Below are 121,896 nucleotides of genomic sequence, written 5' to 3'. Positions count from 1 at the left end.
TTTCCTCTGCTTTCTTTGTCACATCACATGCTGAGACAGCCGGCCCCTCCTCCCCTATTCACAGACTCACGAGGCAGTGATGCTGAGAGTGGCCAGTCAGTACATTTACTAAATGTGTATGTGCATTGCTGGGAAGCCGTCCTTCATCACATTTGCCTTTTTTTTTTTTTGACACCCGCAGTCAAAGGCTGAGCGCTAAAAGAGTGTGAGCAGAGAGTGAAAACAAGCGTGAGACAGAGAAAAGGGCAAAGGCGGTGCAAGATGGGGGGAAAAGAACCAAGAAGAAGTCAGGAGAGTAGGAACACTTATAAAAGGCCACGTGAAAGCAGCAAGCGTTACAGTACTGTGCACAAGTCTTGAGCCACCCATCATTTCTTTATCATATGCTCCAACACCACTGACTGAAATGCAACCCCAAACTGTTACAGAGCCCCCACTATGTTTTACAGATGTCTGTAGACACTCATGTTATACCTCTCCTGACACACCACCCATGGTTTGAACCAAAAGTTTAAAATCTGGATCTCTTTGAAATTTTTCATCACTCCATAAGACCTGTTGTTAAAGATTTTCAGTCCAGTTCTTGTGTAATTTGGCATACCTATATGCAAAGTCTTCATATAATAGTTCTTTGGGAATTGAAACCCAAACTGTTATCTTTGGTATTTGAATTATTTGATTTGAATGATGAAGGCTTGAATGATGAAAGCAGTCAGGTGCATAGACTGACCTGAAAATGAGTGAATATGTAACCAAGGTCAAAAAGAGGACCTTCTCAAAAATCTATTGTTCAAAACAACTTGTGTGGTACCTGTACAAAGAGTGAAGTAAGATAAGCTATAAAAGCTCTGGCAGCCAATAGAAAAAGTGGAAAAGTAAAAAAAAAAACAACCCAAAACTCAAATAACATTCTATCACACTGTTACTTTGTTACTAAATACAATTTTATTGTAGAACTAATGTACACAATGATTATCTGATCTGAGCATTTATGCAACATAAATTAGTGTGCGTCTTTGTAAACTGGTGGCAAGGTTTGAAAAAAAGAAACAAAAACAAAGCAAATATCAAGCTATCACTGCTACGTTTTTCTGTACAGATCGTTAACAACAAAAGAAGACACAGTTTATTTAAATTAACCAGTGCACTCTTCAACACAGGACAAAACCCCCCTATTTTTAAATAATGCAAAAAAAATCTCAAAAGGCACTTTAAAAAATGGTAAAGCTTAAACTGTTTAACAAAAGGAATGCAACACATCTGAGGAGGAGAAATTTCCAGGTTGCTGAAGAAATAAAAACCCTCAAAGGAAAGACAAGGACATGAACGTGTCCTGACCTCACAGACTATAACGACTGGCTTGTAAGTGCCCGACTCTTTCAAACCCCTGAACTCCAGTCTGTGATGCAGTTTAATGTGTGCACAGTTTTGAATGATAAATCTAACATTCAAAGTATTTCAATTTTGAATGACGCTTGTGGAACGCAAAAAATAAAAAGACTTTTATATAAAAAAAACTTTCTTCAGATGTAATTCAGTTCAAGTACAGGCCATGCGGAGTTCTCATGCACTGTTATCTTTGTTTTTTGCAGCCTTAACCATAGAAACCCCCCCCCCACACATCAATTTCAAATAGAAGAACATTTTATTTTGCATTTGTTTGTAGTAGCAAACATGATTAATGACGATGAAACATCTTCAGCAGCTGATCGTGCTTCCCATTCACACTGGTAACAGAGATCCAGTCTGTATAATCCGTGTCTCACATATATCTGTTTTTGATGTATTCCCTGTACATCAACATGTCCTCTCTGCACAACGCCCTCACCTGGCCCTGACCGGTCATCACATGGCCCTCAAATACCTCCTGGCTGTTTTTGCCCACCTGTGGAGGTAAAACTGCGTAGATGCTGTCCTCTGGGAAGCAGGACACTGGCTCTCTAAGAGAGAAGGAAAAGAAAAATGGGAGAGAAGCATGTGTGATTGGTGTATCGCCATATACATTAACTTTAGGCAAATCACGTGGCTTAAGACAAGGCAAAAACAAGAGGTGGAAAGGAGTTTGTTTGAGCCAACAAAAGACTGTAAACTGCTGCTGAGAGGTGGAAACAACACGAGGAGGATGAAGATGACTGCTTTCACAGCAGTATTACTCATATTTTCCAAAAACTAGATTTTAAAGCATGTCTTACCATCTTCTGGGTGAATTATCAACTGCGTGCTTGACAAGTCATCTATTCAGTTAGGCTTCCAACAACAGCTGAGGCCTGAGTGAGAGGCTGTTTAGACACATGGCTGCATTTCAAATGGCACCTGCCTCATGATGGGCTGTTTTCAAAGGCACAGCGAAGCCTTGAGATAAATTATGAGCTGCAGAGGACGTTGTAGCCATAGAGTATATGGCTACAACCCCCCCCCAAAGGCTGCTATGTAAGAATCCTTAATTACACAGACTAGTCAGCAGTGCTGAAGGTAAAAAATATCTCTAGGCCAAGTTGAGAAAACAAATAGCATTTTTGTTTTGGGGCTTTTTATTACAAAATGCTGAAAATGAAAACTACTGACTGATGCATTCATTCATCATAAACTGAGAAATCGCAATCCATTACAATTCACTGTTTATTGCCCATAAAATAACAAATATGACCGTGACCTTTAAGGCAATCTGGGCGAAAAGCCCCGTGACCAACGCAGCAGGAGGAGTGATTCCTGTGGCACAGATTCATCAGAACATCAGTGGATTTTACACACACACACACCTGAGACTTGCTGGAGAGATCTGACTCTAGCAAGTCTCACTTGTTTCACAGCCTGCTACACAAAGAAACCAGTGCTGTTAGATGAGGTTAGAGGACAATTTGTTTAATTGAAAATGAACTTCACAGTTCGCAGTGTGACTTAATACGACTATAAAGAGTTGGTGCTGGTGTTCAAATAAAGTTCTTATGAGATATTGATGTTAGCAGTTTAAATATGTGCATTTAATAATGAAAAGTGAAGCAATATTGATTACTGACCCTGGTATATTTTTCAGATATATTTTCCTTTTAAATTTGTGAGTTTTTTTCATAAATTTGCCACTTTTATCCTCTTAAATTTGCTATTATTTCCATGTAAAACTGTCATTATGAAAATATTTTTTAAACTTTCACTAGCCCTAATACATTGTCACATGAATAGTGCTGATATTAGTTAAACAAGCAAGAAATTTGATTAGTTGCGTGTACAGAGCTGGAAACATGGGTCACAATTTGGCTATTTTCAAACTTTAACAGTATTGACAAGATTTGTGAATTTTGATTAGAAACAGACTATTTTTTTACCCATAAAAATTATGTTTTTTTTCTTTCTTTCTTGTTCTTCCTATACACATAATATAAAGCAGACGTATAATGTGTCTACAAACTCCTACAAACCACGTGAGCAACACTGAAAACATTTCAAGAATATATGTTTGTGTTTTCAAATATTTCAAACTTCATCTTCTGGCCTGTTGAGCTTAACATTACTGTATAAACTGTTTAATTTCTGTAATTTGTACATTACATTTGCCATATTATAAGACAACTTATTTTAGAGCATAGTAAAGCCTCAATTATACCTTCCACATGAGTCTGCTACAGTCCAAGTGATATAAATTTCATCATCAGCATGAAGGTCCATACAGATATCCACGTGCCAGTCTATTGTTTGTTTACACCACGTGGATTTGTCTGTGGAGGATTTACAGCGGACCAACGATGCATACACTTCAGGCGGCGAACTTGAAAGTAGTGTAAAAGGAATGATTACTCGGCCATTGAGCCCCCAGCTGTCCATGTTCGTATTTGCAACGGAGTAAAGTCAGGTCTTAAGGTCAAGACCTTCCAATACTGAAGAGAGAAATCAAACAATCTTCCCCTGAGCAACACTTGCCCCGGTGGTGCCGAAAAGTTCATTTTAATGGGAAGAAACCTTAGAAACCAGATTCATGGTGGGCGGCCATCTGTCCTAACCAGCTGGGGTGAGAGGAGAGCAGAGGAAGAAAAGAGGGCCATTAATCTCTACACCTCACTGATGTTTCTCAACAGGAATGGGCTACAGTATTCATTTCTTTTCCATTTCTATCTCCGTCACTTGAGTCATCTTTGGCTGAGCCTGATGGATCAATAGAGGAACATAGAGGGAGGTGACAAACTAAAAGGCTTCTAACAGTGACAACACGTTTGGGGTGCTGTAACATCTTAGAATAGCACTGTTGCACAACAACAGACACACCTGTAGCACCCTGCGGGCCTGACACGAGGATGACAACAATGGCTGGATGGACTACTGAAAGGCCAGAGAGAAAGACAGCGTGGATGAAAAGGTTTGATTCCCTGCTGATGGAGATTTCCTAAAAGAAAATATTGATACTTCTGCCACTTTTGTAAGATAAATTACAAATTTTCTCCTGTTCTATAAGAAGGGATACATACAAGAAACTTTCACATTTAAAAAAGGGTTAACACACCAAAGAAATACTAGAAACACATCAGAGGCTTGTCTTTTATCATCCTTGAATTTTCCTCCTCCAAGTTGATTACATGTCCCCACTGTGTCTTTGTCAGCCTCTGTCAGTCTTCCTCTAAGTGACCTTTTCTTGTCCTTATCCTCTTCAGTTCCACATGACCATCAAACTTAGTCGATGCGAATGACAACCAATCTGGTTTTCTAGGAAGTTACTGGCAATGATAACGAGTCGCATTCATGGTCTTCTTAGAAAACTGATTGAAAGTGAATACCTTCCTCACCTCTCACCCATGCATTCAAACATGACAAGGGAAAGAAAACTAATTCATGAAATTTTTATCCTACTTTTGCACTTTTTCATTCTGTAGAAAGGTATCATTTCTATAACGTCTGTTGAACAACACAACCACTACCAATTCCCTCTGATGCTGTCTCTAAGCCATTTTCCCTTCAGGAACATTTGCTTAATAATAAATGTGTTTTTTTTATTTTCCTGAAGCGAGGCTTTATCCTTGGGAAAGTGAAGTGATGACCAACTGGTACACCTTTCTCTATGGTCTTCCTCTTTTCTTTCACTATCTTTTGACCAATATATTCATTGTTGCTCCTCTACGCACTCCTGAGCCATCTCAACCTTCTCCCTCCAGTTTTGTCTCCCTACCACCTCATCGTGTCCATCCTGATCACTCCCAATGAAAATCTTAGCCACTCTTCAACTCAGGCACCTCCATTTGTCCCCCTGTCTTTTTTGTCAATGACATATCATAGCAGGTCTCGCTAACATCTTGCAAACCTTCTGTTTACGTCCACTACTACCCTTCTGTTACAAATTACTTTTGACATTCAAATCATGGGAGCGGAGATATCCCATATCGCAGCTGACCCCCTCCTTGCTGCCTGCAATCTATTTTTCACCTCTCTTGTGTCTGTTAGACAGCTGACTCATTCATCTTTACTACCTCTCCTTCCAGATATTTAAACTCACTACCTTACTACAACTGCAAGGAGCTCCCTCCACCTCCCTCCCTAATCTCACTGCAAATCACAATGTCGTCAGCAAACATCACAGTCCGCAGTGACTCCTGCCTGACCTCATCTGCCAGGCTGTCCATGACCACTGCCAAGAAGGGGTTCAGTGTCCTGCACCACAATTAAATATTTCATCACATGAACATAGCTCTTCTCTTGGTATCCTATAAAATCCTTTCGCATGCTTTCCAAAACGACACATTACAGCTCTTTCTGATCATCTCTGTACTTCTTCATCAAAACTTCTAAATATGTAAAATTTGAAATCTCTAAAATAAACCGTGTCTTAGAGCCAACTGCGAGTTAGTATGGACTCTGCCTGGCAATCGTCACAAATTAACAAGTCATATCTCGTTTGTATAATCCATAAAAACATGATTAAAAACATCAATCTGTGATTTCTGCTTTGGGAGGCTTTGGGTGCTGAACTAATGGAGATTTGTTATAGGCAGAAATTGGGAAGGCGAGTGTGGCAGTTATTTATAGTTACTCTTGCCAGGACAAAAAAATTAGTATTTACTTGATTCAAAATGAGTAAGTAATTTTAGGGGGGTTGTAAAGCTGTAGCTTTTCCACATGATTTGGTTTCTTTACACACAGGAAAAAATCCAAGTGAACTGCAAGCAAACCAAAATGTATCATTACAGAATGTTCAGTCTGCTTATTGGACAGATATGTCTAGGGTGCGAGCAGTAAATACAGTAAGAAGGTGCTGTGTTCTGATCTACTGGAGAAAATGAAGAATTCCTGCTCATGTCACAGATGGTTGCTAAAGCATACAGACCCCAGCACATCGATTGTGCCTTGTTGCATCCGAGAACACAAAGCACATGTAGCTACAGGAAGTTTTTTTTAGCTCAAACTTGCAATGTACACCTGGTAGTAGATTTGGAAATCAAGTTCACAGAATCACAGACTGCTCTGGAGTTCATTTGGGACCACACAGGGGCCCCCTCCTCCAAAGGGTCTTAGTGTGGTTGTTTTGGCTCGCACCTACATGCGATTACAGCGTTCAAATCAGCACAAACGGACTGCACCAGAGTTCGATTTAAACAGACTAAAAACTGGAGGTGTGCAAGCACCATCAATAAGTTTAAATGTTCAAACAAGTTTTTTGCACTTTCACGAGAAGACAAAACCTAGCAGGTATGAATGTTGATATAAGAAGCCATCATGTAAGAAAATCACAAGTGCATGTAGAGGAGGAATTTGTTTCTAAACTGATTTATGTGTTTGCACAGGTGTGTGTGCATGCATGCCTTACAGCTCAAAAGACAGCACGACAAAAACATCTTGTGCGTTTCCATGGCTGCACATTGCCATCACACGTGTGGTTGAACTTTGAATCTGGCTGAGGGATAAAAAAAAAAAAAAAAGGGAAAAAACCAAACAAACACCATCTACGGTAAAGAGTGGACTATCTGGGAAATAGCGTGTATGCAAAGAAGTGAAGAAACATATGAGAATTAAACAGTGCGCAGCTAGAAGCCTCGACTGAGACCACTTAGTAGCACAATCCTTCTCCCAAGGCTAGTGAAAATGTTGAGTGCTTTATAAAAGGGGTAATTTATAACTGCATACCAAGAATACAATACCATACATTACACGTGAGCCAGGTTTATTGAGTTTGAGTACATGTGGCTTTTTTCCCCTTTTTTTCTATTAATACGTTTTACTCACAGACAGATGATGTTTGCCGGGTTTATGTGTTCAGTTTTCTCCACTCTGTGCTGGCTCTCACCCAAGTGAGCAAACCTGCAGGAAAATACAAAACATAATACAGACAATGAATGATATTTCTGCAAAATAAGCCAGTAGTGTAGGTGTGCGTTGCTTACAAATGCTTCTGCCCTCTTCATCATGAGCGGAACGATCCAAATAACCCTAATCTGTAATAGGGTCGTTATGGCTCTACCGAATGCTTTCAATTTAAGGCTTCATACCGTCTTCAGTGTTCAGCATGTCTTCTGAGATCTCTAATATTTAGATCTCACCATCATCAAATCACAAATTTCCCTGTAGGTCATTTTTCTCTCACAAAGACTCAATAATATACAACTGCTGAGAGTCCCCCTCTGGCTGTTGCTTATGATTTTTAATATTAATGCATTGATTAGCAGAGCACTGGCTGCAGCCACCATCTTTGGAGCAGTTTCAACTTCCAGCTTCAATAATGAATGCAATTTCATTCTCATTATGTGCCACTGTAGTAGGAGAATATGAACAACATTCTTCACCACAATTTGAATTGTGTGTGTTTTTTTAAGGTTTACTCCCCTGCTTTAGTCACCCAGTATAGAGTCAGTGGAGATGTTAAAATAAATAAATGTTTTGGTAACAACTAAATGTCAGGACCATTTTATTTATTGTTACGTGAACTACCTAACTCATTAGAAATTGCTCATACATTCTTGACCAATGCCACATTTCTATGTAATGCATATGCTGTATTTTAAATGTATGCATCAGTTTCAGTGTGTTGGTGTGTGTGTGAGACTGATTCATGATGTTTGTGACATTCAAATGTTTGATTTTTCCATGTCATTCTGATATATTCAGGCTGTTTTTTGTTTTCATTTCTACATTGCATTTCTCTATAGAAGTGCTGAAAATTAAGTAAGTTAATCTGATTGGCAGTTTCAAGTCAAGTAAATTAATGTTTTTTTTGTGCTGCAAGTAGTTTCATCTACTTAGTGACAGAGTAAAAATAGGATGCAGCTCAGAGGTCATCTACTGATTTCAAGGTTGGTTGTTTGTTTGTGAATGTTCAATAGAAAGGAGCATTGAAAAAAGTGCTTGTATGAATGGCTGAATGAGGCATGCAGTGTAAAGTGCTATATAAAAATCATTTACTATTCAACCTCTTTGCAACTAGAGAAAATCGGTGATTGCATTTCATTTTTTTGCTTTTGCGACTGATTGCAAGACCAACTTGCAACTTGACCAACAATCACTCAGAAACATTTTGAAAGGTTCATAAACAACTGCTGCCTCATTTCTAAATGCAAAGAGGTCGCCAAAATGTTGCAATTAGTCAGAGTCAGTGTGCAGGAATGAGGGCACCTCTTTGAATCAGCAGACTCAATGAGCTGCCAACTGTTGTATTTTGATTACACTGCAATATGAAAGCAAGGTTGCTGAACACTTATGTCATTTTGCAATTAAACGTCCATCGTACTTTAACATTTGTATAAGAATTTCAGTTATTGGTCAAGTTTCTGTTCAATCTGAATTTCTATGTACGCAAACTGTAACAGTTGCAAATTTTGCAAAGTTACCACACTGTTATATCACAACAAGATTGTGTTTAATTCCCAACTTGACTCCATTCAATCTGATAGCAAACTGACCATCTAATTGCCAGATAAAAAAAATAAAACAAAATAGTGAGGCGTGGCTAAAAACTATTGCTCAGCACAGTACATGAGAGGATAAAAGCTCATGTTACATATCTTCTAATATAATAAACGCATAGCATGTATGGCCCCCATTGCTTTAATGACAGCTTGGATGTGAGCTCACATAAACTCAAGAAGTTTGTCTTATCTTAAATTGAGGTTTTGCACAATGTTCCAAAAATCTTCTATTTTTTTTCCCCAATGGGTTCCAGGTCAGGTGTCAGGTGCCCATTGGTATTTTATAGTCTTCAGTAGTTCTTGCAATGCCTTGAAGTGTGTTTGAGGTCTGCAGTCACATGGTCTTTTCCAAACTGTAATGTGCACTTACTCTATAAACAGCAAAGATTCGCTTAAAAGAATAACTATCCACAATCTACAGTTCTACTGCAGTCATCCTCTTTGGATTTAGGACAGCAGTGTGAGGGGAAAAAAAGCTATCAAAGTTTCATCCAGTGATCATTCTGTATCAAACATGCTGTAAGCTTCCAAAGAACAGACAGACAGTTGTGTTCAGATTCAAAGCCTGCTGATGGCTATTCACTGTGTCCTAATCAGTGTTGGCAGCAAACAGGGAGAAAGGACAAAATGAAATAGAAAGGACTTGCAGAAAAGAGAAGGAAGGGAAAGGTGGAGAAAGAATGGTTGATGCCTGTTTTCAGGACGACCCATATCAACCTGAGGGGGTGACTGCCTGTTCTGCCCCTGTGTCTTGAACACTGCGTGCACTGTCAATAAAAACAATATGAAAAAAATTATTTTTTTTTTCTGGGAGAGATAATCATAAAATAAGGCTGGAGTTCTTTCATTTACAGGCGTTTGCTTCAACGTGACGCAAAAAATCCCCTGGATATAGACTATAAAGAGAGCTATAGAACAGATCATAAATCTCTTCATTGGTTTGTGTCAGGCTGACTGATAATATTAAGTGCCTCATTCAGGATAAAGTAGACTTCATAGATTTTAATACTTTTATTGAGCAGCATCCACAGGTGAAAATATCAGATTGTCCAATACTTTGACATTTGACCTGAATGTCTGTCGTTGACGCTAAAATAGTAAATTAGGAAGCTAAACCTTTTCACTTTAACATTCCAGCAGTGCCTAGTCATCTTATGACTAGAATAAAACTAGGACAGCAACCTTCTTGCAACCAGAGCTGTTGAATGGAAGACTCCGTTCACTTCAATGGGCCATTTTTTCATTTTTATAGCAATGGCGGATCATGGAGGCTCATGGTCATTCTGAAAGGTAGCAACAACTGCTGGCCGTGGCATAGAGCTATAAAAGAACAGAAGTTTGAGATGCATTTCTAAAAAGTAGGAAGTAAAAAAACAAAACAAACATAACTATTTGAAGGCCATATGACCCACGTGACGACCCCAAACCCTTCAATCGGGCACTGATTGTAGTATCAGTAACTAAAGTTTGAAGGTTTGAAATTTATGATTAAACACGTCCCCTAATGGGAGACAATCTGTCTCCAAACAATCACAGCCCAGCTTGACTGACTGCAGTCCCTCTCAGATTATCAAAGATTTACAAATAATTGTTGTTTAATATATACACACGGATTATCACCATGGTACAATCAGTCTGAGGTGGTCTGTGCTGATGTTGGCTACTAGTATCTTTGGAATGTGGGAACTGACTCAACTGCTTACATTCCTAAATGAAAGCAAGGCTGCCGAGCACTTAAGTCTTTTTACAGTTAAATCGCCATCCTACAGCAACTACATCACTATTTGTTGAGGAATTCAGTAACTCGCAGACTGCAGATGCAAACATGACCCCTTTCACTTGCAAACTGATAGCAGAATGACAGAATACTCTCTCTGTCTTATTTGCATTTTATTGCCATCTTATTGCTGTCTTGATGCACCAAAACTTTGAAGAAAAAAAAAACATTTCAGAGGCAAAGAGACTCCGAATAGCAATAATTGTATCTCCAACCACAGTTTTTATTAGTGTGACTGAAGCATTAATGGACTAATGGAAACATTTTCATTTCATTATGCAGTCCAGATTTGCAGCTCAATCTTTTAATATAAACACTAGCCTCCTAAGACCCGAACTCTTTCATGGCATGCATTTTAAAATTTTCTTGGCTATTTGAGTTGATTGGGACCTGATGAATGTAAAAACAAAGAATTACCAGATTTTTTTTTTAACCTAATTTTGTTTCTGAGACAAATGAGATCCACGTATGAGGACACTGGTTTTAACAGTGGCAGTATAATGTCCTCGTAAGTGTATATCAGGCCCTTGTAGAGAAAAATTATGTATTTTCGTCTAGACATCCCAAAATGTGATGTCCACACATGTGGACGCCAGGTCCTAGGAGGTTAAAGGAAATTAACAAGTGGGCAGTAAACATTAGTGCCACAAAAATCAATTCACCCCCTCCCAAAAAAAAATCTAAAATGTGGTCACAATTTCTTTCTTGAGAAACTGCAAGACAATTGTTACATTAAATGTTTAGACTTTTTGGACTTAAAAGGCCATTATTTCATAATTTTGGCTTACTAGCTATGTGCAAAAGTTTTATTATAAATATTATTTCTAATATTTATCTTATAAATATAACATTTCTTTGGAAGTCACATATTTTGACCACCAAAATTGAATCTGTTCCCCCAACTCTAAGTGACAATGTAATGCAATTTTCTCCTTGTATTCCTGTCATGTCCAGTTTACAAGACTGGCACTTCACAATAATATTCCTGACGCAATCTTTCCAGTTCGACGACACTACTACACTATAGTCCAGAATGACACAGTCGTTCAGTGTGAAAAAGTGCATTCTCATCAGCTCCAAATACTCAGTGCCTTGATGCACCTGCAGTGGGAGTATTTGGATGTGTGCTGGTGCTTTTGTCTTATTTTCATTTGCATTGTTTTTTTGCTTTCACTGTCATTAAGAGGTTAGGTTCAGGCAATGAGGATGTAAAGTTTTTCACTGGGAGTGACGGGATGGACAAGATCAGATATGAGTACGTCAGAGAGACAGTTCAGGTTGAGCAGTTTGGTGACAAAATTAGAGAGAAAAGGCTGAGATGGTTAGACATGTGCAGAGGAGGGATAGCAGATATAGTGTACAAAGGATGTTGAAGATGGAGCTGCCAAGCGGTAGAAAAAGAGGAAAACCTCAGAGGAGGTTCATGTATGTAGCAAAAGAGGACACACAGAGGGTGTGACAGAGGAGGATGCTAGAGATGGGGTGAGATAAAGGAATATGATCCACTGTGGCAACCGCTAAAGGAATCAGTCAAAAGAAGGAAGAGGTGATTAAGTCCAGGCAACGAAGCTATTTTGTATAGCAAAAGGTCTTTGAGTGGGAAAAATAAAGATTACCCAGTTTGCTTAAATGTTATGTCAACAGGTTCTTTGATAGATGGATGGCCATCTTTAAATTTAAAGTAATATTGCTGAGATTGCGTGAGTGAAATTGCGGCCAGTATCTATGATATGATGACTAATGAATATATGTTATTACATATTGTTATAGTTTTCATCCCTTGTATGTAATTAGTAGCTCAGATTTACCTTTGGTAAATGAGTAGGTCATCTTCAGAGGGAAACTCAGCCAGATTGAGTCCATAAGGCTCCTTTGCCATGTGCTGCTGATAAACCTCCTGAAAATGTGAAGAGAGACACAAAAACATACTTACGCATGTGAAAGAGATAGAAAAATTATTTAAAAACCAGTTTCCATAAATGTTTAATCATGGCTTTTAAATGACCGCAAAAAAAAAAAAAAAAAAAAAAAAAAAAAAAAAAAAGTAAGCTAGTCGACTTATAACTATAAAACCATACAGACAAGGTCATCAGGTTCAGCTGCTTCTCCCCAACAGATTCAGTAATTAGGATGGCACAAGGAGGTTAATCTTAGCAACTTCAAAAGTAATTTGATTGTTGGTGTCTGGTAAGGTGCTTTCATGTTCTTTCGTGCTTAGGGACATGCCCTCCTGGGGATCTGTCACACAGTGTTCAGTGTCTGTTGGGATATAATAATCATAATAAACAGGAGATCATAATAAAAAGGTCAAACTGGTTCAAGCTGACTGATCGGAGTAGAATTAAACTGTGAGGCAACGGGGCATTTCAAATGTGACACTAAACAGAAACTTTAATTTAGAACTGTAAGCCTTAAAATACAATTATAAACACTCATCATTAATTTATTGTAGAGTCTTTTCTTTACAATATAACACATATTAAGATGACCGTTGCTATCAAGTGGGGCTGTGTAAACATAAAAAAAATAAAATTGTAACAGAGTACCCTCCATTAACAGGCAATGCTCGAGTTAATTTATTTTATTAGATAAATTGAAAATTGCCAAAGGAATCAAAAGGAAGGTGAAACAGCTGAAATGGTAGATGCTGCAGAATTGTGCAACACGTTTTAATCTTGATAAATAAATGATTAAAAAGTGGAAAACACAAAACATATCTTGTAAAACATCTTTGTTCTCAAAATTTGAGTTCCAATCCAACATCTGCTAGTTTTAGACCAGATTAACATGTCAATATTTTAACAAGATTTAGCAGATATATCTGTATAACCTTCCTGACTATTCAAAATGTCCTATAAAAAAGCATTTTCTAGGCAAATTATGATTTGTGGGGGTGTTTTTTTACATTTTACTCTGCTATAGTCTCTACAGAAAAGGTAAAAGCCTGTTATGTAACAGCATATACAGGATTTGCATGAACGGAGTGAGCTATGCCACCGTTCTCTCGCTTTTCTGACATTGCAGTAATATGTGCAACATAAAGCTTTCAATTTTCCCAGTAACTGTATTGATCTGAGCTGCAGGGAGGGGAGAATTACACAGGGTGTTACCAGAACCATGTCCAGGAAAACAGCAGCTGTGAACACACACAAGATCACAATAATACACAGAGCCCTGTTCAAAGACTACACGGGGATTCGCAAAACACTAACCGCACCATACACACCTACGTGCAGCACACAGGCGAGGGTGTTGTGCAGGCGCATATCTGCTTGTACAGCAACACACTGCAAATCTACCGAGCACATGCACGCTCAAATCGAGGTGGAATACCAAATGAGCATGTGTAATTACATGGTAAACGTAGTAATGATCCGATGTTTAAATATTTCAACAGTTGTGTGTTGTGCTGGCACCCTGGCAATCCATTCTCGGGGACAGGCTTGCAGGCAGCGACACGAGATGCACGAGAGTGACTGCGTGCGCCCAACACGTGAGCAAGCTGTCCGGCCCAAAATATTCATGACCAGCTCATTGCTCATGGCCACGAGAAGACAGGCAGGAAACCCAAGGAAAATGCATCATAAATCAGGAGGAGAAATAGATGGATGGAGAAAGAGGGAGTGCCTCTGCTTTCAACTCTGAAGACCAAATGCCTTCAAGATATTTCTCCTTCTCGGTGCCATTGCCCAGATAAATCAAGCAAAGGTGCTTTTTCTTTTTGTTGTTAGAACAATGTTGTAGATTCAAAGCTTTGTGCTGCACAAATAGGACAATTACATGAAAAATGTAATGAGACTACCGATGAGCCTCAAGGACAGCTGGGACTTTCTACAAGAGCAGTCTAAGGTGACAAGACCTTTAGTGAATTATAAAACAGGAGTAAGCCCAGGCTGAGACTAATGTGAAGATTTCCTAAATCAATAACTAATCTAAATGGCACAGATGCTGACATCCCTAGCTAACACACACACACACACACACACACACACACACACACACACACACACACACACACACACACACACACACACACACACACACACACACACACACACACACACACACACACACACACACACACACACACACCAGCAGCCCATCTCGCTCAGTTTTTGCATTTGCGCTCGCTCGCAATGTGTTGCTCGCGCTCTCAACATTTCTGCCCGTGCGCGCTCAACTCTTTCTCTACACCGTTATATTTGTGCCACAAAACCAGCCATTCACAGACTTGGATGCAAAAATATCTGATTGGCTGTTTTGGTCTCCAATCAGCTTGAAATGACGAAATGCAATATCCCAGAATCCATTTCATCCAAAACTCCCGGTGGGCCGATGATGATTTTTCATTTTTATGTTTGTTTGTTTTTGTAACGGTATAAACAATGAAAGGTGGTGGATTAGCCAATTGGTCAAAATCAACTCTGGGCTTTAATTACAATACATCCGTATTGAGGGGAAAAGGAATGCGATTCGTCCCGTACGTCAGCTTGAATGAAAAAAAGACACAAAGCTGGAGTTATTCTGTCTTTACGTTGCACAGCTGCCTCTTCTCCCCAAATTCTCTCTCCCTCCCTCCCTCCCTCTCCTGTTACTATTTCAATCATGAAACTGATCAATGATCAGCTGATCGTCTCTCTTGTTTGTTTATCTCCCACTTTGCGCCAGAAACAGGAAACCAGCGGATGTTGCGCTAAACAACAACAGCAGCACGTTCAAGCTTGATAAGCTGTTGTTAGAATTTATTTTAAATTAATTTCTAGTATCAGCTGATGTTTGCTGGAGCCACAGCTGTAAAAGCTGCTGCTCATGATATCGGTTTGGAAACATGAAGGTGATACAAATCATACATATATACCAACAAGACAGTGTACATCACTGTCACAACAGCGTTTGTTTTAGTTTTGTCTTTTTTTCATGTCATGTCATGATGTCATGATGACTGTGAGCAGCTTCGGTAGCAAAGGCAATATAATAACTCTGAAACCAACAGTTTACACATCACTGGGGGCTCCTTCATGCATGACAAAGGCAATTTCTTAGAAACTGAGACATTTTAAGAGGATGTAGTTATCTGGTGCATCAGTCCTGTTGACACACTGACCTACTCTACCTGTGCTCATTAATGTGCTTCTTGGTCTCACTGTGCTTATAGGGAATCTGGGTCAAAACGTGCATCCAGTCCCCCCGGGACATGAAACAGATACCGATATAGACAGGACATGACAAAAGTTCGTTACTAATATCTACACACATACGCAGATTTTACTGCATTTGATGAACTATACACTGATGTGTCTGTTTAGAAAGGCCAAAGGAGCTTGCAAAGAAAAGCGTCTGGATTTCTTTAAGTTACTTGAAGACGTTTCACCTCTCATCCGAGAAGCTTCTTCAGTTCTAAGGTCAAATGCTGGAGAGTCCCAGATACAAACCTAGTGGGAGTATCCCCCCACAGAGGGACAAAAGGACCCCCTGATGATCCTCTAATCGCCTGAGCCAAGGTGTGAAACTGGGCGTGGGTCCCAATCAGCCAGAGTTTCGGGTGAGCTCATTGTGAAACTTGGCCCCACCTTATCATGCGAATTCCTGAGGTCAGATGGCCCAGGGAGTGAGTGGGCGTTAAGGCGTCTGGGGAGGAATCTCAAAACTGGATTATAGATGGCAGACAGTTGGTGTCGTAAACCACCGCCTCTGTTCAAAGATGGTCGCTCACAGTGGACATAGATGGCTTCTTTCACTCCTCTTTCAAACCATCTGTCCTCTCTGTCCAAAATGTGAACATTGGAGAGACCAAACAGCCACTTCACAAGCGCATGGCACAACACAGAAGAGCCACCTCCACAGGACTCAGCTGTCCATCTGCATCTTAAGGATAAAGGGCACTCTTTCGAGGATGCCAATGTCTGGGACTCTCCACCATTTGACCTTAGAACTGAAGAAGCTTCTCGGATGAGAGGTGAAACGTCTTCAAGTAACTTAAAGAAGTCCAGACGCTTTTCTTTGCAAGCTCCTTTGACTACGATGACCTGGATGACTGAGAACCTTCACATACATTCTGTTTAGAAAGTAGCAAAAGCATTTATCAGAATCACATATTAAGATTTTTTTTCAATGAAAATATTCCTTTTAGGCCTAAAAAGGTCTTACATGCAAGTCTACAGCTCTGCCTAATTTGGTATGCATGGATATTGCCCAGTGTCAGCCAGGAAAGGCTGTAGCTGCCATCATCAGTCTTAGTTGGATACATGGTTCAGAAAATGAATGGATGAATGCATCTCTAAGAATATCCACTGCAAGCTCTACTCACTCTCAAATTCTCTTGCTACATGGTAGGACGACGCAGTACTTATCCGCAGTGATTAATGTCCTTAAATTCATCAATGCTGTGGTCACACTAAGGAACAGTGGTACCAATTTGCCTGAGAGTGATTGCAGTTAAACTGAGTCAGACTGACTTTTTGGAGACAGGTAGCCTCCCACCAGGTGACCCATGAAATCCATTTACAATCAAAAGTGCAACATACTCAACCTCTTGTTACTAGCCGGTTGCCACAACTACTTGCAGGCAAAAGAATTCAGTGCAATCATTGGGTAAACAAATTCTTCCTCACTGCCTCTGGTATTTTTTTTTAACTCTTGTGGGATTTTAGGCTTTTAATGTGAGAATACTTTCAAAGCTGATTTGGACCTTAAAATCTACCTTGGCAAGAAACCAAAAAAGAGAACCGAATCAGTCATAAAAAAATTAAGGCAAGCCGGAAACCCGCTGGTGACCTCTCATCACCTGATGTTCTAAAAGCAGCCAAAAATCCCGACGCACATGCCCCACATTCTCACCCAAAGGGACCATCAAGGACATCAAAAAGGTTTACACGCTATCACAATACCCGTGCAGAGAACCAGAAAAACCAAAATAAAAACAAATGGAACTATGCAGGATTTGTTTCCTTTGACAAGCAGAGTAGTAGCAGCAGTAGATTTGTAAGCAATAATACAACAGAGGAAACTGTGCAACTATCTCAATTCATTTCTTCAATGCATTAGAAGAAACAAACACTATTTAGAGCCTCAGCTCTATCACTGACACCGATTAAGGTGACGTGTGCTCTTCCGTCTGACGTAAACCAAAACAAAGAACTAATTTCTTCTGGGAGACTTAAGGGAGTTGGGCGAGAGAGAACACAACCAGGGTGACATACTCATACTGGAACGCAAAATGCATTTGAGGCCTAAAATATAAGCAGTTAGCAACCCAGCCTAAACTGAGAAGTGCTGGGAGGTCTTTAGACAACATAACATATCCTTGAATTATTAGAGGATATTACCTTGTTAAACAATTACACTCAGAAGTGAAATTATTTTTAATTTATTTAATAAGATCCACAAATTCCAATCTGATAGCTTCCTTTAATATATTTGGGGATTTGAATCTGCCTTGTTAGGACAGTGTTTGTGTGTTCATACCTCCTGGGTGCGACTACTCTCTCCAGACTCCGTTAGCAGTTTGATCGGTGTGGATCGTTGAGATACAGTCCCCTCATCCTCACGGTCCTCCTCGGAGTCATCCTCTGATGTGCTAGATATGGCCTCCTCACTCGGGGGAGGAGGTGCGCTAGCTGCAGTCTTCCTCTGGAGAATCGTCTCCTCTTTACTGCTCTTGCTGCTGCCAATATCCACACACATGCACACAGATCAACGTATGTATAAACGCATACAACTATCGTTCATGTATTGTACATTTTACAGTTTAGTCAAGCAGCAGAATTCCGATTATTTTTATCATGTCTAATGAGTCATCAGATCAGAAATGGCACCATGTTCTTCCACAACATCTCCCTGCAGAAATGTGACTAAACATGTAACTGAAACAGACTTCATGGTTCCCAAAGGCTGTACGAGTTTGAGCCCATGATCTCTGTATACAGAGGATTCTGCAAATGTTATCCCTCTGTGTTTTCTACCTCTGTCAAGAACAGAGTGTGTGACTCACTTCAGAATCTGTTTGAGATCATTTGTGATCCATCTAAACTTCTTTCTCCCCTCTCCCAAGGGCTTGTTTGTTTAAACACAACCCATGTTTGCCCATTTTTGAATGTCCACGTTTTTAAAATTAAGATGTCGACCACATCCAAAGAAGGTAAGTGAAATAAGTTGTATGTAGATGCTGTTTGTAGATGGTTTCTTACTTTATTTTCATTGTTTTTAGCTAGTGACAATGACTGAAGAAAGTGCATGCCAGAAACGGAGATAATTTAAAAACCAAAAATTGCAGATCTTAACAATAAACATGTTAGTTATAGCAATAACAGATGTGCTGACAGATTTGCTGCCAATCAGCTCCTTGCTCTTCTACTCCAATGTAAAACCGCTGAGGAACTGGTCATGGCAAAGAGAGCTGACCCTCAAAGCATGCCTCTACATACTAGTAAATATAGTCATGCTATGAAATCTATGAGCTATGAAAGCAAAATGCGATTTCCTAAAAGCCTGGTTATTATTAGTTTAGCCTCTGCTATGTCACAGGGGAAAAAACAAACATACATACAAACAAAAAACAAACAACAACAAAACATCAAATGATTTCTTCTAAGATGTACTGATCAATCAACCAGGAACCAGAAGATTTCAGTCATTCTCAGCTCAGACTGGAGACCATGCAATCATCCTAAACTATGAGCTAGTCCATTTCAAGCACGCACTAAACACGTATAGCTGCATTGGCAAATATTTGCAAACACACTCACACACACATGTGGAAGCTCCTCAATGAGTGAAGACACACAGATCACTGAAGTAAACCGTAGAGAAACCACTGTGAAAACGTTCAGAACGGCAAGCCTAATGGGAAACTCACCCAGCTGAACAAGAACATTTTAAGGGCTATCAAAGGCAGAGTGTCTTAATCTAAAACTATCCAGAGCTCAGAGCCAGCCACAAGGGAACAGCCTTGGTATGAGCAAAGGATCAACGCTGTTAAGTGAAACACTATGGAGATGAGTGAATGAGTAAAGGCTTGACGTCCTGTTATGTGGTGAAGTTATAAACATGCTGGAAAATTATTTAAGCAGCTGACATTTCACATTAATAATGCTTTTGTTTGCCAAGGTAAAATGTGTCAGGTATAGGTGAGTGTACAGCAACGCATTTTTAGTTAATCATCTGTTTCTCTTTCCAGTAAAAAAAGCAATTTATTTTCAGTTGTTTTAATGAGAAAATATCCTGTAACTTCAGTTTGGGCAAAATTGATTATTAAAAAAAACATTTTCCATTAAAGAAAACTTCAGTTCTTAGAAAGAAAATTATGAAAATCGAGAAAAATTCCGTATCCACATTCGGTATCCAGGTGATGACGATTACACGTGTTACTTATCCTAACAGTACTGCCAAAAACATAATGACATGGTGGGTTATATCTAAATGTATGTATGCACGAGTACACATGTGGTACAAATACGCCAGTGTAAAAAAAAAAGATCATAAATGATAAGTCCTGTTCATTTCAGACAAATACCAAGGACAGTTTATACAACTTGATGCCCTTCCTGCATCAAAGATCTATCCAACAGCATGTGCACATTTACATTCTTCAATCATCAGCTCATTATAATAAACATGTTTGAATATGTAAAAAAGTATAAAGACAGAAGTCAAAAAGCTTTTTGAATAATCAAACTGTTAGCAATGGTTCATAAGCTTATTTCATAAAATTAAACAAAGTGGCATTTAATCAATTAAAACATTAAAACACAGTTTTTCCACTAAAAGAGGTGGCAATAGGTAAATCAGGTAATCACTTTGGAAACACGTTCTTCAAAAAGCACAACTTGTTCACACAAAGGAAACTTTTGTATCTATTAGGTTAGAAGGAAAACAAAAAGGTAAGTATGACAAAACAAATGTTTGTGACAGAGATTTCAATTTATAGAGGTTAGAGACACAGAGACCTGACCGCAATATTAGGAGGAGAACCTTGCAAAGCAAGCAAGAAAAAGCAGATATGAAGGATAAGAGTTATGAAACACAATTCTTATTCACAGAAAAATGGCAACAGGTACACAGAGCAGCTTTTGGGGATGTAGATTAGCTTGTACAGGGAAAGCTATCTGAAGCACAGAACAAAAATGGACTTCAATTGCAGGCTTAAGCATGTAGATTCTAATTTCTATTTCTACAGCAAATCAAAAATGTTTATTTATTAAATAATTATAAATATTTATTTAAGGGTATTGCTAATGTAGGGACAATGAAAAGCACATGAGGACTTGCGTTATCCTATTTTTTTCCTGTGTGCATACATATTTATTTGGAAAATATATTAATATATAAATGTTTTTTGAAACCAAAAAATGGGGAAAAAGTGTAACATTGCTTGTGGTTAAACAAAGCTGTGTGCATGAGGGCACAGTGACATTGGGCTGATTTATTTTTAATATAATAAATAAAAGGCTACCAGAAACAAAACAAAGGTTGATGTGTACATTGTAGTACTACACTCACCCCAGCACTGATTTTCCTGTTTCCTCTGGCTTGCGCACTGTGAACGGGTTTGGATCCGCTCCCACTGTTTTGGGCATAAATTCCCTTTATGATCAGAAAATAGCTATTAGTCGACATCCTGCATAACAACAACAGCTAATAAATTCAGAACACACTGTTTATCAGACATGTTTCACTACCAAAATCATTGCTTTTGTATAGGGCTGTGCGATATGACCAAAATCTCATATCCTAATATAAGACATCTATCGTCCCGATAACAATATAAATCACAAAAATTTAACGTTTTCTGTAAATTCTGTGAATCTCGGGCAGCTCGACTTGCATGAAGTGTTTCCAGCTGCGCGTCCTTTACCCGGAGTCGAGTGTTTTAACCGATGCATGAAACTATACATTTTTAGACACAAGTTGTAACGGCCGCCATTTTCTTTGTATTTATTAGACGGCGTGCTGCGGGTTGTCTGTTCTAACGTTTGAGTCTAAGGTTTACTTTTTTAGCACCTGGCGGCTCTTTTTTACTTCTCATCCGTAAATAATCTGCTCTTTCACGTGATTCAGTTTATTTTGAAAAGTCCCAACAGGATCTTGAGCTTTATTGTGAAAGGTTTATGTGGAACATAAACAAGCGGACACGCGAAGGTGTTACCGTCGCTGTTGCTAACGACAACGCATAAAAACAGGCGCTCGTCCGTCAGTAGTGTGGTTATATAAAATATAAGAGAAAGAGAGAACTTTAAGAAATGAATATAGCCACTACAGTGACCATCAAAACGATGAAAAAATATTGCCGTAAACAGTTTATTTTGCGACACCACGAAACAAACGATAGCGTTTTTATATCGTCATCCGATATATATCGTTATATCGAACAGCCCTACTTTTGTATGTGTATATCCACCTTGCAGAGTTGGTCATGGCAATGCAGAACGTGTCATCAAAGGCGGTGAGTTCATACGGTTTGAAGAATTCCGTGTAAATGTCAATACTCTCGTCCACCTGGTTCATTCTCTTCACTTTGACCTTCTTCATATTTTCCTCACAGGGAACTGCATCCAAACAGGAACAGAGAAAAATAATATTTATATTTATAACAATTACAACCGCTTCACCCACACACTTTCAACACAAAAATACACTATATTGCCAAAAGGATTTGCTCATTTGCCATCATACGCCTGTGAATTGAATAACATCATATTCTTAATCCACAGGGTTTAATATGATATGACATCAGCCCACCCTTCTTCCACAAGGTTTCGGAGTGTGTTTATGGGAATTTTTTGCCATTCTTCCAGAAGCACATTTGTGAGGTCAAACACTAGCGTTGGATTAGAAGGCTTGGCTCGGATTCTCCACTCTAATTTATCCCAAAGGTGTTCTATTGGGTTTAGGCGAGACACCTCGAGTTCTTCAACACCTATCTTGCTAGTCAGTGTTTTAATCGACCTTGCTTTGTACTCTGATACACATCTATCTTTGAACAGGAAGGGGTCATCCCAAAACTCACAAAGTTGAGAGCATCAAATTTTCCAAAATGTCTTGGTTTGAAGCATTAAGAGTTTCCTTTCACTGGAACTAAGGGACTGAGCCCAATTCCTAAAAAACACAACCCCACATCATAATCCCCCCTCCATCAAAATTTCAACTTGGCACAAGGGAGTCACGCAGATCACGTTCTCGTGGCAACCACCAAACCCAGACTCCTCCATCAGATTGCCAGACAGAGAAGATTCATCACTCCACTTGGGACTTTCTGCACAGGTGGTATATTACCATAGTACCACTGGAATTCGACAAGCTCATGAGACCAACCCATTCTTTCACAAACGTTTGTAGAAGCAGAATGCATGCCTAGGTGCTTGATTTTTACACCAGTGGCTAGGGTTGTGCGATATGACCAAAATCTCATATCCTGATATAAGACATCTATCAGTTTATTTTGAAAAGTCTCAACAGGATCTTGAGCTTTATTGTGAAAGGTTTATGTGGAACACAAACAAGCGGACACGCAATGGTTTTATGGTCGTTGTTGCTAACGACAACGCATAAAAACAGGCGCTTGTCCGTCCGTAGTGTGGTTATATTAAATATAAGAGAAAGAGAGAACTTTAGGAAATTAATATAGCCACTACAGTGACCATCAAAACGATGAAAAAATATTGCAGTATACAGTTTATTTTGCGACACCACGAAACAAAATGAAACGATAGACATTTTTATATCGTCATCTGATATATATCGTTGTATCGAACAGCCCTACCTGTGGCCATGAAAGTGTTTGGAAGACCTGATCTCAATGATTTGGCAATATAGTGTATATTTAAACAAGTCAGTTACAACATCAGTATAAGGTTTGTTGAATCCCTAGATTGGTCTGCAGAGTTATTTTGCATTTATTTTTTACCAACAATAATTGCCACCAAATACACAGTTCCTGCTAGGCTAAGGAATATGGTAAGCAATGACAGACAAAGCCATTGATGGTTGTTCATTCAAATCAGTTTCATAAATGGTTCTGTTTCTTACTATTAAAACCATTAAATTCATTGACAATACCTTCATCATAGGGGACAGGAAGGTAGGACAGGACTCCCTCTGACCACCAGAGTGTATAGCTACAAACAAATAAGATACACAGCATTAAAATATTGAAACTTTTGAGAAGGTGAACGCGACCTAAAGTCTGAATTAGTCTCTTCTGGGACTTAACCTACATTTGGAAAATTGGCTTGGCTGGACTTTTATTCAATGTGAGCAATTTGAGCGATTGCTCTTATGATGATATGGTTTAGCGTGCGATGTGCTTCTTACTCCTCTTTGAGAGGAAAAGCGCAAAGTGTGGAAGCTGAATTGAATTTAGCTGCAGCCATGCTAATTTCTTGGAATAATGACTGAGCTACTTTGGCCCATTGTGGCTACACAAATTCGTGGCCTGAAAAAGAAAATTGGGTCTGCTTTTACGTAAGCATGAAGATAGTATGAAGCAACCAGAGTGAATACACTTTCACACTTACGCGCATAAATAACAAGCACAAAATGACTCTGGGTCAAAACATGAAGTGAATTGCAGTCATTACTGGATCATGACTAGGACAGACCAGTTGATAAACTGACATTGTGAAATTTGTAGGACATCAGCTTGAACAGACAACACCTGCATGAACAAACAACAGGTGATAGAGACGTGTCATACGGACATGCTTATGTACTGCATGGTGGTTCTAAGAAGACACAAAATAAACAATCAACCACATAAACAGAAATACAAGGAAAAAAGATTATTGATATTTTCTTAGTATGTAGCCCTGTCTTATCATATATTCAATTATATTTAACAATATCTCACATAAAAGGATTTTAGATTTCACCGAAGTGATTGTAGACTCCCCAATAAAATGCCCAACCTAACATTACCTCGAAAAACAAACTGACAGCAACAACTGTTATATTCTATCTTAAAGATCAGATTTGATCTTACAATAGAAATTATATCATATCCAGATACTACAGACGTCAGTGCCAGTGTTAAATTACCACTAGGATAATTACAAGGAGAGTAATTACTGTGTTAAGACTGTTCTCCATGAGATCAGTGAGCATGGTCGTGGAGCAGCCAGATCCTCACATCTCAAAATATGCATTAAAAAATGGCAACGTATTTAAAATCTAATGGATATTTTGTCAACACGCACACACGAAAATTGTTTCTTCAAGTCATTGATAGGATAAGCAATAAAGCTTTGAATGTCTTTCTCTGTGCTGTTAATGAGTATTTATATCAAACTGATCACCCTCTTAGGATTATCTTACAGCATATATACATTTTCCTCCTTGTAGGGGTTTTGGATTTCTGGATTTTGAGCATACCTCATTTAATGTTTGGGTTGAATCTCTTATAGGTTATTTATCATGAGAAAGTACTGTGTAAAGGCTTCACAGGTGAAAGCTACAAAAATAAATAAATAAAATTGGTCACTTTTTTGACAGTCAAAGTCTGAAGTCTGAAGCAACTACAATCTAATAGTAAAGTGTGTAGTCGCAAAACTCTGTGTTGTTTTTTCTCACTTTGCACTGATTTTTGCACATATGCTGTGGAAACATTAAAAAATTGTTCTTAATTTGCCTGTGTTTTCTCTGGATCTCCTTCCCTAAGTTTAGCATTCCTGTGCTTTCAGAACCCATGCATAAGATACCAATTTGCACATAGACACAGGTGTAAAAGCATAAAGCTCAACCCAGTAGGAAACATATAGCTGCATATAATTAAACTTTCAGGATCAAAGCTCTGAAAAAGCTGGACGTTTTGCACACTTGGATGCGCAAAAAGTGTGCAATCCAAATCCTATAAAAATCCACCAACATTTAAATGAACAACTTCAATAATGAAGACAGAGAAATAAAGTCTGTGTTCATGCAAAGCAAGCACAGTAATCTTTTGGTTGGTGTATTTAGGCTTATCTGTTACCTCCGTCTGTCTTGGGGGATGGCCATGGTGCTTGTATGATGCAGATAGAAGTCTGTGGGAAGCTCCCAAAGGTGTGGCTTAAACTCTGATGGCTGGTAAACTTGGAGGAACAAGTTGATTGCATCTTGTCTGTCAGCATCTGAAAGAGAGAGATGGAAACACAAATAGCTAAAAAAAAAAAAAAAAAAAAAACCCAAAAACTGTAAAACAAACTGTAAAGGTTATGATGATATAACTGGTCCATCAAGAGACGTGATTATACACGATCTGAACTCTCTTAGGCAAACTTTCCTGTCATTTCTTTAAGTAGTCTTCAGAAATATTTCTCCAGGGTTCTTGAAAGACATTCAAAGCTCCTCTCTTGCCAGAAGAGTTGCCAGTCATTTCCAATCCAGTTCTTGGGTAATTTGACATAGCTGAGCCTGTTCTTCCAATTTCTCTTACCTAGAAATTGCTTCTTGACAGCCAAACTTCCATAAAGACCGTTTCTGATGACATTTCAGTGAACAGTAGATAGACAGACTGAACTCATCCTCAACTGGTCTAGGCAGATGGCCTGGTTCTGCCACAGGTTTCTCCTGGTTAAACGGGAGTTTTTCCTTCCCACTGTTGCAAATGCCTCATAGGGGGTAATCTGAGGGTTGGGTTTTTCTCTCAAATATTGTAGAATCTCTACTTCACCTTACATAGTGCCTTGAGGTGACAGTTGCTGTGATTTGGCACTATATTGAAATTGTACTGGAGGACCGGATGCGGGTTTTTACACACACACGCACTTACACAAGTGTCCTCAATATCTTCGGCATTTTTTGTAGATTCAAAAAAAGAACTGAAAAAACCCCCAAAACAAAACGGTTTAGTGTAGACACTGAGTCATCTGTTGAGTCAGGTGCCTTTCTATGCTTAAATAATTCATAGGTTAGTGTTAAGTGGCTTTAAAAACCACTGAGCTACATTGCTGTACTCAAAATGACTGAAAAAGCAGCCAATGACAAAAGATAAAACCTTGAAAACCTTCAAAGCCTGGAAAACTACTGATGTAGATGACTTAAAAAAATATACTGCTTGAAAAAAGTCTTGAAGTCACTAATGCCCAGAGATGCTCAGGAAGAGGAAAACCAAATAATGTGCATACTTTAAATTGAATCTTTTTAATCATGTGCCATTTTATATATTTAAACTTTCGAGTTTTGTGTTTTAAGTCAACAGTGCCTTGTTTAAAAAAACAAAAACAAAAGAACAAGAAAAAAAATGTTAGTTTATTAATTACTGTGGTTCCTAATGCAGGGGAGTACAGTTCAAAAGTGAACCTTTACCATGATGGCAAACTACACCAGCTCTTCATTGTGAGCAGCATTGAAAAGATTTAAGATAAAATTAATTAACATCTAAGTAACGCTGACTTGTACATACATCATAGCAGTAAAAACTCTTGTAACAACTGCACTACAGCGTTTTGGCTACGAGTGCGTGCTTAGATAATCTCTGTGAGCGTTTGTGTGCTCAGCATGTGGCACGTGCTTTGCACATTTGTCTGGTTTAGTGCCATTTAATTCACCCTCCCTAACTACAGCATGAAGCCACGTGCATGCTGCCCCAACAGTCACGTTAGGTAATTAGAAACTAAACTGGGTTTTATTACAGCCCACCACCAAGACTGTTCTCCAATTACGTTTTTTTTCTCTGAGATTTATCTCGTGCATCACATGATACGAGTTACTGGTGATCTTTGAACATAATATACACGTGCAACCATTATGAATAAAAGGAAGGAGGAATATAATTTGACATCATGTCTGTTAATTGTCTTAATAAGCATATGAGGTCACACTGCATCTACCAATTAAAAGGCTGCACAGGATATGGAAGCTTACACTACACGGTTCTGTGTATAAAATTGATCTGTGATTCAAGGGGAAGCTGTTACAGTGCTTGACTATGATATAAAATTATATGTCATTTACCTCATATGAAGTAGTATTTTATAATTTTATTCTACTGTATTTATTTTAATTCCCCATATACATAATAAAAATATATACAACATACATATGCACATATGAGTTCCATTAATAGGAGAACTTATTATGGAAGGATTATGGCTTTAACATTTACCGGGTGTTCTTTTTTAGAAATTACTGAGCAACGGGGCTGGGCGCTCAGGTATGTACCAGCTCACTCCCGGTGGCTACTTGGCGGCCCTCGGGCCTCCGGCCTCTGGGCCTGCGGCTCGGTTCACTCTGGAACAGCTGGCTGCCGGCAGAGCCGGCGGGCACGCCGGTGCAGCCCCCTCTAGCTTCTGCTCGGTGGCTACTGGGTGACCCCTCGTCTGGGGATCCTCAGCTCTTCCCATGAGGGTGGCATGGATGCCCCTCCGGTGGTCCTCCTTGGGCTCTCGCACTCTGGGGCCTCTGGATGTCTGGGGCCTGGATCTCCTCCATGCCTGCTTCATGCCCTGGGGGACGGGGCTATGGCTCTCTACATCCTCTTGCAGATCATTACATGGGGAAACCATTTGAATACAAGCGCGCTGATCCACACAGGTGTGCACACGGGTGTTCACTGTTCATAGACATAAATTACACCTTTCTTGGCTGCTACTTCAAAGCACATTGTGCGCTGTCTGTCCTGCGTGCTGCTCAACAACATTCAATATTTAGTATTTACTGCTGTTTACACTTCGCTAGATTAATGCGATGGTGTTGTGTTTAGTATGTTGCTTTGTTTTTTTTTTGCTTGTTTTCTATTCTTTCTCTCTCAACAGGTGATTTTTTCCCCCCCTTTCTCACTGTCCCTCTCCCCTTCTGTTTTTCTTTTCCTTCCTCTTTCTTTCTCCCTTTCCTATCCCTCACTCATGTCTGTCCTGTCTGTAACAACTGAAAATAAAATAAAATAAAAAATAAAAACAAAGGTCGATCAAATGGACCAATACGGCAATGCCATGATGATCCATTTGGCAAAATAAATCCATTGGGTATCCTTGTTGGTCTTCAGACAACAATTCTGACGGCTAAAGAACCAAATGGGACAGGCAAAAAAATAAAGAAAAAAAAAAAGAAATTACTGAGCAACACAAGGCTGGAATTACCCTTTTCCAATTTTGCAGAAACTAGTCTAAAAGGGCATGGAAAACATGACCACGGGAAAATCTGTGAAAATGGTTGTGCCCTTGTAAAGGGGCAAGTTGACAGAACAAACCAGCCAGTGCTCAGACTACAAAGCATTTAGGCTAATTTGTCCTTATATAGTCTTCTTAAGTGGCAACAAGTAGTTAATCATATTACCTGATTCAGGTCATGGGATTGTTCAATTTGCAGTTCATGAATCCCGTTCGAGTGTGATGGTCTCTGGCTGTCTGTGCTGCTGGATTATATGGGCTTTTGAATTTTGAAGATTGAATTTCTCAAAACTAAATCAAGAGCAAAGCACCACAAACAAGGTCGATGTTGTAGGTCAAGTAGTGCAGTTCTGTTAATCAAGGTTTAAGACACAGTACACAGTCTTCTTCTTCACTCCTGGAACACTCACTGATGTACTGTGAAAACACCTTTGTAAACCCATTAAGATTTCTAGATACACTGATTGTAACCACGCACTAGGGTGTCATTTAAAATGATTAAAAATCGAAATTGCGGACATTGCAAAGCCACTTTTATCAGTAACTGATGGGTAATTATGTCATGTCTACAAATTGGCTGCAATCAAAAAAAATATCTGCAATTAACAATATTAGAAATCTCATCCCCAGTCATGCGCAGAAAAAAGGGGTTTAGCAAAGGTAAATGTGAAGCAACTGCCGTTTTTTTTTCCTGAGGAATTTTGACCCACCTCTCTTTACCATGTTCCCACAGTTCATTGAGCTTTGCAGGCATTTATTTGTGTGCAGGTCTCGCAAGGTCTTGTCCCAGCATTTCAGCAGCGCTGATGTTCTGGACTGACACCTTGTTGCTGCAGTCTTTTAGCTACTGAATTGTATATTTGAAGTTGATCATTATCCTGTTGCATGTCCCAATTTTAGCCAAGCTTTAGCTGTCAGACAGATGTCCTCATATATGACTCTAGAATAGCTTAGTATGCAAAGGAGTTCATGTTTGGCTCAATGACTGTAAGGTGCCTCGGTCCTGCTGCTGCAAAACAAACCCAAATCTTCTCGCATCCACCATTGTGCTGACAGTTGATATGAGGTGTTTGGATTTTGCCAAACATGGCTCTGTGCATTATGGTCTCGTCTGTCCAAAACACATTGTTCCAAAAGTCTTGTGATTGGTGCAGATGCAACTTTGCAAACATAAGCCATTTTTGTTTTTTAGAGAAAAAATACTTTTACCCGACAACCCTTTCAAACAAGCCATGCCTGTTCATTTTTTTTTTTGAATTGAGATGTCATGAACTTTGATATTTAACATGCTAACATATGGCTTTACAGTCCCCAATTCTTTGACTTGGTGCAGTTTCTCTGAGTATTGCAGTTTGGCTTAAGGGTGAATTTGTTAAGTTGTCTGTTGCTGGGAAGACTGGCAACTATCTTGGGTGATTTTCACTTGTGACCAAACTTTCTAACAGAAAGTTTTGTGAGCCGATTCACATTTGTCCCATGTTCTGTTCAAGTAAAGGCAGAAATGTTTGCTTATATATAATTATAGAGTGTCGTTTTCTTCATACTTCACACTGCCTGTATTCACTGCATGAGTGTAAACTAGACATGCATGCACAGGCTGAGCCCATTTCTATGGAAACCTGGAACATAACTAAGAGTAGATTCTGTTTAATACAGAGCACAGCTGAGGATAGAAGGAACTAGCACAGAACACACCTGAGAAAGCATTGCTGTAGTACCGTGACAGCGTTTGCATGATATCTTTGGAGTGCTGTGTCCAGGGTGCAATCTTGCGGTAAGTCTTGACCCTGTGCACGAGCTGAGAGCCCCCGTACTGCAGTGACAGAGTGTCTCCATGGTCTTCATACAACTCCTCAAACAACCTAAACAGCACAAAAGAATAAAATGTCATCAATTTGCAAGGGCAAATAAAACTGTGATTCATTTATTATGTTGCTAATCTGGACTTTTGGAGGATTATTTTTTTGGAAAAAAAAAGGTGTAAAAAAAAAAAGTAATTAAAAATACCTCAAATGATTGGGTCTGTATTTTGTGCTTGTTTCTTTATATGTGTGCAACAGTGAATAACTACTAGAGAGCTATGAGTCATATTAAGTGGTGTTAATGTGCTGTTCTAACAGCTTTCACATTGCTTGTAAGAACGCTTCAGTTCAAGCATGTGACAGATTCTTGTTCTCCTTGATGCACTGACTGTAGCTCATGCTGTGTTCAGATGGAAAAAACTGAGCTTTAAGTGGCAGTTTCAAGTAAAAGTAGACAGAGACACACACTACTGACTAATGTTTGTATGTATGTTTGAATACTTAATTTAGAGCAGCAAACTTTGGGATAAAAGGTTGGAATAATTGCCATATTTGCATCTGCCAAAAGGATTCCAAATAAATGAAAAAGATAACGTTTAGCATGGATTAGATTTTCAGGTAATTATATGAACTTTACCTCACGCAGTCAGTGTCAAACTGGAGCTTGGGCTTGTCAATCATTCCCAGCGCGTAAAGCTGATAAGCCAGAGCACACTTGCCCACCATGAACTGGGCAGTATTGGTCCGGTCGAGACAATCCACACAGTTGGTCCGCAATACACCAGTCTACACATCAAGCAACAAGAGGAAAACAGCTTTATAAACTACAGCCTATTAACTCAGTAGTAGTAATCATTATGATGATGACAAACAGGCAAGCCCTTTTTAAAAAAACTCATACATTTTTACAATTGTGTGCAAAAAGCTGCAAAAGACCTACCTGCAGTCGCCCAGTGGATGTTATTTGTCCACCTACATCTCCCCACCTGTAAAAATGTTACTTAATTTACTGAAGTCAATAAACAAACGGAAACAAACCGAACACGTACATCACAATACTATTCTTCTGCAAGAACATTTTCTAATTTATTCCGGCTTCAGTATGATGAAACTGCGATGATAACTGTCATCACAGTGACTGTCACCATTACGAGAATGAACATAATGGAATGGGTGCAGACACAGCAAAGGCACCCTGACACAATGAACCCCCATCGGGAGTGCAAGTACAGAAGAAAATGTTCAGCAGACAAATTCTAATACCCAGAGATGAAAAGTGGAAGTCATGTTGTTCACATTTACACTGCTGTAGTACTTTCTGTGCAAAACCAAGCAAAGTTATACTGACCCCTAGAAAAAAAAGTTACAGTATGTTTAAAATTTAGAAAAAAAGAGATTAATTCTTGGTTATTTTGTTAACGTGAAGTCAGAAAGAGGTTAAACAACTAGAGTGCTAGTTGCTAATAGTTTTTTTTGTTACATGAATGTTAATAAACAGGACACCAATTTACTGATTAGTGAACTACTAACAGGTAGATATTGTGTTACTTGGGGCCAAGCTGAACCATCCAGTAGCTGGCCGTTGCTTTACACTTCACTGTGTAGACCTTGCTAGTACCAGTTTAGACCCTCTTTTGCTTTCAGAACTGCCTTAATTCTTCATGGTTTCATAGATTCAACAGGGTCATGGAAACATTCCTCAGAGATTTTGGTCAATATTGACACGATAGCGTCACACGATTGCTGCAGATCTGTCTGCTGCATATCCATGATGCAAATCTCCCACCACCAGTGTTGGGAAGGTTACTTTTAAAATGTATTCCACTACAGATTACAGAATACAAGCCCCAAAATGTAACGTATGAGAGTAACGTATTCTGAATACAATGGATTACTTAATACATTATCAAGCTTTTTACAACTACATGAATGTACTATTGCTGTGTGATTTATTACTATTACTGAAGGCTACTCGCCATACCAGTACCAACTAGATTTTTAAATCTTAATATAAAATGAGTAACAGTAGGGTGGACATTAGGTAAGGCTGCACCTTTTGCAGCAATCTCGTATAGAAAACTATTCGGCGCGTATATAAAGCAGGTCCGCGGCTCCGAACTGTAGTAAAGGGACCTCTGGCTAATACGTCGGGTTCCGCGTCAGGCTCGTAACCGAAAACTAGTTTTACTTTGTTGTCTGGGTCAACTCTGCTAACTAGAGACAGAGAGAGGCGTTGAAAGGCTGCTCCAACAGAACGTATTGTTTTGGAGGAAAACACAAACACAGTGTACAGTCGAGTCTTAATAGCTTACTTACAGCTGGGCTACACTGCCCATGAGGCTACATTCTTTAGGGCTATGACTGTAGCACTCTGCCCATTGCCTTCATATTAAATAATTTTTTGAACAATAATTAAAAAAACATATTTTGTCACGTCATTATGTGGGCTGCAAGAAGAGGTGACATGGGCCGCGAGATTGAGACGCAGGCATTAGAGCCTCTTAATGCGTTTTGTTTGGGTTTGTGTGGAATTACCAAAAACAGAGAGGGGACAGCCTAACATATGAAACAGGAAAAGACTGCCGTGTAATCCCTTTATTTTAACAAAGTAACTGTATTTTCCTTATTCCATTTAAATTCTCTACCACTCTCATTCAACACTTTCTTTTTAAAAGGGGAAAAACAGCAAAGAAAGAAAATCACCCTTTGACGAAAGGCAGACTAAATTGTACAAAAGCAAGCAGAAATCAATCAATGCAGAAACCCCCAGTAATTCTGAATTTCTCCTTGTGAGCTGTGGAAATTTATTTCTCTGAATAAACTCAGTGACCCACTTTAAAATCAATCAGCAGCTGTAGCTAAAGTATGCATCAAAGTACAAAGTCTGAATGCAGCGAGATGGAAACTTCAGACAAACGTGTAAATGATCAGAACAAGGCAGCGTTATCAAGACTTTGTAAATATCTTCATTATCCATGACCCAATTCCTGCATGTGATGAATGCTACAGGTGTCATACCTGATTGCACAAACAAACAAATCACCTACCAGTGTATGTGTGTGCGTGCATGTGTATAGTTGGGAGCATGTGGCTGAGCGTATGAGTAAAGCAAAGAAAGTGTGATAGCTTACGTAATGCAAAAGAAAGGGTAATAAATATGTGCTCTGGCATGGTCGTTGTGTTATGTAACAGAATGCTAATGCTGAGTAAAAGCGATTAAATCATCCAGACAGTAGAAGAGCCAGGCACTATGTACATGGATGGCAATCTACTCAGCTCATTAGCAGAAATTTCAATGTAATACAACTGCCATCAGGCATAATTTCCATTAAGAATTCATATGTGGAAAGTTTCAAAATCAAGCAAGTGTCGATAAGTGTGATCATGAATATGGAAAATTACAAAACCTTAAATTTACGAAATTTGTGAAAAAACATCCGATACATAAATCTAAAAAAAGACACTATTGTGGTTTCGTTTTCTTATAGCTTTGTGTCATATGATGCGTAACCTGTAACCCGCTCATATTCAGATTCATTAAGCAGCTTCCATTTTACTTATTAGTTTGCTTCAAATAAAACTGAAACAGTAACAGATGTGTTTGTTTTGCACATGGGGCTGACTGAAAGTTTTAATTCTTGTCCAGCAGTGTGTGTTTCGGCCTTCTCTGTTTTAAAGGGGGAGAAAAAGAAGCAATCGAATAGGATTTAAAAAAAAGAAAAAGTCTCACCTTTCATCTGGTCTGAGAGTGTGACAGTAGAAGTCGGAGCGATTAATGAAGAAACCCGTTCGCTTGACCACGTTCTCTGCTATCATACTCAGACGGTCGAGAACATTGCACAACTTGCTGGGACAGAAAGAGAAAGATTGGAAATGTCATTTTAACTCGCTGAAGAATAAATCATTTTAAAAAATGGATGTGCCTGTAGAAGCTCATTCATCAAATTTTATATCCAAGTCCCTAGACTTTAACATCTCTATTCTTTGCTCCCAAAAGGGCTCAGGTTAAAATATCAAGATCTCATATGAGTGTATCAGAAACAATGAGAAGGTCTGGAAATAAATAATGTCAGTATTTTAATCCAGAGAGTATTCCAGATAGCGGCTTTGAGCTCTCTTTAACATGTCTGTCCAGACCTTCCCAAAATTCCTCTACAACAATGTGAGAGGAATTTCAAGCAGTTCTAAGAGAATTATAAAGTCACATAGAAAATGTTTACTTCAAGTTATTGCTGCTAAATATTGGTTCTACAAGCTACTAAATCACAGGATGGAGGTTCAATTTTCTCTTTATGTAATGTGCTTACGTCACACCATGATATTTTTCCCCTCTTTCAAAGTGAGCTTCTTATTTTGATGGTAAAAACACAATAAACCTGCACCTTAAAGATATTCTGTGCACTAGTATTTGTCAATACCTCTTGGTGTATCGGGCCATGTCCCAAGCGATATAGTCTATGCAATGGGAGGGAGGGAGGAACTGATTCAAGTTGACCACAGCACGGAACAGCTCCTCACTCAGAATCTTCTCATGTTTCCTTTTTTCACGCTTCTATAGCACAACAAAGAGATGTACACATGTATGTGTGATTCTATCAAACGTCAACTTAAGTATTACATTAAGGTGGGCTTGATGTACAGTCACAATAGTATCTGAGTTCTTTGAAAGGTTTCCATTAGGGATGTAGTCAGACGTGTAACAGGTTCTGTGTTTTCCTTTGAAGTATTAATCAACATCCATTCATGTCTTTTACACAGGGACCTCAAAGAACACAAAGCTGCAAGATGCAATTTACAGGCATCGAGTAGAGTAGAATATATGTAATAGAAACCACATGATGCAGGCCAAGGACATCCCAGCCTACTAAAATTAACCTAAAAATGAAAATTAAATGTGAAAAAACATTTTAATTAAACAAAAATAAAAACACGACTTTCACAAGGAAAAGAAATAACCAGAAAAAAAAGGGGTTATGTTTTGTGTGTAAAATATTAAAACGAGCGGTCCACACACGCACACGGATACTTTGATAAATACAGGATATGGGGATTTGGGGCGACCGTGGCTCAGGGGGTTGGGAAGTGTATCTGTAACCAGAAGTTCGCCGGTTCGATCCCCGGACTCTCTGTCCTGGTTGTTGTGTCCTTGGGCAAGACACTTTACCCTACCGCCTACTGGTGTTGGCCAGAGGGGCCGATGGCGCGATATGGCAGCCTCGCTTCTGTCAGTCTGCCCCAGGGCAGCTGTGGCTACAACTGTAGCTGCCTCCACTAGTGTATGAATGTGTGTGTGAATGAATAGTGGCATTGTAAAGCGCTTTGGGTGCTATATAAGTCCAATCCATTATTATTATTATTATTATTATTATTATTATATACCTATGGCACTAATTGGTATCAATTTGAAACTCCTACATTGCTTTGTTCACAAATGATCCCATTCACAAACTTGGGTGTCCATGTCGCCTGACCTCTCACCTGCCTGGCAGGGTGATGATACCCCATGAGCCTTTTATGGCTGAGGGGCAAAAAAACCCCAGTAAAACATTTAGAAATTTTGTCCAAAGTAATATTTAAAAACATCTTTCCCCTGCCTTTTACTTCAGTGATGCCTGCACAAACTTACAGAACTTTGTGGCCTTAAGAACTGTTGGTCAACATCTAGCAACCAACCAGATTGGTTTCCAAGCTCACTAAGAAAAAAAATGATGGGCAACAACATCAAACTGCAAAATCAACTGAACCCCATTCTTCCCCCTTCTTGAACTTCAGTGGACCATCTTGACTATATGCCTAAATCATTGCTGCCATATGACTGAATTAATACATGTGCCTAATAAAATGGCCAGTGAGTGCAACTGTATGTGTCACATCAGTTAATTACCTTCAACTACAAAATACAGCAAATTTGATGGTGTAAAATTTAAAAGTACCTTTGGGCAAACATGGGGCAACAATATTACAGTGATTATAAATCTTGCCTTTAATTTTGTCGTAATCAGTAAGTGAAAAAAAAAAATCTGGAAAAAAAAATCAAAAGAAATTATTCTTTGTCAATTAAAATGCATGAACTCATAATCCTGTGTGATCTGCAGTCACACTATCCATTAAGCTATTTCCACATGAACTCCACTGTAGCTTTATGACTGATCACCCAGGGTGATAATCAGCTTGGACGCATCATTTAGCAGCTCACATCGCCATTCAAACATCCAGCAGTGGCACCACAGCAACCAGTCAAATTACCAGCACATTTCCTCGACCATTCAGCAGAGCGCGTCATACAGGCAGACACGTATACACGCTCGGTCACACTTTCTGAGCACAGATGAGATACTACAAGTACAGTACACGTGAACAAACACTCAGGACAGCAGACTTGTATTGTTCACAGGTATATACAAGCTTTAATAAAAGGCCACAATAATGTTGAGATGCAAAAGTGCAGTCGCAGATCACGAATGATAACATAAAACAGTCACACATGCACACTGACGTATGGGAGTGGGCTTTTCAGTGACGTATTAGTGACGTTAATGAACACTGTAATAATATAGGTGTATATTTTACCACAATGGTTCAATGGGTTTCATGTTTTTCTGTAAGGTTACAATCCAAATTATATATCTAAGGGTACAGAGTACAAGGTATCCTAAACAAGTCATTCACATGCTTTACCATGTGTGCCTTTACGCCTCCTTTCTTACATGCTGGGATGCATGCATTAGCCCTTGCCAAAATGATGCACATATAAAAGAGTTCGAAGGGCCAGCATGGCCCATGCCACCTCCATTAAGGGATAGATGGCAGTGGGTTTTATGGTTAAATGCCATTTCCTTCCTCTTTCTGTCTCTCTGGGATAATCTGGAGGGGGGTATTGTGTTAGCAGGGGGTCCCCTGCTTTGCTCCCCACAGTCTGCAAATTTCACATGGCTGTGGCTTGTGCACACCTCTGAGCTCTGTGATTCGTTCCTCATCTCACAGTTCCCCTTGTGAGTGACAACGTGAGCTGGTGACCCAATCTACGGAGTATATGGCCATGTGCCCAACATAAAGTAACTGTGATGCACACAAGGATACATCTGCAGCATGAAGCAAGATAAAGCATTTTATAATCTTCATAATTTATAATGAAAAATAATAATCTTGCTTTTTTTTTTTTTTAAAACCGACAGCAGTTTAAATAAATTATGATAATTTTTCAGCAGAACAATATGGAAGGCATAATGTGGTGAAAGCTAGGTGTGTCTTATCAAATGTGCTTGTGCATGTTGGTATGCTTGTGTTTCCAGAACAATGCAGAAGCAGATCAATATTCAAGGCAGCTTTTCAACTGCTTGTAATCAGGAAGCGCTCATAGAGTCTCCTGTGACCAAACAGCTCCACAGCAACACCTAACGCACCAATATCAACAGAATGCTTGACAAATTACAGTCGTGCCCTGCACTATAATTTTAAATAGCTACCTCTCGAGTGATCACACAAGAAAGTTATATTTGATCTAAAGATATGCCTGATGCATATATAATCCTTAGCCATTTTTGTCTCTTTCAGTTTTAATAAAAGTGCTGTACCGAGAGTATTGGCAGGAACTAGAAAGAGAGGCCACATTTCTCCCACGTTAGCTTCTCTTCATTGGCTAATCTAATTTAAAATCCTTCTCCTCACTTACGAGGTCTTCAATAACCAGGTCGCATTTGATCTTAAAGGCCTCCTAGTACCATATCACCACAATAGAGCACTTTGCTGTCAGACTGTGGGCTTATTGTGGTTCCTAGAATATTTAAAAGTAGAATGGGAGGCAGAGACTTCACCTTACAGGCCTCTCTTCTGTGGAAAGAGCTCCCAGTTTGGATTCAGGAGACAGACACCATCTCTACTTTTAAGAGTAGAAGATTAGGCTTAAAACTTTCCTATTTGATAAAGCATATAGTTAAGGCTGGATCAGGTGTCTCTGAATCCTTATGCTAATATAGGCCTAGCCTGCTGGGGGAGGGTTTCCATGAATCACTGAGTGTTTCTTCTTCACTCACCTCTTTTTCGCCATCTATGTCTTTATACACCACTCTGCATTTATCATTATTCTCTGGCTCTACTTCCACACTGTGTCTTTGTCCTGTCTTCCTCGCCTCACCCCAAACCAGTCACGGCTGCCCTCTTCCTGGTTCTACTTGGTTTCTTCCTGTTTAAAAGGATTTTTCCTTCCCACTGTCGCCAGGTGCTTGCTCATGGGGAGGGAATGTTAAGGTTTTCTCTGTATTATTTTAAGCTGTTTACCGTACAATATAACGTGCCTTGAGGTGACTGTTTTTGTGAATTGGGCCTATGTAAATAAAACAGATTTTACTGACTTTATTAAACTGAAATTTGATATACAGAAAATAAAATGTAGATAAATTAGCAGAAGACAACATGAGCTGTGTATTTACGCATTTCCCTTTATTGCATTGCTTCTCTGAAAGCATTGTGCTGCAGATGTGCCCTAAAGAAGGTGCAAAGTGCTAATTAACTGTAGAAATGGAAAAATTTAACCGTGAACTCTCTAGCCTTAGAATGGATTCATAGGTACATTCAAATCTGCTATTAATTCAATAACTAAGAAGTTTAAAGTCTTTCATAACTGTATGGAGATGTGATTTTATTTATATCACAAGAATTTATGTAAATAGTAAATAGCTTGTAAATGATTTTATTACTTAATGACTGTATTTTTGTGTCATTAAACACATTTTGGAATACTTATTTCAGCACCTCCCTACCTTGACCAAGTTGAGGATGATGATGGGTGAGCCAAACCGCTGTAGCATCTGGTCGAAATGGAGGCCAGCTACATAGGCGTATGGGTCAGCTTGGTCCACTGCAAAATTAGACAGAAAAAATATTTTAATGGTTAAATATTTAAGGGTCCCCACAAGAATATAACACAACTTTATTGACCTCAATATAAATTATTTTTCAAAATAATATTGCATATTGTCACAGCTGAGGTTAAAGTAGCAACAACACTGAGAGACCTACATCACCACCACCACCAAAGATCACTACAGTGGAACACTTGGTCTAGCTGCTATGAAAAAGAAGTTATCTGAGTCACTTGATTAAATGCTTAAATTCTTATTCATCACACATCACTATGACAGAGCCATCCGCTGTGTTGTGCCTGCATGACTGAGCATGTGTCACGGCATGACATGACAAAGAGATCTGATAATAGAGATCTGATTACGGCTGTGCGTTATGAACAAAATCTCATATCCCGATATAAGAATTCTATCGTCCAATAACAATATAAATCACAAAAATGTAACATTTTCTGTAAATTCTGTGAATCTCGGGCAGCTCGACTTGCGGGAGTGTTTCCAGCTGTGCGTCATGTAGTTGGAGTCCAGTGTTTTAACCGATGCATGAAACTATACATTTTTAGACATAAGTTGTAACGCCCGCCGTTTTCTTTGTGAGTATTTATTATACAGCGTGCTGCGGGGAAAAGCCTGTTCTAACGTTTGAGTCTAAGGTTTATTTTTTAGCACCTGACGCCTCTTTTTTTACTTCTCATCCGTCAATAATCTGCTCTTTCACGTGATTCAGTTTATTTTGAAAAGTCTCAACAGGATCTTGAGCTTTATTGTGAAAGCTCTATGTGGAACATAAACAAGCGGACACACGATGGTGTTACCGTAGTTGTTGCTAACAACAACGCATAAAAGCAGGCTCTTGTCCATCTGTAGTGTGGTAATATTAAATATAAGAGAAAGAGAGAACTTTAAGAAATTAATATAGCCACTACAGTGACCATCAAAACGATGAAAAAATATTACCGTAAACAGTTTATTTTGTGACACCACGAAACAAACGATAGCGTAAAATGAAACGATAGACGTTTTTTATATCGTCATCCGATATATATCATTATATCGAACAGCCCTAGATCTGATGGTAACTTTAAAATAATTTTACTAAGAAGTATTCCTGATATAGAGAGCAATACCTCTACGGAACCCTGGCATAACATCATGGAGTAAATCCAGGATTTACAAGAAGGGATACAAACAATTTAGACCAAGCCCAATTCTGCATGTGTTTTAAAAAATATTTCTGCTACATAAAGGGCTTAAGAAATGTATTAGATCTGCACCCAATGTTTGTTTTATGTCACAACCATAAATTAACAGTACTGGTAATTACCAAAATCATCTTTAATGTTTTTGTAACCGTTAATACACCTTTGTGTGCAAGCTCTTTAATTGAAATTATACTTTTCATGTCAAAATTTAAATATTGCTGTTATCCATTAATTTCCATATTAACTGGTTTACAATTAAAAAAAAGAAAACAATAAAGCACATAATTATTTTTTTGATTAAAATGTAAAAGTACTTGATTAGATTTCACTCCAATGTTTATGCAGTCTTATTTGTAATAAAACAAGTATTCTTAACATTTTTTGTATCTATACTTTTCTTTTTGAGTTTAAAACTTTTCCACGTGACTATTTTAACAGACAACCTTTAACACCGCACTGAACCTTTGCATTTTCAATTTTCTATTAAATGTTCCTTTTAAAAAGCACATTTACAGCTTCTACTTGCCACTAATGCTCAACCCCACACCTGCACACATGTTGCCAAATTGGACTAGTGCGGCTGCCAGAAAGGAGACTTAAGAAAATAGGTCAGATCGTGCTGCAGTTCATCCCACAGAGCTGCTTGTGTGTCAGAACTGATAAATTAAATGTCACCTTTTTCAGCTTCTCCCCAAAACCATTTAATCGTTGTGTTTTCCACTGCTCACACCTCAAAGGATGATAGTTTATGAACGCTTGTCCACCTTGGGAGGGGAGTTTGGATAATGACATTGGTGACTTTCCTTCAGCGGTCAACTAAGGTCATCTCCTAAAGGATTCAATTATGCAATAATGAGTCTTGACATATCAGAGATGGGGCAAGGAGCGATGCATTGTGTAATATAGACGCTCTCTACTCTACATGCACTGAGTCCAGTATATCTCTTAGCTACATTGTTGACCTAGATTCAGCTACGACAATGGGCTTGGATATTTGTGATCCCTTTAAAATTTCAGCAGAAAAACAGAAAAAATATCAACTGATTTCCATATAGGTCCTAAAACTAAGTAAAGAGAACCCAACTAAACATATGTGAAAAAATTTCACATGTTGGTCATTTATTTATTAAGGAGATTGATCCAATACCCAAAAGTGCATTTTAAGCTCTTCAGACCACTTCAAGTATTCCAAGATTTGTTCTGTTTTTGATTAGAGCCAAGTCAATTTGATGCCCTAGGTAAAATTTAGATTATGGTCCAATCAATAAATGTGTGTATCAGCCTACCACAGAGAACATATTTGTTTTGACCAACATAAGTGACCTGGAGACGGACAGTTATTTAATATGAAAGGTTCCACAATAATAATAACCTATATTATTAAATAGAAACAAATAAAACTGATTTTTGAGTTTCATTTGTTGTACCATCAATGAAAGCAAGCTATACTGGCACACCAATAATTTATTTAAATATAATTTTTCTATAAACATTTATGCACCAGTGAAGATGTCTTTCTCTCCAGTCTAATGGGCTAATGTCCAGGGCTAATGTGAGCAGGACAGCTGTTTAGTTTCACCTAACTCAAAATCAGGCAGGCTCAGGAAGCACAAAGATGTGAAATGTACAAAAATGTACAAAAATCCATTATTCGTTCCAGTCCAGCTGGAACGAATAATGATTTTAATTTAGAAGTGATTTTAATTTTAAAATTGATCTTAAACTGTTTTTAATTATTAAAAATGAAATCCCCAGTAATAGTAGACCTATTGGGAACAGGATTAAAGACTCAACAAACTAAACTACTAGTTTGCGTCAACTGCTTAATTAAATGGCATATTACTTCTCCTCAGTGGAGGCAAAAATATGATGGAAGGGAAAAAGTATGCCATGCACTGAGAAAACTGTTAACACACATAAACAGGTCAAATGTTAAACTGATGGTGGAAGGGTTGGGGAAACATTTAGGAAATGTCAGATAAGGACCGTCTTGAAGGATCAAAGTGGAAGCAGGACGATGAGGGAAGATGACACACGGAGGGATCTTAGGGACATGCTCAGTGTCTATCTTTCACAGGTAAATGTCACCTGAGGATGAATTAAAGGGCAAACCAAAAGAAAAAAAGATTACAATCTAATACAGGCATTGTACACATGCAAACACCAGTCTATTCCTGTGTGTATACCCCCACACACAGAGCTGTCCTCACCGTCAGTCTCGGTACCTAATCACCTCCCTCTGGCCACGGCTTTGTGTTTTTATCCTGCTTATAATGAAATAGGACGGATACAAAGCTGAAGCCAAAAGGGGCCATCCTGCCTTCACAGTCTTATTTTTTTTTTTATCTTTTGCCAATAGTTGAAAGGAATGGCCTCAGTATACTCTACATATATTCTCTTATTTTAATGTAGCTTTTCTTCAGTGACTTATTTCTTCTGAAGTATCAAAAGACAAAAATAATACATATACAGTTCACCACATGTTACATATTTCAGCATACAACAAAAGCTGCTGGTGCTGAAGTGTAAAGAAGAAATCTTACATCGAATAGGGGGTTTTGGCATCATGGTGGAAATGTCCTGGGACCAGTAGAGTGGGACAGAGCCTCGCACCTGGACATATGAGGAGTAACTCCCTGCTGTGAAAGACATAACTGAGGCGTCATGGACGACCTGTTCAGTCTCTACCTCATTAGCCACATCCCCCTGAAAAAAACAAAATAAAACAAGAAATGAGAAAAGCAAAAAAGAAATTATAAACTTCGGCATGATTGGGAACACCAAGAACATGTCTTTAGAGAACATGAAACAATTATTATAATACAATTATATAAATTAAATTCTTTATGTAGTCTACAGGAGTGGTTCTTCAGGCTTGTTGAAGAACATTCAGAGCTATTCTTTGGGTGTTTGCTGTTTTTTGCTCTGTAAGGATAATCTCACATTACTTCAGTAATGTTAAGGTCCGTGATGTTTTTCTACCCAGGTATGTTTTCACTGCATTAGCAGTGTGTTTGGGATCATTGTCATGCTAGAAAAATGAAGCCGTTGCCAATCAGATGCTTTCCAGATGGTACTGCATGACGGATCCAAATAACATAGCACTTTTCTGTGTTCATAATTCCATCAATTTTGACATGATGCCTAAAATGCAGCACTAAAACCACCTCTCGTGTGTTTTATAGATGGCTGTAGCAATTCACTGCTATACTGAAGAATGGACAGAAAAACTTTGCAAGAACTTCAGAAAGCTTGAAGAGCTTTTGCTCAAGATTAATGTAAAAATTACGATGCCATCGCCTTGTGAACCAATGAGCAGAGGCTCAAAGCTTTACACAGTACTGTAGTTTATCATAAGATAACAAAGTGTTTCTTCACCTTTCACATGGCAAACATTTCAAAACTGAACATACAACTTACCTGTATATATTATATAAACACTCCCACTGCACTTTATGTATGTATATGTACATATGAAAAAAATGATTTGAGTTTATTTACTGTGTATAACAACCATTTTACCAGTAACAGAAATTACTGGTGTAGTTTTTTTGGCTTTTTAAAAAATGTAATTATTTTTCATTTTCTATTGCTATTTTTTTTATAATATAGCTCTAATTCACTTCTTTTTTGTACTGACTCTTGTGCTTCTGTATCATGTGAATTTCCCCACTGTGGGATTAATAAAGTCTATGTCTATGTTCTTCATCTAACATTCTAATATTAGACTTCTAACATTCGGTCTGCAATTACCTTCCTCATTCTCAGTCTTCATATTACAGTCATGTGAACAGTAAATACTAGAAATTGTCGGGGGATTTTTTGTTACATATTTTGTTACATATTTGGACAAGCAAGCTCTTCATCTTCTTTACCTACAGAAAAAAAGGATATAACTGAACAACATCCCATCTCAAAGACACTCACTCCCATTCCAAAAAGAGAAAGTGTGTCCAATTAACCCCCTGTGATTAACCTGAGTCATCTCAATCTGTTTTGTGGCCCTGATGCCACCCTCTACTATCTGTTCCTCCGAGTTACCCTGGTAACCTCTGTACCTCACAGTTGGCTCCCCTTTTGAGGAAACGGGTGCCAGCAAATTTGCTGGAGCGCCTGGCAATCAGGGTGATGTGAACCGGTCGGCCATAGATCAGAAGTTCTGTAGGTGGTTGGTAAAGGAAAAATAATAATAATACCAATATAGATCTAAAAGCCTAACAATGACCTGTGGAAACAAACGCATATTATTAGTAAAACGTAAAGAAAAATCTTTTTTAAAATTGTATTTCATTCATAGCAGTCATGCTTTGACATTAGCTCTTAATGATGACAGTTTCACTTGTAGTCAGAATATGAACCTGGGAAATATATTTATTTCCGATTTATCCCACCTCTACCAATATTAAGAAACCAATAAGAAACCTTACGTATAGCTCGTGATTGAACCATTCCACATCTTTTTTTAGTGCATTTCTGTGTCTTCCCATCTGCTAAAAGGTTTTGCATATTTCCTATCTGGTGAGTCTCCTCTTGTTGCACCCAGTGGCCCTTTCATCCACTCAGAAAAGAGGACTGAATGCCAAACAATTTCCAGGAATTTGATAAACTCAAAACACCCACACACTGCCACAGTGGCAGCAGGCTGCCTAAAGAGGGAGACAACAGCAACAGGCCTGATTGCATATTAAATTATTGCACTTCTGTGTTTATCTGCAGAAGACTCACAGAACGTAGCTAAAGACAAAAAACAAGATAAATCTGGCTTGAAAGTATTTGTATATTGAACATCCATTAACGTTATTAATATTGGCTGAACAAAAATAAGGAAAGATTGCTTAACGTGACACAATGGTGAATGACTAAAATTTGAAAACTGAACCTGAGGCTGACTTTTACTCTCATAATTTAGAGGTAATCAAGTGCAAAGTCCCTCTGCAGCAGTTACCCATGCATCAACACCACAAAAAATAAATGAATAAAAAGAAATCCAGGAGAATTTATTAATGGAGAGACAATTCGCTGGTGTGTACTCAAAACTTCAAAGAAAATGATACTAAAGGACTGAAGCTCATAAACAAACCAAAAAAAAAAAAAAAGTATTCATAATTCATACAAAACACAGGCAGGTCTCCAGGAAGAAGCACGTGTAACTCATCTGTTTAATATGCACAGTGTTGTTTCTCCCTGCAGATAACAGCCCGAGCACTTCTGAAAGTGCCCGTGTATGCATACCTGATACGCTCTGATATTTGCTTTGTTAAATCCCTAAAAACCAAATAATTGCTTGTGCAGTTCTGTGATGAATCACACAGCCTCTCTCACAGTGTGATCCACGTGATCTGGTGGGGGCTGAGCACAGTTCAACAAGTGGTGCTGCGAATGAGAGATGAGAAGTATTGACAAAGGATAACAATGTGAGAGTCTTCTGTAGTGTTGGGTGTACTTTCACACATGGAGTAATCAGTTATTCACTTAATTTTTCAAATAAGCAATCCTTTACCGTTAAAAATAAATAAAAATAACAGCAGTTCCCTGTTCTTTTTGCTGTGACAAAAAGGGAAAAAAAGGAAATCAAAGACACAGACTCCCTGGCATGCAGCTGCATCTATGTGGTTGGTTAAAAATGATCAGTGCTGACAGATGCATCCCAACAAAGTCTCAACATGGCACTAACTTTATTAGTTAAAAGAATGCACTAGAGCTGCAGTCCCCAACCTTTTTTGCACCACGGACCAGTTCAATGTCAGACAATATTTTCACGAATCGACCTTTAAGGTGTCACGGATAAATACAACAAAATAAAATGATACGACCAAGACAAAAACGGTGGTATTTTGTAAATACAATAATAAGCGCAAATTCACGGTGTAATTGTGCAACTTTATTAACAGCGTCCTCTTGAAATGTGCCAACAACATTGAGTAACATCCTCCTCTCTACCCCTTAATGCTCTCTGGTTACTATGGTAACGAAAAAATATTCCTTTCAAAATAAGACACACAACTACAACACAGAAAAAGACCCAGGGAAACAGAGTTGACAATAAAAACCCTGAAAACCATAAATTTCACACCCAAGCCTCAACTGTCATTGCCCGGTACCAAATGACTTACGGACTGGTACGGGTCTATGGCCCGGTGGTTGGGGACCGCTGCACTAAAGGTACTAACCTTGAGGATATTCCTTTATGGTTTCCATAAAAAGCATAGCAAGTGTGTCATGACAATTAAAAAGGAAACACTAAATAATTCTATAAACAGCTGATGCTCAAAGGATACTGGACTGGCCACAAAATCCATGGATTATATACATAAGCCAGTCATGATGCACTATGTCCTTGACTCGCTCCAGGAGCTTCCCGTTCCACACATATTTGTAGTAAGGCTCGTTGTAAAGGCCATAAACCACTGTAGAGAGGACAAAAAGAAGACTGAAGCATTTTTCTGGACTGGTATCAGTCACGCTCATCAGACCATAAAGATCATATTTAGTGATAGTTATATAACTGATTAATTTTATCTACTGGTCTACTACACAATATGTCATAAATGGCACGAATCCTGTGTCAAAGAATATAAAAAGTATTTCCCAAATAGAGTATCTGTGACTTTAAAGGTTTAATGGTATGTTAGGTTTTAATGTAGCCACCTTAAGTTGCTGTGTCTCACTGCATTTGGACTTGTATTCAATAACTGGAAAGTATATTCTCTTGGGTTAAGATCAGCTGACTGGTTTGTCCATTGAAGAATATCCTATTTCTTTGCCCTGACAAACTCTCAGCAATATACTTTTTTGATCATTAACCATTTGCAGTCTGATCAGTTTTGCAGCATGTGTCTGAATCTGAGCAGAGAGTAACACCCTGTACAATTAATAATTTATTCTCCCACTTCTATCAGCAGTCACACACTACCAATAAACAATAGTAATGCTGTTTCACTAGCAATCATATATGCAAATACCATATATTTTGTGGTTTTACCCCTGTACACTACCACAGCATTTTTTGAATAAATAAATAACAAATTTTGGACCCAACTGTATATAATTCAGGTACCACATGTATTCCATCTCCTGACTGAAATCATAGTTTAGTGTCTCCTACTGAGCTCCCCCCAAGCCAATACAATGAAGAAAAGAAATGAAAGGAATATAGATAACCTCATCTCACCTTTTGTAGGCAAACCCTCATCTTCAAAGATGTCAAAGCTGTCCTGCTTGCTCTGTGTGTGTACCTCTTCCTCAGTAGAGGAAGCTGCCGAAGACCATTGTTCATAAGGTCTCTGCAGCAAAGTCAGGTTGTACTGCAGTGAGTGGCTCAGGTCATAGCTGTAACTAAAGAGCAGAAAAGCAAAGTCATATGAATCAAGTACAACCTGTGCTGCACACCATTATTACACCAAGCAATACTTTATACACTTACAGAAATTATTTTTTTCCCACATATTAGTAAAACCATAATGCAATGCAAATTTATAACATAAACACAATATTTTACATATCTTTCGGCAGTTATGTTGGTGTTTTAAAATACTATAAAATCAGATCAGTGATTAGCAAACCACTCATTTCAAACCTCTGAGATAATTTTCCTCACTGGAAAGGCTTTTTTCCCCTCTTATCATCTTTAATACTGCAAAAACTGTTAGAAAATGATTCATGTTATCAAATGAAATCTCCAGGCCATACCCAGAGTTCCTTTCCCAACCAAGGCCACAAGGTCAAGAAATGCTTTTTAGTTGTTCCTAGCCTTCAAGCTGAGCAGGGCATCGGTACACGTGTTTAGTCTGGTGTGATGCGATATTGTAAAATTCAAAGGGCCCTGGTACTAAATAAGCCTAGAGGGTATGTGCTGAAAGCCCCCTTGATAACAGCATTTATAATCTGACATAATTTGTGCATATACAAGTTACTGTATCCTTCTAATAGTGAGAGTTTGGAATAACAAACTGTCTTACCTGAAGTAGAAGTTGCTGGAAAGGTCCACATTCTGAAAGATCCTGAGATACCTGTTAGAAGAAATCTATTTTTAAAAACATTTTTAATTTGCACATCCAGTGAAACAGTTATCATTGCATCTACTGCATTCAGGTACTCCTGAACTGAAATGCACAGCAATAGCAAAAACAGTGGTCAACTTGGACACAGCCTCAAAATAACAACCAAATAAATGTTTGGGTGTATTTCAAGATGGCTACTAAGCAACAAGACTTACATTGCTGCACTAGAAAGTTAAACTAATGAATCAAAGAGAACAAATAGTTACAACTTGACAAGCGGTGACCATACTAGCATATAATATATATATAGTATATATAATAATGGGAATGCTATTATTATACTATATAACAATGCACTCATCAATATTTCTTCAGCTTTGAGAGATTCTTCCTCTTTTGTCATACTTTCCACTGTGTTATACAATTTGGGGATTTTGGGTGGTTTATAAATACCTGATACACCTTTTCCTCAGTCGAATGGCCAAATAATGTTTTCACACTAAAATTGTGTACAGGTGTGCAATGATGGATTTTTTTTTCAAGCCACTATTAGAAAAGCTTCAGTCTTTGTCCACTGGTAGTGGATGAGTCAGCCTTTGTGTTTTGTTTTGTGGTTTTTTTTGTTGTTGTTTTTTTCCTATTTTGTACATTCTGTATAACAACACTATTTTTGGCCAGACTACAACTGTGGGTGTGAGCAGAAGAGTGTAAGTGTTTTGTTGTTGTTTTTTTGCTATAAATGCATTTCAAGATATTTTGTTATTTCTGAAAATTTCCATACTCAGAATTAATAAAATCATACAATAATGTACTTAAATACAGTGGCCTCAAGGTAATAAATGGGAGACAGAGTAACACAATACCTTGCTTCATCGGGGTGTGTAACTCTGACTGAGTCATTGGGAATGTAGATCATAGTGGTGTCTTCAATTTTGTAGATGGAGTGGCCCCCAATATCAGCCATCTTTCTGCGCTTCGTGATCAACACGATGTAGTACCCCTCTAGGAAACGCACAAATCCTGGCAAAAAGAAGGAAAGTTTTAAATCTTTTACAACAATCTCATCAAATGGAATTTCCTTTCCAGCAACATGTAGTGTGGCTCAAAACAAGTTGATTTGTAGGTCAACTTTATTGTTGCCAGCAAATCAGCTACAGTTTTGACAGGACAAACAAGTGAATAGCTCCACTTGCGGAGGTGGATAGTGAATGTATGTGTGTCATATTTGACAATATTAACCATGTAATTTGCTCCATTTACGCTTTGAAATTTTGACCCAGAAAACATCATGCAAACAGAGTCAATGATTTGCTTTCAGCATCATATGAGCTATTTTTCCATCTGTGACATTAGAAAATAATGCAGACAATGTCTGTATGTTTTTAATAATATCTTACAAAGAAACACAGTTTATGTAAGTATGCCCTGCTAAAATCAAACATCTTATACAAATTCCTACTCTTATTCCACATATTTACAAAGAGTAAAACTGATAAAGGAAAATATGGCACAATAGCAGTCAAAGATATACATTTATTTGTATATGACGTTGTGATGCATAAAGTCATAATTTCACTATGTAAATATTTTGATTCATTAGTGTTATTTAACTTAATTGGATATTAATTCATTTTTTCCAGTTTATACAGTTCTTAAAGTGGCTTGCAAAAGTATTCGGCCCCCTTGAACTGTTCCACATTTTGTCACATTACAGCCACAAACAGGAATCAATTTTATTGGAATTCCACGTGAAAGACCAATACAAAGTGGTGCACACGTGAGAAGTGGAAAGAAAATCATACATGATTCCAAACATTTTTTACAAATAAATAACTGAAAAGTGGGGTGTGCGTAATTATTCAGCCCCCTGAGTCAATACTTTGTAGAACCACCTTTTGCTGCAATTACAGCTGCCAGTCTTTTAGGGTTTGTCTCTACCAGCTTTGCACATCTAGAGACTGAAATTCTTGCCCATTCTTCTTTGCAAAACAGCTCCAGCTCAGTCAGATTAGATGGACAGCGTTTGTGAACAGCAGTTTTCAGATCTTGCCACAGATTCTCGATTGGATTTAGACACCAGACAGGTCAGGGATAAAGTTATTGAGAAATTTAAAGCAGGCTTAGGCTACTAAAAGATTTCCCAAGCCTTGAACATCCCACGGAGCACTGTTCAAGCAATCATTCAGAAACGGAAGGAGTATGGCACAACTGTAAACCTACCAAGACAAGGTGGAATTCCAATAAAATTGATTTATGTTTGTGGCTGTAATGTGACAAAATGTGGAAAAGTTCAAGGGGGCCGAATACTTTTGCAAGCCACTGTATATTGAGAATCACACTGAACAGTTTCCCACTTCACTTGTAGTGTAACAGATTTCTTCTCACTTGAAGACAAACACAACCTGAGCAACTAATCTAAACTACTAAGTAGTGGTATCTAAATAGTTATATGATTAGTTAGTGAATTTGTCACAAGTTAATTAACATTAGCTAACTTTAATAATTTGTTACTTCAAACTAGAACGTGGCCTGACATCCAAGTTGGATGAAAAGAAAATGTGTTGAATTGGTAAGTGCAACATACATACTACACATATACACACACACTAAGGACTCTTAAAGTGATACTTTGAAGTCGCTTGTACTTAATCTGCAAAACGCTGCAGTTCAAGTTAACCAAAAATATTCCGTTTCATAAACTAATTAGGTAAAACCTTTGAAATAAGAAGTTCTGTTTCACTCATGAACATTCACGTGACAGATTCAAAGTAATGGTGTGCTAGTGTGTCTACATTATGAAAGGTTTTTGTATTTTTTTAATTGCATAATGACTGAGAAGCAATAACCCTGTGTAAGATTAAACAACACTTATGAGTTCCTGTATGAGTATCCTGTCCTTCTTCCTGGAGGAGATGGGTCAGACTGACAAAACCTGCGAATAAAAATATACTTACGCTAATCATATTCATTTTGTACTGTAATAAGAAAGCTACCGGGCAAAAGGCCTCTTAGAATACACTTTGTACCCTACATGGCCACATCACACTTTTATTACATAATAGCAAAATGATGGCTTGTGAACAAAGATGTCATTGGGGTCGGGCTGGGGGAAGTATCTAATTTATTCAAGCAGACGACAAACAACTGTCTGTGTCAGGGTGACAGACTAATCTGCTGCCTCAAGATGACGATCATTTAAATCTTAACATACTACTTTAGAATTAAATTTAAATAGAATAGCAATAGCCTCTTTGCTTAGGCTGCTGCCCCCGCGACCCAGCCTCGGATAAAGCGGAGGAAGATGGATGGATGGATGGATAGAATAGCAATAGTACATCTTAGATGTATTACTGCCACTGCAAGAAGCTCTGGAAAATTACTCAGCTTTTTTTTTTTGCATTCTTTGGCAGAAAATGGAAATGTCCACAGAACTACTTTGTTGAAGTTGGCAGCAATTATACCCTCAAGTCTTTTTGAATATGATGCTACAAGTTTGGCCCACTTATGTTTGGGTAGTTTCTCCCATTCTTCTTTGCAGAACCTCTCACGGTCCAGGTTGAATGTCAATGCACAGTCATTTTCAGATCTCTCGTTCATCTTTCCCTCCACCCTGACTGCAGCAAAACACCCCCACAGCACCACCATGGCTAACTGTAGGGATGGTATTGGGCAGGTGATGAGTGGTGCCTGGTTTCCTCCAGACATGACGATCAATCTTTGTTTCATTGGGCTACATAATTTAGTTTCTCATAGTCTGAGAGTTCTTTTTGTACAACATGTTACACACGTTAAAAAACATAATGGCAGAAAACACGTGAAAAAGCTGTGAACTATTACAGTGGTTTGCAACAGACTCCCAGGTGTTCTTTTATTTTGCAGTAATAATGGAAAAACTAGGCCAACACATCCAACTGTAGACTTTGGAGATGAGGTAGATTCTCACATTATTCTGAACTGCAATGATTGTTGCTTTGCCATTGAGTGGAGGAAATGTACTCACCCACAATGCCAAAAGCTGAGACAGTCCTGGACAGGCCAGAGGAACCCTTCTGACTAATCTTAGTCCGGTTACCCAGGTCCAGGCGGCCCAGCAACTCCCTTACCTCTTGCTGGTTATACACATGCTGGAAACACACACATGCATGTACTGTATTAAATACACATCAGATGAAGAGTTTATAAAGTTTAGTTTATTAATTAGCCACGTAATCCTATCTGATTTCCATCTAAAAATCAACACTAAAATATATCAAGCTGTGTTCTGACAAAAGTGACTTAAATGTGCTGCTTGCGGGTGACTAATGGCTTCAGTCAGAACTATTAAGACTTCTTTATTTTCTCTGCAATAGCAGGTAAATGAATAGCAGTCCCTGTTTAATCAATGGCCCAAAATTTCTACAAAAGGGATTAGATTGACTGCCAGTGAGGCAATTAGTCTGAAAATAGATCGGCTGCTTTCTGCATTGGTTCTGAAATGTTAAATGACTAAAGAGTAGCTTTGCGTGCATTTCATCTACAAAAACCCCCATCTCATTTACATAATAAGCTTTACAATTGGCACAGACCCCAAAGAGAAACGTAGTAATGTACTGTGTGCTGTATGCTACTGCATTTGTTTTAAGTGCATGATTCTATAGATTGCAATAATTCTCATTCTGTTATCTTGTGGGGAAAAAATTAATTTAGGACTTCTATCAAACTCTTTTATTCCACTGTCTTCACTTCTTATGTAAAAACTAAAAGACGAGGGAGTATTTCTAGCTTTAAAACCTCCCTAGCAACTCATTAAATTATCAATGCATCCAAGTACAATACTACACAATGCCAATAAAATTGAAAACACACAGTTTTCTGATGTCATTTTAATATCTTTTGGAATGAGACTGTTGGGTGATGAATATTTATTAATGGATTCTTCATAATAATTGCATCAGAAGGATAATCACCCGCAACACAAACAAACAAATCAAAAACCAGCTCATAGATTCTGGTAATAAGAAAAGGGTGTGAACGCAGCCGAACTCTCATCAGCAGCACACTTCACATCAGCTGAGTGATTGCACAATTTCCCCCTTAGGCATGTTTCTTGTGTATTACATAAGAATATACATTAAAATTTAACTCGTGGAAAGTCGTCACTTACCTTATCGTCAATTATAACGAGGTCCTTGGGTTCTGTGCGATCAATCTTTAGGACTCGATGTTTGGTCTGTGCATGATTGCTCCCAACCAAAAAATACCTCTGAAAATAAAATGACAAGTCAAGTGAGTGCTGCAATGCATTTGGAGCCTATTATCAGAAGAGTCTTTGCAACCTTAACCTTTCACAGCTGCATGTGGTGATAAATGCATAGAGGGAATCTTGCATACAGTCTTCTAACTTTGTGGACTGCAGCTTTGTCCTGGATGATGTTGACTTGGGACCAATTCAGACTTCAACCAAGAGCAGATATGCATTTAATAGACATAGAATCAATCCAATGACAAGTCAGATTCCTGCATTGCAGCACCACTGTTGAAGTCAAACTTGAATTTCTTTTTTTCCTATAATAAAACATTTTATTTCCACAGTGAATAGCCCGAGTAAGAATCAGTTTGTCTGAAATTTGTGAAATTACACTCAAGTATGTATTCAACTAAAGGCGATATCTTAAAAACACAGACTGGAATAAGACGGCATACAGTGCAGAGCACATGCAGGCACAGCGCATATTTCATCACAAGTTACATTTTTACAATGTTCTTTTTGTCAAGATGTGTGTCTTCCTTGCATCTTTCTTTTAGGTCATTGCTTTTCTCATTCAAGGTTGCAAAATGGCCCAAGATTTTCAGTCCACTAAAGAGTGTTAAATTGGAACATCCTGTATCAGTACACTCAGCAATCATTGGAGCATTTTTTTTTCCTCTTCCAGCCTTTCCAGTATCTAATTTAACCCTCTTTGTCTGTAACAGAAAGCCTGCACGTGCACTGTTCAGCAGAGGTTCAATAAGAAATTATAAATCAAATAAGACAAATGTTTACTTGCCTTAGTGTCTAAATATTTGTAGCAAATGGGAACAGCAAACCAAAACCCAGTTTAAGCACACATTTAAACCAAGCATGATCACAGCTGGTGAAATGCAGCGACAATTAAAAACATGATACTATTAGAATACGCAGCAAAGTAGCATAGACACTCTACCGCTCAGGAACATACATGTAATATTTAAAAAAAAAAAACTCCAGCCAAAAGAAGCTAAAGAAAACTAATTTTAACTGCCAAAATCTAATTCACCAATTTAATGTCCAGATAATTATCACACACATTCTCTTTAATGACCTCATGGATGTCACCTGCAGCTTTTGCTGCCATCTAGTGTACATGTAGCGTGTACACTAGTGTCCCAAATATTTTCCCAGATCAAATAAAACTCTTGAACCAAAGACTAGAGAGCACTTTTTAAAAAAAAAAAAAAAAAAAAAAAGGTAATAGGTTATAGGTTTTGGCTGTCTTAAATGAACAGTTGTACCACAGTGTCTTTATCATGGTACTTCGAAGACAGTGATTGTCCTGAATATATATCAAGTTTGTGGCATTTATGTATTAGGCACAAAAATTGAGCAATATCATTTTATGAACCTTTGAGCATTTTCCCATTAAGCACATATGTCTTAAGTATGGTCTTGTCTGAAAGCCTTCAGCCACCCCTTATTTGTTTTCCTTCTAAGCAGATGAAAACATGTTGTAATTTTTAAAAATCTTCTTGAGCAAACGTTCTCCAGGTTTTAATGTACAAATTCAAGTTCCTCTCTAGACATCAGCTGCTTTTTCACTCATTTTCAGTCTATTTTCTGGAGATTTTTTTTTGTCTGTTAAGCCACTTGACCTATGAATCATTCAAGCATAGAAAAAGCACCTAACTCAAGGAATGAATTATTTACATATAACAGACAACTTTGTAAAGAACCCATTTTAAATTGTATCTTTAGACACTTCAATACTGTTGCATTCTGTCACAAATTTATTTTAACCAAACCTTGAAAAAATGCAAAATATAAGATAGTATTTTATTCCAGTCAAGCTATTTTTGCACAAACAACATGATTGCTAAAGATCTGTGCAGTGTGGCTTAAAATAATTGAGGAAACTGAACAAAAGAAGAACTGACAGACCTAAGAAATATCTACAGCAGAAGACAATATCTGAAAGTCGCGTCCTTAAGAAACAGGGAAAAAAAATCCCACAAGCACCTGACACACTCACCTGACCCTAGATAGAAAACACACACAACTGAATACCATCAGTCATAAATAGGCCTCGTCAAAAACACCGGACCTCAACACTACTGAAGTGGCGTGCACAGCACAACAACACGACACAACAAAAGACAACCACCATCTAAAGAGTTTTGAATGTACTTCAAGAAACCCGGAGTACTATTCCTGAAAACACCTTAAGGAAGCTTAGCAAAATGGAGAAACAGCGCAGTTTAAAGAACTGTCATCGCGTGTAGTTGTAAACTGCCCAGGTTAATTGGACTTTATGAAGAAATGGTGACATTAAGGGCTCATGTAAAGACTTACTGCTCTGGTCTCGTACAGAACCAGTCGCTGGATCCCACCGATGATAGCCGCTGATTGAGGCATTTTCTATTCTTGAATTGTTCAACAGTCACAGTCTGGAAGAGGCTACAGAGGAGCTACAAAGCGAAAGTGAAAAGAAATGAATGTTGTTACATTCATTTCTTCATATTATAAAATGACGAGCCAGCATATTTAACAAATGTGTTCATGTATATAGCTTACTTTTTCCCCTCAGTACTTCCTAGCTAACATCACTCACTATTCATCCACTTAGCTTGTATGATTAACCACAAATGGTCTTCATTGATGACAATATACATCTCCCCATGTAGTCACAACAAATACTGTAAACGCTTCACTTAACAACAGTTAAAATGCATCTGTACTCTGCCCAGTGTATCCCGTTAGCATGTTGGAGTTGAATTTGTTTTAGTCAGGTGACTGTCATGAATGACTTCGCTTGTCGGGTCGTACGGTGTCTCGCAAAGTCAAAAAGCTCGAAGGACTGAAAATGCGATTGATACATTGGTTTACTGTCTTTGCAATTGAATTTACAGCGGCTTTAAATGTTTATAACTGCTCTTGAGTATGATAAATAAATAATTCCATTAATTAATTTATAAACGTTATTTCAACCCTCAAACTCTAAAGGTAGCATTAACTAGGTATTAGGAAACCTTCAGCCAGCCCTTTAGTTTGCAAGTTGTCATGGTAACCGTATATGGATAGCTAGGTTACTGTAACGCTAGCGAACAACTGCGCTAAAAAGGGTATTAGCAGATAAAAGAAAATACAGACACTCGCAAAGGTGACTGTAAGTAACATTGAAGTAAAATATGATAATAATAATATTTTACATATTTGTCAGATTATGTAAACTACACATTCAAGCTATAAAACTGATTGCTTGAATGATTCTTTGACTTATATAATTTCTGTGTTCACAGAGTTTGAATGGCTACTTTAGTAGACAACTTAATTGAAGATGAAGCCGAAAGAGAGAGACTTCTTGCTAAGCCCACCTGCTTTATCATCGTTGGAAGACCGGTAATCTATATATAAAGTGCATATATATATATATATATATATATATATATATATATATATATATATATATATAAGTGAATATAAAGTGAAATTTAGCTAGGTTGCGTATATACCTTTGTAGTTGTGTTTAAGTCCAAAAGACAGTATGCACAGTCCTATCTGTCAATGAATCAGATATGTATATATAAACAAAGAGGAAAGACCATGAAAGCCATGCAGTTATAAAACACATTATGACGTTTAGTAGATCATCAAGTGTACAATGTTTATGCTATACTTAAAATTCCTGGACACAACTACTTTCTAATGCTTCAATTCCTCTATATTCACTTCTTGGCAGGGTGTTGGCAAATCCACCTTGGCCAAAAAAATTGCAGAGTCCTGGAGGGGTATCCTTATTGATGGTGAGTAGCCTTTTATGCCTTCATAAAAAAAATCTTTTTACCAATTCGAGATGTGTATGTAGATGAGTTTTCACATCTTTCAGATACCAATCTTCTCAACACACACATAAAAAATGAAACAAAAGAGGGCCTGGAGGTAAGTAAAATGTTCTGTATCATTTGAAAGGAAGCCCTTTGTTCCTATGATGTGTTTTCTTTATGCTTTTATAGCCATTAGAAACTCTGAGTTGCATTTTGTTGAATATAGCTTTTGGACATTTTATCTGAGGGAAGAAGTGTACCAGAGGATGTGGTGCTGAAGCTGATTCTTGCCAGGCTTAACTCGCCAGATGTGGAGCACTATGGTAATAAATAAGACGTCATTTAATTATGGCTATGCATGCAAAACAAACTTTTCAGTCACCAAATGTTCTTTGCAGATGAAAATAAGATGACTGATATGTTAGACGATAAGCAATATGATAAGCTCTGCACTGTTTTGTAATTCACATGTTTTTGATACAGGTTATGTACTGAGCTGCCTGCCGTTCATGTCAGAAGAGCATCTGAAGATTAATGAGCAGATTGAACTGATCAAAAACCTCAAGCTAACGCCTGATTTTATCATTAACATCAAGGTTACTGTCATTCTCTATTTGGAGTTGTCCATTGCATTTGAGTTTTTTTCTTTTGCATAGTTTAATGTCGTAATTTTTAAATCTAATATCTCTTTAAGTTCATTTATGAAAAAGATCTGTCAGGATTTTACTGAATTGATTATTAATTAAATACTTTTACTTTTCACCAGTGTCCAGACAAGGACCTTGTCCAGAGGCTATCTGGTCTGAAGCAGGACCCAGAGACAGGGCAGTTTTACAACAGGGATCAGTGGCAGCGCGAAGAGGTGTACAACAAGGAGAAGAAGAGCAAGGAACAGGATGCAGAGGATGCAGAGGATGTGGAGGAGCAGGTATTACTTAAGGGAAAATAAGTGTTGTCACTTGATCATGTAACATGCATAATCATAGCTCTGTCAGTTCTCCCCCCTCCTTTTGTTTTGTTGCTTGTAAGAAGTATAATCCAATGACTGCTGTTTTGCTGCTTTTCCTCTTATTTCATTGTATCAACCAAAACAAACTGACAGAAATCACTGCCTTTAAAATCCTCTGCCTCCCCAATCCCAGCTGGTGAGATTTGAATGACAGAGCCACTGCATTTCTTGAGTAAATAACAGAAAATGACATCAGTCATGATAGCGCTGAGCAAACTAGCCTAACGTACCAGAAGCAATACCCAGAAGCAGTTGTACTCATGTCTTGGTGTAAATATTATAAGCTTTGCCATGTTCACCTATGTATTTATTGCCTAGTGCAATAAAGCTGTTGATCTAGTTTCAGTCTTAACTGTAAGATTTAAGGGTTTTGAATGCTAATCAGAATTTTATCCAGTAATTCTTAGACGATTAATAGTTTTAGCACCTTCCTAGTTCCGTACATGTTTTGATTTCAGTTTTGCATTTTTAGGGGGCTGTTTTTATTTTAGCTAACCTTTTTTTCCCCAGGTGATCAGTTGTTATCATAGCAAAGAAAAAACTGCCAAGCTTTGAGTTCCATACTAGTAATTTTTTTTTCTTAGGAGGAGGAACTCTCAAAGCATACCAATGACAGAATGGTGTGGACACCAGAGTATTTGGCTAAAAATGCTTTTGTTCGAATTAACATGTACAAGGATAACATGCTTAGACCACTGGAGGTGAGTTGCCCAGACCTAGACCTGTCATTAAAGGCACCCACTACTGACACACCAAAAATGTAGTTTGTTGTGTTATTTTAAAAAAATCTTGAATAAAAATTCATAATTCCTTTAAACCTTGTATTTGAATTTACTTGGGAGATGCTGTTTTTGCTTAACCAGTATGTTTATATCATAAGGCAGTGAACATCCCAGATTATTTTGACTCAAAAGGCAGTACTTAAGGGCTTTTGAAATTTAACTACAGACAAACTATATACTGTATTAATATTTATTGTTATTAAAAGAATAAATTACAAAAGAAAAACACAGAATGAAAAGTATATTAATTGATATTTTTTCAGGACTACATGGCAAACCACAACCCTCTCTACCTTTTGGAGTTGGATGGAAATAATTCAACAGAAGAGTGGCACTTGGTAAAGAAAAAAAAAAGTTTAACAAATAGTATTGGTGTTTTCCAGAAGTGCTGTCTCTGTAAGGTGTGTTTTTTGACATTTTGTACTTCTAGTCTGTTATGTCACGTCTCGAAACTTTGGCTATAAATCGCGTCCCCGTTCCAGTCCTCCTCCACCAGATTGAGGATGAGGAAATGCCAGAGGACGTTAGCACGGTCTGGAAGTCTTCACATTTTATTTCAAAACACAATCAATGAATGGGAACATGTACAAAATACTTGTATTTTGAATAACATGTGTACTACAACCATCCCAATAATCCTGATCCTAAGAATTAAGACTAGACTTGCTTTAATATTGAAACCATCTCTTTTTCAGGAGGACCTACTGAGAATTATGTCCTCTTACAGGATTATGGTCCCTGGCTTTAGGTGGAGAAGGAGCCGCTGGGGCAGAACTTGCCCTGTTGCTTTGAAAGAGGGCAAGGTCATTCCTGGCAAGCCACAATTTAGTGTGGGGTGAGCAGTCTTTTAAAAACTGTTTCCAGATGAGGATTCTATTGAGTAGCTATGTGAAAATGTTAAACAACTCTCATTCATTGTACAGATTCCAGGACAAACTGTACATCCTTTCGTCAGCGGAGGCACACCATAAATTTGTCACAAACCCTCGCCCTTACCTGTTACCTCCAATGCCGAGGTTACCCTGCAAAGTTTCAATCATTGGGCCTTCCCTTGCAGGAAAGACCACCTTATGTAAACTTCTAGCTCAGCACTATAACACAGCGGTAATTGACATGGAGGAACTGTTGCAGCCAGTTTTGGACAAGGCTGAAGAGGAGAGGATTAATAAAATTAAAGAGGAGACAACACAGGCTGCTATAGACAAAATCAAAATGAAGATGAAGGAAGATGGACAAAATTCAGGTAATTCAGGAGCTTTGTTGGTATTTTCTTTTCTATAATCACATGTAGAATTTGATAAACTGTGTTTTTTGCAATAACAGTAATGCCATGTATCATGGCATAATAACATGTCTAAGCACTATATACTATTAAGAGTGTAGCTTCTATATATATGTATGTAATAGTCCTCCAACAAACTGTATGATATAAAGCAATATTTGTACCTATTGCTGAACAAGTGACTGATAATGTCATACACAGAATTAATGTGAAGGTAAGATGTTAAAATACTTTCTTATAAACCATATGTATCATAGATATGTGAAAAAGAAAGTGCACCCTCTTTCAGTTTCATGGTTTAACATATCAGGACATAATTAAACAATATTCTGGTTGTTGTTGTGTTGTGTTGTTCTAATATTTTGAAGCATACTGAACAACAGTATATTTGTATGAAAGAGGATCTTATTTGTTCTGCTGTTTTTAAGTGACAGAGGATCATCCACTGGTGCAAGCCATGGTACTCAGTGCTGTGCAGCAAGCAAAGCAATCAAGTACTACTTATTTTGGCTTGTATGCTGAGATACTAGAGAAGCGTATAAAAGAGGTACGTTAAAGATTTAAACCCAGGTGGGAGATTTACACCGACTTCTCAGTCGTAAGCAGTTAGCATGCATACACGTTCATATATTTGAATGATTAATGACACACAACAGGATTTTTCTGCAACTTTGTTTGGCATTGTTAGATTTTTTTTATTTGTATAAAATCATTGACTTACATCGCACAACACCCAACACTAAATCACGCATACAGGGACACGACACTTAGACAGTCACATGCATAAAGTAAATATAACTTACCTGATAAAAAGTTTGATGTTATAGATTGAAGAGGTGGAGGGCAAGACTGGGTGGGTGCTTGACAACTTTCCCAAGAACCTTTCCCAGATGGATGCCTTACAGCAAGCTGGACTCCTGCCAGAGGTCTTCTTCTGTCTCACAGACAGCAATGGACACCAGGGTATGAGGCACAAATAGAAAAGATTAAACATATAAATTTGCATTTATAATTTGCAACAATTTGGTTTGAAATGCCCTTCGGTGTTTACGCGTACACTTTGGTGCTTTTTACATTTCCATTAATACATTTTTCATTGAGCAGTTTTGAGGAGACTTTATGAGATGAATAAAGAAAGCGTAAAGAAGAAGTTAGAGGATGAACAGTCTCAGGCGATAGAGCTCTCGTAAGTGCACATGAAATGATGTTGTGTTTTATTTTTTCTTTGTATGTTTCTGAGTTAGATTTTTGTTGCAACTTTTGTTTTTGTGCCTTAATTCTCTCCATTTTAGAAACCAAGAGGAGCAAGAATCAGAGGGGCAATCAAATATGAAGACAGTTATGGGAGAAACTCATGGTGCTGGTTTTGGTTTTTTTATATACTACCCTTGAACATATACCATTCAATCAGTATAATTTTTATTACATTCTTTTTATTTTCAGAAGATCCTAAGGAATTGAACACCACCAGCCCTGCAAATCCTAACACAGTACAAAAAGAAGGTAAAGTTACAACAAGAACATGCTGTTTTGTTTTGTTTGGTTTGTTTTTCTCGGATCAAAAATTCAAATTGACTGAAGAGAGAAACTAGTATAAGGTGCATATTCAGGTCAGTCAGTCATTGTCAGGATTTCCTGGGGTTTGACTCTCATGACTCTCTGAATTTGGACGTGCGCTGAAATGGCTATGCTGCCCAATAAAAACTCCAATTTTCAATCAAAATCACAGATACACTTTTGAATGTGCTAACTAATTTATATGTTGTATTTGTAGTGTTTGTGAGCACCACTGAAGTATCATTTGCATTCTTTCTCTAACTCTCTCTCGTTCACACTCTCTTTGTGTGGTCCAAGCAGCAGTGGTAGTACATGATGATTCAGAGTTGGGCTATGCAGATGGCCCCGAGATGAACGAGTATAAACTGCAGTTACGACAGTTTGTGGGTGAATGGGAGAAAATGCAGTCTGGTTTAACGGTAACCCACTGTACCCTGGAGATTGGCAGGAAAAGCCCAGAGAACCTGCTTCAAGAGGTGATCCAGCAGATGGACAGTGAGTGTAAAGCTATGCAGACCAAATCACTGTTGTCTTAGAAACAAATTTGCGCCAGACACACACAAAAACATACTGAGATAAATATTATGTTATTTTACTGGTAATGGATTGGAATAAAGAAATGGTGAACTAATGAGTGATATATCATGTGATATTCTGCTAAAAAGTTCCAATCTAATCTTTAGCTTCATGTGTGATCTTCAGAACCCTTTCAGTATGTGTCCTGGGAGTTATCTGAGGAGGACATGGAAAAAGACGCAGAAGATATTAAGGCCTTAGCTCAGCTGGAGAGAACAGAGGAAGGCAGTGATGATGATTATTCCCAAGGGGAAAGAGATGAAGTCAGTAAACTAAGGAGTCTTTCAACTTTAATATCCACATGTTTACAGCACTATTTAAAATTGTAGAAAGAGAACAGAGAACTTACTGCTTTCTTGACAAATATTAGTAAGGCAAGCAATCCATTGAAGTATGTCTATCTTATCTTCTTAATGAATGCAGGGAGACACCACGACCAACAGATTCTTAGGTGACACCCAGCATTTCTGCCCTGTTGTCTTAAAAGACCATAATGTCCTGCTGCCCTGTACCGATGAAATTCCAGCTAAGTATCGTGAGAAGACCTACTATTTCTCCAGCTTAGAAGCCAGGGAATCATTTCTTCAAAACCCTGATCAATTTGTTGCACACACTGAGCCTCTCAAGGTATAACCTTAACATGAAAAGAGAAAGTCATATCCTGTAGTTCTGAACAAAAGTGTCCTCACTGGCTCTTTGTCATTTTTTTCCATCCAAGCCTCCTGCTCTGCGGATCTTTTTGCTCGGCAGCGGAGGCTCAGGCAAGACGACTAATGGGAAGTGGCTTGCACAGCAGCTTGGGCTCTTCCATATCCAGTTCAGAGAGCAGCTCCAAATGCTCATAATGGCCAAGACAAAGATGCGGATACCTGATGCTGATGAGTTAGTGCTCTTACAAGATTATTCTGAAGACTTGGATGCCAAAATAATGGAAGCCAGGGCGGAGGACGAGAAGGAGTCAGAGGATCCCTATGATAGCATGAATGAGACGGAGGTCAGCTTCAATACAGTTTCATTCTAGCACAGTTTGTTATGATATTTCATTTCAGGTTTTGAATTTCTGTGTATGTGCTTTTCTGTAACTTTAGCAAGAAGAACTGACTGAGGATGAAATGGCCATCAAAGCCTACCTATCTGATGGAGATCCTCTGAATCCAAAGATTCTGGACATGACTATTGCACCATACTGGAAACATGAACCATACAAGTAGCTATTACAAAACTAGATGCTTCCTGCCTCTTCTTGTTTTCTGCTTATTTGTTGTCTTTTTCAGAGCAAACCGCGTTTTAAAAAAAAGTTAGCTTTGGGTAAACATCTAGTTTTTAGCTTTTTCTAAATGTAAATTTGCTGGAGTAGCTTTATACATAATGAACTTTAGATCGGTAACTTCCCATCAAGGTCTCTTTGAGTTTTGGTCACCTTACAAGAGATATTGTTCTTTAACTTAAGATCATCTATGTTCTAGGTCTACAGGTTTTATTTTAGAGGGCTTTCCTATTGACCTGAATGAGGTGCAGTACATGTTTGAGCAAAAGTTTTTCCCTGACGTTGTGGTAATGATGGAAGTGGATGTTGAGGATGTTCAGAGTCGTCTGTTGCCACAGTACCTGGAGATTTGGCGTGAGCGTCGAAACAAACGTGAAGCACAGCTGAAACTCCTTCATGACCTGCGTAAAAAAAAACGGGTAAAAAAATAAGTGATACTTAGGTCCCAGTTTTAGTAACTGTGTTATTTTTCTGCCAGGAAACATTAGTCTTGCTGTCTGTCTTGACAAATTAGGATTAATTCATTTCTTGGATCTGAAACATTCATGGTAATTTTGTAATTCAGGAGGAGGATATTTCCAAGAGAAAAGCTGAACTCATGGCAGAGCAAGATTTAAAGGACACTAAAAAAGAGGTAAGCAAATTTATCATACCCGAATGATCACATCTGCATTTGATTCCAACGTCTTCTTTCTTTCTGTATTTGCAAACAAAACAGCTCAGTTTTCAAGATGGCACAAAAGATGATGAAGAGCATGAAACTGAAGACATAGAGGAGATGATTGAGGCCCTGCTGGAGGAGGAATTTCCTGCAGAAGAGGGAGACATCGAGAATGAGGAGACTGAGGAACTAGCTACCAACAGGCTGGAGATAGGAATAAAAGAGCGTTTTGTGACACAAGAGACCAACCTTAGTTCTGTGATGGTACATATACACAAAACAAAAATGAGCCCTGATCAATTCTACTTGTATTTCATATTCACAAGACTTTACTTTAAAATATTTGTATTTTACAATAAAACGAGTTGGATCTTATATATGGTGCTATATGTTGTTCTATTGTTAGGAACTCCTAGGTGAACACAATATACCCAGAATGGTCATCAATGCGTCTCGCAAACTCCGCATTGTTCAGTGTCAGCTGCTAAAGAAAATCAAACCCTTGTTGACCAACAGGGAGTCACTCTTCCAAAAATGCCACCCCATCCCCTACAGCCTGGCATGCAAACTGCTGCTCTCCTCTTTTAAGTTCTTCAGTGCCTTTGGCTTCCTGGACCCCATCAAGGTAGGCAGGGTTTAGGAATGTCAGCTGTGCTTCCAATAGTTCCAATAAATATTTTAATATAATTACTCCTTTGTTTTATGCTGAAATGTTGACAGAAAAAAAAATATGTAAAATGTCCTTCATAAAGTATACTTTAACATTTTTTGCATCCATTTCCAACCTGTAGCTATACAAAGAAAGAGACCTGATCCAGCCTCTGAAGTGGCCTTTCAACACGACATACCTCCTGCTGTTCCATCAGTATATCTACTTCTTTGCATCTAAGGAGAACTGTAACACATTTATGCTCAACCCCTTAAAGTACCTGCGGCAGCCCAAGCCCACCCCGTCACTTCCTACTAAAATAGCAGTGATTGGACCTCCAAAATCTGGAAAGACCACCGGTAAGATACAAGATAGTTAAAAATGAACTTTATTACATCATTTACTATGTTCATTTCCTTTCTTTTACTTTTTGTATTTCTGCTTCCTCAGTGGCGCAAATTTTTTCTCAGAAATATGGCTTGGCTCAGCTGTCCATTGGTAGCGTTATGCGTATGGTGCTTGACACTCAGGGGAACACCGATCTGGCTATTCAGATGAAAGAGTATCTCTTACAGGGCCTTGTTGTGCCTGATGAACTGGCCATTCAGTGTCTGGAGGTGGCACTGATGAACTCAGTCTGTAGCACGCAAGGGTAAGCCAAAGGGTTTATCACATGTATGTGTTAATACTTAGCAAAACTCAATGCTAGGTACAATCCGAACTTAATCTTTGCCATGGATTTTGTTTTTTTTAAGTCAAGACTGTATAATTTACTCTATTTTTGTTGGTTTAGTGTGTATCTAATATACTATAATATATCTGGTATTTCAGATATGTGCTTGATGGGTTTCCAATGACCCTTAAGCAGGCAGAACTAATGGGGTCTCAGAGCATCATCCCCATGATAGTAGTTGAGCTAGAGCTGGACATAGTGGAGGTGCTGAAGAGAGGTCTTGAAGACAAGATGAAGCCCAACAAGTCAGAGAACACAGAACTTATAAATATAATGACAGATTGTAGGTCTGACAGCTGATTATAATTGCAAAAACTATAATCTTCTTGTGTTTCCTTTGTTCTTACACTTTAGGCCTCACTTGACCCACGATAGCTCTGAGATCCTACACATTCGTAATTCCTGCTACAAGAAGGAGGTGGTGCATGTGAGGCATCACTTCCAACAACAATATCAAAACTGCTTGCTTCTCAATGGCCTCAAGAGCAAATGGTGGATCTGGGACAGAATGATAAAAGCGGTCAGCACCAGCATGAAATATATTCAAACTTACCTGGACAGGATACAGAGGGGTAAGTTCTAGAAGAGTTTAAGCTGGTTTATTTCACCAGAAATCACCTCAACATGCTGTCAAACTCATGGGCTAAATGTTTTACATGCGCCTAAATGTTGAACCTCTTAACTCCACACATGATGATTTAACCAGGGCAAGCAGCCTGCATCAACAAGCTGTGTATCACACCCAAGGAGTTTGACTGCCGACTTGGAGAGTTTGGCCAGTACTGCCCTGTCTGCATGGCTCTACATTACCACCTGGTGGACATCTCAGAAACTGCAGCATTGACTCATGCGGCTGAGTACAGGGGACATTATTTCAAGATGTGTGATGAAAACCATTTAGAGGTCAGTTTCTTGGAAGTTCCCCTATAAATTAATTGCAAGATTCATATGTAAATGCCCAAATGAGTATGGGAAGGCATTCAAACCTAAAAACTGGAACTGGAACTTGTTATCTTGCTCTCTCAATCACAGATGTTCCTGTCTACTCCTGATCAATTTGTCACACCTGGCTGCCCGCACACCCTCCCAAAACCCCACCTCCTGCCAAGGAAGCTGACTGAGGTACAGGTGAAGAACAGGTTTCCACAGCAAGTTGAGATGAAGGGCTTCTGTCCTGTTACTTACCTGGATGGAAAGCAGAGGTACATTATCCACTGTGTCACTGAGAAATATGCTTCAAAATGCTAAAAAAAAAAAAAAAAAGAAAGAAAGAAAGAAAGAAAGAAAGAAAGAAAGAAAGAAAAAAAAGTTGGCAAACATATTTCTTTGTGATTCTGACTTTGTGGTGTCAGATAGACATACATAAGATCCTAAGGATCTTCTCTTTTTTTGTAGCATTTAAAATCTAAATACTTTATTCCATCACAGTATGTCAGAAATATTGAATATGTCTTCAGTGACATTTTTTTTCACATGGAAGTCTTATTTGTTCTTAGGTACGAAGCTCTGGTTCGAGGAAAGATGGAATATGCTGTGGAGTACAGAGAACGAATTTATATTTTTGAGACCAAGGAGAAACGGGACAAGTTCATGAGGTGTTATTTCTTTGTATATTTGAAAAACGTGTGCCTTTTTTTAATGTTTTCTTTTTTCACTTCACTTTTTTACAAACTACTTTGAGCTACAGTTATAAAGAAAGTGGGTGGTGTGTAAACCTTTGGTCTATTCACTGAAATGTGAAATTATTTATTTAAGGACTCCTGAAACCTACTGGGCCCAAAAGCTGCCCATTAAAGTTCCTCCCCTTTCTGAACCTGTACATCTCACCTCCCTTCCAACGCTGGGCTACCTGGAGCAGGTCAGACACTCTGTATCACATGGAAAATATTGCAGTATCGTCCTGTCTGCTGAGATTTTTAAAAGTACATCCATCAACCACATTGTATTTTTTAGGGTGTGGCAGAAGCAGTGATCAAGGCAATGACAGCTGCCGGGTGTCTCAAACCAAAGCATCCTTATCTCAGTTTAAAGAGATCAGCTCTCAGTTATGTGGCCTTGTATTTGAAAGGTAGGAACGTTATATTTAAACCTTTATTTAATATATTATGAGAAATATTAGGATGATTAAAATGGTAAATGGTCTGTATTTGTATAGCGCTTTACTGGTCCCTAAGGACCCCAAAGCGCTTTACAAATCCAGTCATCCACCCATTCACACAATGGTGATGGCAAGCTACATTGTAGCCACAGCCACCCTGGGGCGCACTGACAGAGGCGAAGCTGCCGGACACTGGCACCACCGGGCCCTCTGACCACCAACAGTAGGCAATGGGTGAAGTGTCTTGCCCAAGGACACAACGACCAAAACTGTCAGAGCTGGGGCTCGAACCGGCAACCTTGCGATTATAAGGCGAACTCCCAACTCTTGAGCCACGATCGCTCTTTACTTTAAGTTTAAAGTAAAGATTTTATGTGCTGCTTTACCTCATTCTGAAATGTTTTCCTATCAAAGTTTACTATGTACAATGTATCTCATTCACCTTTTAAGACTTGTTATATGCTTCCAGCACTGAACTTGTTCATGTGTTTTTTCCTACTTAAGTAATAATTCCAATTTTACATTGTTATAGCTTTCAACCACAAGAGTACAGACTCCATTCGCCAGATGTACAAAAAGAAGCTGGCCTCATTTGAAGAGAACTGCATGCTCATCCCCTACCTGAGCACTGTAATGAAGGGGAACTACAGGCCTCCCAGTGAACGCCCGATTGACTTTGAGTTCAAGCTGAACAGGTTTTTGGCCTTAAGCGACCTGCCCGGAGCTAATGGCGTACAGCTTGATTAGTACTTTTGACTACAGCATTGTCATTGTACTTAACGTGATATGGTAATCTGAGTCTGCAATACAATTACATTAAAAAAAATTACATTGACTTATTTTGTTCATGTTACCAAAGACTGTATCTTTAATTATAAAAGCTCTTTTGTCTGTATCATTATTTACCAGTAACGTTCACCATACACATTTCATTCATTTCATAAGCATTTAATTTACTTTTTCCTGGATTGAAATAAATTTAACATTCAACAACGATCATGTATACTTTATTAAGGTTTTTTTCTTATCCAGTTTTCGTCAGAAATGGGTTTGACACACATATGAATATCTGTTTCACAGTCTTTAGTAATATTACACAGGGTGTTCCGAGTGGTGGTAGTGCACCTTCTCATGAGACAGAGTTCAGTACTTTGATACTTCCGGAATGCAAGAGAGTGAAAAGATGGTGGCTTGGATGAGAAGAGGCCTTGATGGTTTTGTAGACCTGAAGGTAGTGAAGGTAGCAGGGTGTTGTTCTATGGAACGCCAGGACTGCCATAATGAATTAATTAAATACACCATTAAATAATTAATTAAATGTGGCAATAATTAATTAAAATCGGAAATAATTAATTACATAAATATTTACGACACATGTAATTAATTAATTATTGACACATTTCATTAATTATTGCCACATTTTATTAATTATTTAATGGTGAATTTAATTAATACATTATGGCAGTCCTGGCGTTCGTTGTCGGTCCTCTGTGCTGATTAAATGAAAATGAAAATTTTGTGGCCGTGAACTGGATGATGGGTGGATAAATGCTGCACATGACTGCAGGTTCTTACCCCAAATAACAGAGTGTTGTGATATTAACGTCTACAATGAGTGGAACCAGGCAAATACAAAGAACTGAAGAGACAAAAAAAGAGCTATATGCGAGTTCATTTGACAATAATATTTAATTAGAAAATGCTCGTTGCATTCAATTCTAGTAAATGTGTGTTTAAATATAGACATTTCCACCGGAGAATCATCCGAGTACAGTAAAATAATCATCTGACACACACACAAACAGCAGGAGCTTTCCACGTGCTACAACTGCGAAAGGAAAGGGTACAACTAAACTAACTAACTTTTTTTTTAAATAGCTGTTCAGATTTCTCGATCTCGCGTATTCCCGCGAGATTTCAAAGCGGATAGCGGGCGCGAATTCGATAGCCGGTCTGGTGGTCGTTCCCATCAGTTGAGTCGGAGAGTGTGAGGGTACCGCAAGGTAGGTCAGTTGTCACTCCGCAAAATACCATACCTGCGCTTCCAGTTACTAAGGCGGCACAAAACTAACCCGCAGCAAACTTGACTCACGTTTGGATAGACAGTCGTTGACTTTCTGTTTAGCATGTAGCCTTAGTTAGCCAGCTAAGCTAGTCCTGTAACGTGTGTAACTTTTCCTGCCAATTAAGCTAATAATGTCGCGGTTTAAACTGCAGGCAATGCTTTAAAACGCATATCCGTTAACTAGCAGCCGACGTGACGGCAGAATTTAGATGGAGAGCTGATTCGGCAGTTTAAATAGATGTCTGACTGTGCTAGTAGTTTTATATGTGTATCGGTTTTCTTTCACTCTGTCGCTTTCTATTATTATTACTTTTTTTTCTCTTTTTTACCGTTAAAAGCAACACGGGGTGTCTACGATGTCTAAAAGGAAGGGCACCTCCGTCAGTGAAAATCCCAACAAGAGATCCAGATCTGTGAATGAAAGTGAAAATGCTGCTGACAGTGACCAGGAAGATCCCATTCTGAGTAATGTACGTCTGCCGTGCAGTGAAGCACGGTAGTTTTGTTTAATTTCTAGTTTTTGTTTAATTTCACCCTCGTGTATTTGCTTATTTCTTAAATAATTCTCTGATAATGCAAAGGATAGAGGCTCACAGTGTGGATACCTGTTACTTTGTGTCCAGTTGCAGTGTGGTGCGGAGGTGGTGAGTGATGCTGGGATTGTAGAAAGTATCACCCTGAAGAATTTTATGTGCCACTCGCTCCTTGGCCCGTTTACTTTTGGTTCCAATGTCAACTTTGTTGTTGGCAACAACGGAAGTAAGTGCACTATCTTACCTGGCAGATCGGAGATGTAACGAGGCTTCTGAATCCCCCTCGTTTCATGCCAATGCAGACTGCAACCCTATATTTACATTTTGGCCAAAATATCTCTATTGTGTGCTGTAATTATCACGTAAAGGCTTCCATCATTGCTGAAAATAGTTGAAAAATTATTAACTAATAAATACTAGTTAATCACTTTGGTTTAGTGAGATCTTGTTGCTTTCTCAGTGCTGGGGCTTTCTGTTGCACATGTCTGCAAATGTCATTATTTATATGGTGTTATTAGTGGTTTGAAGTAGTTTCGGTGCATTTATAAAATGTGAAGTGGAAACTCAGTGGCTGTTATTATCGTCCATAAATCTTTGTTTATTACAGTGTCCTGTCTGTTCAATTTTTGTGTGCCAATTGTTTTGTGACAGGTGGAAAGAGCGCTGTTTTGACAGCTCTCATAGTTGCCTTAGGCGGGAACGCCCAGGCTACAAATAGAGGATCATCCCTCAGGGGTTTTGTGAAGGAAGGAGAAAGGTGATTTCACAATAATTTTTTTTATCCGTCACACACTATCTGTTGTCTCATTTTGTGATGAGAGAGCACATCATAAATGTGAAAAGTAATTACAAATAACAAACGCAAGTATCTGACCCTTGATGTGCATTTCTGTCTCCTCAGTTCAGCTGATGTTTCCATCACATTGCGTAACAAAGGAAGGGATGCTTACAAACCAGAGGTGTATGGGTCGGCTATTATTCTAGATCTAAGGATAACTCGGGACGGACTGAGAACATATAAGCTGAGAAGTAAATCAGGTAAAAATGCCAAGGAGTTTGTAAATTTAGATATTGCAGCAAACTATTTGCAGTAAATTCTCCATAAGTACATTTGTAATTGTCCATTGATTTAAAATAAGAACAGAAAGAACAAAGATGAGTCATTTAATGGAGTCTGGAAAATTGTCAGTGAGAGTAAAGTGAATGTTCACATGTTTTTCTTTTTGTTTTTTCTCTCTCTTACAGGTCAGCTAATCTCAACCAAGAAGGACGAACTTGTCTCTATTCTGGATAATTTCAATATTCAGGTATGAGAGATGCAGGTCTTCTTTCATGTAACTCAGAGATGCTCTACCGCCAACTTTCAGCCAACTCTGTTTTTGTCCTTCACACATTGATGTTCTGGTTAAACTGCACTTTTGACTATGCTGTGATTTGAGCTGTATTTATCTGTACAATTTCAACATTTGAGCTGAAACTTAAGCAACAAATTGTGGGGCCATGTCAGTTGTTAAAGTGTGTCACGTGAACCTGTGTTACTGTCATGCTTATTAATGTGTTTTCTCTCCCAAAGGTCAACAATCCTGTATCAGTTCTCACTCAGGAAATGAGCAAGTACTTCCTACATTCTAAAGGAGAGGGGGACAAGTACAAGGTTAGTTCAGAGTACTTGCATGTTTAAGCCACACAGCAGCATTGGGTGGACAGTTTGCTACACCGTGAAACGTGTTTCTTTATGGTACCTATGAAAATGATTGTCAGTCAAGGCAATTAAGTTTGTGCCTATTTGTAGGGCTTCTGGTGTGGCCAGTACATATAAAACCAACCGGCAGGCCAACACTCTGTTTTGATTGGTAAAATGGCAAACCATATACAAACTTCAGTTGCTTATGTATATAGGACCTTATATATTCCCCTTGCTATAAGAGCTGTGTAACACCCACATTTCTCATCCGTAGGATAATAAAGGTTTATTCTATTCTATACCAGCTTGATCATCTTGTTAGCCTGCTCCCTAACTTGCAGCACAATCTCCTTGTTTGAATTTGCGTGGTTTTGTTAACTATAAATAAGCCCCGGTTGTTTTTAATCTATTTTTCTCTCTGCAGTTTTTTATGAAAGCCACCCAGTTGGAGCAGATGAGAGAGGACTTTATCTACATCAAAACCACCAAGCATCTCACAGAGGATAAAGTTGAGCAACACAGTGAAGTATGTATTTGTGTCGCTGAAATGGGCAGCAGAGATATTATTACATTTCTTGAATTTAAACCCTTTTATTTGGATTGCACAGCTAAGTTTTGTTTTAAAGCATCTTTTAATATTAATTTGTGGTCATTCCTAGTGCTTGAAAGACCTAAAACGGAAGTACCTGGAGAAGGAGGACCGTTACAGGAGCCTGGCTTCACTTGATGAAATGCACACCAAACTGGAGGAGTTGCAGAAGCAGATGGCTTGGGCTTTGGTGAGATCATTTTCCTCCAACTTCCTGCAATTTTCCAGTATTTCCCTTTCCCTGTTTAGTTAAGATCACTTGTTTAAATTTTAATTCCTGTACAAATATGTTAAATGTTGCAGGTGACTGAGATGGAGAAGGACTTAGAGCCAATGAAGGAGAAGCTGCAGGCAGACAGACGATCCACAGAGAAATATGACGACAAGGTGAACGAATGGAAGGTATGAAACTTCTTTGGTAGTAACCCTGAAATCAACATATAACACATCTCAAATGTAAATAATTCTTTTAGAATAAACACAAATTACTACTAATTAAGTAATTGCTACTTCAGTTTTATGGCTCAGACTTTTGGACTGTTTATTCTGTAACCTTTTAACCCTAAACCTCTTTGATCATGCAGAATAAGGTCGATGAAGCAGAGAAAAAGTACAAACAGGTCCAGGAACAGCTAGAGAGGATCACACAGCAAGTCCAGGAGCTTCAACCTAAATGTGCTGAGCTCAAGACTGAGTCGCAGAAACGCAACAACCTTTTAAAGTCCAGCGAGGTGAGAGTTGAGTGCACTAACCGCAGCATAAGGTGGACTTCTGACAGTCGGCTCATTCACTTTTTACAAGTACTTAATGATTTTATGTAGCAAGTCTGAGGCTTAGTTTATAGTGCTGAGCAGTGTCTAAGTGCATTTGTGTTCCTCAGCAGATGCAGTGGCTTTCCATCATCTGATGTGTTTTTTTGTTTGTTTGTTTGTCGTCATCAGTATAGGAGCTCTGCATCACTATTCTGTCATATAATTAATTCAAAATTAGTTTTAAAAAATGACTGTTATCTTTGTGATGCTTGTACATCAACTTGTGAATATTTAACTCTTCATTTACGTGTGCACATCAGGTCACAGTCCACAGATGCAAAGCCAACCTGAGGGACTTGGAAAAGGACAAAACTCAGCTGATGTCGAGGATAAAAGATCTCAAGCTGAGGTTTTGTGTCATCTTATTTAGTTGTCTTCTGCATTAAATTCAGGTTGAAAAGTTAATTATTCTGTTTTGGCTCGCCTGTGCTTTATTTCATCACACCCCTTTTCTTACCTCTAGCATCAGTCAGAAAACGGGAGCAGAGAGCAAAGCGAGGGCAGAAAGGATCGAGCAGATCCAGACTGAGCTGGAAAACATGAAGCATCAGATCTCTACAGTGGGCCAACAGATTGACCAGTATCAGCATGCCATCAGTCGTGCCAAAGAAGAACAAGGAAAAATGAGGTAAAACAATGCACCAAAGGAAAATCATTGTACATGCAATAACCAATAATTGCTGATTCTAGGGTAGCTTAAAGGAATGTATTTGCAGTTTCTAATTGAAGCTATTCTCTAGAAATGACTGTATTTTGCCCCTCTGTTTGTTTTCAGGAGAGAGCAGGAGGTTCTCCAGAGGTCCATTGAAGCCAACAGGAGGAATCTGCAGACAATGGAGAGCAGTCGGTCCAATCGGCTGCGACGTTTTGGAGAGCAGATGCCTGCGCTGCTAAACGCCATTCAGGAATCTCACAGAAGAGGCCATTTCAAGCACAGACCTCGAGGACCGTTGGGTAAGACCTGGTTATGCACAGAAAGTGTAGCATGTGCCCCCCCAAGTGCACAACCACAGTGTGTGTGGCAACAAAAAAACACTTCTAACTTTCCTTCTCTTTTACAGGTTACCTAATTAGTCTGAAGGACCCAGAGCTCGCACTGGCTGTAGAAGTATGTCTTAAAGGCCAGCTGCTGGCCTTCACATGTGATAACTATGAAGATGAGAAGGTTCTGCAGGGCCTCATGGCCAAAATGTTTCAAGGAGGTCGCAGACCCTCTATCATAACTAGCAATTTCATCTCACAAGTTCATGATACAAGAAAAAAGTGAGTATAGAGGTTTAATTATATATATAAAATAGTTGTGCAAAGTACAATTAATACAACAAGTATTCAGTTAGAAGGTATCCTTCTTCAGAGTGAGTGTTAGTGCATCTCAAATGTTGTAACTTTTTTCTTTTGGAAAATATTATGTATGATAAAGATTTTCTTTATGTAGCTTGTTACTTAATTATTACAAAATATCTGAAAAAATGTAATCGAAATTAGTTTTGATTTGTTTTGTGTTTTGTGTCAGGGCTGTCAGTCATCCGAGCTACCCCTCCGTGCTTCAGGCTCTAGAAATTGAGGACCCAGTTGTGGCCAACTGTCTGATCGATCAGAAGGGCATAGAGAGCATTCTGCTCATTAAGGTAAAGCACAACTTTTTTCAACACAAGATGCTTGATGGTAGCCATAGTTGCACATTGAGTGGTTAGACATGTCTTTTTTTTATATGATGCAATGTGTAAAGTAAGCCATATACTAGATAAAGTATACTGTAAATAAACTGAAGGACCTTAAGCATGTGAACAAACCATAATGAATCAGCTGTTTAGGTCTATTAAGCTTATCCCTGATCTGATCTTCTCTACAACCTGAATGGCTATTACATCATCAAAGTTTTATACCTGCCAAAGTCAGCTTATTGTGTGCACAGCTATCTGTACATTTGCCGAACAGTGCCTGAAAGTCTATTTGTTTATTTGCCTGACCGAGTCTCCTGAATGTTGCCTGAATTTTTGCTTTAATGAAAATGACCCAAGTCAAGGAATCTAATTCAATTCAGTTCAATTTTATTTATATAGCACCAAATCACAACAAAAGTCGCCTCAAGGCGCTTCATAGGTACAGAAATAGGAATCTGACCTTTTGCACAGTGGAGTCAGTGTGGTTATGGTCACAAATCTGCCTAAACCTCAGCTGCTGGGTCAGAAATATGGTAGAGACCCATAATGTTTTTGAAAGCTTCTAAATATTCACTATATCTATTTTTTATTCAAATTTGTATAAGAATATTTGACAGATTCTTTATGTGGAGTCAGACTTTGGATACCATAGAAGAGATGTCTGCTCCTTACCTTCTGAACTCTGTGTTCAGACTTCATGTCATATTTACGTGTTTTCCTTGTTGATAGAATCGAACAGAAGCTCGGAGAGTGATGCAGAGCAAAAGTCCTCCTGCGAACTGCATCCATGCTTTCTCTAAGGATGGAGATCAGATCTTTGCTAACCGGAGTTATGCTGCTGAGCAGACTAGAGCCAACTATCTCTCAGGAGATGTTGAGGAGGAGATCAGGTATATGTCTGACTTATACACATGAAAACTTGTCTTTTATTCTCTGTCTTTAGACTTTAAACTTGTGCTTTAAATGTTCTGTCCACGTCTCTCAATTTTCGCCTCTCCTTGTCTCTTTGATTCCTCTCAGACACTTACAGAGGGAGTTGGAAAACCAGAAAGGTCAAGCATCACGCTTCCAGCAGCAGATGAGAAAGTTGGATGACGACGTCAAGCAAAATGAAGGCCTACTAAGAAGAGCCCACCAAGACCAAAGGACCATTAAAGTTAGTAGTATTTTCTGAAGGGCAGATAAGAATTTGTATTTTCAATTTTAATATTTTAATATAATCATATTTGGAGTTTAAAGCATATTAGAGTCATTCATTTCACTTACTTTGCTATACTTTATCCATTAGAAAGAGAAGAAAGTGTTCTGATATCATATGAAATTAATTTTCTAACAAAGTCTGTGTGTCTGTTTTAGGACAAGGCCACAAAGTTGCAGCTAGAGCTCACAGATCTACAGAATGTTGAAGAGCCTCAGTCAGAGGACCTCAGGCCCCTGGTCTGTAAAGAACACCATGTATTTTTCCATCTGTATAAAAAGATGCACACTTGTACTGGACTTGGAGCCAGCAATATACACGCACCAAATTGGGATGCTGTGTAAAATTTAAAAGCAGAATACAGTGGTTTGAAAATCCCATTAACCCATATTTTGTTCACAATAGAACATAGAAAATAAATTGTCCAGCTTTAATTCTGAGAACCGAATCATGGAAACCAAATTAATTTTTTTTTTTATCCATCTGTTTTGTAGTACCGCTTACTTTTCCAGCCATTTTCTCCCCCATCCCAACTTGTTTTAAGACCTGTTGCTGCTTTCAAATTGAAAATGAGCTAATGTTTTTTCCTGAAATAGTAGAATGTCTCTTTAAACATTCGATCTGTTTTCTGTGATTTTTATGAGATTTACAAATAGAAGAATTCTCTTTTTATTTACACTATAAGCATTGCCCCAGCTTATTTTGGTTTAGAGTTTTTAAATATTGTACATAATGTCAACCAGATCTACTCTTATGATACACCATTATCTCTCATTTTCAACAGGAGGAGGATCTTCATGAGATTATTACCAAGATCAAGTCCAAGCGAACGGAGTTAGATGAGGGACAGGCCCAAATGGCTGACCTCAAGGGTTCTTATGAAAAGGCAGAGCAGGAATACAAGCAGCACAAAGAGTGCATTAACACTATCGCAGAGGAGGCTGACTCAGTCAAGGTAATATTGAAAGAAAGACCCAGTGTGAGACCCTTTGTTTTTCAGTTGCTAAATTCTTGACTTATAAGGTATCAGGTCAATCAAATGAAGTAACTTTCAGTAGATATATGGGGGGGGGGGGACAACTTTTTTGTTGCAATCTTGTAGTGACACTATGTGCTATTCTTTTATTTGAGACAGTCGACAGTAAAGTCAAGAAATAAGGTGAAAACAGGATATCAAACTTGATCTAAATGATTTTTTTCCTGTGTGTGTACTGCTAAATGTGACTTGTAGTCTACAGTGCATTCAGTGATCAGTAAGATTGGTAAGGACATTGTGTCAATGCAACTACCTAACATTATATCAACCCTGATAATTTGGTGTGATTCTAACTCTTTGTGAGTTGGCCACGCCAGCCACAGTGCCTGTCTCCGAGTTGGTGTTTGTCTGTTTTTACCTGATTCTTTATTTGCTTTCTCTTAATACAGGAGGATCTCAGTAAAACTGACCAGGAGGTGATAAAATGCAAACATCACAAGAAACACTATGATGAGAAACGCAGTGCCCATCTCCACAACATTCAAACTCTTGAAGGCAACCTTAAAAGCAAAGAGAAGGAGTACGAGGTATGAGTATCAGAAAAGCAGTTTTGGGGTTTTTTTTTGCATACAATGTATCTGCTTTAGTTTTAGGAGTTAAATAGCACTGTCTCTTGAAGTTTTGCCTGTATTTAGCAACTAAAATATTGGTTTGTTTTGCTCTGTGACTCAGATGTCAGTGGCCAAAGCCAAAGAGATTTGTCTGGAACGTGTGGAGAGCCGTCGGTCAGCCAGGAGCCTGGACAGCGAGATCAGTCGTCTCAAGCTTAAGATCACTTCACAGAAGGAACAACAGGGAGACCGTGAGGAGATTGTGAGGTATTGGATCCTCACGGTGTATTACTGACATGATTTCAGTGATGTTTCTGTGAGGTGTTGAATGTGCACGCATTTTAAACTGATGTCCTGCCTTGACACCAAATGTGAATTGATTCCCTTTTCCACTTACAGGCAGTACCACGAGGCTCTGGAGAGCTACAAGAACATGACACAGCAAATGAAGAACCTTAACAGCTTCATCAAAAGCCTCGACAGTGTTATGAACCACAGACTTCAGGCTTATGCTGAGCTCAGGAGGTAAGTGGTGAATTCACAGTTTGCTGTTTGTATTTAGCAGTGATGTACTTATCTGTGCAATAAAGTAAAAGAGAGTAAATAGTTACATCTGTAATCCGGGTAATAATTATTAAATTATTAAGACTATGGCTTCTGAATCTGAACTTTTTTTTTGTCTAGTTATAGACTGGGTGACTAGTCAGATTTTTAAAACAAATGTTAGCTTAACAGTCCAGACAGCACATGTGCAAATCTGTTCAAATGAAGGTATTTTGGCCTGATTTTTTTTTTATACCTCACTTTAAATTACATGAATATATAAACATAAAACAATGAATCTTTGAAATCAAATTCAAAGCATTGCCACATATGTGTACTTAAAAGGAGCTCATGCTAATGACCCTCCAGTTAGGCCCTGCACTACAAAATGATAGAACAAGATATTAAAACAAAAAAACAGCCTAGAGGTTTTTGGGGTTTTTTCTGTGTAAAATATCTCACCCGTCTCATGCCCACCATGTAAGTTTTTCACTAATAAGCACAGATTTAAATATCAGTTCAACAGTCACAAACATCTTGCTGTTTCCTATCATTTGATGATGGGTCAGTATAGTTGCTCCACACAAACACTTGGATTTGGATGAGTGGAAGAAAAGAAATGGATGAATCCCGCATTATGGACAATATTAATTTTAATGCATCAAAAAGTCGCCTTGATTGGCGAGCTATCGCTATTGACTGTGACCATGACATCGTTGTTCATTAGCAGATAAGAACTCATCACACATATCACAAACTTTCCCCAAAAGGGGGCGCTGCTTCGCACACAGGTTTAGCTAGTCATAGGCATTACTTACTTTCAGGTTTCATCTTCTCTCCTAGCTTAATCACAGACACTGCATGTTTATTTGGATTGATCAAATGGAATTTTTAATTCTTCAAAACCTGGACTTGTAGTTCTAGTAGTTTTAGTACCATATTTGACGACAATTTGTTAAATACTCCTACAGGTCCCTTTGAAGTCTATAATAAAGTGCTATTTTTTTTTTATATCTTTTTAAGATTGCAGTTATATGATTACTTTCCTCTCTCTCTCTCTTGGTATCATAGGTTCCTGTCAGCCCGCTGTAAATACTACTTTGATAGCATGTTAGCCCAGAGAGGCTACAGTGGAAGTATGATCTTTGATCACAAGAACGAAACCCTCTCCATTTCCGTAAGCCTTTTTTTCATTCATCAGTAAGAGGCCACTACAGCCTCAGATTTATATTAAAGTGCCTAAAGGTTTTTGATTACTATTATTTAAACAGAGACTCATTATTCTTATGATAACTTTGTAGGTGCAGCCAGGCCAAGGAAACAAGGCTGACTTGAGTGACATGCGCTCCCTGTCCGGAGGGGAGCGCTCTTTCTCCACTGTTTGTTTTGTCCTCTCTCTTTGGGCAATCACAGAGGCGCCTTTCCGCTGTCTTGATGAGTTTGATGTTTACATGGTAATACAATAGTTTTCGTTCGCATTATATTTATGTTTAGATTGCGGGTGCATGCATATTGCAAACTGAGATAATCATCAGTAAAAACAACAAACGATAAGGAGACAGAGCATATGCAACACTTCGTTACAGTTGCAAAACTGTCCCACTGGGTTTGGCCCCATTTAAAGATAACATTGGCTTTGGGTGTTCTCTTTAAATAGGACATGGTGAACAGAAGGATATCCATGGACATGATGCTGAAGGTGGCTGCTAGTCAGCGCTACAGACAGTTCATTTTCTTAACCCCACAGAACATGAGGTAACCACTGACACAACCTCTGTGTGTTTATATACAGCATTTGTGTGCTACAGCAGCTAGACCACCCAGATGTGATTTATTGACTTGGTCGTTGTAGACTAAGCCACTGTAGGGTAAAGGTCGTGTGACTTCAGTGCGCTGCTTGGTTTCAGTATTCGCATCATAATTTTTTATTTATTTTTGTTTTTTGTTAAGTTCCGTTCCAGAGAGCAAAATCATCAGCATCCTCCGCCTCAAAGATCCAGACCGGGGCCAGAGAAACACGCAGAGAAGTGAAGACGAGGACCAGTAATATTGCTAGCTCTGTTTAACACGATAAAACCTTAAATTGCCTCTGAAACACTGATGCCAGCTTTTAGGAAATGTTTGTAATATTGAAGGCCTTCAGCCGCAAGTTAGTTACTTCTCAGCTGAACTTTGGTTTTGAGAAGCCTCAGCTTTGTTCATGTAAACAAAAATAACTGTTCAGTGTGCTGTTTGTCAAAGATTTTATCTAATACTGGATTCAGACAGTAATAAAAATATTGCATGTTCAGATAAGTACAGTTACAGGGAAAGAGTGTTTTTATACCCACAAGAAAAAATAACCGTTAACGGACTTGAAAAAGGGGCACATTGGAGGAGTAAAGGGGGTCGCCGTAAGCGCGGGTTGAGTTTCTTTAAATTCAGTTCAAAATTGGTTTATTTTGTTTTTGTTTTTGTTTTAAGTGTAGCCTCATGGAGTCTTTTTCCACCTCAGGTTTGTCTAATGCAAGTAAGTGTATCAAGGTGCTGCTGAAGAAACCTAAAACACAGTTAGTGACACCAAAATTTTGAGCATATCTTTGATTTTTTTTTTTTAAGTATAGTCTTTATAAAGGTTTCTTTGACTGTCTTACGTTATACTATCTCATTTACTGTGCTAGTGCTGTCCTGAAGGTTACAGGGGTTGTGTGGTAGTTGGGCTGTGTAACAAAGCAAGGGGTGATATAGGGCACCCGTTGGTTATTGTAATTGGCCTATGTTATGTATATTGTTATATTTATTAACTGATATGTTTCCCAGTACTTATTAAAAGAATTTAAGGGTAATCCCTCATTTCCACTGACATTTCAACCTGTTGCTCACTGATAATTATAATTAAAGATAATTTTATAAATCTGTTTCAGAAAACAGCTGCTTTTTATTTTCTTCTTCATGATCATCTCATGAATGCAATATTTAGGGACACCTTGAATTTTGGGCAGAGGTAGGTGTCAGCAAAGGTTTAAGGTCACTGCAGTGGATCATCACGTGTCAGCATGTCCTCCATGACTACATCCATGCCAAATTCCCGTCTCCGAACACATCTTCCTCTTCTATTCGTCCTTTGTCTTCAGGCAGCTTACAGTTTAAAAAATTAATTATGGGTGAAGAAATATTAGTTGGTTATTGTGTGCAAAGTTCAATGAATCTCCAAAACTCTGGGAGGAATGTTGTCATGGAGCAACCGACATCTTCCTGTTGTATTAACTCATTGGTCCTTCATGGCGGATGAGCTAAAACTTTTTCACATTATTCCGATTTGGGGGGGGCGGGCGGGGGGATGCAATGGTATTATGAGCATAGACGTTATAAAAGATGGCTCTACATGGGTGAAATCATTGAGCTGAATGCTGTTGCTTTCTTCATCAGACTGAAACTGTATGTTCATTGGCAAAAAAAAAAATGATAATTACAGTTCAGTCAATCCAAAATTGACTGTTAAATTGAGCGTTTCTGCAGGATATTGCTCCCTTATCCTGTGGCTGTAAAAATAATTCTGGTTTAAGTCACTTCTGCTGTGGCTTCACTTCTCATTCCATCTTTATGAGTGTGGACATAAATGCACGATGATGGCACATTTATGTAAGCTGGTTGTCCAGCAAAGGAGTAAAACTGAGAGGCAGTAACTGTTGATGCTCACTTTCACACCTGCAACCAGTGTAGAACTGCCACTTAACCTAACCCATGCATGCAAACTCTACACGTCTGTGTTGGTTCTCTCTAGGTACTCTGGCTTCCTCCCACAGACATGCATTTAGTGGGGTTAAGCTATTTTGATGAATCTAATCTGTCCATAGGTCTAAATTGTCTTATTGTCCATAGGTGTGAATTTGATTGCAAATGGTTGTCTGTCTGTTTTAGCCCTGCGTTAGATTGGTGACCTGTTCAGGGTGTAGCCTGCCTCTTGCCTCTTATGTTAGCTGGGATAGGCTCCAGCGCCCCTGCAACCCTGACAAGGATAAGCAGAAGAGTATGAATGAATGGATGTTGTACACATATAAACAGTACTGAGAAAAAATAGAAAAAAATGACTCTTTTAAAATGCTATAAGCTATTTTTAAGACAGTCTAAAGAAACAGCTTAGAGATGCAATGCTCCAAGCTGGACTAGAGTGGGAAACCCTGTTACCCTTAGCTCTGAACTAAACCTAAACTAAGAAAAGTGCAGATAAAAGGTAGTTTATTGATTTGCACTTTGCTCTGCGGTAAACTTTATTCAGTGCACTTCATTAAAATCTTCCAGCTGAAACCCTGTGACCTATTGAGGTCAGCCTAATGAGGAGGAAGGATTTGCACCTTTAAGGGCTCTGAGCCAGATCCCAGCACACAAGGCCAGTGGAATGCACTTCCACTCATGCACATAACGTCTGCTGACAACAAACCTGACCTCCTGAGGAATCTGGTGCCTTTCTTCCCCCCTCCTTACATCTCAGAGAACTGCAACAATCGGGTAAACATGAAGCCCAAGTCTCTTCCATCCAGGCTGTTTCAGAGAGATTCACCTGCAGCAGCATCAGGCAAGAGTCCCAGCAGAAGTGCAGCAAAGTATGAGCGGCATGTGGACTGCGTTGATCACCCAGAGATGCTGGATCCATCTTTGTCCAACGATGGGCAGCAAACAGCTGACAGCAGCAGGCAACACAAGAAGTGCCACAGAGAAACACTTTTCGCCTTCCTGCCAGAGAGGTACGAGCCGCTGGTGGATGATGAGGCGAAAGCCAAGGCAAAAGAAGAGAAGAAGAAAAAGAAGAAGGAAAACTACAAAAAAGTCAAGAAGGTTTGTGTATTTTTGTATTTTTTTTCTAACAGTGCAATTTTCCAAATCCAAGTATAAAGTTGCAAATTCATTGTGTGTATCCAGCTTAATGACAGTTTTTCTCCTAATTTTTTTCTTCTTCATAGAGTCAGTGTGGGTAAGTTGAAATGCTTTCACTATGAAATCAATCAGCTGCAATCAAATTATTTTAATTTATTTGATCAAGGTTTAAACGACTCTTAATCAAACAGTTCTCAGCATTACTGTGTAAAGTATCTTGAGATTAAGATGCTCCAACTTAAATAATCACAACAAGCTTTTTATCATAGGTAAGATTAAAGGCTGATATGATGACGCACATATTTTAGAGGCCTTTCCTTTGGCAAACAGGACTAACTTCTGGGTTATCAGAGATGATTCTCTCTAAAGATCTTTCATAGCTTCATATGTGTCAGCCGTGTGGTGAAACGTGCACCGAGGTGGACAACAGTTCAGGCAAACACAATAGAGCTCAGGACATACTGTTCAAAGGAGTTTCCCACTTCCTGTATGAAGGCAGCCTGCACTCAAACTTCTCAGTGTTCGCATTCTCAGTTCAAGTGCATGTCTGTATTTAACCCTGTGCACATCTACAGTCAGTTTACTAAGCAGAGAGGTTTATAACCATCACACGTGAGTGATAGGAAAGCAACAATTTTACAACAACCTTATCTCATGACCTGAACATAACATGTGCACACGCACAAACAAACAAACTCAAAACATAAGAGTCCATGAATCAACTTCCAAAGAACAAATTCCCAAATTCGTTAATAATGGGGAGTCATTTCTTCTTTTAAGTAACATTAAAATATAATGATGTGGTCAACTCAAGAGAAAACTTACACTGTTCAAACTTTCGTCTTTTCTTGTAGTTCTGGTTTGGGTAGTTGAAAATAATCTCTGCCTCCATCTTTTTTTCACTTAAAAAATATGTGATCAATGAGCCTTCAACTAATGGTTCAGACATTCTGCTGTTTATTGAACAAAGGGCTAATAAATCTTTTGCAAGCTGATGATTCAAATTTAAATGACCAAAATGGCCAAGATCGCTTCTATAAATTGTCCTGAAATTATTAAGTCTCTCATCCTCACAGCATGCTCCCCCCTTTCTTCATTTGTTTTTTAATGTTTATCATTACTTTCTACAATTACTGAATTGTTTATCATAATTATTATCATAATTATTTCCCATAAAGATACTTCTGGCCACTTCCTTATTCACAAGGGGTCGCCACAGTGGGTAGATCCCCATGTTTGATTTGGAAGAGTTGTACACCGAATGTCTTTCCTCTATGGAAGCTTTTTTCACTACTGAAAAAAATTGCCATCCATAAGTCAAATATTCGGGTTTATTATCTCAAAATTTCAATTTACTCAGAATTCTGTGTCAACAAGTTGAAATTTCAAGATGATAACTTGAATTTATTCTTAGCTCTGCATGGCAAAAGGCCTAAAGAGATTTGTGTTTCCTCCCAGGAACAAACTGGGGACCTTTTGTTTGTTAGTTTAATGTATAAACCACTAGACCATGAGACAAAACAAACCCCAGCTGGAAATCTAGAGGCAGGAAACACAGCAAAGGCTTGTGGCTCCTTTTGGAAAGAACAAGTTGCTTTTTAACCAGTGCTCACGTGTGATTTATAAGGAAATGGAATGTGACCTCTTTCTTGTCTTTCTTGTAACCATTAAAGACTCTATCAGTGAGTTGTGGTCTATGTGGGTACGGTCATCTAGGCCAGGTTAATAAATCATAAATAAAAGGGTGCTCAGACTTTAGTGTGTTTTGGTTTTGTTACTGATTAATTTAAATTGCAGACTGTTGCATTCCCCCGTAAAACTTCTGACTTCCTGCATCCTCTGCAGCCAGTTATCTCTTTCCTGTCCAGAGAGTACAGAAGAGGATTGTGCTCACAGTGTACCACTCTTCCTGCTGCGCCATTGTTCTAAAGCACGCACACTTAAACTATGTCCTAACTTCGATTTTCTGTTATTTTCACCTGCGTTTTGAAGACTCTCTGAGAACTGATGCAGCGTCTGAATACTGCGAAAGTAAAAATGATTATGACCTGTGTGGAAACAATCACATCTGGTACCGCTGCTTGTTTCTTTTCTTTCTTGCCTTCTCTGAATGAGTGGATTAGTCGATTTATAGATCATAAAAATGTGGTCAATGATAAGTGGATTTATTAAGTCATTTTTCCGATTTATCTTTCAGAATGTTGGCAAGGCGCTGCGTTCCACATGGAAGTGTTTGATGCTTGGTCTCCACAGCTTTGCTCTCGGATACTCCACTCCCATCACGGTGGCTTTTGTCCCTGAATTTCACCCGAGCAGGAACAGGACCTGAGTCGAGCGCTGTCGATCTCCTCCACTTTGTTTTCATACTTAGCTGTATATGCAGTAACTCGCAGATTCTTACCAAAGACTTTAAAAATGTGAATAATGATTGTGCAATTCAGATTACATTTTCAAATTCCCTGCTTTTGCAGATCTTACAAAATCTACTGCATGGTCATATTTGCAGAAATATGCAAGATCATAAAATCTTATTAAGTGTTAGGTTAAATACTGAAAACACTTGTTTTTAAATCAAGTGTCTGCATGTGATTAAAGGGATTATGTGGGCATGTGGAAACTATAGCAGGGCAGCAATAACAGGAATATTCACCGTAGCTGCAGGTGAGATGAGTCAGGGCAGAGACATCTTTAAGGGATTTGCAAGCAGGAAAGACTTAACAAGGAGGTGATTATCAGTAAAATACTGGAAAAGCAAGTAAACAGAAAGGAACCAGCCCGTCCTTTTCTGGGTGGCACAACGTAGGTGCTTTTTAGTGTACAAATTCTGTGTGTGAAACAAGGACATTAACTAAAACTTAACAAACACAAAATGAAATAAGACTGAAACCAAAAATGAAAACTAACAAAATAAATATTTTTTCTACTTTCAAAACTAGTAGTAATAGTTTTAATAGTTAAATTTCTTTTTGCAAATTTGAGAACACAAGTATGAGGAGGTTTTTCATTTTGGGTTTTTTGGTGGGCGGCTACATGACTTTTATGGTCAAAAGCCTTTACAAAAACAGAAACTAAAGCTAACTAAATAAGATACAATTAAAAACAACAACAACAAATTAAATAAACTAATATAATTTTTTTAAAAAAACCAAAAATATAACCTTGCTGTAAATACTGTAATGTGATGCCCAAGATTTGAAGAATTCTCTGCTTGGAACAAAATATTCTGACTTTTAAGATATTTTTAAAGATGTGTGTAGATTTGATCATTTGTAAATTATTAATTATTCATGATGTTTGTATGTTTGGTTAAAATAAAGCATTACTATGCATCTGAAGAGAAATTGACGTTTTTATTATTATTACTACTATTATTAGAGGGAAATCAGTTAAATTGAGCCATTTTGGGGGAAACTGTTTGGTAAACCGCCAAAAAAGCACTGAGTGAGACTGAAGTGTGTTTTTGCCGGTAATATAGATTGTTTTCAACATGTAAATGTTGACTTCATTTAATAAATAATAATTATTCAGGCCCTATAGCTTTTGAAATATCAGCTGCTGCACATTTTTGAGATGAGCAACGTTCAGGTAAGGTGGGCCATTTAAATTGTAAAGGAAACCACTTATTTCTGATAAAACAATTCAACAATAAATCAATCAGCTTTAATTTGAACTCATTTTAACAAACATAACACATTCACGTGTTGATTTAATAATTCATGAATAACAACTTTGGCAGTTTGGGAGTTCGCCTTGTAATCGGAAGGTTGCCGGATCAAGCCCCAGCTTGGACAGTCTCGGTCATTGTGTCCTTGGGCAAGACACTTCACCCGTTGCCTACTGGTGGTGGTCAGAGGGCCCGGTGGCATCAGTGTCCGGTAGCCTCGCCTCTGTCAGTGGGCCCCAGGGTGGCTGTGGCTAAAATGTAGCTTGCCATCACCAGTGTGTGAATGTGTGTGTGAATGGCTGGATGACTGGTTGTGTAAAGCGCTTTGGGGTCCTTAGGGACTAGTAAAGCGCTATACAAATACAGGCCATTTACCATTTTACTAAAAAACAACTAGAATTAATTCATTATTAGAACATTTTCATAACAACTGTATGTTCTATTTTCAAAAAGACAAATTCTTAGAGACTTTACAGAAGAATCCACCATCAGCACACATACCGTTTTCTTCTCCACAAGTCTCATGGACTCAGGCGCTGCATTTCCCACAGCTACTCCACTCCTCAGTGGCCTCTGGGTCACTTTTGTCTCAATAGACTGCGTTGCATGCTTTGAAGGGCATTTCATTCTTCTTTGTGCCTTTGCTTCTTCGGGTCTTTTCTTTCTTTTTAGATTTCAGTGCCTTGGTGGAAATGTAGTCTACATGTTCATCGCTTGTGAGGACAAATGATAGAGGCTTAGCTCTCTTTCTGACAGTCCTGTCATTTTGGCAGGGAACACAGATCACTGAATGTAACACAAGTTGAGCTATGAACAGGTTAAAGACCATCTCTTTCTCAGGAACACATTCAAAGTTGACTGTTATTTCTTCAGATTCTACCGCCTCGGCATCCAAGAATGTTAAGATTAGGGGCACCTCGGATACCACTGCAGGGTGATGAATGGGGCTGAGGGATTCTAGGGTCGGCTGGGCAGTGGCTAGTGGTGTCTGAGTTTTGCCTGGTGGTGCTTGTGGTGTCTGGGGTTTGCTGAAAGGGGAAGGGGAAGTAAGTGGAAGGGGTCTCTCAGTTGTTTTACTGGGAGCAAGAGCACTTTCTTGGAGGATGTGTTTGTTTAAGGGGAACATTCCTGTCCCTCTGAACCCTGCCTGTGCATTTTCAACAGTGGCAGCCTTTCTGCATGCTGGGCAGAAAACTGAGAAAAACTCAGACTTTAATAGCTTTTGTCCTGCCTGTCAGATTAGTAGCAAGATTGGTCTGGCGTCATCCTGAGGTAATGACTGAACAAACAACTGACCCCATGCCAAGAAGAGATCAGCATTTATCCAGCTATTAACTAAGACCCGAACAGTAACATTCTCAGGGCAATGTTGGAGCCACTCACATCGTAGTCGTTTCCCTTTGAAGATAATCACGGTTTAACTGAAAACACCTTCCGCATTGAAGGCTGTTAAGCAAGAAAGTGGTAGTTTCACCTTTCTCACCCGCACAGACCTCCACACATGGTTGCCCAACCACTCCAAGCACCTTGGTTGAGGAGAACTGGTCTTGGAGACCAGACTCATCGCAGTGCCATACATGGGAAGGTAGGCCCTCAAGGCCGAGAGTGCAGAGCAGGTTTCCCATCCTTTTCTTCTGTCTCTCTTCTTTTCCCCTCCTTGCCTTTTATTTCCCTCCCTTCCTCTTCATGTCTTCTCCTGTAAGCTTCTTCCTGTCCCTCTTCTCTCCTCGATGTTCTTTTCTGTTTGCCACAGTCTACTCTGGGAAAATCAGAATTTCATGTTACTTGATATATATACTACTATCACTGCTACATGGCATCATGGCTAGTTCATCCCTTCCTCTCTCTCTCTCGCTCTCTCTCTCTGTGTGTGTGTGTGTGTGCATTTAAGTGTGCATTACTCACAATGCATACTACATCAAGGCTAAAGCACCCAAAAACTTTGGATCTGCACAATTAGAAAGGAGATGTTAAAATGTATCTAGTATATGATTTGACATGTATTGATATATTTATTGTTTTTTGATAAAAGGAACCATCAAATTTCAATTTTGAAGGAGGCTCATTTCAGCTGAAAAGGGTGACTCAACTCACAATTCATTAAAGTAAATTAAGCCGCCCATAAAAAAATGCATTTTTATTTTTTAAAAGTTAGCTAAACAAAGAAAATGCTTGCTATCTGGTGGAAACGATCACAATATGAAGTATTAGCCCGTTTTTTTAATCAATGTATATCTTCTTTCCTTTTTTTTAAATCAACCTTATCATTTTCAAGAAAGATTTGTCAACCAGAACACTCACCCATCAGTTCTTTTCACCAAGCTGGATGTGAAGCATTTCCCCACCCACTACAGCAACTATAGATTGCTCTATATATAGAGCAATCAAATCAATTGTTTTGTTTTGTTAAAGTACAGTTCTGCTAACAAGTTGAAAATTCTTTACGGCCATTGGCCGTAAAAAATTAAAGAGCTAGGAGACTTAAACCTTAAACGGCTCATTTTACCTGATGCCCCAATTTACCTGATGACACCCTATTTGTGCTGAGTACGCAGTACGAAAAAGTGTAACAAAGACAATCAATCAGATTTAAAACAAAATAAAATTAAAATGAATGAAAAACAATCTTAGACCGAAAAAATATGTGATTTTGAGTATTTTAATGTTTCACATGTCATTATGTACCCATGGATTCTTTTACCATCCTTTCTTCCTTTGGTAAGTCAACACTTCAGGTTGTAGCTCGAAATGTCGAATTCGGTAACTAAAAATCATGACGTTTCAACTTATTTTTTCCAGTCTTTTTTTTTTTTTTTTTTGGCCTAGCAATCTTATTCTTTTCAGTTTCTTATCTCTTCAGTTTTTATTATATTTTACTACGACGACTGTTTTCTACAGTCATTGGTAGAAACTAATCGTCCTGTGACGTCAAACGGCTGCGACTTAACGTGTCACTTCCGCAGTGTGCTGGTGTTTACACACAGGAGAATTAATATTTTTAGAAGATGACGGTCAATAAAGCAGACAATATTAGCAGTATCCCCATCGACGGATTCAGCAATTTAAGAATAACGTCGTTATGGACTTTCTTCATGTCGGTAAGCTCAATTTTGTTTCCCCGATTCCAGCGGAGACTAGCAAACTACGCTTCAGCTATTACAGCTAACAGGAGTCCCTATCAGTTTAATTCAAGTTTGGCAGCTCCATTAACGGTTGTGTATGTGTGTCTCTGTCTTGGTATGCAGGTGCAGTGGTCCGAGCCCTGGCTTATCGGTCTGCTGGTGTTTCATGCTGTGTGCTTGTTCCTGACTTTGCTTACCTGCAAGTATTACAGAGCTCAGATCTGCCACTTCCTGCTCGTAGGTACGTGTCACAAAAACAAACTACACTGTTCAAAAAGAAAGAAAGAAGGAAACTTGATAATCACGTTAAAAGTCTGTACTGACATACGCTCTGTAATTTATTAAAAACAACTTTAGACAAGCGTCCATTATGCCATTATTGATCCATCCTTATCGATTTTTTTTTTTTACCCAGTTCTATATATACGCAGCTGTCTTATTATCTTAAATCCCAAACAAGCTTACTGCCTATTGTTCGCTGTAGCATCAGTCTCTCAATTAACATTAACAATGGGAAAATAGAGAATATTTGTATGGCATTCATTCCCGTTTAGGCTTTCTTAGGCAAGTAAAATGTGCCTTTGATTTTATTATAATTTGGTGTCAGTAAAAGATGAGCTGCTTGGCCGAGAAATGTATGGCGTAAGATCAGATAAGTGGATCTCATGTTGTGTAGAAAGATGTCTCAGAATGTTGCTGGTGTTTCCACTCCCTCCCTGAAATAATCATGTTAATCATGCAATAATCGATGCAGACATTAAAGCTAGCTGTTACTGTCAAATTAAGCAAGTCTTTGGACCGCTTCTCACCTCCCAAATCTCTCCCATGGCTCCCTTTTTATGGCAACACCAAATGTGCTTGTATGATGTTACTGATTTGCAGTCAGTTTGCATTTCCAGCACCTGCAAGCAATGATAAAGGAGTTGATAAACTCAGTGTCGTATGATTCTGATCCTTTGGAAAAATTGGAACCAGCTCTCAAGTTCTCCGTTTCTCAATTTTTATTCCTAGTAAGTGGGAACTAAAACAATCCACTATTTGAGAGCTGAATTCTGAATCACACCAAAGTTAAAATTGAAATTAAAGGTTGATGCAACTTCCTTCATAATGTGCCTAAGTGGTGTCTATCCCTCCATGTGCTTCTGTGCATCCCTGACCATGTCTGGGCATGCTCCTGATGAGATTGGGGACTGTGCCTTTGGCTCCTGGACAATCTGTAGCATTATCTTACAGTAAATACACCAATTTGTAACATCCAAGAGGTTCTCAGTTGTATTGTCTGGGAAACATGAAGGCCATTGAAAGGCATCATCACACAGGAGAGCAATGACCCCATCCTGTATGTGGTACGGCTCATATCATCGGCTGATATTTACATTGATTTTTATACATGTGTTTTCTGTTAATTGTTACTATTGACCTGCCATTAACTCATAAACCTAACTACCTGAATTACTGCTCAATTATCGATGACATCAAGCACGATTTAAAACCACACATTTACATGGTCACTAAAAGAGGGAAGGGTATGACTTTCAATGGTTTGCTACAGGTCAGACACTTTAACCCGCACGTTAATATCAATAATGGGTGCTTTTAATTCTAAGCATTGAAAATAAGATGTTAGGCTTGGTTCTTTGTATCTACCATACAAATGTGCGGATAAAATAGAATAGAGTAGGATAAACCTTTATTATCCCATGGATGAGACATTTCAGTGTTACAGAGATCTTACAGCAAGGGAAAATAAAATATAAAAGGAAGACACAAGGTGTTCCTATATACATAAGCAACCGAAGTTCGTATATACAGGTAACAATGTACAGAATATGTAGAGAAAAATTGTATGGAGATGTGTATAAAAAGTACAGGGATATGTATCAAAATATCCCCGTGTCACAGATACCCCTACAGCGTGCCAGATAAGAAAATAAAAACTTGAGATTTCTTAAAACTTAAATTCACTGGTGACCGTTTAATGCGCATATCAACATGCAAACATTGCGTTATATTTACATATGTAAGAATGGTTTACTAACCAGTCTCAATGAGACAGTATGTATATGAAAATACACAGGAAAAGAAATTGTACTTTTTATTTGCAGTAAATATTTAAATCCATGACTATATAGATGTTACAGATCTTGGTAGCTTAGATATTCTTTTATAGTTTCAGCAAAGGTGAACCAGTTGCCCCGGAGGAGTTCAAGTGACAACATTATACACAGCTATACCTACGTTACACTCTACATCAGATGTGTTATACATCAGATAGAATCGGCCCACCAAATACTAAAATCTGGCTTACTGCACAGCTTTGGAAAATTGGTTTTACAGCTTTTCCTACTGATAATGACCTCCACTGTGGCCATTCATACTACACCAAAGTAGTATGAATGTAACAGATAAACAGTGAAATTACAATAAGTTCCTGTTTTTTTTTAACTATCTCAATTCAATTCAAATCTACGGAGCCCCTCTGATGACATGGCCCAAAAAAAAATAAATTGTGGCCACGAAATACTATTTCAAGGGCACGAAATAGGTATAACGTACGCACGAAATGCTAATTTGTGGGCACGAATGGGGTATAACGTGGCAACGAATTACGCATTTGTGGCAACGAAATAGATAACGTGTGCACATCATATTGATACAATTCCTGGACAGCTGCGTAGAGACAAGCATAAGAGTAGGCTAAACCTATACACCATGCACAGAGACAGTATGATTGAGTTTTATTTTAGGCTGGCAATGCAAGGAACCATTATTACGGAGAGACATTTAAACAGGACATTGAGAGCCCAGTTACTTTACAGACGTAAGTACGACCTGGACGCCGGGATAGATTTTATTGTCAGCCAACTGCAAGGGCCTGGGAAGGATCACGGTTATCGGTCAAGTATTTCGTGCCCACAAATTAGCATTTCGTGCGCACGTTATACCTATTTCGTGTCCTCGAAATAGTATTTTGTGGCCACAATTTATTTATTTTTTGGACCATGTCATCAGAGGGGCTCCGTACAAATCACAGTCAGCACAATGAGCTAACAGAACTCTTTCTGTTATTTTACACATTTATTTATTACAGTTTAAGCCCAAAGCAGCATTTCTTTCTCAAGTAGAAAAACTGAAATGCCTTACTAAAATTGCACTTTTCTTTTATATTAAATTATCTCCAAACTTCTTTACACTGACAGAAAGAGGTGTTTCACTGGTCTGCCCCACTTACGACCAAAATGGGGTGTATTTGGCCCACAATTCGAAATGAATTTGACATCCCTGATGTATATGGCATGATGATGATGATAGTATTAGTAACTGTTAAATGCTCTTTATATAGACTGACCTGGATTCATTACAAAATATACTCATTAGCAGTAGTGCTAATATGTTAAGTAAAGCTTTAAGCACACAAAAACCTACCAGTGTGTTGCTGAAACACTCTGAGAAGTGTAATTTTTTTCCATGTCAACCTAAAACACGTGAAAGCACCAAAGTCAGAAGAAGACCTCACAATAGGGAAAATGGGACCATTTGATGCAGAGTAAGAATCCCTGCTGCGCACAAAACCAGCCAAGCAATGATGCAATCAGGAACCAGACTTTCCAACATTTCCAGTGTTTGTTATCTTAACTATCACCGTCTGCAAATGCCTCTCAAAACTATGTCTGAAAAATGACATTTTTTGAACACTTTCTCATGGATAAACTGCAAAAACAAACCCTAACCCCTGATTTTTGACGTTGAAATCTCAGAAAACATATTTACTGGCTCATAGTGATGATGTAAAATAGTTACAGTTAAAAAGCGTAATGCTTCTTAACATTAAGCCTAATTAATACTGATAAATCTCAAAGCTACCGGTTAACTTAATCGTTATTAGTAAATCTGCTATACCTTTTACATGTTTTTTCAGAAGTTTTTAAATGTAAATGACTTGATGTTTACATGTAGTACATGTGTAACCTGTGGCTGATATCCCCTCTCTTTACAGTTGGCCTGGTTTATAGTGCTGAATATCTAAACGAGCTGGCTGCCAGAAACTGGAGGTAACACCATTGATCACCCATATTTTCTTTTACTACTGTTGCGCTAAATATTACAGGCGATATGTCAAAGCCAAGAAAATGTTCTTAAGCTTCACTGTTTCTTGCAGGTCCTTTTCAAACTTCCAGTACTTTGATTCCAAGGGCATGTTCATATCTTTGGTTTTCTCGATTCCTCTTCTTCTTAATGCTGTCATCATCGTGGTATGTTTGGCATTTGTTCTCGGCATATATGATTTTTTTTTTTTAAAAGAAAAAAAATCAAACCCTCCCTCTACAATATACTTTGACAGATGGTGTGGGTGTACAGGACCTTTTCCACTATGACTGAGCTGAAGACCCTTCAACTGAAGAGAAAGGCCCGCAGAGAGAAGAGAGAGAAGAATGACTGATCCGTCTCCGCATGTCCATAAATGGGCTTCATTTGGAGGAATTTGGACACTCGGATTTGCTAATCCCAAATTTTGGAAATGGAAAGTCAGTTCCATCTTATGACTTAAAAAGGATTTTTTCATTGATGTCGGTTAATTTGAGGAATGGGTGTCTTTTTTGTTTTTTGGCTGTGACTGTTAAAAACCTGTGTACACTATGACATTTCTGAAGACCAAGGACACTTAGTGTTTTGTATTTAACGTGTGAAAGCATGTTAAAATGCACCCCCTCCCCTCAAAAAGACTGTCGTTTTAATTGTCCAGGTGTCTGTTACCCTAAATGTTCATTTTGCTCATTTTTTGATTCTCAATATATCAGCCATTTTAAAGACTAGTTGCATGAAACTTGGCCAGGGTGTGTTTTTTAGGATTATTTTTAAATTTCAATGATCCCCTCTATGGTGTGGTGTGTAGCAGTGGTTCTTAAACTTTTCACAATGAGTACCACCTCATAAAATAAATGGCTCTTGAGGTACCACCCTTATGGCCGACTTTAAAGTACAGTAGTATAGGCCACATACAGTTTACACAGACAATTTTATTTCTTATATAAATGCTATTTATTTTAACTGTCATAAACAGGATGTGACAAGTGATAATAATAACAACTGTACTACATTAAAACATTCACAGCAGGTGGGATATCAAATCTTTAACTAATGACCTGATGAAACCTGCTTCCGGGTCCAAACTACCCTGCATTTATTAAGGCTGTTGTGTTTTTAACATGTTGTAACGCTTTGTATCTTGTTCTATTTAATCTGAACAAGCCCCTAAATAATTCAATGATCACTGTCGGCCTGTCACGGTTTTCATCATCACTATTCATTTTAAAGCTCAGTTTTTAAAACCTTACGATGTAACTACAACCCAGCCCATGCAGCGGTATATTAATGACTAACCTTATATTGCAGTTGTTCTCCTGACTGAAGTTTGGTCTGTTTAGCATCCTGCCATGCGATTACATGGAAAATACACCGCTCTCAAGGCGCTGCTGCTGCGGTGCTACTCCCTTTACGGCCTGGGTGATGGTACCGCTCTCGAGCTCATGGAGAGCACACTCCTTGCTAGGAACAGATGAGAGCGGATTTCTCTTCACTCACGTCTTTCTCCGACATGCCGGTGCAAGCTGGTCTCGCCAACTCCCTGCTGCTAGCAGCGAAGGGTTACCACTCACCCGCAGAAGAAGCAGATTGAATTCTCCTGACTACCAGGAGCTTCAGCATTCAGACAATAGTTCCCGACTCACCAGCAGCATCTCCCACGCCCCCACCAATTCTCCCAGGGGCCTCATCGATGGTGGCTAGGATCGGGGCACCGTGGAAAAGGGCTGTGTTTTTATCATCAGTGTGACTCGTGTCGTCTTTGCATACCTCCACAATGGTATATCATTTAACCTTAAGAAAGAAATTGGAATATTAATGCATTTCCCACCAGAAGAGCCCAAGCACCACAAGTGGTACGTGTACCACAGTTTGAGAAAGACTGGTGTATAGAAAAGGATATTGGCTTAAATGCCAACACTGTTTGCTCTCGTACCTTTTTTGTGCCCATTGAATTCTGTTATAATCATATATTTCAAACATACTGTAATCCTGACATGTTATAATGCTTTTCCCTTGAATACCTAATGGATCTAAGGCTCTGGCTTCACAATGAAGGAAAAATAGGTTTAGGATGAAATGAGCACTCTCATCACCAGATGTAGGCAAAACTCCAATGTGCAATAATTAATTAATTAATTACATGTGTCGTAAATATTTATGTAATTAACTATTTCCGATTTTAATTAATTATTGCCACATTTAATTAATTATTTAATTGTGTATTTAATTAATTCATTATGGCAGTCCTGGAGTTCCATAGAGCTAACCCTTTCACTTCTTTGATTTTTTTTCCTCGTACTTTTTTTTTTTTTTTTTTGCCTTTTTGTCAAGTCTGTCTTTGTCTATGCCGTGTTCGCCTTCGTTTTGTACATAACTGTTTTGTGGGCAAATACATTTAGGGATTAAAACCGCAGAATTAACGATTACCGGTGCTGGAAATGCTAGCGCTTGATGCAGTGTTTTGATTTTGTTGCTACTCGTACCCACAATGCAATGCGCGAAAGTCACGTGGTCAATCTCCGTTGTTCTTCTTGTACAAGCGGTTGGAGAGAGAAAAAAGGACACCGATAGCGATTTTCCTTACTGAGGATTTTGCAACACTGGTCATTTCTGCACGATGAAGCCCACATCGAATTCAGACGAGGATGTTGCTGCAGTCTTGCAGTCTTCCGAAAGCGAAAAAGATGGCACTAGCGATGAAGAAGGGGAGGAATATCTGCCAGGTAATGAGGAGTCTTGCAGCTCGTCTGAGGAGGAGGAGGAAGAGGCAAAAATGGAGCTTGACAGTCAGTGGAGATCGAAAAATGGGGAAATCCTGTGGTGTCCCACACACGAAGAGACCCTGCCATTTTTTCCTTCTTCCATTTTAACCCCAGGACCAACCCATTACGCAATTGCTAGGATCAGCAGCCCCGTGAGTGCTTTTGATCTTCTTTTTGCGGAGGACCTTATGCAGCTAATCCGGCATTTTACCAACCTGCAGGGGAAGAGATCGGTAAAAGATTGGAAAGACGTAGGAGAGGAGGAGCTGCGGGCTTACATGGGCCTGCTGCTCCTGGCTGGCCTTTACAGGTCTCAACATGAAGCTACAAATACCCTGTGGGATGGGATGACGGGACGTGTTCTTTTTCCTGCTACAATGTCAAGTAAAAGATTCCAGCAAATTAATCGGGCCCTAAGATTTGACGATCGTCTTTCCCGTTCAGGTGGCAGGGAGAATAAATTGGGTCCTATAAAGGATTTATGGAGCAAGTGGAGTAGCCGCCTGCCCAAATTTTTTAATCCAGGGAGGGAAATATGTGTGGATGAACAGCTGGTCCCTTTTAAGGGCCGCTGTTCATTCAAACAATATATGCCCCTCAAACCTGCAAAATATGGGCTAAAAATCTGGGCCCTATGCGATGTGGAGACCGCCTATGCCTGGAGGCTGCAGTTGTACACAGGGAGGTCTGAATCAGAAAAGAGGGAGGTTAGTCAAGGAATGCAGGTGGTGCTTGAATTGACAGACGGGCTGAAGGGCCACACAGTAACAACGGACAATTTTTTTACATCATTTCCTCTTGCAGAGGAATTGAGGAAAAGGAAGATGGCCCTGGTGGGCACTCTGAGGATTAACAAACCTGAGCTGCCCCCACAGCTGCTGAACATTCGACACAGAGAGGTAATGTCCTCTGTCTTTGCTTTTAGTCGCAACACTGCTTTGGTATCCTATGTGCCAAAGAAATCAAAAAATGTTCTCCTGTTGAGCACAAAGCACCGTGAGCCACAAGTCGAGAACTCTGGCAAGAAAAAGCCCCAGATCATCCTGGACTATAACAAGTGCAAAGGGGCTGTGGATCATCTAGATCAGGTAAGCACAATTATACATCAGTTATTTGCCAAATTATTTACTGTTACTCGTTGTTATAACTGTGAGAGTCCCATCAGTTATCTGATAACATAAATGTGATGATGATAGTTTGGATAGTTACAGTGGGGGTTGTATAAATATATTCATGTCATCTGATCATTTCTCTTTATTTTGCAGGTTTGTGGCACCTACTCCTGCCGTCGGATGACACGTAGGTGGCCCATGTGTCTGCTGTATCACATGCTTGATGTAAGCTGCTACAACGCTTTAGTCCTCTTCACTGCTGTGGACACAAAGTGGAACGGAGGAAAGCGATATATCCGGCGTCTGTTCATAGACCAGGTTGGCAGAGCCCTTATCACCCCGACCATGATGAATAGAAGCCGTCTGCCTAGAACACCGTTTGCAATCAGCCTGGTCTTACAAGCCCAAGGCAAAGAGCAGCAGCAGCAGCAGCAGCAGAAGAAGAAGAAGCAGGAGAAAGAGGAAGAGCAGGAGGAAGAGGAGGAAGAGCAGCAGGAGGAGGAGGAGATGGAGTCACCTTCCAAAAAGCGGAAGCAGTGCGCATCGTGCAAACAGCGCAGAAGGATCTCAACCAACTGCAGCAAATGTGGTTCCCCTGTCTGCAAAATCCATTTGAAAACACTTTGTGGTTCATGTTATAAAAAGTAAATTACATCTTTGTTCAGTTTGTTGTTGAGTTTGTTCAGCTCAGTTCAGTTTGTTTTTGCAAAAAAGTGTCATTGATCCAAAAATAATAATGCATCTAAATCAATGTTGTTATCAATTACTGACCTATTACTGTAATTACCTCATCCCAAATATTTTGTTTTGCAACCAATTTTTGGAAAATATTGCAGATTATGTTTTTTTCCAATAAAAAAACAGGGGCCTTTATGACAATAATGGTATAGAAATATACAAATATTAATAAAAAATAATAATAAAAAACATTATACCTATGGTTAGGTCTAAGGTTGCTGAAAAGATTTGATGTTAATAAAGTGGGGGGGGGAATTTATATATGACATTGTTATAACACATTTGTGAACGGGATCATGTGGGGTCCCGAGGGCAAAAGTTATCTTTTTTTTTTAAACTCTCATTGCTCCAAAAAATAATAATGCATCCAAAGCAATGTTGTTGTCAATTATTGACCTATTCGAGGCTGCAATTACTTCATGCCAAATATTCTATTTTGCAACTAATTTTTTGAAAAATATTGCAGATTATGGGGTTTTCCAGTTAAAAAACAGGGGTCTTTATGACAATAAGGGCATAGAAATATACAAATATTAATAAAAAAAAATATGAAAAACTGTATACCTATGGTTAGGTCTGAAGTTGCTAAAAAGATTTGATGTGAAAAAACGAATTCATTTATGATATTGCTATATCACCTGTTGCCTTGGGACCTTTCGGGGTCCCGAGGTTAAACTGTCTTTTAAAATTTTAAAGGTACTACAAGGGTTAAATTTAAGTCAACACTTAATAAATTCCGTGTTCCTGCAGCTTTGTATCCCCAGATTGGTTAAACTTATCTGACATGTCAGTAGCTGTGGGAGGTTGGAGGGTCTCTGAAGTCCTATGAATTGTCAGTAGGGCCTCAGAGGGTGGAAACTCTGTGCAGGATGTGTAATCAGATGGGCCAGTCCCCCAGTGCACAACAGGTTTCTTGCAAGCGTCAACTCCCCACAACTGTTGATCGTGCCAGGACTCTGCAGGACTTCAAAAAGCTCTGAGCACTGGCTCTTTTTCCTCAAGGGATGGGAAAGGCATAAATAGATGTGAATAATATTCACATTGTAGTTTCCTCTCTTTGCAAACAAAGTAACTGTACAAAGTTTTATTGTTTATTATTCCCACCTAGGAGCAAATGTAGCCCCCATTGCCACGAAGGAAGCTCAGGTTGAATCTTCAGCATTTGATGTGCCTGTATTGATGGATAAAAGTCAAATAGATTTAACATGTTTGCTGTTTTGTAGCATGAAAAATACAAAATTGTAGAAAAGGCAGAAACAACTAAAAAGTTTATGTGCGGGTTGGTGGTTTCAGTAAGTCTCTGGGAACGACGGTGCACCACTAGAAGGCAGTATTAGCTAAAATGACATGAGATGTGCAGCTGTCCATACTTGAGAGAATCATTCCTCTGTCCACACTACATTTTTATTCTTTTTTTTTTATCTCTGCAAAGATTTGACAGGGTGTTTATCTTGGCTACAATGTTGTTTTAAATTTTATTTATTTCACTCATTTGTTTTTCCGGGCGGATGAATCTTAATATATGTATTGGCGTGCTTTGCCTACATTCATCTGTCAGCATCTATTACATTTTGGCAGTGAGCAGTTGAATCCATGGAAGTTATCTAAAAAGATGGGAAGGAAGAGGAATGGTGGTGTTGCACTGATAAAAGGTGGTGTTGTGAGTGTGTGGGTGTGCACACGTGAATCGAGATTGATCAAGACTCCGTCCCTTGTGCTGAAGGCTCCTCCAGGACAGCTGGTGAAACATTACAAGTTTCTCTGTGAAAGCAGGTGTTAAGCTCACGTATGTATCGCCTGTGAGACTGCTTATCACAAGGCTGTGTTACTACATTTTGAGGTACACCGCAACTGATGCAACCATCTCATCTTATCCAGACATGAGTCACATACAACTGATTAATGATTAAGTACCCTCCCTAGTTTCAGAAGGCCCTTTTCTTCTGCAGCAGAAGGCTAGAGTGAATGCTTTCCCCTGTTTAAATCTGGCTTCAGTTGGTGCAAATTTTGATGCCAAATTCACCAGTTCGTGAATCTCACATATGGCTGCTTTCTTTTTGTCGTGTAGAACCGTATATTGCACAACATGCAGTCAGCTGCAGTCCTGCGAGTAATAACACTTTGGATAAAAGAAGAAACATGCATTAGAAGGAGATCTGAGGAGATTGTGCAGTGCACTGTAGGTCATGCAAGTTATTGGACGTCGATGCTGATGAAGTGCATGGTTCATATCGGTTTTGATGAATGACTTGTATTCTCAGTGGGTAATTAATCATGAAAATCTATGATTAAAGACAAGGAATACACACAAAAATCCCTGATTTCTATTGCAGATGAACATCGTGCCTTTGTCAAAGATGCCTGCTAGCCAAAGACACATTGACCCTTGATTGTACATTGTACCCTGATGGATGTAAATTAAGACAAACAACTGGTACAATGTCTACCAAATGTAATGAGCCGTTTATAAGGAAAATGTTGAATATAGTAAGTTAAAAACAGTATAGACGCTTTAATAAACAGTTTGGGATTACTGCCGGGAAAATGACATATCAAAGATGAATCATGTATATGAATTATGGCATGTGGGCTGATGCTGAAGCTCGCGCGGGATTTGAGGAATCAAAACTTTATGGCGAGAGCGTTGAAACATGAGTTATTCTAAATAGACCGATCAGCCACAACATTAAAACTGCTGACAGGTGACGTGAATATCACTGATCCCCTTGTTACTATGCAAAGTTCTGCTAGGAAAACTTGAGTCCTGCATTTATGTGAATGTACTGTGCTGTGCAAAAATCTTAAGCAACCCCTCTTTTCATTATGTTTTGTCTGGAAAATGGCAAATAAATGCAACAACTTATTGTTGCAACTTATAAGTGAACAACTTATAAGTGAATAAATAGCATATATGGCGAAAATAAAGCCTGAAGATACTAATGAGGTTGCAATTTATTGACCACCTTTATTTTGAAATGTCCTTAGTCTTCAGAAATGGTTCTCCAGGCTATTTGAAGGACTTTCTAAAGTCGTCTTTGGATGTTTGCCACCTTATATGTTGTTCTCAGTCAAGATGATCAGTCAGTATATTATTATTATTATTATTATTATTATTATTATTATTATTATTATTATTATTATTATTATTATTATTATTATTATTATTATTATAATTTGATCCATTTTGACAAGATCTCTAACACAACTGCAGTGCAGCCACAAACAATAACAGAGTCTGTGCTGTGTTTTACAGATGGCTGATGGCTCTTACTTTTGTACCTCTCTTCTGACGTCCTCCATACATTGAATGATGATTTGAATTTAAAAAAAATGGATTTATATGTTCAGTACATTTCTTGTGTAACTTTTCATTCTTTTACTTCCTTAAGTTTGGTTTCTTGACAGCCACCGTTCCACCAAGACCCTTTATGATGAGGCTTCAATAAACAGTAGATGATCAACTGAAGGGCCAGATGCATTTTTCAGATCCTGTGTCAGAGTTTTGCCGGATTTCTTCCTGTTTCTTAAGGATGTATCTTTTAGATTTCGATTGTTTTGTACTTTTGTTTTGGGGTTGTTGTTGTTTTTAAAGTTGGTTCTTTGCTAATTTGTCTGCTAGACACAACACTGGTGTCCCTTGAGTTGATGCTCGAGTGGTTGATATGTCACTGTTAAATGAATTAACAAATAAAACATTCATCTGAAAATGGTCAAGTATAACAATGGACTGAAAATGAGTGAAAAACCAGCCAATGTCCAAAGCAAAACTTTGGACATTGAGAACTATTGCTCAGGACCAATGGAAAAGTTTCTTCTTCAAATTCTGGCTCCTCAGAGGCAAAATATAATGTACTCTGTTGTTTACTATCCAACTAAACAATGTTGCAGAACAAGTTTGCCACACATAGCAACAGCATTCCCTGATGGCAGTGGACTTACCCAGCAGGAACGTGGGTTCTTCTACATTGCAGCAACTCTTCGAACATAATGATCAGTGAAAAGTGTTCAACCCTACTGCAAGTTTCCCAGATCCCAATCCACTGCACAGAAGCCATTGTCTCAGAGTCTCACTGTTGACAGAACAATTCAGTGAAACAACGCCTCCATAACCTCCTTTTCAATATAAATGAATGGGCGGTCCTGACACTTTTCAGCAGCTTCTTTTGTCATGGACAACATGACGGCATGTTTTGAGAGACTGATTACTGCTTCAAAAATAGCTCAACAAGATGTGCTTGAGACATGTGAGAGTCAAGGGTTAGTTTACATTTTTGGGGAGAGGTTCCCGAGGCAGAAAGTTGCACCCGATGCCTCTGAACAAAATTTTTATGTCCCTCTAAAAGCAAAGAGAATACACTGCACACTGCACAATCATACTGAGTTTTTTCAAGTGTACTGAATGCCTTTAAAACTAAGTATACAAAATTATACATTTTCTTTCATTTTTTTTTATTCCTTTGTTTGTATTTTGCAGTATGCAAAGTTTTCCTTGGTAAACACTCTTTGGGTTTTTTGTAAAATGCGTGGCATGATAGGGAGTCAAATTCCCGACCTGAATTGTTATTTCAGTCTTTCACCAGCACGGATAAGATCCACCTATTTGTAAGAGAAGTCTCTGAGTGAAGCTTCCCTGTCAGGGTTGATTTTAAACCTGTAAAGAAAACTACAGACTCAAAGACGTGACCTACAGCAGGTTTCATTTATTTTATGTTTTTGATTACGGAGCCAGCTGGCAGCAGACACAGAAATACTTTTTTTTATTATATCATAAAAAATGGCAATAAACAGATGTTCTGTAGCACAAAATGGTTGCTTAAAGTTTATATCTGGAGAACATAAAGGAAATGATCTCAAATGATGCCAGAGCTTTCTGTCGTCTGTCACGGTGTTCTCTCTCCTTCTTTCTATACAGTTTATGTTGGCCCCAGCTGCACTTCTCAACATCTGCAGTTGAATAACCTACTGGGTAAGATGTTTGGCACGCACTACGTTGTTACTACAGTGTTTTGCTCATTAGGGCCAGTTCCAACCACTTTTACATAAACCTTGCAAGTTCATCAATGTATATTCCTCAACTGCAGCTGGACATAAATATAGATTAAGAGCCAGAGCCATGGCAGGGGGGGGCGTGGGATGAAAAGGGTGGACACTGCCAGCACGGGGGCCAACAGAAACGCAAAGCAGGAGATGAAGCATCGCTGAATATGTTTCCAAACCAACTTCATTCTAAGCCAAAGACTAGAAAATATGGTGAAGCATATCTTCCTTTTGGCTTCACCTGCACAAGTGCCAAGGTAGGTCTCCCTGCAGAATTGGTTTTCCCTTTGTCGGGAGCAGCGCTGGGCTGTTTGAATCACGGACAAACAGTATCCCACATTTGTGATTTTTAGTTCACGAACACTTCTTGTAATGACTAACTACTCCTGACATTTTGGAGATATACATACTATACTATACTTTTTACAGTAAAGTTACAGTGGGATACAAATAATATCAGGCTGATCCTGAGAGGCAGGTACTCTAGGGGAGCTGGGCAGCGCAGGTATCTGCTTCTCTGTGCAAGGAGGAACGGGATGAGCACTGCCACTGCCTGACCTCCAGCAGTCTACCGGTTATGAATGACTAGTTGCACCCTGCGCTTTACACAGATGAGGGCAGGTTCACCCTGAGTACATGTGAGAGATGTAAAAGGGTCTGGAGAGGCTGTGTCAAACATTATGCTGCTTGTGACATCCTTCAGAATCACTGGTTTGATGGTGGGTCAATCATGGTTTGGGGAGGCATATCCATGGAAGGACACACAGACCTCTGCAGGCTAGGCAATTGCACCCTGACTGCGATTAGGTATTGGGACGAAACCCTTGGACTCATCATTAGATCCTACATCCTCCTGGCCTCATGTGGTGAGAGTGAGCAGGCAGTTCTTGAAAGATGAAGGAATTAATACCATTTACTAGTTCCAGGGCTCAACTACAAACTCAAACTCTTTTGAGCAGTGTATGATGCTGCATGGTTTGAATTACTCACTATGAAAAAGTCCTGATCCAAAACTTAATGTCCACACCGAATTTTGACTCAGCCCAAGAGGCACTCTTTTCTGAAATAGTCAAATATGTGGTGTCTGGGACACTGTGAGCCCATGGGGTGTACTTACATCGTGAGTTTATGAAATCTGACTTTAAAGAAGTCCCGCACATGACTAGTGCTAAAAAACTCTTGGGACCGGAAACAGGATTGATACATTATTGCTTAACAAGCGGATAGAGACTTTCTATGACCCAATTCTCAGCCCAGATCAAAACCATATGGTAAAGGCATGAAATATGAAAGGTATGTAAAGGTTAAAGACACACAAGACAGTAAAGTCAGAATGCTTAACAGTGTACACGTGTTATGTAAAGTGACCATAATGAGCCATAGTTTGTTTTTGCCCCGTTAAAATGAGCTATTTAATCTTTAAACATTTGAGTTATTCAGTTATTATTACAATAACTGTTTATAAGGTGGTTCAGATTTGGTCATGTGATTTTATAAACAGACATACTAGGCATTATATTGATCCTATATGTAAGGAGAAGCTGACAAACACATTAATGAACTATTATTTTGAAATATGTTAAACACATATCTCAGTAGTAGTACTATAAACTCTGAAAATTAGGTTTGGGCCTTTATCAACGAGTACTGGGAGCAGCGTACTCTGACCTGATGGTGGTGTCCTGCAACAGCAACATCTTTGCTGGTTGAGTCACGCTGTGACTCGGCATGCTCTGTAATGCAATAACGAGAGGAGAGAGTGTGATAGATGACTCACTCCGGGTGTTCTTATGAATATCTCAGTGTGATATACATGATTATATAGACATATTCTATTAAACCTTTCCAAGGTATGGGTGATGTCTAAAGCCTGCCACTCTATAATAGAAATTTAAATAAAATACCCAGTTATTACTAGAGGACATACTTTTATTTTGACAGAATTTAAAAATCAATATGACATTTACAGCATTTCGATTACATTAATCCTGTCTCCAGGATTAATACTAAAAGCCACCGGGGGCTTGAAATTAGTGACTCACTCTCAGGATTCAGTGAGTCATCAAACCGCCTGTATCACTTACTGCAATTTATGGCCCGCATAGAGGATGATCACCTTCTTTCATTATGGTTTGATTTTAGCGTAGCTAGTAAAAACAAAGTCATGATTAGCAATGTAATCTGCATAGCAGAAAAGATTGTACATTTTGATTGTCTTACCCTCACAGTCCTCAGATTTGAGTGACTTTTAAATACTCTAATCAATAAAATCGGTAGCATCTGGACTGTAAGCACAGTAATAGCCACAATCAGTTAAGCACAAAGACACACTGTTGCATTGGTTTGATATTGCATTGAGAGAGATAAGGAAAAATAAATCATATGAGCATGCCAAATGCAGGAAGCTTTCTAAAAGTTCTAGTCTGTGTTTGTGAGAAAGTTTAAAATCTATCAAGATCACTTAATAAAATTCAAGAAATCTTACACTGCCACTTTATACATCAAATGTTTCTCAAAACAGATGTGAGCACATGGAAACAAAATCCAGATCACCAGATACTGTTTGACTTATGTTTAAGGTGAGATCTGCAAATATTTCTCAAAACAGATGTATGCACTTGGATGAAATATCCACATAACAGATATGGTTGGATTTATGTTTCAGGTGAAATCTTTACCGACATCATCGTTCTCCCAACGGTCCCACCTCGCGTTATTCATGGTGAACAGTTTTCATACCCCTAGCATTTTTTCATACCTCTGCAACTGGCTCCTCTCGGTTACAGATATCCGATTGCATTGTGGGAAGCCACAGATGATATTGGGGTTCTTGTCAAAACTCTTACGTCATTAAGACGGTAAACACACACAGAGACACTGAAATGCTAAGGAGCAATGTCGTCATACAGAAAGCCAAACTCCAGTTATTGGCATTAGTGTTACAGACAAGTACACCCACTGGCCACTTCATTAGGTACACCTGTTCAACTGCTTCTTAATCCCCATATCTAATCAATCACATGGCAACATGTCCATTTAGGCATGTACACATGATCAAGGTGACCTGCTGAAATCAGAATGGGAAAGAAAGGATGTTGGTACCACATGGGCAAACTGCTGATCTACTGGGATTTTCCAGACAAACATCTCTAGAGTTAACAAAGGACATTCCCAAAAAGAAAACAGATCCAGTGAACAGCAGCTGTGTGGACACAAATGCCTTGTTGATGTCAGATTCAGAGGTGAATGGCCAGACTTTTTTGAGCTGATAGGAAGGTATAAGGAACTCAAATAACCAACACATCGAACCTTGAAGAAGATGGGCTACAGCAGCAGAAGGCTACACTGGATTCCACTCTTGGCACACTGGTACCAGTTGAGCATTGCCTACCTGAGAGCTTTTTGCTGACCATGTCCATCTCTTCATGGCTGCTTACAGCAGGTAAAAACACCTCAAGAAAGCTCAGATCATCTCAAACTGGTTTCCCGATCATGACATTAAGTTCACTGTAGTCAGATGCTCCCTACAGTCACCAGATCACAAGTCTGCAACCATGTGATGCTATCATGTCAATTTGGAAGAAAATTGACATGACAGGAATGTTTCCAGCACCCTATTGAATCTGTGCCATGAGTAACTGAGGCAATTCTGAAGATAAAAGGGGGTCCAACCCAATACTACCAAGGTTTGCCTAATAAAGTGTCCGCTGTCCATACTGTATCATCAGTGAGAAAAATTTGGCAAGAAGGCTTATCAAGTCAGTGTTCTTGGTTATGTAACAAGGTGTTAGGTGGTGCAATTTAGAACCACATTAAGCAAAAGTTAATGCTTAAGCAAAAGAGTCTTATTTATTTAATAAATAAGACTGTGTTGTATTTCCCTACAACTGTTCTGATTACAATTTTTGCATGAACAAATTTCTTTTGCTGTTGTACAATAAATGTATCAGTCAAAGATTCCTGTTTTTGACTTGCAATAGTCTGTTTGAAAAAGGATTGGATCCTGCAGACTGACCCAGAACTCTAAGCCCAAACCACTCATTGCCAAAACACTGACCGCAACAAAATTTTTGGGGGGAGTAATTCAGGCCAGGCCAAAAAATAAACTGAGGTGATTGTGACGGGTTGACAAACTGGAAGATATGTTGAAATTCAAACGACCAGTTTTTTGTTTTTTTTTAAATTCGACAGCTGGGGTCATGTGTGATCTGAAGCGTTTAACAATTATTTAAAATGTTATATGTCAAGTTGAGAGAGAAAGACACTGAAGTCTTCCGCCTCCTAGTTTATCAAACAGGCGATTTTCTGTTTTGTTTCTAAAGTCATAAATCTACAGGAGGACTCACACAAACAGCCCCTCCATAAACAGACACAAATATCTGAGAGTGTTTGGTATTTATCAAAGGAAAACTGGAGAGAGTCAACTTTACACTCAATCCTGCAGTCCTGAAGGGAAATAATATCTGAATACATAAAAATAGAGCTGCGGATGGAGGATCTGCTGAATGAAATAAGCTCGTTAATGCCCATTCTCACACATATCCGTCTGTCTGGACAACGTGTTCACTCTAGGGACAGTGTCTCCATTGTCACTTATGCCAATTTGGTGCTCCTATCTGAAATGCATGAATCATAGCCCATTATTGTGCTGAATTATAGAACTTTGTCTCTTGGAGTGAGATGCCACGTTTCTAATATGCGTGCGTAGTTAGTCCCATCAGCGAGAAAGAAAATCCAACAGCTTAGTTTTTAGTCCATCTTTGTTTAAAGAATCCTTAAAACTGAAGCATTAAAAAACTCTCTGCTACACCATCACCAGCAGCCTGACCTGTAGATAGAAGACAGCATGAATCCAGACACCATGTGACTCGCAGGTCACTGTAGAGACAGGCAGTAGGTTGACAATCACTGTTTGTTATTTAAACACTTTACAACAGGGCAACATATAGATGGAGATATCACTGCAGACTACTCAGTAGAAAGGTTCACTGGCTCTGTGTGGCCACGTAGGACACTAACATGGTGTTCATGTACGTGTGCTAACTGAATAAAGTGACCCCTCGTTTTCCTAGAATGATTTTTATTAGAAAATTGAATAATCTCATAACTTGAACTGATATTTTATTGTTGTTAATTTAAATTCTGATGTGTTCCCATGTTTCATGTCAGCCTCTCTACTGTGAGTATCATGTCTACAAGGATTTACAATAATCAGATTTCCTGGGTCTCAGTACCAGGACACTGGTGACAAATCTGTTTTTTGGAGTTTTTTTTGTTTGGATTGTTAGTCCTGGGTTCTCAACATAGAGAGACTGAACATTACACATCTCCTAAATCCAAGTGAAAATCTAGACTATGGGATAAAGCCAGATTACCTGCAGAGAACCCATGCAGGCGCAGGGCGAACATGCAGACTACACATAAAAAGGCCCCAGATGTCTTTAGGTTCAAATCCTGAACTTAACCACTGACCTATCTACTGTTTCTTTGAAGAAGACCTAAGGCTTACATGTTTAGAATAGATTCATAACTCTCATGGTTGTCATTTAGTTTAATTTAGTAATGCCAAGAAGAAACCCCAATGCTTTGAACCCTCTCGCAAATAAAAAAAAATGACTCAATATAAATGTATTTGCCCTGATAAGGTCATTGTAAGTGCTCCAAGTTATGCTGCAATGTAATAAAATGACATAGGCCAGAGGGGCCGATGGCGCGATATGGCAGCCTCGCTTCTGTCAGTATGCCCCAGGGCAGCTGTAGCTTGCCTCCACCAGTGTGTGAATGCGAGAGTGAATGAATAGTGGCATTGTAAAGTGCTTTGGGTGCCTTGAAAAGCGCTATATAAATCCAATCCATTATTATACACAATATTTTACATCTCTATGTACAAGGAGAGGAGTGTGTAGCGCTCGCTACATTTTCAAAGAACCATTAACCTCCTAGGACCTGGCGTCCACATATGTGGGTTATTTAGACCAAAATACTCAATTTTGCTCTACATGGGCTTGATATCCATTTATAAGGACATTATACTTCTACTGTTCTATCAAAATTTTAAACGAATATCCTCATATGTGGCTCTTATTTTTCTTAAAAACAAAAACAAGGTAAAAAAAAATCTGGTAATTCTTTGTTTTTACATTCATCAGGCCCCAATCAGCCCAAATATCAAAGAGAAATTAAAAATGCATGCCGTGGAAGAGTTCGGGTCTTAGGAGGTTAAGATGCATTTATCCAAAGTACAAGCCAAAAAACGCCCAGTCCTTACTAATATTTTGAAAAATGTGAACGATAAAAATAAATAGTTTAAAGCCAACTGATAAAGAAAAAGGAGAAAGACAGGTGCAGGAAATGATGGGTAGATTGGAGCTTGATGGAGTGGAGGTGTGGGTGTGGACCAAAATGCATCTGTCTTTCCCTCAAAAAGTATCATTTTATTCTTTACATTCGTCGATGTGAGATGCCTTCCGTATGTGTCGTGACCAGTGACTCATCATATTCATCTCTGCCACATATCCAGGATCCACATGTGTCACATTAGAGACTCCAACCAGTGAATTCTCACATCTCACAGCTCGGTGAATCAGTGCCGGTGTTCATCTTTGGTGAGATTTTTATATGACCTTTCCTCCCCTTTCTGTCATGTTGGGCATAGATGTTAATATTTGTGCTTCTTTCTTGTAACCACAAAGACTTTCCTATTTCTGCTCTTTTTTGTCTTGTACTTAAATCTAATTGTGAACAAGAAGCAGACGGGGTGCAGATAAAGGGTTTGGGGCTGGTTGTAGCCATCATCCAAGTCTCCAGATGCATGGCTGCTGTTCATTAAGTCAATAACAATAAAAACTTCAGATGGAATCCGACCCGGAGGTCACTGCCTGCGTCAACCAAACAAGGTGAAGTAAACTCAGCAGTGAGAAGCAATAAACACTAGGCAGGCTGGTTAGGCCAGTAACCACATGCGGCTTCAAACCCACTGCTAAACTATATTGCCAAAAGTGTTCAGTCACTCATCCAAATCATTGAATTCAGCGGTTCCAATCACTTTCGTGGTGACAGCTGTTGAAATTCAGCACCTCGGCATGCACCACACTGCTTCCACAAACATTTGTAAAAGAATGAGTCGCTCTCTGGAGCTCACTCACTTCCAGTGTGGTACTGTGAGAAGATCCCATCTGTGCAACAAGTCCTGTTGTGAAATTTCCTTGCTAGTGGTATTTTAACAAAGTGGAAGTAATTGGGAATGACAGCAACTAAGCTACAAAGTGGTAGGCCATGTAAAATCACAGACTTTCTGCAGAGTCACGAGTGACAGACCTCCAAACTTCATCTGGCCTTCAGATTAGCTCAAGAACAGTACGTAGAGGGCTTGATGGAATAGGTTTCCATAGCTGAGCACCTGCATCCAAGCTTTATATGCAAGCTTTTGCAAAGCACTGATGTAAAGCACAGCGGCACCGGACTCTAGCAGTAGCAAGGTATTCTCTGGAGTAATGAACCATGCTTCTCAATCTGGGAAACTGATAGATGAGTCTGGGTTTGATGGTTGCCAGGAGAACTGCACTTGCCTGACTGAGACTTATGATGTGAGGTTGTTTTTTAGTTGGGCTCAGCTAACTCAGTTCCAGTAAAAGGAACTCTTAATGCTTCAGCATACCAAGATGATTTCATGCTCCCAACTTTGTCATGGCGGACCCAGGGCTCATGTATTTTAGTGTATTTTTATGTTTATATTTTCCATGTGGTGTTTTGGTTTTCTCTCCTTTTTTCTCCTGGTTTCTCCGTGTGAGCTTCCGGATGCTTTGGTTCGCTGAGGAGACTGCAAACCCGGAAGTGTTTCTGCACTAGAGACAGCAGCTGTATCCCAATTCAGGGTCTGCAGCCTTAAAGTACGCAGGCTTAACGGTCCACAAAGGCCGCATACTCAAAGACCGCTAAAGCCGGAAGTGCGAGGCTTCTGAAATGGGACGGTCTAGCCTCCATCGCGCTGCCCAGGTTGCCTAGCAACCATGACACTAACAGCTGGAAACATTTCATACAGCATTGTTTGACAGAAATGAAGGAGAAAATATTTTGTTCATTTGTTTGTTTTTTTCTAGGGAGCTTTGATTTGATAAGTATCTGAGGCTGAGACCATGGGACTGTGAAATCATGATTATTGGGCTTCATTTCTGTACTGAACAGTCATTTTAAGATTAGCTAGTAAATAACAATTAGCTCATGTTGTTCATGAGACCAAAGTCATCTTACTTTGGTAATGTAAATACAATATGGCCAATATTAAAGTTATCATTTCAATCATTATTAGTTATTACAGCAGTGAATGACTCTGTTTCAAATACTGAGCTTCAGTAAAGATTCAAGCTGCATTTATTTATATTTCCTGTCACTTTAAATCTTCACTGTATAACTGTGTTATATATAAGAAACAAATATTGTTCTTTTAATATGTTGGCATTAGTAAATTTGTCTCAGTGCTTACTTTAAATATCCACAAAATCATCAAATTTTCTGTAAGATTAAGGTCGACTATTGAACGGCGTATATTTTAAAGTAAAGGCTTTAAAACCAAGTTAGTACAAACATCACTAATGTCACATAACTTTGCAGACATGTGGCCAACAGGAATGTTTTAATGTTCTTCGTTATTAAACATTTGCACATAAATAAGTGACATAATATTCAGTACTTACTTTTAAAAGTTTACTCTCAGGGTGCCCCTCTTCCTCCGTTTTTTGCGCTATGCATTCTGGGATATGTTGGGCCACGAAGTCTACACCGCCACATCCTTAAAATTCAGGGAAATGAAGGACGCATTTTAGGGCCGCATTTTGAGCAGCCTTTGAATTGGGACGCTGTGACGTAATCAGCCTTAAAATGCGGCCTTTAAGGCTGCAGACCCTGAATTGGGACACAGCCAGCCACACCACGGACACGTCTCCGTTAAAGTTTCGGTATGCCGTCCGGACCTGGAGCTGCTAGCTGTTAGCTTGCGGCCATATTATCTACCTCGGGAGTTCAGTCATGTGATCTGTGTGTGTGTTTACATCCCTCCGAGGGCCGACGCAACAGCTGCCTGTGAGAAAATACACACAGTCACAGCAAGACTCCAGACACAACACCCCGAAGCTTTCATTATTATATCTGGAGACTTTAATCATGCCACACTGGACTCTACTCTGGCTGCTTTTCACCAGTTTGTGAATTGTCCCACAAGGAGCAACAGGACAATTGACCTACTGTATGCTAATGTGAGAGATGCATACAGAGCCACCCCCCTCCCCCCACTAGGGAAGTCAGACCACAACCTGGTTTGCCTACAGCCACAATACACACCCCTCGTCCAAAGGCAGCCTGTCACAACACGCTCCATCAGGAGATGGACCCCAGAAAAGGAGGATGCTCTGAGAGACTGTTATGACACCACAGACTGGGACGTGCTTCTGAGCCCACATGGTGAGGACATAGAGGGGGCGACACACTGTCTTACAGACTACCTCAACTTTTGTGTGGACACGGTCGCCCCTGCTAAGACGGTACGGTGTTACCCTAATAACAAACCGTGGGTAACACAGGAAGTCAAAGCTGTCCTCAACATGAAGAAGAAGGCTTTCAGGAGCAAAGTGAAGGAGGAGATGAAAGCAGCACAGCGGGAGGTGAAACGCTGCCTGAGGGAAGCAAAGGACACCTACAGGAGGAAGGTGGAGCAGAAGTTGGAGAGGAACAATATGAGGGAGGTCTGGAATGGTGTGAAAACCATCACAGGCCACAACACCAAGAACAGCACAGTGGGGGGGACTGTGGAGAAGGCAAACGAACTCAACAACTTCTTCAACAGGTTTGACCAGCCCACAACCCCCCCACCCTCACCCTCACCTTCACTACAGAGCCCTCTCCCCACTCTCCTACCTCCCTTGCTTCCCCCCCTTCCTGACACTATGATGACACCCCCCTCCTCCAATCCCTCTCTCAGCAGCAGGACATCTTCCCCCCCCCCCTTCCAATCATCTCCCAGTGTCACAGTGGATCAGGTCAGGAGACAACCGAGGAAGCTTCGCCCCAGAAAGGCAGCAGGTCCGGACAAGGTGTGTCCGAGGATGCTAAAGGCGTGTGCTGCTGAACTTGGGGAGCCGCTACAACGAGTCTTCAATCTCAGTCTGCGACTGGGGAGAGTGCCCACCCTATGGAAGACATCCTGCATCGTCCCGGTCCCCAAAAGGAACCGGCCCAATGAGCTGAATGACTTCCGACCGGTGGCACTGACATCACATCTTATGAAGACTCTAGAGCGGCTCTTCCTCAACCTCCTCCGACCACAGGTACAACAGGCCCAGGACCCACTACAGTTCGCCTACAAGTCGGGTGTGGGAGTGGAGGATGCCATCTTGTACCTCCTGCATAGAGCCCACTCACACCTCGATGGGGGAAAAGGCACGGTCAGGATCCTGTTTCTTGACTTTTCCAGTGCCTTTAATACCATCCGGCCCTGTCTGCTCCAGGAGAAACTGAACAGGATGGAGGTGGACCCCTGCCTGGTGGCTTGGATCTCCGACTACCTCACCGACAGGCCACAGTATGTCAGGCTGAAGGACATCACGTCTGACACTGTGGTCAGCAGCACAGGAGCACCACAGGGAACTGTGCTGTCCCCTCTTCTCTTCACCCTGTACACCTCTGACTTCTGCTACAACTCTGAATTATGTCACATTCAGAAGTTTGCAGACGACACAGCCATCATGGGGTGTATCTGGGATGATCAGGAAGAGGAGTACAGAAGTCTGGTGAGGAACTTTGTCACATGGAGTCACACAAACCACCTGCAACTCAACACCTCAAAGACTAAGGAACTGGTTGTGGACTTTGGGAGGTCCAGAGCAGGTCCACTGCCGGTTCAGATAGAGGGGGAGGAGGTGGAGGTGGTCAACAAGTACAAGTACCTCGGGCTGTGGGTGGACAATAAACTGGACTGGTCATGCAACACAGAGCACCTGTACAAAAAAGCCCAAAGCCGACTGTACTTCCTCAGGAGGCTGAGGTCTTTTAACATCTGCAGGAAGCTCCTGAGGATGTTTTACCAGTCGGTGGTTGCTGGAGTACTTTTCTATGCTGTGGTGTGCTGGGGGAGCAGCACAGCAAAGAAGGACTCATCCAGGCTGGAAAAACTGATCAGGAAGGCTAGCTCTGTGGTTGGCATGAAGCTGGACACTCTGGTGACAGTGGCAGAGAAAAGGACACTAAAGAAGCTGCTGGATATTATGGACAATGCTGGGCATCCTCTGCACACGGCCATAAACAACCAGAAGAGTCTGTTCAGTGACAGGTTGCTTCTCCCAAAGACAAGAACCAACAGACTTAAAAACTCCTTTGTCCCACACGCCATCAAACTGTTTAACTCCTCTCTGGAGGGGAGAGGGAGGGGAGACAGGAGGACAAAGGAGGGGGGAACAACTAAGCTGTAGTGTCTCTCCACTTCACTGTGTAATACCTTTGTGCAATATTTTTTGTTAACAATCATACTTGAAATGTGCAATTCACTTGTATTTTTATTTTTATTTTTATTCCTATTTATTCTATTTATCCCCTTTGTATATTTATCTATATATGTCTTTGTATTTATATATGTGTGTGTGTGTGTATATAGATATATATATATATAATATTCTTGACTCTGTAACTTCTGTCGGTGCTGTGCTTTTTGGAAAACAAATTTCCCAGAGGAACCTACCCGAGGGATTAATAAAGTTCTATCTTATCTTATCTTATCTTACCTGCCGCTCGTCCTCCTCTGCCAGCTGCAGCAGATTACGCTCGTCAAGCGAGCGGTATTTAAGACTGCAGCTGAGCTGAGGCCGACGCTGGATTCTTGACTCAGAACTCGTCAGTACAGCCGTGGACTTTTGCATAAACCTTCGAGATAACAGATGTCCTGCTAACCTTAATGTGTTTGTCTTTCCAGGAATCTGGAGCGGAGTGTGTTTTGAAGTCACGGTGTAGGAATAGGAGTTTTTTGGAGTCGCCACTTTTCACCTTTCACGGACATCTGCACTGTGTGGGATTCAGAGAGAATTGCCACGGGACCACAGTGCCTGCATTTTGTATATAGTTGTGTGTTTTCCACCCCCTGTCAATAAATCCACTGTCTTTCACTAAAAGTCTCGCGTTTGGGCCCTACTTTCACTGCAACTCCACGGTCTGCCGTCTCAACCCGTGACACTCCTGTTCAAAAATAACAGAAAGCAAAGTCTATAAAGAAATGGATAAGCGAGTTTGGTGTCGAAGAACTTGACTGGCCTGCACAGAATCCTGACCTAAACTCGATAAAACACCTTTTGGATGAATTAGAACGGAGACTGCGAACCAGGCCTTCTCGTCTTTCTTGTGTGTCTGACCTCACAAATGCACTCCTGTAAGAATGCTCAAACATTCCCATAAACAAACTCTTAAACCTTGTGGTAAGCCAGAAAAGTTGAAACTGCTGTAGTCGCAAAGGGTGGGCCGATATCATACTGGATTCCACTGGTATGGCTTGGAATGGGATGCCACTTAAGTGCATATCTGTGCGAAGGCAAACGAGCAAATACTTTTGGCAATATAGTGATAGTGTGCCTGCAGAAAATTGCATGGAGGCGGTAGAAGGAAAAAGCAGAGTGGACAACAGTAAGAAGACAAACGTAATGACTTGCAACAAAACGTAAATGCATGATGAGTTACAGAGTGAGGAGTAATTATCCAACACCCACAGAGTGATAAATATTTAAAATGTGAAAATGTGAATTTATAAGACAGGACCATTGTTCAGTTATGCTTTTCCAGACAGACTGCAAATAAGACTATTTTAATCCTATTTTGTATCAAAACTCAAATAAAGAAAAAAAACCCATAGAGGCTCTTATCTCTCATAGAGACATTACGTAACCTGCCATCTTTGAGCCACATCTATTGAGGTTGCGGTTGGATGCAGGAGATCAGCTTGACAAAGTGAAATGGCATGTCAAACAAAGGTTAATGCGTTTAAGGATTTCAGGACTGAGAAATGAGCATTCTGTTCATCTGAGCAAACTGAGTATTTTACAGTGAAACAGAAGCCTTTGTGAAGAGCAGTATCAAAAACGCAGAAGGTTGGGAGCTCTACAAGATCATCACATCAGACTGCGGTCTGTGAAATCAGTGAACTCTCCAAAGAAGAGACAAAATTAGATCACACTCAGCTGCTTCCATAAGTGTTTGAATGTAATAAATGTGGAAATGTGTGACACACTTCTTCTGTGGAGACCAAATACAACTTTCTCTTTCTCTCTCCATCTCGTTTTCTCTTCTGCCTTTATGTCATTTTCTGCTTGGAAATCATGACTGTGTTGTAAAAGGACCACTTGTCAAAAACACTTTATGTACACCGTCTTCACATGGCTGCGTGTATATAATAAAGGTTTTGTAAAGTTTTGAGTGCTAACATACAGTATGATTGTGGAGAAACAAAAAAAATGCACACATCGGCACTTCGCAACGTGTCATATCGTGGTTAATGTTGGTAATGGTAATTGCGGCTGTGAAAATCCATGCTGTGGGAGGTCGAAGGGAGAATAAGGAGGTAAATGTTAGTAGAACAGAAAAGTTCACATTGTACTGTTGCACCCAATGTGACCCCGTAAGATTCACAGCCAGCTAAACTCTCTCTTGTATCACTTCCGCCAATGAACAGGCACGTTCAGGATTTAATGCAAAAAAGTGTGAAACTGAAATGATACAAACTACAGAAATGTCACATTAACATTAGCTTGGATTGGATTTCCTTCTATTGACATATAAAACACAGCAAACATTTCCAAATAACTTCAATAATATCATATACCCTGTCTGATAATTGAACACAAGTAAGAAACTTACTAATATTGCCACTCAAAGAGATTTAACAGAGTGGATGGGTTTAGATTGGAAGGAACACACCCTGTCTTGCGTCACTCACGAGGAAACAACTTCTTATCACACTTCTTCTAATAACTAATTGGCTCAACATAGCAAACTGTGCGAACCTGTGCCCTCAATAGGGATAAAGAAATAACATAAAAACAGTTCCAGTACAGACATTAAAATGAAATGCTCCTAATCCAAATCCATGCACAGTTACGTATAAACTTCAATGTCAAAAAAAAAAGAATATTTCAGTAAAAGTAATTGTCTAAAGCTAGAAACAGAGGTGATATTCAGTATACCGGAAACACATTTGCATTAACTGCATCCAAATTATTTAAAATCGCCTTAAAGTCATTATATGAGACTAGTTCCTTAAGTTTTAGTTGATTCTGCACCAATTTCAGGAGGAAGGAGCTACAAGTAACCTTTATTTTTCAGCTGAATAATTACCCCATAATGCCATTGCAGTAAAAGCATGCTTGGATGGCAAAAGAAACACATAAAAGAGTCCTGACCTCAACAGTACTACAGTGTGGGATCTTGGCTGAGAACAGAATAAAAGACAGCCAACAGCCAAAGAAGAACTTTGTCCTAATGTCCTTTAAGAGATAGAGAGCAATTCCGGAAGTCTACCTAAAGAAATTACAAGAACTGAGTTGAAGATTAAAGGTAAAGGTACCAAAATATTGATTTTACAATTGCTTTTCATCACAAGTTATAATTTCAGCACATATTTGCTTCTGAATTTGATTTGTAGAAGCTGTATACACTGTGCTTGATTAGATCTTAAAGACAGGGGTCAGGCCTCAAGTCTTGGATCGAGAGGCTGCAAACTGCATAATGAAGCTATGCCTTGGATGAGTGCTTGCAATCATGCTTGAACTGCATTATCTTGGTATCTGTGTGCAGAGAGCCAAAGAAAAATCAAAAAGAAAAGAGGAGAAAAGTAGATTTTCTTCCATTTTTAAACAATGTTCAATCCACTTTGGAGCTGCACATCTGTAAAAGCTCAAAATAAAAAAAAAAAACAGACACAAAGTTCATTTAATTAGAGTCTAGTGGCTTAGACACTGACTTTACAGTAACTTTATATAAGTAGTACGAGCAGAAAATATATATGACGTACTCATTCTACGCACATGCTGTTGCTTCCAGCTCTGTCCTGGTCATTGTTCTAACAGTCTGTCTGCTTTTTTGTGTTTACAGTAAATGTTCACATTAAACTTTTATCGTGAATGTTTAATTTGAGAAAACAACATTATAGCAGGATGCTCCCTGTCAGCACGACTCCTTTGTCACAATGCAGGCAGGAGCTGCTGGATGCATGGTCTTTCACTAAAAGAGCAATGGACAGTGTTTTTTTCCTCACTTCTGTTTCAGTGTTGGTTGAGTCGGTTGAATTACAGCTGAATACTCCCCAGTGATTCCTGAGAACAGCTAGCAGGAATTTGCCAGGATGTTTGATCTTTGCACAGAGATTAGGATGAGCTAATCAGAGCTGTTAAATACGTCATTAATGGTATGGTGTGTTGTGTCAATTCACAGAGAATAACCTGAACCAGAAGTAAATTTTGTAAATGTGACTTGTGTGTGTGGTTTGGGGGGAAGGGCTGAATTAAATTGCTAAATATAAAAATATATACATTTATTAAAATTTTTTTTAAGATTTAATAGTTCCATTCTAGGATTTTCGTGTTTAACCTTGAATATTTGTAACGGATCCATCCAAAGATATATCAAACTACCAGCAGAGGCAGCAAAAGTACAGACTTTCTTTTCTTGAGTAGAACTACAGGTGAAAAAGTACAGGCTCTGAAATGTACTCAAAGAAAGTAAAAAGTAGCTCCTTGAAGAACAAATCTACTAACCTTTTTTGTACAAAGTGACTAAACCTTTTGCTATATTAATGTAATAATAAAATAATATTAGTACATGAGAAAACAAAAATGATTCCACATACAGTGGACGTGAAAGAATCACAACTCGCAGTAATTTCTAATACGAGCTTCAGTAGATTGTCTTAGTTCATGTGCTGCGGTCAGCTGACCTGCTGCTATTTGTGGATTTACACAACTGAATCTAACAGTATGTAAGCATTTTCACAAGCTAACTTTAATGATGTGCGTCCCCTACTGTTTATAATATCTTTATACTTGACAGGATACAGTTCGTATAAAGTTGCAATTCAGTTAATTGATCTAACCATCATCAGCTTAAATGCAAATTCATCTCTGCTACATTTGATATAACCTAGCTCTGACCGTGAGCACACAGCCACTGTGCATCTGTCCAACACAGAACTTTAATGCAAACGAACCTGTTTATCCTGCAAAAAACTGCCCAGTATTTTCATGCAACATGCCACTGAGCAGTCCTTATCTTTAACTCTAACCTGTTTACTTCCTTTCCGGTCTGTCTTCCTTCATCTTTCTCCATCTCTGAGTGAAGTTAGCTCTCTTTCCTTTCTCTCCGTGTGAATTACGGCAGCTGGACCTTTAGGTAGCAACACACAGTGCGATAAAATGCACACAAACAGTTTGTGTGTTTGCTGATGTTTGCTGAGCTGATACAAACACCAAATATGAAATTAATGTCACTCCCTTCAAGCTTACATCTCTTCTGAAGAGCTAGCTAGATGCTGAAGCACAGCGAACACAACCTACTTTAACCCCCGAGTATCCTTCGAGCAGACTAACACTTGCTGGCTCCAGCTGTGAGGTTCATGAGTCATCTTTTGCTTTTGCTAGCTTTTCTTTCTGTTTCCTGTTTTATTCTGGTATATTCACGTCTCTTAGAGCCCCCACTTCCTTAGCTTGTGCATTTCATGGCGGTTTGATTGCCTGCCTCAAACATGTCACTAATTGCTTCTCTTCTCTTTGTTTAGCCTGTATCTCCTGGTCTTTTTTGAGCCAGACTGTCTTCATACATTGTTATGTTATGGCCACACTCATCTTTAAGTCTCCAAGTGTTTTGGATCCCATCTTGTTTGCTTGGTTTCTGTCTCTTGTGTTCTCTTGTGTATTTGGTTGCCTGCTCTGACTGCACCTTGTCTACTGAAGAAATTTGGCCAGAAAACCTTTTTTTTTTTTTTGGAACTGTAACCTCATGAATCATACTTGTAAATTTGTACATTGTAATGTGTCTGTTTGCACTGGTTTCAACTTCTTACAAGACTGTTCTAAAACTACATTCATGGTAAAAAGAAAGCACATCCTTTTTCAATTCTCACATTTTACATACCAGGCCAACAAAATAATTATCCAGTCTTTACCGGGTTTTAAAGGTTTTTAAATACAACCTCAGATGAACAACAACACAAGACATATTACACTGTGTCATTATTTGTTTAACCAACACTAAGCCAATCTGTAGAAGCAACCCCTTATTCAATAGCTTGTATAATCACCTTTAGCAGCAATAACTTGAAGTAATCATTTTCTGTTTGACTTTATCAGTCTCTCACATGGTTGTGGAGGAATTTTGTCCTAACCTTCATTACCTTCATTACAATAATGTTTAATTTCATCGAGGTTTCACTGAGGCATTTGTTTGAGTCCCACCATAACATTTCAATTAGGTTGAATTCTGGACTGTGACTGAGCCATTGGAAGACATTGATTCGTTTCTTTTTCAAGAGATTTGTCTTGTTCTTTTTGTCCTTGGATCATTTTTCTGTAACATGGGCCA

At 39.0% G+C, this 121,896-nt stretch overlaps 5 protein-coding genes across 9 annotated transcripts; 4 read left to right on the top strand and 1 right to left on the bottom strand.

The window, feature by feature from the left end:
* Positions 1-1,618: 1,618 nt before the first annotated feature.
* fig4a (FIG4 phosphoinositide 5-phosphatase a) lies at positions 1,619-56,642 on the bottom strand. Of its 2 annotated transcripts, none has more exons than XM_087852620.1 (24): positions 56,385-56,642; positions 56,163-56,278; positions 53,742-53,840; positions 52,599-52,722; positions 49,462-49,618; positions 48,557-48,607; positions 47,770-47,933; positions 46,877-47,005; positions 44,657-44,757; positions 43,142-43,304; positions 39,295-39,392; positions 34,954-35,087; positions 34,266-34,382; positions 31,476-31,521; positions 31,173-31,321; positions 30,429-30,595; positions 25,616-25,754; positions 23,707-23,765; positions 22,049-22,196; positions 21,151-21,234; positions 18,118-18,316; positions 12,462-12,550; positions 7,201-7,275; positions 1,619-1,940 (listed from the first exon to the last, which is right to left on the bottom strand). In XM_087852620.1, the coding sequence occupies exons 2-24, from the start codon at positions 56,223-56,225 to the stop codon at positions 1,763-1,765; spliced, it is 2,733 nt and encodes a 910-aa protein (XP_087708746.1). In that variant the 5' UTR covers positions 56,226-56,278; positions 56,385-56,642; the 3' UTR covers positions 1,619-1,762. The 2 variants fall into 2 exon arrangements, with proteins under 2 accessions (XP_087708746.1, XP_087708747.1); XM_087852621.1 differs by having other exon boundaries at positions 18,118-18,313.
* Positions 56,643-56,700: 58 nt separating this feature from the next.
* ak9 (adenylate kinase 9) lies at positions 56,701-69,264 on the top strand. Of its 2 annotated transcripts, none has more exons than XM_087852618.1 (36): positions 56,701-56,970; positions 57,110-57,209; positions 57,550-57,613; positions 57,697-57,749; positions 57,861-57,957; positions 58,118-58,230; positions 58,401-58,562; positions 59,228-59,344; positions 59,689-59,763; positions 59,856-59,957; positions 60,121-60,260; positions 60,349-60,668; positions 61,136-61,254; positions 61,535-61,670; positions 61,812-61,893; positions 62,000-62,064; positions 62,151-62,210; positions 62,565-62,759; positions 62,967-63,103; positions 63,264-63,467; positions 63,559-63,834; positions 63,929-64,047; positions 64,307-64,526; positions 64,673-64,741; positions 64,826-65,032; positions 65,175-65,393; positions 65,560-65,776; positions 65,868-66,069; positions 66,249-66,395; positions 66,505-66,722; positions 66,857-67,053; positions 67,183-67,352; positions 67,647-67,745; positions 67,906-68,008; positions 68,104-68,218; positions 68,781-69,264. In XM_087852618.1, exons 2-36 carry the CDS (start codon positions 57,117-57,119, stop codon positions 68,993-68,995), a joined length of 5,127 nt encoding a protein of 1,708 aa, XP_087708744.1. In that variant the 5' UTR covers positions 56,701-56,970; positions 57,110-57,116; the 3' UTR covers positions 68,996-69,264. The 2 variants fall into 2 exon arrangements, with proteins under 2 accessions (XP_087708744.1, XP_087708743.1); XM_087852617.1 differs by having other exon boundaries at positions 56,701-56,976.
* An 896-nt stretch (positions 69,265-70,160) lies between these two features.
* LOC102794814 (structural maintenance of chromosomes 6) lies at positions 70,161-81,820 on the top strand. 3 transcript variants are annotated; one of them, XM_006797057.3, is made up of 27 exons: positions 70,161-70,251; positions 70,652-70,783; positions 70,937-71,072; positions 71,498-71,603; positions 71,748-71,884; positions 72,092-72,153; positions 72,420-72,500; positions 72,955-73,056; positions 73,190-73,309; positions 73,423-73,521; positions 73,704-73,850; positions 74,192-74,280; positions 74,395-74,559; positions 74,707-74,885; positions 74,993-75,194; positions 75,445-75,559; positions 76,325-76,485; positions 76,616-76,751; positions 76,952-77,032; positions 77,578-77,748; positions 78,219-78,356; positions 78,502-78,647; positions 78,780-78,905; positions 79,995-80,100; positions 80,225-80,377; positions 80,581-80,678; positions 80,874-81,820. In XM_006797057.3, exons 2-27 carry the CDS (start codon positions 70,670-70,672, stop codon positions 80,968-80,970), a joined length of 3,267 nt encoding a protein of 1,088 aa, XP_006797120.2. In that variant the 5' UTR covers positions 70,161-70,251; positions 70,652-70,669; the 3' UTR covers positions 80,971-81,820. The 3 variants fall into 3 exon arrangements, with proteins under 3 accessions (XP_006797120.2, XP_035766426.2, XP_006797121.2); XM_035910533.2 differs by having other exon boundaries at positions 70,185-70,255; XM_006797058.3 differs by lacking the exon at positions 70,161-70,251 and having other exon boundaries at positions 70,759-70,809.
* Positions 81,821-83,315: 1,495 nt separating this feature from the next.
* On the top strand, positions 83,316-87,118 carry LOC102795289 (required for drug-induced death protein 1-like). The gene is made up of 2 exons (XM_006797059.3): positions 83,316-83,738; positions 85,975-87,118. Exons 1-2 carry the CDS (start codon positions 83,316-83,318, stop codon positions 86,104-86,106), a joined length of 555 nt encoding a protein of 184 aa, XP_006797122.3. The 3' UTR covers positions 86,107-87,118.
* Positions 87,119-90,363: 3,245 nt separating this feature from the next.
* Positions 90,364-95,932, top strand: tmem18 (transmembrane protein 18). The gene is made up of 5 exons (XM_006797060.3): positions 90,364-90,539; positions 90,687-90,804; positions 94,561-94,615; positions 94,723-94,816; positions 94,906-95,932. The coding sequence occupies exons 1-5, from the start codon at positions 90,447-90,449 to the stop codon at positions 95,002-95,004; spliced, it is 459 nt and encodes a 152-aa protein (XP_006797123.1). The 5' UTR covers positions 90,364-90,446; the 3' UTR covers positions 95,005-95,932.
* Positions 95,933-121,896: the final 25,964 nt, after the last annotated feature.

The sequence above is a fragment of the Neolamprologus brichardi genome, chromosome 15, assembly GCF_056152115.1.
Source record: "Neolamprologus brichardi isolate AB-2024 chromosome 15, ASM5615211v1, whole genome shotgun sequence".
NCBI classification, from domain to species: Eukaryota; Metazoa; Chordata; class Actinopteri; order Cichliformes; family Cichlidae; genus Neolamprologus; species Neolamprologus brichardi.
This window is presented reverse-complemented; position numbering and strand designations above follow the sequence as displayed.

What these genes read in the sequence shown, in the direction of transcription:
- LOC102795289 (XM_006797059.3), top strand. Translation starts at nt 83,316, where the DNA reads ATGCACATAACGTCTGCTGACAACAAACCTGACCTCCTGAGGAATCTG. An exon ending in ACTACAAAAAAGTCAAGAAG is followed by an intron (nt 83,739 to 85,974) that starts GTTTGTGTATTT and finishes TTTATCTTTCAG; the next exon opens with AATGTTGGCAAGGCGCTGCG.
- tmem18 (XM_006797060.3), top strand. Translation starts at nt 90,447, where the DNA reads ATGACGGTCAATAAAGCAGACAATATTAGCAGTATCCCCATCGACGGA. An exon ending in TATGGACTTTCTTCATGTCG is followed by an intron (nt 90,540 to 90,686) that starts GTAAGCTCAATT and finishes CTTGGTATGCAG; the next exon opens with GTGCAGTGGTCCGAGCCCTG. An exon ending in CTGCCACTTCCTGCTCGTAG is followed by an intron (nt 90,805 to 94,560) that starts GTACGTGTCACA and finishes CTCTCTTTACAG; the next exon opens with TTGGCCTGGTTTATAGTGCT.
- fig4a (XM_087852620.1), bottom strand. Translation starts at nt 56,225, where the DNA reads ATGCCTCAATCAGCGGCTATCATCGGTGGGATCCAGCGACTGGTTCTG. An exon ending in TTCTGTACGAGACCAGAGCA is followed by an intron (nt 53,841 to 56,162) that starts GTAAGTCTTTAC and finishes TTTTATTTTCAG; the next exon opens with AGGTATTTTTTGGTTGGGAG. An exon ending in TTTGACACTGACTGCGTGAG is followed by an intron (nt 30,596 to 31,172) that starts GTAAAGTTCATA and finishes TGTGCTGTTTAG; the next exon opens with GTTGTTTGAGGAGTTGTATG.
- ak9 (XM_087852618.1), top strand. Translation starts at nt 57,117, where the DNA reads ATGGCTACTTTAGTAGACAACTTAATTGAAGATGAAGCCGAAAGAGAG. An exon ending in ATTTTATCATTAACATCAAG is followed by an intron (nt 58,231 to 58,400) that starts GTTACTGTCATT and finishes ACTTTTCACCAG; the next exon opens with TGTCCAGACAAGGACCTTGT. An exon ending in TAACACAGTACAAAAAGAAG is followed by an intron (nt 62,211 to 62,564) that starts GTAAAGTTACAA and finishes TGGTCCAAGCAG; the next exon opens with CAGTGGTAGTACATGATGAT.
- LOC102794814 (XM_006797057.3), top strand. Translation starts at nt 70,670, where the DNA reads ATGTCTAAAAGGAAGGGCACCTCCGTCAGTGAAAATCCCAACAAGAGA. An exon ending in CAGACCTCGAGGACCGTTGG is followed by an intron (nt 74,886 to 74,992) that starts GTAAGACCTGGT and finishes TCTCTTTTACAG; the next exon opens with GTTACCTAATTAGTCTGAAG. An exon ending in GCAAAGAGAAGGAGTACGAG is followed by an intron (nt 78,357 to 78,501) that starts GTATGAGTATCA and finishes TCTGTGACTCAG; the next exon opens with ATGTCAGTGGCCAAAGCCAA.